The following is a 144,179-nucleotide window of genomic DNA, read 5'->3' on the forward strand; positions in this document are numbered from 1 at the left end:
AGAGAAGATGAGAGATGGCTCCCATCAGCAGCATTACCTATTGTTTGAATCGTTGGAATCTCCTTCTCCTCCCCTGGTTCCATCTTTCCACTTTAAAGGAAAATGCTTGCTGTAGGATTAGGCTAACTTTCCTATTTAATAGAAGAAAAAAGGAAAAACAAAGCAGAAACACTAAATGCATAACAATGATGACCTTCAAATTGCTAAGCTTAGAGCTCTGGCCTTTGCTCTGTGCTTGTAGCAATCTCTCAATAACTGATTAAAGGATTAACCAGCCAATTTGTTCAAAAGAACACAAGATTTATATACTTATAAGGTCCAGGAAGACATACACCTGAATTAGCATAACAATAACCTACATCAGAGGAGTCAGACAGAAAAGTAATTCATATTTATAGTTTGAATGTTAAAACTAACTATAAAGTAGAAAATGGAGTCTACCTTGTCACTAGCTCCCACAGCATTAAAAACTGCGAGTTGGTTTTATCTGTTCTTCTCCAACAAACAAGTCTAATTAGAAATGAAAAGCATGCATCAATCGCATGCAGATTAATGACTCACAGATCTACACAGGTCTTATCTAAGGATCTTAAAGAGATTCCATCTGACTTTAACTGGCAGGAAAAACAAAAAAGGTGAATTCCCAGCTGCAACAGAGCAGAGAGGATGTCAGGCATTATCCAGGGTTCCAAAGAAGGTGAGCCAGACTGGGCTGGAAGGGTGTCATTAAGAGCTGTGAGCTCACCCTGGGGAGGCAGGTGCTAGACAAACAACCTAATCCCAGGCTTTTGGTTTTAATCGGGCCCCACCCTCTGCAGTGCAGAACTGTTTACTTAGAAGGACAAGAATCCCATTCTCTGTGTCAGTACAAGGGAAACACACCCTCTCCCTCTCCTGGAGGGTGAGATGACTGGGTTCAGGTATGGGAACTGGTGTGTTGGTTCCAAAAGAGTCTTCCGGAGCAAGTCACTGCAGGCAGACGTGCAGCGGGAACAGGCAGCCAGCTTCAGGCTAATCTGTCTGCCAAAGGCTGAGAGTCCTCATACTGAGATGAAAGGACTGGAGAGAACCCAACCCCATGACTCCTGACCTGCCGCTAATTCCACCTTGTAAGGACTGACCTCTGGCTGCAGGTTCTAATCCCTAGGCAGGGTTTAGTAAAGGAAGTGAGGAAACAAACGAGGAATTAGGATTTTAGTATCAGAGAGTATGACTGAATGCTAAAAAAGCATCCCCAGCAGCAAGCAAAGGGAAAGCACAAATCTGATTTTATCAGGTGTGCCTGACTTGCCTCTAGGCTAAGAGATGTTTTACCCATTTCCCTCTCTTCCTCCATCTTCTCAGACAAGAGAGTAAGCTAGCCAGTCCTTGAAAGTGTCCGGCTCTTTGGGACCCCATGGAGTGTGTAGCCTACTGGGCTCCTCTGTCCATGAATTCTCCAGGCAAGAGTACTGGAGTGGGTTACCATTCCCTCCTCCAGGGGCTCTTCCCGACCCAGGGATCGAACTCAAGTCTCCCGCATTGCAGGCAGATTCTTTACCATCTGAGCCACCAGGGAAACCCAGTTGATTTAAACTGGCTCCTCAAGAAGATCTCCTTCACAGGATTTCATCCTCCTTCTCTGCCCTTCCAAGCCTTCCCCCAATGCCCTCACTTCCTTCAGAAGTCAAGTTCCCATTCTCCACTTAGCTGCTCCAAGCTGGTTAGTCCTGCCTGTGCTTCCCTGTTCTTTCCCAGAACCCACCCCCATGACTCTGCCATGCAGCCTTCATCTCCCAAAGCTTTCCTCAGGGTCACCTCTATGGAGAAACCTTTCCAGAAATTTCTACCTGACTCTACTACAGTTATTTAGCAGCCCCCCTGAGCAGCTGTGCATTCATCTGACTCTGGGTTAGGTTGGGTTGTTTTGCTGTGTCTTTGTGAGTGAGTATTTTGTATGAGTCTCTTGTTGTGAGTATGAGTGTCGAGTGCCTCGTCATAGAGTGTCCACCATACACTCCTCACACAGGGCCCGTTACTGTGCTCTGAACTTCCTCAGCCTCCAGCACTCAGCACTGCAGGGCTATAAACTTATAGCACAAGCCAGTCTGTCTGGGCCTACGTGGGTAGATGAGGTACACCCAGAGACACAGAAATTCAGTTAATAATATGCTCAACACAATCATCACCTAATTTCAGCCACTAATCCGCAGGTATGAAATGAACACAACTGACTGAGTTTTTGCTGTTGTCCTTGGTTTAGCTCTGATGGACACATTCAAACCACATTGTTATACCACACCCCTTCCTAATTTTTTTTTTTTAATCCCACTTGAATCATCTTTTGTACTATCAAGACATGGGCCTGTAGTATGGTACTGGCACAAAGACAGAAATATAGATCAATGGAACAAAAAGAAAGCCCAGAGATAAATCCACACACCTATGGACACCTTATCTTTGACAGAGGAGGCAAGAATATACAATGGAGAAAAGACAATCTCTTTAACAAGTGGTGCTGGGAAAACTGGTCAACCACTTGTAAAAATGAAACTAGAACACTTTCTAACACCATACACAAAAATAAACTCAAAATGGATTAAAGATCTAAATGTAAGACCAGAAACTATAAAACTCCTAGAGGAAAACACTCTCTGATGTCAATCATAGCAGGATCCTCTATGATCCACCTCCCAGAGTAATGGAAATAAAAGCAAAAATTAACAAATGGGACCTAATTAAAAGCTTTTGCACAATGAAGGAAACTATAAGCAAGGTGAAAAGACAGCCTTCAGAATGGGAGAAAATAACAGCAAATGAAGTAACTGTCAGAGAATTAATCTTAAAAATATACAAGCAACTCCTGCAGCTCAATTCCAGAAAAATAAATGACCCAATCAAAAAACAGGCCAAAGAACTAAACAGACATTTCTCCAAAGAAGACATACAGATGGCAAACAAACACATGAAAAGATGCTCAACATCACTCCGTTATCAGAGAAATGGAAATCAAAATCACAATGAGGTATCATCTCATGCTGGTCAGAATGGCTGCGATCCAAAAGTCTACAAACAATAAATTCTGGAGATGGTGTGGAGAAAAGGGAACCCTCTTACACTGTTGGTGGGAATGCAAACTAGTACATCTACTGTGGAGAACAGGGTGGAGATTCCTTAAAAAACTGGAAATAGAACTGCCATACGACCCAGCAATCCCACTACTGGGCATACACACTGAGGAAACCAGAATTGAAAGAGACACATGTACCCCAATGTTCATCGCAGCACTGTTTATAATAGCCAGGACATGGAAGCAACCTAGATGTCCATCAGCAGATGAATGGATAAGAAAGCTGTGGTACATATACACAATGGAATATTACTCAGCTATTAAAAAGAATGCATTTGAATCCGTTCTAATGAGGTGGATGAAACTGGAGCCTATTATACAGAGCAAAGTAAGTCAGAAAGAAAAGCACCAATACAGTATACTAATGCATATATATGGAATCTAGAAAGATGGTAACAATAACCCTATATGTGAGATGGCAAAAGAGGCACAGATGTAAAGAACAGACTGTTGGACTCTGTGGGAAAAGGCGAGGGCGGGATGATTTGAGAGAATAGCATTGAAACATGTATATTATCATTTGTGAAATAGATCGCCAGTCCCGCTTCGATGCATGAGAAAGGGTGCTCAGGGTTGGTGCACTGGGATGACCCTGAAGAATGGGATGGGGAGGGCGGAGGGAGGGGGCTTCAGGATGGGGAACACATGTACACCATGTGTACATCAACACATGGCTGATTCATGTGAATGTATGGCAAAAACCACCACAATATTGTAAAGTAATTAGCCTCCAATTTAAAAAAAAAAGACATGGGCCTGTAAGTATAGGAGTCTCGGTTTCTCAAACGAGAATGCAATGACATTGCCTAACAGGGGAATTTTTCCTATCAGACATGAGATGTATCCCCATGATGTACAATTAAGTTCTCTTTATTTTTACATTAAACAAATCGTCGGTCATCTTTCTAAGCAAGAATAAAAAGTATATTAATTTGAAAATTTAGGAAAATCATGTGGTCACCACATAGAGCAAAGAAATCCTGTTTAATTCCAGTAATTGTTTTAGCGCTAGAAGGCACGGCCACCTAGAAAATATGTCCAGTGAATGGGAAATAAGATTCTGGGATTAGCAAATGAGGCACTCTTAGATTTGTTTATTCTGAGTCTCTGACCCGACCCATTTGCCACAGAAGGAAAACATAAAAGCGTGTGTCTTTTGGAATGAATTCTTGGCACCCCATAAAGACTAACCCAAACACCAAGGAGGCTTGAGACTGCCTGACTGTCTGAGAGTGGACCAGCGCCAGCTGAGGGGACAACTAGAAACAAATCCAGAACTTCAGTGAGTGGGAAATAAGCAAAGAGGGTGGAGGAGGGATAGAAGGGGGCCAGAAAGACATCAAGGTTAATTTAGACAAAGATTAGGCTCAGCTAGTGGCTCTCATCATCACAGATGTCAGAATACCACCAGGGGCTTTAAAATACAATAGCCAAAATGGATCTTTTTTGTTTGTTTGTGTGTGCCAATCAATGTGATTCCCCAGTAGAACTGCTTTTCAAACCATCACAAAAGTGAAAAATGTTCTCAATCCCACTTCCTCTTTTTGCTCCTAACCTCTTAGAAATAAGCTACCAAACAGGTTACTCACACAGCAACCTCAATCTCAAGAGTTAACTTGATGGAAGTATTTGTTTTTTGTCTTGTCTCAGACACAAATGCATTTGGTTTTTATAAGGCAGTGGAGGAGGGGTTCTGAGAAAACATATTCATGATTTACAATATGAAACCATTTTACTGATCATTTTCTAGTATCAGGATGAAAGAGATTAATTGGCATGAAGCAATTTCCAAGGTCAGCTCACTGACTTTTCATTGATGGACAAACCATATTCCTGGCATCAGAGAATTTTAAAGCTGGACAGGGCATTGGAGATCATCTTACCAATTTCCACATTTTCCAGATGAGGAACCAAAATCACAGATCAGCAATTTTCACAAGGTGACATAGTGTTACTGGCAAAGCCAAAACTAAAATAAAGATCTCCAGACTCAACATACAGATTCAGCTATATCTGGTTACCTTCTTCCTATTAGCTGATAGGCCATCCTGACAAATCATCTCTAAGGAAATCTCAGTGGCCATTTTCTTGAAGAACACAGGCTGGTTGACAGCTACTTCAGTCTTACAAAAGTCCCACCAACCTCAGCATTCCCAGTTAAATTAGCAGTTTGACAATTTCGCTTCATGAAGGTACAGGTATCTTTGATATCTGAAATATTCATTTCAGCCTCAAATAAAAGCAGATTCATTATTTTTCTAAACAATAATATTATGAAAGAATCCACCTATGGAGCACCCCCTACCACCAAGAAAAGCCTCACAAACTTCTAGAAAGCCATCAGCTTACACCAAGTATCTCTAGGGGGAAAAAAAAAAAAAAAAAAAAAACCTCCTAGAAAATGCATGCATACTAAATTAAGCATTCAAAATCAATTTTTTACAAATATCGGTCAACTTAGACAAAACACATCTTCAAAATCATCTAATGGTTTATGACCCTGGGTATGTCATTTCTAAGATAATTTTTCAACATTTAAGTAATTCAGTTTATTATAAAAGGACAACTTCATTACTTAAAGGAAAGGATGAACCATAGCTGTAAGACAATCAGGCTTTTCAGTTTCTTGAATGTCCCAGCTTTTCTGTGCTCACCAGTACTACCCTGACACCCTCACACATTTCCTGAGCCTGGACGACAACCAGCTGCCACTTAACCCTGCGTTAAACATTGGTGGTAAATGCTGAAATTCCACAGCTCGCTCTCTTATGTTGTTATTTGAGCAAAAAGACAGCTGCTCACTGTTACACTCAAGACAGCCATTATCTATGGCTCCATGCAGTTCCCTCCAGCACGCACTAGCACTTGGCCTACAATGGTTCAGTTCAGTTCAGTTCAGTCGCTCAGTCATGTCCGACTCTTTGCGACCCCATGAATTGCAGCACGCCAGGCCTCCCTGTCCATCACCAACTCCTGGAGTTCACTCAAACTCACGTCCATTGAGTCGGTGATGCCATCCAGCCATCTCATCCTCTGTCGTCCCCTTCTCCTCCTGCCCCCAGTCCCTTCCAGCATCAGAGTCTTTTCCAATGAGTCAACTCTTCGCATGAGGTGGCCAAAGTACTGGAGTTTCAGCTTTAACATCATTCCTTCCAAACACCCAGGGATGATCTCCTTTAGAACCAACTGATTTGTGACCTCTGGATTGTTTAAACATATTTGTGTGTGTGTGTGCCCCTGTATGTGTGTGTGTGCTACCCATTCTTTGACAGTCTCAAAGACTTGACACATTCAATGTATTGGGTGAAGAATTATTAAGCTGAATGGAATGCAGTAGGATTTCATTCACTTTTTGGGGGCTAAGGTGACCAGATACATTCTTTCCAGTTTATATTAATATTTCTCTGGACATTTTTGTAACTAACTCAAGAAACTACTTCCTGGTTGTTCACATGCTGCAAATCCATATTGTAACATAAAGGGAGAAGGAAGAGGAAAATCCAAGTAAATGGGACAGAGCTAGAGAAAATAAAAGTGGGAAGAAACAAAACATATAATAGGAAAAGAATGGACCAGAGTTCAAGTTGTTTGTTTTTAATATAAGATTTGACTAACTCTTTGAGACTGAATTTCCTTTTCTCTAAAAAATGGAAATATGGCATCTGACTAATAGTGTTGGTGTGGAGGACAAATGATATAGTCTACACAAATGGCTTTAAATTCTATAAAACACTAACAAATTTAAACAATATTTGTTATACTGGTCCAATGGTTGAAAATGGTGAATCTGCCTAGGTTCATCTAATCCTAACTTTGCTTATTATTGTATGTCTTTGGACAAATATGTTAATCTATCTGAATCTGATTACCTTAATCTATAAAATGGAATAAGTAGCCACTTCTCATAGGGTTTTTTTTAAAGAAAAAACTGAGGCAATCCATGCCATACACCTAATCCAGGGCTAAAAATATTTATAAAGGATTCAGAACTGTTAGCTATTTTTATCATTGTTATTATTATAATAGCTTAATAATAATATTAAAAAGTACCTTGTTCTAGATAATATATATATATATATCACTATATATGTTTTATTTCAGTTTACATATATATGTATTATACACAAAATATAATATATATACACACACACACACATATATATATTGCTTAATGGCAGAAAGAGATGATAATTGCCTCTTGGGTATGGAATCATGGCTCTTGAGGTCTCTTCACCCTAGGACTGCCAGTCCTCTCATGTTGGTTCATGTTTTCATGGGAGACACGTATTTTTCTATCACAAAATTTCCCCTCTGCCCTACATCCTTCAAAGTCACAAGCCTTCCTTTCCAGGCTAGACAGAAGGTAAGGACTGGAGGAGGAGATAAGACTATGGCAACTCTCTGTAACTTCTCGGTGATACCATCAACAATTCTCCAGACATCAACCAGTGTCCTACAATTTAATCAATTCTGACATTATCTTCCTGGAATTAACAGCAGATCCCGTGAGTCTATGGAGCTCAGTTCCACAGGATGGCCCTCACTTCAGATGCCAATCACAAGTCTTGACCACCAGTGAAAGTGAAAGTCACACAGTTGTGTGACTCTTTGTGACCCCATGGATAGTCCATGGAATTCCACAGGCCAGAATACTGGAGTGGGTAGCCGTTTCCTTCTCCAAGGGATCTTCCGAACCCAGGGATCAAACCCAGGTCTTCCACATTGTAGGTGGATTCTTTACCAGCTGAGCCACCAGGGAAGCCCTTGACCACAGGTACTCCAGACCAATTGCATTAAATCTAGGGTTCCCACAGCCTCTACCTTGGATTTGATAATTTGCTGAAACAGCTTAGAAAACTCAGGAAAATACTTATGTTTGCTGACTTTATAAAGGGTACAGGTCAGGAATCATCAAATGGAAGAATTGAATAAAGAAAGGTGTGGGAGTGGGGAGATGTAGAGCTACAGCATCTTGATGTGTTCACCAACCCAGAGCTACAGTGATGACCGAACATGATACCCAGTACCAGTGGAGAGACCTAAATAGTATTGCTCAAGATGTGTTCCCACAAAATACCATCCCATGGGAAGATCCACAAAAAAAGAGATCCTATAGAATTGAGAAATACCACATTCTGTATTGGCCTCACAGATATTCATATTAACATATGAAGGGCTCTGAGAAGTAAAGAAATTTATATAACTTACCCCCAAATTTCCAGACTCAATTGACTGTGGAATGCTTATTTCTGCATTAGCATCTCTCAAGAGAACACAGGTTGTATGTGTGTGTGCGAATGTGTGTTTGTGCTTAGTCACTCAGTCATGTCTGACTCTTTGCAAACTTATGGACTGTAGCCTGTCAGGCTCCTCTGTCCATGGGATTTTTTAGGCAAGAATATTGGAGTGGATTGCCATTTTCCTCCTCCAGGGGATATTCCCTACCCAGGGACTGAACCGGGGTCTCCTGTGTCTCCTGCACTGTGGACATATTCTTTACCCACTGAACCATCGATTACCCCAAAATTTCCAGACGCAATTGACCACAGAATGCTTATTTCTGCACTAACATCTCTCAAGAGAACAAAGGTTAGGAAATGTTAAACTGGAGGACTTATCTGCTCCTGGTGGCTCAGATGGTAAAGCATCTGCCTACAATGCGGGAGACCCAGGTTTGATCCCTGGGTCGGGAAGATCTCCTGGAGAAGGAAATGGCAACCCACTCTAGTATTCTTGCCTGGAAAATCCCATGGATGGAGGAGCCTAGTAGGCTACAGTCCATGGGATTGCAAAGCGCTGGACATGACTAAGCGACTTCACTTTCTTTCTCTGCCCCTCCAGGTAACACACAGTCTTTTCAAAAAGTCTTTATACACATTATTTAAAACAAAAGAGTCAAACAGATGATATTTCTGGACCAGAATGAGGAATGGAGTAGTCACAGTAGCCAGATAGAGGCGCTATCTCAGGGGCACACAGCCTTACAGAAGGCTTCAGAAACGTACACCAGGAGGTGATTGTGATTGTTATTGACCAAGCACTTCAGGCACACAGTAGGATGTCATGTGTCTGTTCTCTTAATATTAGGTTGACTGTTATGACTTTCTCTGGCCAATTAAATATGAGTGGAAGTATCATGTGACTCTTCCAGAACAAAGTCTTAAAAGCTAGTGTGTAAGCCACCTCATCCTTTTACCATTAGCAAGGTGATTATGGAAGCCTGTGTTGAGATGTAGCTTCCATCAGTCTGATCCTTACGCACTATGATAAGTAGAGCCCCTTTTATGATCCATGATAGACACATAACCAGAAAGAGAAATGAGTCTTTGTTGTTGTCAGGCAATTAAGATTTAGGCGTTTTTTGTTATCAGAGCCTAACGTATTCTAATGCATATCATCTAGTTGACTTTATTCTATTTCCACCTGGCCCTCACCCTGTACTTAGCTCTCTCCATTCCTACTCTTAGCTTGAGATACCACCACTATCCAGGGACTGAGTTCACCCCAAACAAAACTGTTTTCTATAAGAATGTTCATAGAGAATCTTACAACACTCAGAAACTCCCATTCAAGGCTTCTATCACTGTGTAGAGAGAATTAGCCTCAATAGTTTAGAAAGAGTCATGCCTAATTTTATTGAAAAGGGAAATCAGTACATTCCCTTTGTAGACGGTGACTGAATAATTCATTGAAAGCTTCATTATCTATAATTGTGATAACACACACTTTCAAATAAAGTATTGCACATATCAAATATCCCTGATACATTTCTGAGCAAATATGTGCACATATGTAATCAGCTGTGGTAATCAACTGCACATCAACAAAGAATCGGAGTGTTTTAGGGGCGTAGAGATGCTGTTACAGTGAACAGTCATTCGGCAGTGTGGCTTATTTTAATAGACACATCACTTTAAAATAAGTCTTCACCATCTGCTAAAGCCTCTAATTACAAATGCAACAAGAACATAATTCACAATTGCATCATTAAAAAGTAAGACATAAGGGATTTAATGCATGCCTGTGTCCTTTTTTAATGCAGCAGACGTCTGTTCATCTTTTCTTGTGTTTCAGGAGCAAAATTGGTGGCAAAACTTTCATTCGAGCTGAAATATCCCAAGTATATTGTTTCAGGAAAGACAACAGGAAATCCATATAAGGCTCTGTAGGTGTTAAAAATATGCAGAGGCCATAATCCTATCAATATTAAATTGGCTTTCAACACTGTTTTTCATATGCAAAAAGACACTCTATGTTCAAACTATCTACAGATAAGGGAAAAGTCTATTCAGCAAGATGTAAGATAAGGCAATTTAATCTGACCAATACAAATAGCTTGGAAATTCACCTCTAGTTAAGGTGTCCATAATAAACTAACCTTTTAGCAGCCTACTGTCCAAATGTGCAAAACTAGCTTACTGTGCCAGGCCTTTGCTAGATGCATGATGACCAGAATATATCATACTAAGGCACCTTGTTTAAGGTCAATTCTCTATTTTTTCCTCCAGATCAAACTCTAATTAATCAAAGACTGCTGAAGGAAAGAGACGCCATGGCACAAACTGTCAAAATAGAAGCTTGAATTTGCAATGCTGATACTTTACCTGGAAAATGGGTATCACCACCAGACAGACAAGATCATGGTTATGGTCTTGAGGTCCAAAAAGCACTGTTATCAAATAAAAAGTCTAATCTATTCAATTTTGTCTTTAAAAATAAAATCATCACCATCCTTTAATTTGTAAAAACAGAAAAGTAAACATTCATCTTCTTTACTAATTATTATAAGAAACTAAGTAGAACTATGTGGAAACAAAAAATTATACATATATGTATATATATTCATATTGCCTTTATAATAATTCAGAACTCTCAACAAATAGAACTAATAGTTTAATCTATAACTGGGAAACTTCCTGTCTACCGGCAGCAGCATCACAATAGTTGGTTGTTTTTTTTTTTTTTTTAAGTAACTATTTTTTGAGTTAAGCAAAGAGAAAAATATTCATTACCTAACTGGAATGATACCACAGCTTGTGCAAAGTTTAGTAATTTCCCCCAAGTAATCTGTTCCACAGAATATGAACAGGTGGCACGTATTCCATTCTTTTGCATCATTTGAAATTCAAGACAAATACTCTTCCCACAAAGTTATAGTGAAGAAATAAATCGTCTGTACTTAACATTAGGCCAAGAAATGGCCAACAGTAGCTTAGAATTTCTGACACTTTAGTATGAAAAATCCATTAACCTCACCCATACAATGATGGCTTATTATTACTTTTCTGAGAGATTTATTTAGGGCGCAGTCAGTTCAGTCACTCAGTCATGTCTGACTCTTTGCGACCCCATGGACTGAAGCACCCCAGGCCTCCCTGTCCATCACCAACTCCGGGAGTTTATTCAAACTCATGTCCATTGAGTCGGTGATACCATCCAACATCTCATCCTCTGTTGTCCCCTTCTCCTCTCACCTTCAATCTTTCCCAGCATCAGAGTCTTTTCAAATGATTCAGTTTTTTGCATCAGGTGGCCAAAGTATTGGAGTTTCAGCTTTAGCACCAGTCCTTCCAATAAATATTCAGGACTGATTTCCTTTAGGATGGACTGGTTGGATCTCCTTGCTATCCAAGGGGCTCTCAAGAGTCTTCTCCAACACCATAGTTCAAAAGCATCAATTCTTCAGCGCTCAGCTTTCTTTATAGTCCAACTCCAAATCCATACATGACTACTGGAAAAACCATAGCTTTGACTAGACAGACCTTTGTTGGCAAAGTAATGTCTCAGCTTTTTAATATGCTGTCTAGGTTCATCATAGCTTTTCTTCCAAGAAGCAAGCATCTTTCAATTTCATGGCTGCAGTCACCATCTCCAGTGATTTTGGAGCACAAAAAAATGTCTCTCACTGTTTCCGCTGTTGGAACCGGATGCCATGATCTTAGTTTTCTAAATGTTGAGTTTTAAGTCAAATTTTTCACTCTCCTCTTTCGCTTTCATTAAGAGGCTCTTTAGTTCTTCTCTGTTTTCTGCCATGAGGGTGGTGTCATCCACATTTCTGAGGTTACTGATGTTCCTCCTGGCAATCTTGATTTCAGCTTATGCTTCATCCAGCCCAGTGTTTCTCATGATGTACTCTGCATATAAGTTAAATAAGCAAAGTGACAATATACAGCCTTGACGTACTCCTTTTCCTATTTGGAACCAGTCTGTTGTTTCATGACCAGTTCTAACTATTGCTTCCTGACCTACATACAGGTTTCTCAAGAGGCAGATCAGGTGGTCTGGTATTCCCATCACTTTCAGAATTTTCCACAGTTTATTGTGATCCACACAGTCAAAGGCTTTGGCGTAGTCAATAAAGCAGAAATAGTTGTTTTTCTAGAACTCTCTTGCTTTTTTGATGATCCAACGGATGTTGGCAATTTGATTTCTTGTTCCTCTGCCTTTTCTAAATCCAGATTGAACATATGGAAGTTCTTGGTTCACATACTGTTGAAGTCTGGGTTGGAAAATTTTGAGCATTATTTTACTAGCATGTGAGATGAGTGCAATTGTGTGGTAGTTTGAACATTCTTTGGCATAGTCTTTCTTTGGGATTGGAATGAAAAGTGAGTTTTTCTGTTCTTTATTGTGCCCATCTTTGCATGAAATGTTCCCTTGGTATCTCTAATTTTCTTGAAGAGACCTCTAGTCTTTCCCATTCTATTGTTTTCCTCTATTTCTTTGCATTGATCACTGAGGAAGGCTTTCTTATCTCTCCATGCTATTCTTTGGAACTCAGCATTTAAATAGATATATTTTTCTTCATCTCCTTTGCCTTTATCTTCTTTTCTTTTCACAGGTATTTGTAAGCCCTTCTCAGACAACCATTTTGCCTGTTTGCATTTCTTTTTCTTGGGGATGGTCTTGATTCCTGTCTCCTGCACAATGTCACAAACCTCCATCCATAGTTCTTCAAGGACTCTGTCTATCAGATCTAAAGCCTTGAATTTATTTCTCCCTTCCACTGTATAATCGTAAGGGTCATACCTGAATGGTCTAGTGGTTTTCCCTACTTTCTTCAGTTTAAGTCTGAATGTGGCAATAAGGAGTACATGATCTGAACCACAGTCAGCTCCTGGTCTCTTTTTTGCTGACTATATAGAGCTTCTCCGTCTTTGGCTGCAAAGAATATAATCAATCTGATTTCAGTATTGACCATCTCATGATGTCCATGTGTAGAGTCTTCTCTTGTGTTGTTGGAAGAGGGTGTTTGCTATGACCAGTGTGTTCTCTTGGCAAGACTTTATTAGCCTTTACCCTGTTTCATTCTGTACCCCAAAGCCAAATTTGCCTGTTACTCCAGGTATTTCTTGACTTCCTACTTTCGCATTCCAATCCCCTATAGTGAAAAGGACATCTTTTTGAGGTTTTAGTTCTAGAAGGTCTAATAGGTCTTCATAGATCTGTTCAACTTCAGCTTCTTCAGTATTATTGGTCAGGGCATAGACTTGGATTACTGTGATATTGTGTGGTTTGCCATGGAAATGAAGAGAGATCATTCTGTCATTTTTGCGATTACATCCAAATACTGCATTTCAGACTCTTTTGTTGACTATGATGGCTACTCCATTTTTTCTAAGGGATTCCTGCCCACCGTAGTAGATATAATGGTCATCTGAGACTTTGGCCACCTCATGCAAAGAGTTGACTCATTGGAAAAGACTCTGATGCTGGGAGGGATTGGGGGCAGGAGGAGAAGGGGATGACTTAGGATGAGATGGCTGGATGGCATCACCAACTCGATGGACATGAGTTTGAGTGAACTCCAGGAGATGGTGATGGACAGGGAGGCCTGGCATGCTGCGATTCATGGGGTCACAAAGAGTCAGACACGACTGAGTGACTGAACTGAACTGAACTGAATTAAATTCACCCATTCCAGTCCATTTTAGTTCGCTGATTCCTAAAATGTCAACGTTCACGCTTGCCATCTGTTTGGCCACTTCCAATTTGCCTTGATTCATGGACCTAACATTCCAGATTCCTATGCAATATTGCTCTTTATAGCATCAAATCTTGCTTCTATCACCAGTCACATCCACAGCTGGGCGTTGTTTTTGCTTTGGCTCTGTCTCTTCATTCTTTTGGGGTTATTTCTCTACTGATGTCCAGTAGCATATTGGGTATCTACTGACCTGGGGAGATCATCTATCAGTGTCCTATCTTTTTGCCTTTTCGTACTGTCCATGGGGTTCTCAAGGCAAGAATACTAAAGTGGTTTGCCATTCCCTTCTCCAGTGGATCACATTTTGTCAGAACTCTCCACCATGACCCGTCTGTCTTGGGTGGCCCTACAGTATTTGGATATTTATAGTTTATTTACCTGTTTATGGCTTATTTACCCTGTTATTCACCTGGGGCCAGACTATGGTGGAGGTAATGAAGATAATGGTGACCTCCTTCAAAAGGTCCCACGCACACACTGCTGCACTCAGTGCCCCCAACCCTGCAGCAGGCCACTGCCTACCCACATCTCTGCCCAAGACTCCTGGACACTCATAGGCAAGTCTGGGTCAGCCTCTTGTGTGGTCACTGCTCCTTTCTCCTGGGCCCCAGTGTACACAGGGTTCTGTTTGTGCCCTCTAAGAGTCTATTTCCCAGTCCTGTGTAAGTTCTGTCAGCTCTATGGTGGGGTTAATGGCGACCTCCTCCAAGAGGGCTGATGCCATATCCCAGTCTGCTGCACCCAGAGCCCCCGTCCCTGTGGCAGTCCATTGCTGACCTCTACCTCCACAGGAAATGCTCAGACGCAGTTCTATCCCAGTCTCTGTGGGGTCTCTGGGTCCTGGTGCACACAAGGTTTGTTTGAGCCCTCTGAGCATCTCTGGCAGGTATGGGGTTTGATTCTAAATGCAATTTCGCCCCTCCTACCATCTTGCTGGGGCTAATCTGCCCTTGGACATGGATATCTCTTCACAGTCACTTCAGCGCCACACAGCCACCTCTCCAGCACCATGCAGCTGCACTCACTGCTATATTCAATCTCCTAGCATTTCCCAGGATTTCAATGAACTCAGTGACTTGGAAATAACCTAGAATTCACTTTCAAGTTCTCTTTAATCTACAGTTTCCCTCCAGTAAGCTTCCTTCCTTACTAGATTTCTTTGCTTCTTTTTTCTTGCATGTCATGGCCCCTTCTTTACAACTACTGCATCCCACAGGATGCACACACACTACAAGCAAAGTCAGAGTAGCTCTCCCATTTATCAGGGGAGGGCAGTCTCAGCTTACTGTTGACAGCTGCCATCTTGTCTTTCATTCACACTAACAACTTCCCTGTCCCATTGAGAGCCACTTCCAATCCTCTGGTGTGCTCCAGGGGAACTTCCTTTCCACTCAGTCTCCCTCTCCATCTTTATGGTACAATCTTTTATTACAGGTTATAGCCTTAGAAATCAGTGCAACAACAAGTCACATAATTTTCATCCTTTTTTTACCCTGTATAAGGCTCTCATCAAAGATTCTTCACCTGCATAACCTGTATGCTTTCTCTCATAAAACCAGCAGTTACACTTTTGCTGTCACAGTGAATCATTTTCACTTCCTTAATCCTTACATTATTTCACCTTTGGAGGAAAACTTCTATTGTTCCTAAATTTAAGCCAATATCCTTAATAGTCATCACAATGACCAATTTATTCACAAAATTCCACATACATAAAACTGATTCCTAAAAGATAGTAGCATTGCAAGACTTAGGTCATAAGAATATGACACTTTTAAAAACACTTAAATAAAACTAAAAATTTTGAGTACTAAGATATAAAGTGACCTCTCAATAAGGCTATATGGTTCTGTTTCCCAAATAGCATAATTTTACTTTCTCACCAAAGAGTAAAATAGAATTTTTTAAAGTCATAGAATCATAGAAATATGAGCCTAAAGGAATATTCCAGAGTGCCAAAATTCCCCATTCATCTTTATGTCTTCAGTCAGAAAGAAATGTACTTAAACCACCTCAGAATGATAATTCTCTATAATACTTTCTTCTGGAAACTTCAGAGAGGGCTCCCCAGCACTCCCCCAACACACACACACACACACACACACACATATCCCTATACTCTGCCCTCCCAACCTCCTCTCTCTCACCATTCTCCCTCCTGGTAATGCATTTCAGGGCCTCCCAGTCCACTTTCCACAGGAAATTCTTTCTAAACTCCCCATTTATATCAGTAGGAAAAGAGAACATCTGTCCATTCTTTGGTACAATAAATCACCTTTCCTGTACTTTAAGATTTATTGAGTTCCTCCAGCCATATCCTCCCTTAATCAAGTAATGTAAATGCTTTTATTTTGTCATTTTTTTTGTTTCACTGATATTACTGGGTCAACATCAATCCATTTTTTTTTTGAAATTTTATAAAAATGTTTTTTAAATCAGGTTGGTTTTTTTTTTTTTGGCCATATCCAATTTTAACAGTTATGGCTTCTGCCATTTTTAGTTTTTTCTTTCTACGAAGTTCAATTTTCCCAGATCAAATTTTGCACATCTAAATTTTGTCAAGAAGATTTAATTTTGCCATCAATTTTCTAGCCAAGAACAAATTCAACTACAAGCTGTTTTTGTCACTGTCAGTTCCATTTTGTTGCCATCAGTTCTACAAGCAATAGCCATTATGAATTTGATAAGAGAAAGATAGCTTGTATTTATTTCTTAGCTAACCCATGAGAAAACTGTCAGCAGTTTTTGTGAGATAGAAATAAAGGTAAAAAGCAGAATATAAATAAGAGGGAGACAGAATACAAGCAGAGAGATTCACAAGGAGGGAGAAACACAGATCTCCAATGAGTGAAGCCAAGAGAGAAGCTACAGCATTTTTATGGCATTAACAGCTCAGCCCCCAAATTCATGGCATTGTCAAAATGCTCTTCATCCAGTGTGGTGGAATCTATGCACACAGCTTTGTTACAGTTTATATCTGGTTTCATGAAATTGTATTTTAAGTTATATGGACTGAATAAGAACATGGTAGTCTCCTCAGGGTTTTATCACTGCTCTGTGAAAAGGAAAGGTTTGGCCACAGTTTGTTCAGTCATCCATTTGTTCATTCATTCATTCACTAAATAAATGAGATGCTCAGCCCATAATGTGCCAGCTACAGTGCTCAGTACTGAAGACACGGAAGTATGAGGATGACTTCCATCTTCAATCTTGTTGGAGGAAGTCATCTTTTGTAAGTGTATGACAGATCCCTATTTGCTTGCTGGCTGTCAGTTCCTAGAGGCCACCTGAATTATTTGCCACGTGGCTCTTTCCATTTTTAAGCCAGCAATGGAACAGTGATTCTGGATCTCAGTATTCTTCTTTCTGACTCCTTCATGTAGATTTTAAAATTTTATTATTAACTTGGCCCACTTGAGTGATCTCTTTTGAAGCCATATATCATAACTTAATCAAGGAAGTTATATTCTATTAATGTTGAATTTATCAAAATTAATATATTACAATTGTATATTTTTATCTTACTTTGTGCATGTGTGCTCAGTCACTCAATCATGTCCAGCTCTTTCTGATCCTGTGGACTGTAGGCCATCAGGCTCCTCTGTCCATGAAATTTTCCAGGCAGGAATACTGGAGTGGGTTGCCATTTCCTACCTCGGGGGATCAACACCTATAATTATCATTGTAAATCTATGTCTTGGATTTGAAAAATCATTGAATGATAGTCATAAATGTAAACAAAGTGTTTATTTTAAATAAAATTAGAATCTAAATGTTTGAGATAAATATTGGAATACTGAGGTCGGAAACATTATTTCCACTGCTTAGTTTTCCACCAAACTTGTTTTCAATTCAGTATATATATATGTATATATGTGTGTATATATATATATAAATACCATATTTCATATTAACAATCTAGGGTTACTTTTTTTAATCTGCTTGAGAAATAATTGGAGATCTGCTCTTGCTCAGAGTTCCTGAAACATAATTTTCCCTACTGGTCTAACCCAGTATGCAAAGCCCTGAGGAATATTTCAGCAACAAAGGCCTTTTCCCATCAAACACAGGAAGAAAACTAACTTCATTTCCTCCTTTTCCTTCCTGCCACAAATCTACCTTCATATCAGAAGATAAACTGACCCCCAAACACAGGTGTAATTCAATATTCTATTTCAAATGCCATCTGATTTGAAACCCAAGTAATTAACAGCTCACTAGGGACCCTATTGAAATAAAAACAACTTTGATCCTATTCCCAAATCTCTTGCCAAATGGATGGGCAGTTCAACCCTCTGCATTTGCATGATTTGAAATGAATAACTATATCAGAAGAATGCTGTATATGGGAGTGCCAGCTACAAGGAGGGTGTGTTTTTCAACCTGATTATTAGAGGAGTAAATCTGAGTCTTGGGAAGGGATAAGTACTGACATGCACAGTTATTCTCTACCCAGAACTAAGCCAGCATCTTGGTGCTATGGCATCTCAGAGGAATAGAGGTATATGAGATGTAATGCATCTTAAGGGATAAAGCTCTAGTTCTCTTATTATACTCTAGAGAAAACATATATTTTACTCCTAACATTTTAATATACAGAGAACAGCCTTCTGTTCCAGTGGACAACCATATACAAACAAAACATATACAACAAGATGTGCTGTGCTTAGTTGCTCAGTTGTGTTCAACTCTTTGCAACCCTATGGACTGTAGCCTACCAGGCTCCTCTGTCCGTGGGGATTCTCCAGGCAAGAATACTGGAGTGGGGTGCCGTTTGCTCCTCCAGGGGATCTTCCTATCCCAGGGATCAAACCCAGGTCTCCCCCATTGCAGGCAGATTCTTTACCATCTGAGCTACCAGGCAAGCCCATAGAACAGGACAGTGTACAGTAATTTGTCCTCTTGTTTCAATGCTTTGATTATCCATAGTAGTTTACATAGTATGATCCAAACAATATAACAGCCTTATTTACAGAAGTCTCTTGGATGGATCACCTAGATAGAGATAAACATGGACATGTAACTACTGGTCATTGGTACCTATAATACAACAAAAGTGGTCACTTGTTGAACTCCTACTTTCTGCCAGGAACTGTGCTATTGACCCCAGACTGCTTTCCTCTGAGCTCGTCTCTGTCACTGCCTCAGGTCGGACCCCCTCCCACCCCAAGTTATAGCGCTAGGATAAGAGTCAGGAATCTAGTTTTTATTTGAGCTCTGCCACTTTTTAGTCTGTGACCTTGCACAGTGCCCTCTCTGATTATTACTTTCTTCTGCTACAAAATGGAAATAATAAAACTTACTCCAGAAAACCACTGTGGGGGTGAATTAAAAATTTTAAGTATAAAATATTTTCAACACTGATGTTCTTTCTACATGAGTATAGTACATAATTGGTATCAATTCCCTGGTGGCTCAGACAGTAAAGTGTCTGTCTATAATGCAGGAGACCCGGATTCGAGCCCTGGGTTGGGAAGACCACCTGGAGAAGGAAATGGCAATCCACTCCAGTACTATTGCCTGGAAAATCCCATGGACAGCCGAACCTGGTAGGCTACAGTCTATGGGGTCACAAAGAGTCGGACACGACTGAGTGACTTCATTTTCACTTTCTTTCACTTATTATTTGTTCAGTTCAGTTCAGTTCAGTCACTCAGTCATGTCCGACTCTTGAAACTCCATGAACCACGGCACGCCAGGCCTCCTGGTCCATCACCAACACCCGGAGTCCACCCAAACCCATCTCCATTGAGTCAGTGATGCCATCCAACCATCTCATCCTCTGTTGTCCCCTTCTCCTCCTCCCCTCAATCTTTACCAGGATCAGGGTCTTTTCAAATGAGTCAACTCTTCGCATTAGGTGGCCAAAGTGTTGGAGTTTCAGCTTCAACATCAGTCTTTTCAATGAACACCCAGGACTGATCTCCTTTAGGATGGACTAGTTGGATCTCATTGCAGTCCAAGGGGCTCTCAAGAGTCTTCTGCAACACCACAATTCAAAAGCATCAATTCTTCGGTGCTCAGCTTCCTTTATAGTCCAACTCTCACATCCATACATGACCACTGGAAAAACCATAGCCTTGACTAGATGAACCTTTGTTGACAAAGTAATATCTCTGCTTTTTAATATGCTATCTAGGTTGGTTATAACTTTCCTTCCAAGGAGTAAGCGTCTTTTAATTTCTTGGCTGCAATCACCATCGGCAGTGATTTTGGAGCCCCCAAAAATAAAGTCAGCCACTGTTTCCACTGTTTCCCCATCTATTTGCCATGAAGTAATGGGACCAGATACCATGATCTCAGCTTTCTGAATGTTGAGCTTTAAGCCAACTTTTTCACTTTCCACTTTCACTTTCATCAAGAGGCTTTTTTGTTCTTCTTCACTTTCTGCCATAAGGGTGGTGTCATCTGCATATCTGAGGTTATTGATACTTCTCCTGGCAATCTTGATTCCAGCTTATGCTTCCTCCAGCCCAGCGTTTCTCATGATGTACTCTTCATCTAAGTTAAATAAGCAGGGTGACAATATACAGCCTTGATGTACTCCTTTTCCCATTTGGAATCAGTCTGTTTTTCCATGTCCAGTTCTAACTGTTGCTTTCTGACCTGCAAATTTCCAATCAATGAGCTATATCCTTTACAAATATTTTCTCCAATCCCCACACAACCTGAAGAGCAAGTATTATGCACATTTTCCAGAGAAAGAAATGGATGTACAGAGAGGAGAAATATCTTGCCTGAAATTTAGTTGGGATGAAAATTTTCTATTAATGACAGCAAAACATTCTCAGAGATTATACCAGCAAAAGATAAGTTCAGATAGAAATACCTATTGTCTTCCACAGTTTTATGAGTTCCCGGAAATAATATGCAAATATTGCATATGCTGCTGCTGCTGCTAAGTCACTTCAGTCATGTCCGACTCTATATATGAGATCACAGTATGTATATACAAAAGAAATGCACATCTTTAATAAATACATTAAGTTTCCTGCTATTTACAATGCCAAAACATGGAGACAATCTAAATGTCCATCAACAGAGGAATGGATAAAGATGTGGACAATGGAATACTACTCAGCCATAAAGAAAGAATGAAATAATGCCATTTGCAGCTACATGGATAGACCTAGAGATTATCAACCTGAGTGAAGTAAGTCAGAAAGAAAAAGACAAATACCATATGATATCACTTAGATGTAGAATCTAAAATATGACGCAAATGAACTTATCTACAAAATAGAAACAGACTCACAGACATAGTGGTTGCCAAGGGGAAGGGCTGGGAGAGGGATGGATTGAGAGTTCTGAATTAGCAGATACAAACTATTATACACAGAACAGATAAACAGCAAGGTCCTTCTGTATAGTACAGGGGACTATATCCAAGATCCTGTGAAAACCACAATGGAAAAGAATATGAGAAGGAATGTGTGTGTTTGTATAACGGAATCACTTTGCTGAATGGCAAAAATTAACACCACATTGTAAATCTACTATACTGCAATAAAATAAATGTTTAAAATATGTTAAGCTGCCAATCACACATAAACAAGGTGAAACTGATTCATAGGGAATGAAAGGCAGTAAGGAAATTAGCATCTCCCTGTACAGGCGTGTCCAGTGTTATCATGCTTCACAGATAGTAGTTTTCACAACTGAAGGTTTGTGGCATCTCTGCTCCCGGCAAGTCCGTCAGTATCATTTCCCCAACACATTTGCTCACTCCATGTTACTGCGTCATGTTGGACAATTCTTACAATATTTCAAACTTCCTCATTATTATTATATTTGTTACTGTGATCTGTGATCCGTGAGTTTTGAGGGACTACTGCCAAAAATTACAACTCATTGGAGATGCAAATGATAGTTAGCATTTTTAGCAATCCATACTTTTTAATTGAGGTTTTTACATTGTTTTTAGACATAATGCTAATGCACCCCTAGTAGACTACAGTATAGTATAATCAAAACTTTCCTACGCACTGGGAAACCAAAAACTTCATGTGACTCATGTTATTATGATATTCACTTTATTGCAGTGATCTGAAACCAAACCTGCAGTGTCTCCCAGGAATGCCTGTACTCCTTAGAGTCTGTGGAGCCCAATTAAGTAAAATTAGCATGTGCCAAGGTGGATAAGGTGAGTCACTGGGGTTGTAAATTTCCCTAAGGTGTCAAGAGGACAGCAACTCCTAGGTGAGATATAGTACCTTGCCATCTGCTGGGGATATTCATTACTTTCCAAATGGCCTTAGTCTTTTCTAGGCTAGGTAACAGCACAATTGAATTGGGTGATAACTTCTGCCCAATTGTTTCCATGTCCTCTATAGAGTTTAAACAACTTGTTATATTTTCTCCTTCAGAATTCTCAAGGTCTACGCGAGGTGATAGCAAGGGGAAAAAAAATGGAAGGTACAAATAAACTGTATCATACTAGAAGATGCATCTGTAGCTATCAAGACTCTTCATGCAATTCTATTAATTTCTGACCATCTGTCTTGGTCAAGAATGATCAGCCTGTGTTGAGGAGACAAACAAACTCTGAGGTCTCGGTGGCTGAATACAGCAAAAGTTTATTTTCTGCTCATGCAACTGGTTAGAGGAACTCTCCAGAGCTGCTGTCCTGTTTTTTTTCTTGTGGTTCTGCCATCTCAACATCTCAAGCCTCCTAGAATCAACAAAGCAGAAAAGAAAAAGACAAGATCTTTTCAAGACCCATGCCACTTTTGTTCATTGCATTGTCAGGACCTAGTCACATGGCCCTGCCTACCTGCAAGGGGCAGAGAAGTCTCATCTTAGGCTACCAAAGGAGGAAGCGGAGCCAGAAGTAGCATCTCTCATATTAGCCCATATGCAAAGGCACTGTACTGGGGGCTGGAATTCAAGAATAAACTAGACCAGGCCCTGCCCATGAAGGGTTCACATCCTGATAGAAGAAACAGGAATGACAGTTCGTGTGTGTGTGTGTGTTAGGCTCTCAGTTGTGTCTGACTCTTTGCAACCCCATGGACTATAGCTCGCCAGGGTCCTCTGTCCATGGAATTCTCCAGGCAAGAATACTGGAATGGGTAGCCATTCTCTTTTCAAAGGGAATCTTTCCAACAGAGGGATAGAACTCAGGTCTCCCAGGTCTGAGCCACTAGGGAAGTCCATGACAGAATTTACCATAAAGCAAAACACACTGTGAATTGTACTCTAATCCAGCAATAAAGAGTGCAGATAAAGGAATGATTAATTACAGCAATAGTTTTAAGACAAGATTTAACGGAAGAAGTAGCATTTGAGTGGAAATGAAACTAATTTTTACATGTCACTCAAAAAAGTATATTAGGGTGATATCTGAGAGAAGAAAGACAGCATCTGGTGCTGCAGAGCCCACCAAACTCCCAGAAAGTTCCCAGCAGCAGAGAGAATGTGGAGGCACTGGAAAAAAAAACCCTGAAAAAAAAACCTGCCCCCATCTCACCCTCACGTGAAACCTGTGTCTATAGCAAAAATGTGTGCATAAAGCATAGCTCTTTGTTTTAATACAAATAATACCCTTTCTTCCATAATCTCCAAGCAAAATTAACACTGTTATAATCATATTGCCATGATTTCTTATACTCTTATCACAACCCGGTGTGCTCCCTGCAGGCTCATAGTCTCTCACGTGTAAAGCAATGAATCAGTGACAACCTAGAACAAAGATCTGACAGCATTGCTCTGACTTTGCCAGAAATGAGCTGGGTGGCTTTTAGAGGAGTCACTTTACTTCTCTGCACCTCAGTTTGCCACCTGTAAAATGAGATGGTTAGATATACCCTTGTCGAAGGCAATGGCACCCCACTCCAGTACTTTTGCCTGGAAAGTCCCGTGGACGGAGGAGCCTGGTGGGCTGCAGTTCATGGGGTCGCGAAGAGTCGGACACTACTGAGCGACTTCACTTTCACTTTTCACTTTCATGCATTAGAGAAGGAAATGGCAACCCACTCCAGTATTCTTGCCTGGAGAATCCCAGGGATGGGAAGCCTGGTTGGCTGCCGTCTATGGGGTCACAAGAGTCGGACACGACTGAAGCGACGCAGCAGCAAGTCTCTTTCTGCAATAAACGTCTCTGTAATGACAGTGTCACTGAGCATTTATGTTGATGGTAAAAGCCCATCAACAGTTGACGTGGATGCTGTGAATTCATTCCCTAGACCTCTATGCAACATCCTTGCAGTGAAAGAGGATGAAAACTGAGAACTATGTTCCTAGACTCTGCTGCAGTGAGAGTTCTGAGCATAGATGCACTCCTATAAGATCTCAAAGGCAGGAGGGAGGTGGTGGCCACCTGCCTGCTCCTTTTGTCTGCTTTCCTCCTTGCAAGCCTGTTCCAGGCCATGTGAGGCTTTCTTATAGCCGAGTTCCAGAGTCCACCTCCCAGCTTCCTAGGCATCATCAGGAGGCAATCACAAAGTAGCAGCAGTGATGGCAGCTTCTTGATTCCAGTTTCCTGATTCCTGGATCGTGAATTGGAGATGTGCTCTTAAATACAACAACAGTGGTGGTCACAGACCTGAGAACTCTCTACTGGGTCTAGGAGTCACCCCTGAGAATCCAGCCTAGTCGTTCCTATTCAGGGAACTTTATAAGCACCTTATTCTCTCTATTAAAAGTCCTCCTATTTAAAATATCAGCAAACTTCACAATCTGTGAAGGACAGTAAACTTGAAAGAGAATTGGCTCATGGAATGTGTCTGGGACACCTTAGGAGCCAACTTAAATTTTCAGAGATCACTCTCATGTCATCAAGAGACATATGCAAGGAAGGGCCTTGTGAAGAGTTATAAAGAAGTGAGGAGAAGAAATCCCCAAGGCAACTACCCAATCAAAATGAAAAAGAACCATCTACATATAAATAGGTTGAGACTGTAAACAGAAGACAGGGAGTCCTAGACTTCCTCTCCCAGTTTTAAGTCTGTTCCTGAGTAGTTATTGGGAATCCTAGAAAGTGCCTTTCTCATGTTCTGAGCCTTCAGCTGGATATTATATTTCACATCCTAGAATGAGAAGATCCCCAAAGAAGCAGGAGAATTTTTTGTTTCTAGGGATAATAGCTAACTTTAATTTTTTTCTTCAAGAAAAAAGTTTAGAATAAAGAGAATGGTAAAATAGTAGAAAATGGCCAGGAAGAAAAAAAAAATGTTATCTCTAAGAACAAGCATGCTTTGAAGAGGGGGACACAGACTGAGTAACTAGAGTGGAAACACTCAGGAAGAATGCTGGTAATGGGCCACACTGTATTCCTGAGGCCACAGGAGATGTTATAGGTCTAGACGGCAGACTGCTGTCCACAGAAACAGAACTGCTGGCCAGTGTCCCAAAGACAAATGTCCTCAGTGAGACTGAGATGACTGGTAGCAAGTGTCTGTTCCCATGCAGAGCTTGACAGAAGAGAGAAGAGAACACAGCATATAAGATACAGCAAGAGACTAAGACAGACCCCTGCCCCCTTGCTAGTGACAGTGTGACCTGGGGCCATGTCCAAAAGATTACAATTCTAGTCTCCCCATGTCATCTTCCCAGGAAATACTGTGATGGTTTCCACGAAGTAACTTCTTAGTCTGTTTCTTATTACTCAGGACCTTTTAAATGAGGCTGGTAAGGTACATTCTTCCTCACCCAACTGACCTCAGGGTTCTAGCTGGAAAAGCTGCCCCTCAGAGGAGAGCCCTAGCCAGGTCAGGCTGAAGAACAATTGCAGCTCTTTGACTGGCAGCCCCACTGTTGTTGCCTGTGGTCCTGAAGCAGCTCCAGAAGCTCTGTGCATGTCAGGGATCTTGCCGATGAAGGTTCAGAAAACCTTCCCTCTCTGTCTGGAAGTTTGAATACCATGGGGACTCAGGACAGCTGCAGCTGCTCCAAGTTCCTCCAGGCACAATGTCCAGCCTTTGTTTAGGCTTCTTTCCCAGTTTCCCATCTCTCCATGGAACATTCCTCCACATTCCTAATTATATGACTTTTAGGAACTGTCACACTTCCATGGGCACAGAAGTAGCCCCCAGCTCTGCACTCCCTCTGGGAGCTCCCTCTAGAGCTGCCCTATGGACACTGCCACCTGCCTATGGACACTGCCAGTGACCTCAACCCCTGCCTTGCAGTTGGACCTTAACTCTTTGAGTTCACATAGATGTTGGGCTTCCCTGGTGGCTCAGATGGTAAAGAATCTGCCTGCAGTGCGGGAGACCTGGGTTCAATCTGTGGGTTGGGAAGATCCCCTGGAGGAGGGCATGGCAACCCACTCCAGTATTCTTGCCTGGAGAAGCCCCATGGACAGAGGAGCCTGGTGGGCTATGGTTCATGGGGTTGCAAAGAGTCAGACATGACTGAGCAACCAAGTACAGCGCAGCAGAAGTTGTCTCAACTCATTTTCCCAAATCCCTCAGGAAACAGTATGCCCTCTCAGAGAGTACACTAAGTGGTTCAAAATGGGCAATTCACTTGAGACCCGTACCAAATACCATGACAGAGCAGACATGGGGATGAGCATCTCAAAATGCTGAGTCCTAGGTACCTGATTATCACTGTGGAGCAGGCAATGGTATAATGGAGGGAAAAAACTGGCAAAGAGTCAGGAGACCTGTGCAAAGTCTGAGTTTAGGAAGTCATTTAGCCTTTCACAGGTAGGCAGGGTCATGACACTAGGCCTTGCCAGCGAGATGAACAAGAGTGACATGGATCACTTCTAGGCTGAGGCAATGAACGAGTCTTGTCTGTTTCTTCTCTTGACTGTGGAGGCTTCATGTTGAGATGGCAGAGCCACAAGAAGAAAACAAGATAGATGCCTGGAAAGTTGTTCCAACCAGTTGCATGAGCAGGAAATAAATGTACTCAGCCATTAAGACCTCAGGATTCGTTTATTTCCCCAACACAGGCTAATCATTCTTGACTAAGACAGGTGGTCAGTAATTCAAAGAATTGCATCAAGAGTCTAGATATCTATACATGCGTCTTCTAATAAGACATACCTCCGGTGTGCTTTACAGAAGAAGGTCTTTGTGATAAAGATGGTGTTTCTGCATCTACTCAAGGTTTCTACTAGGCTCAGACCTATAATCTGGAGCTCTGGTTTTTTTCACACACAGAGAAAGTTCCAAAGGGATTCATCCCAGACAGACTCAACATGAAACCCTGCCCTTCACAGTCTCCCCATCTTCAACATTAGAAAGGCAGGGAGGGCTTCTCCCTGAGCAGAACCTTCCTAATGAGTGCAAAGCAGGTATTAGAGAGAAGTCTGTGTTGGAGGGAAGTTTATGTATTCCCACCTGAGACCTGGGCATCTCTTAGAAGCTTTAGAGAGATGGCTAGTCTGAAAAGAAACATAACTAAAACCATTGGGACATCAGATTCCCAACAACCCCAGCCCCCAAAGAGAGCATTTTTCATTTTATCTGAGGTAAAACACAGGTTCCCCAGTGGAGCCCCATCCTTTCCAGGTAGGCTTCTGCAGCTCCCATCACTCCTTCCCCCATCTCCTCAGTATCCCCTGTACCTTCCCTCCTTTACTTCTTTCTCCATCTCCTTCTATTGCATTTTCTCTAGGTCTTCCTGTGGCTCCTTCTTCCTTCCCTTTCCTCCTCCAATGAGCTGATAAGCCAATGTTTTGAACTTAGACGACATTAAACACTTGAAAAACAAAATCATTTGCAACAGAAACATTGCCTTCCATGGAATTCCCTTGTTTATTGCTTCTTAACCACACTCAGCTAGAGGAGGTTCTATTTGTTTTGCTGTTTTCCTTTCTTGGAGAAGTATTTAAAGGATCGTGTGATGTAGTGCACATGTAATTATTTGTTGTTGTCTGCCCTGTATTCATCTGCTTATTTCTGCCAAATAGTCCCAATTCTCAGGAATTGGTTAGTTAACATTCTTCTGCATTAATAAACATCCAGGCCTTCTTGTGTTGATAGAAGCATCGTGTACATATGTAAATAGAGTTTAGAAACTCTATTTCTAAAATGTCTTCTGACTACCCCTTGTAATCTACTCTCAGACAGTTATCTCTTGGTTTTTGGCTTACCTGGAGAGGAAACTGAGGAAAAAGGATATTGTTTTTATTTCCAGAACTCTTCTGGCATGAAGTTGTTGTTGCTGTTTTTTAAACTAACTACTCTGGGGCTGTTTTTCAAAATTATCCATGAGAAAAACCAAAGAACTGTGGTGCATGACAATAGTCATTTCATCATGAGTCCGTGACATCTGAGCAGTTCTGTGATAGGTCAGTAGGACTGTGAGAGACAGCACGCCTTTGTCACGTGAAGTTTTGAAATTGAACACTGCAATACTTTCCTCTCCTCATCATCCCCCAGAGTTTGCATATGTCCATTTATAACACCCTCGACAGGAAACATCATCTGACTTAATAGCTGAGGCTGGCAGCAATTTTCACAATCCAGGAAAAGTCAGACTCCAAGGTATGCAAATTCTGAGTGTAACTCTAACTCTTATCACAGAAACTCAGTACTTCAGTCTTCTGTCAAGAGTGTGGGTATGTGGGCATGTGTGTACGAGTGCACACATGTGTGTGGTATAAAGGTCCACACGTTGCAAAGAAGGAAATGGATATCCCAATTTCTCCCTAGAGAAAACAGCAATGGCCATGCTAATGAGTACAACTGCAAGTGTCAACATGTCAACATTGAGTTTTCTGAAATTATGCACTGTGACTCAATAATTCAGAATACACCAAACTAGTGGACACATATGGATAAATTTTAAGTAGAGAGATTACTTCTTACAATGAATGCACTTGTTAGCTCAGTACAGTTTTTGCCCATCCCACCCTGTGGCTCAGATGGTAAAGAATCTGCCTGCAATGCAAGAAACCTGGGTTTGATCCTTGGGTGGGGAAGATCCCTTGGAGAAGGGAATGGCTACCCATTCCAGTATTCTTACCTGGAGAATCCCATGAACAGAGGAGCCTGGGGGCTACAGTCCATGGGTTGCAAAGATTCGGACACGACTGAGCATGTCCGAACAACTAACACTTTTTCACTTTCACTTTACTGGTATAGACATAGTTTTTCTAGACATAGTTTTTCGATTTAAACCCATGCAAAGATATTGAATGCAGCATCTTCTACCTCCTCAACTGGCTGTTTCCTAGTAAATTTTTTTTTTTCAAATTAACATCTTCCACTGAGCAGAATTGATTTTGGTTGTGTTGCTCTCCTAAATGGTGCTATTTCTAAAGTACAGCATCTTAATGAGAACACGACTTTGTGTTGAGCCACCTGCATCCATCCACAGACTACTTTCATATTTACTGCCTCATCTTTATTTCAGTTCATACAATAACTTCATGAAGCAGGTACGACCATCTTCTTCATTACAAAAAAGCTTAATCTGCCAGTTGGAAAAAGTAAGGACCACACCCAGAGCCTCAGAGTGAATTAGAGCAAAGCTGACGCTCCATCCCAGTCTCTCTGAATCCAGCTCTCCTTCCACCCCTCACCAGTCTCCTCCCGAGTAAATGTTATAATGAAACTGTGCTTCTGGCAACAAGGCTGATAAGTAGGAGACCTCAGCCTTCAAATCACCTTGAAGGGCTCTCTCCTCTGCATCCCTTCTCGCTAGCTATCAGAAGTGGCCCCATAACCAAGAAATGAGCCAGCGCGAAACACAGCAAGACCATGAACCACATGAAAGATGATGACGGAGTTTGAGGAGGTGAACAGAAGAGACACTCCCCTCATCCTCACCTCTTGAATCCTCGCAGCCATAATTCACATTTCCAAGGCCACAGACAAGCCTGAGGTCAGACCTGGAGCCTTCTGCAGAGAAGGCAGGCTAACCTTCCCAAAGCGTAGTCATAAATCTGTAGAAGTCAGAGATCAGGGACAAAAACAAATGTTTTAGTCACTGAATTATCAAATAATTATGTCTGAAGATCTTCTTCCACACCTAGAAAACCAGGAGAAATATATTTTCCCCTGCACTTTACCCAATATCTCAAAAGTAATAGTCTCCCTGGCTTGATAATAATTATCATTTGTGCACACACCTTTCAAAATACAGGATACAGAAATCAGAGGCACGAGCAAGAAAATAAAGAAGCATCTGTTGACAGCTATATATGAAAAACAAAAAATAAAAAGGAATTGAGGGAAAGAAAAGTCATGTCCTAAAAGACTGAGGGGATGACAGAAGAATATCAGAATGTCACTTGAGATGACGAGTTACTTGTATCTAAGATTGAGGTGTAAATGCATCTTTCTGCCACCTTCTCCTCACTGTCTGCTACAGAGCTGCCTAGAATTCTCCACAGGCAGGCTAAACCCCAGAGTCATTCTATTTTCTCTGAGTCCCAGCTCTTGCCAAAACCTGGGACTTGATGGCAATCCATAGGAAAGTAAAGCAGTAATCAGTGCTTAATATCAGATGCTACCTGTTAGTCTGAAGCTGTCTGATTAAAAGGGACAGAAAACTAACTTAAAGGCAAATGAAATGTGATAAGCACACAAAACAAGGGGAGCGCAGAAGAGGGTCTGGCTTCAAGGAATGGTGAAATGTGGACGTTTACACATTTTCATTAGCTCGCTCTCATGTTTGTACTCTGTCTGTGTCTCTATCTCTCTCTCCTTCTCTGTCTCTCTCTCCCCTCCCACCTCTTCTTCTCATCAGGTGTTGCCCTCACTCCCTCCTTACAGTACATTTTCTCCATGAATGAGGTTGGGCCAAGCAAGTGCTGGGGAAAGCACAGTTAGATAACTCCAGGCTTGTACCTGTTCAGCTAGCAACCTAAGACGGGATAAAAAGTGTTTCCATGTAGAAAACTCCATGCAAAAATTCTCATTGACTTGGTTTGGGTCTCAAACCCATCCCTGGGCCAATCACTATAACCATAACCCTAACCCTAACCCAGGGGATGGGGTGCTATGATAAAGCAGATCTAGGTCACATAATCGCCTCTATGCCCTTGTGGTTAATGCAGTAGTCTCCCTGATCAGAATTAAATAAAAGTGATTGGGCAACTCCCCCTGCCCTCCCGTTAAAAGAGGAAATAATGAATGATACCAGAATTATGGTTGGATGAAGGAACTCAGGGGGAAACAATAAGTATCTTTTATAAAACATAGCTAAAACATGAGTCTTCCAGATTTTCCAATTCATGCTTCCCAATGGAAAGTCAAGGATCAAAAGACTCTTGTGGATTGAGTCTGCCCTGCATTCATCATGAATCCATTTTCTTTACCACTCATTAAAGAAAATTTAAAATATTGTCCAAGTAGGATTCTGTTAAGAACTAAGCATTACCAAAGTTTGATAAATCCATGTAAATCAGATTATTCTTCAGTCTACCACTCTACATAAACATCATATGTGGATGCAAAAGGAAGACAAAACTCTGAATCTATCATGCATCTTTTTGTTTAGAAAATGTAAGTGAGCCCTTATTATTATCATATTAATATGCTGCTGCTGCTGCTAAGTTGCTTCATTCGTGTCTGACTCTGTGCGACCCTGTAGATGGCAGCCCACCAGGCTCCCCTGTCCCTGGGATTCTCCAGGCAAGAACACTGGAGTGGGTTGCCATTTCCTTCTCCAGTGCGTGAAAGTGAAAAGTGAAAGTGAAGTCGCTCAGTCGTGTCTGACTCTTAGGGACCCCATGGACTGCAGCCCACCAGGCTCCTCTGTCCATGGGATTTTCCAGGCAAGAGTACTGGAGTGTGTTGCCATTTCCTTCTCCAGTCATATTAATATATATAATTTTATTATTGTATTAATGTTATATATATAATATGTTGTTGTTGCTCAATCTCTAAGTTGTGTCCGACTCTTTGCGACCCCATGGACTGCAACACGCCAGCCCTCCCTGTCCCTCAACATCTCCTGGAGTTCGCCCAAGTTCATTTCCATTGAATTGGTGATGCCATTCAACCATCTTATCCTATACATATTAATAATTAAGGAAGTGTTCTCATTCCCCGGTGCAGTACAGACCAACCAAGCCAGAAGTAAAGCCAAAATCTGGGGGAGACAGAGAGAAAGAGGGAAAGCAGTTGCTTTCCTTGATCACATCGTTCACAAGCTGTTCTCTGAAACAATTCTAAAGGTAATAAATGAGTTATAAGACAACATAAAAATAAAGTCAAAGCGTTAAAGCAAGTTAAAGCAAGACTGTAAGACACAGAAAGAAAGTAATCAAAGGACACCATTGACTTGGTATATGGTTCTCCGGAGAACTCACAGCTCAGATCCCCCATCCCAGGCCCGGCCTCAGGCCTCACACCCTGTCTTTCTAGTAAGCTGTTTATTTGCTCTGAACCAAGCCTAACTTGGTCCCAGAAAAGTGAAATGGAGCATTAAGACCATTATCTGGTTGCAGGAGGGAGAACACACACAAAAAAGAAAATCTAGGAAAAGTTCTCTTCATGTGAATTAATTGAGATGAGCATTTATTTTTTGTTTCAATTGACCTTGTAATTGTTTCTACTTTCTTTCCCATGAGGTATGTAGAGACATAACCTCCAGGGCTTGTCCATTTACAGCAAGAAAGAACTCAGCGTGGCTCAGACGCCCTGCATCATTCACCCATGCAGGTCATCCAATTGATTCTCTCACAGACACGGCCATATGGATTGATTTAGCAGCTGGCTGCCTAGAGACACGGCTTGAGTCATCCTGTATAAATTACTTAACTCTCCACCACAAAAAGGAAAAAAAGATGTTTTCTTGCACAGCAGTAGCAATTAATGTTCAACATGTTTATGGAGTTTAATAATATACGGCCCAGCACCAATCTCCATATGCAATACCATTATCTTGAGAGAGGGACTTAGGTGGTGTCATCAGCATACAAGGCATGGATGATTGATTCATCAATAACTAAGCTTGGCCTTATTACAGCAAACAAATTAGACAATGCAGAATATATTGCCATATAGACAGGACTTCCTTTTCTTCAAATATATGTCATAATTAATAGTGGTGACCTTTTGGCAACACTGAGAAATAGCTTGCAATTAACAGGCTCACAGGCTCCCTCTTCTTGGAGTTCCTGCACGCACAAGTGGTTGTTCAAGGTTCAGCCCAGCTCAGTGGAGTGGAGCAAGGTCCAGACAACACCTTTTAGACCTTGGAAAGAATTTTCCCATAAGGTCAATCTCTTCATCTTTCTCATATTTCATTCAGGAGTGATGCAAAAAGGAATGTGGTGAGTCATTGAAATGTATCTATTAACCCACTTCTGTGTGCCAGGCAATGTTCCAAAGTACAGAGCAAAGAATGAGACAGAAGGGCCTTTGTCCTCACCACTGGGGGTGGAGAATGATAACAAGCACGTAAGCAAATAAACAAATGTGTTTATAAGTTCTGATGTGTAACATGCTGGAGATAACATGGGTGCTCTTGACTCTACGTATTTTTAAGTGGCAAACAGAGATTTTAACAATAGGAGACATTTTATGTATTCAGCATTCACGTGATTAAAGAATCACGAACATAAGCAAGATTCGTTTATTTTTATGGTATTTTACTTTTTCCCCTGAATTCTAAAAATACAATACCAGTTCCAGAGAGGAATGGGCATTGTTCGAAACTTGATCACGGAAAAGATTTAATTCCTTTAAAGTAATGAGATCTTTCACAATAGCCCAGAGTAACCAAAAAACACAAGGATTTCCTAATGCTAAAAACAACAACAAAAACAGAGATCATTCTATATTTTTAAAAACTAGTTGTAATGTGAAAAAAAAAATAGTGCAAGGATGTATCAGAATCACAGGAACAACATACTGTATCCCTGTAGGTTGAACCATGCATGGGCCATAAGTCCTGCACAGATTTTGTTCTCTTGAAATGTTTTATCTCTGTAACACAATATAGATGATATATATACAGACATGTTGAAGTTCATATTTAGGGCGACTGTCCATAAAAAAATATAATCCTTTCAGCTGAAATACATAAAGAGGTGAGGCAAAAATCCTCTCACATGAATTCTCTGAAATCCTCCTTCAATTTTTGACTCTAATTTTAGACATCAGCTCGCTTCATTTATGCAGGAAGTAAGAATATTTTAACCACAACTGCTGGTTCTCAATCCCTTGGTGGCAGGAAACTGGGACAGTCGGGTTGGTTATGAAATGTATCTCTGTCACAGGTGATTTATCTGTGGTGATTTACTCTTCTCTGTCTCCCATAACAATGCCACTCTTCTGTGAATCCCAGTGTCCTTCCTGAGTCATGAGAAAGGAGAAGAGGCATGCGCTTGGCAATAACCAATAATAACCCTGGGCACATCCGTGACGTTTGTGGGGATGTAATCTGCAAGTCGCCATCATCGTGCATACGCATCACAGCTGAAAAACATTCACTCCCTCCAGATGACCCTCCTTGGCTCCAGCTTCTGCCTGGAGGCCTCAACCCTGTAGTCCTAGCAACCTCACCTTCCCCTCTGTTGTGCTTTGTTAGTTGCTCAGTCATGTCTGACTCTGCAATCTCATGGATTGTAGCTCCTCTAGCCCATGGAATTCTCCAGGACAGAATACTGGAGTGGGTTACCATTCCCTTCTCCAGGAGATCTAACCAACCCAGGGATCGAACCTGGGTCTTCTGCATTGCAAGCAGAATCTTTATTGCCTGAGCCACCAAGGAAACCCACCTCCCCTTAGGGTAGTAGCAATTCCTGCTGTTGCTACTCTCTGACTGGCCTCATTGTTCCCTATCCAGCTTGTCAGCCCTTCCACCCTCTGTACAAAGAATTAGCTGTATTGGAATGCCTCTGTTTTCAATAATAAGAGCACTTTGCTGTTTTTGTTTGGACAGTAATTGATACCAAGAGTTTGCAAGAAGAATTCAGTTCAGTTTATACTAAGTACCTCCTGTCCCAAGCATTGTGCTACATACCAGGGAAATTATGATACAGAAGACATCACGTCTGCCTCCAAGGAGGTCTGGTTATAGTGAACAGATCATTTCAAGATTACATGGCAAGCATGACAACAAGGCAGAGGCCCTGGGGCTCTGGAAACACTGAGTCTGGTTCTTTACTTAGCTGGATCTGGGGCTTGGGGAAAGCTTCCTAGAGGAGATGATGGTTGAATTGAACATTGTGGGATGAGAACCAGCAAGGTGGAAAATACTGGAAAGACCTTTCAGACAGAGGGGACAGCATGAATAACTGCACCAAAGCATTAAATCAAATGCCCTGTGTTTCTGGGGTTGGGGTCAGGGTGGGGAGAGATGGGACAGATATAGACTGGAAGGTGGTATCATTAGACCTTAGGTATGAAGCCAGAGGACAGAAAAGGCAGTCAGAGATAGACGGCAACGAAGGAGCTTAAATTCCCTTCAATGTACGTTTGGGAGTAATTGATGATTTTTTAAATAATGAGACAACAATTACAATTTATCATTTAGATGGATCTCTTGGACCACACAGTTGTAGTAAGCAATAGCTCTACAAAAGCTAAGATAGAGAAAAGAAACAGAAAACATTACTTGAGCCAGATCATTCTAGTAATTCAGTTCAACCTACCAGCATCAAGACTCTGGGTGGCAACCACCCAGAGAAGGGTGAAATTGTGAAGACATATCATAAAATGATCCCTTATATTTGTGTGGCCTTTCAAAGTTTACTCAGTAATTTTAAATATCTCTCATGATTCTCATAAAAATTCCATGAGTTAGGTATTAGAATTCCCATTTTTCAGATGAGGAAACTGAGCCTAGAAGGTAAAAGATTATGTTTCCTAACTGCTGAACTTAATATTTTTCTGCTCCCCATTATGTGATAGGATAAATTGATTTATCAGAAAGTTGAGTTTTCACTACTTAGAGAAATAATACGGGGACTTTCATAAACACATACATTGGACTATTTTGTAATCAGTGCATAACCTCTACCAGGCATGGGCTTCTTGTTGTTTAATTACTCATCTCATGGCAGATTCTATTTCCTTCGGGAATTGAGAATCACCATAGGTAATTGACTCAGCTTCTCTGGATTGGGACTAGCAGAAGACAGCAGGATATAACCAGTAGAAGTTCAAGTAAGACTTTAATTATCCTTCCCCCAGCATAACAGAGGTGAGAATGTAGACGATATTACTCTAAAGAAAGTAATCCGACAAGCAGTTGATGAAGAATATACATGGATACCAGAGGATGACAGAAAATAATGACCTTTCAGTCCCTCTACCAGAGGCCTATCAGTCAAGATCCTGGAAACTCAGTCCAGGTTTCATCCTGGGACAGTGATAATGGATTTGTCACCACTGGTAGTAACTCTGCCCTTCAGAGGAGAAGACAGGTCTTCTTGGTTTTCCTCAATCATTAAACCTGGCTAATACTGATCTCTTCTCCTAACAAATACTAATAGGGCATCATGATGCTAGCTCTGCATTCCCAGTAAGGGTTAAATGAGAAAGAAGCAATGGGTCTGTAAGGAGGCAGAAAATCCAAAACTGCCCCAACTATAATTCCCTGTACAAAACCTGCCTCTCAATTCACTCCTTCCCTTTCCTAGAATTGTTTCTGTTGTTTAGTCCCTAAGTCATGTCCGACTCCTTTGCAACCCCTCCTTTGGACTGTAGCCTGCCAGGCTTCCCTGTCCTTGGGGTGTCCCAGACAAAAATACTGGAGTGTGTTGCCATTTCCTTATTCCTCACCCCCACTCCCCCAGATGAGATTGAACCCACATCCCCTACATTGCAGGGCTTCCCCAATGGCTCAGGCGGTAAAGCATCTGCCTGCAACTTTCTTTCTTTCTTTCTTTTTTCTCCTACATTGCAAGTAGATTCTTTACCACTGAGCTAACAGGGAAGCCCTAGGCTCAGATGGTAAGAATCTGCTTACAAGGCAGGAGCCCCGAGTTCAATCACTGGTTTGGGAGTATCCCCTAGAGAAGAGAATAGCTACCCACTCCAGTAATCTTGCCTGGAGAATTCCATGGACAGAGGAACCTGGCAGGCTACAGTCCATGGGGTCGCACAGAGTCAGACATGACTGAGAGACTAACACTTTCACTTTCCTAGGCTAGTGACTCCCAAGCCAGGAACACACAAACCTTGGCACACTCAGCACCTCCTAAGGTTGGAGCCAGAGATTTACAGACTTATTTCCACCCCTAACAACTCCCATCAGTAACAGTGATTCACTCAGGCAGCCACGATTCTGCCCACATTTGAGAATCACATTTTGACTTTTATGTGCATGCACCCAAGCTCCATGTCTTCATCATAAATAAACTCTCTATCATCACAGAAGAGCTGGGAGCTGGGCAGCTCTGAATTGTATCCCTTCCCTCTGGATCACATATGCCTTGAGGATGTTTGTGCAAGTAATACTCTAATCACCTATAAGCTCTATAAGCACACAGATTTTTCTATCTTGTCTACTACTGCAGTCCCAGAATCTAGTATAATACATTTGCTGGGACATAAGAGATACTCAATAGATGATAATAGCTAATATTTATTAAACATGTACTGTGTGCCAAGGAACTGTTATAAACATTCCAAGGCTCAAACCCATTTAATCCTCAAAGCAACCCTATGAGTTAGGTAGTGTTATCTGCATTTATGAGCTTCCCAGGTGGCACTAGTGGTAAAGAACTCTGTCAATGCAGGAGATATAAGAGAACCCAGGTTCACCCCTAGGAGGAGGGCATGGTAATGCATTCAAGTATTCTTGCCTGGAGAATCCCATGGACAGAGGAGGCTGGTGGGCTACGGTCCATAGCATCACAAAGAGTCAGGCACAACTGAAATGATTTAGCACGCATGTCTGCATTACAAGATACAGAATCTACAGCACAGAACTGTTACGTAATTTGCCTATTGACATGCAGATCATAAGCAAAAAACGTGAGATTTGAATCCAGGTGATCTGGTCAAGGAGCTGGTACTCATGACCATGAAATTACACTGCCTTCCACTGATTAAGTGACTGGGAACCCCGGTCTATAAGCGCACACTGCACGTCCTTTCACCCTTTTAGCCTACCTCACATGACTAAACACTGCAGTGCATTCAGGTAATGGTCCTTCTTCAAAGGAATTTTACTCTCATGTTTTTCCAGTGGTTCTCTATTTTGGGAGAAAAAGACTTCAGTAGCCCAGGCAGCTTCACTTTCTCTTGCATGAACCTGCAGTTTGTTCTGTCTCCAGATCCCCTGACTGTACTCAGTGCTCATATGTTTTCAGAAGTAAAACAAGGATGCTGGGTGGCAATTTGTCACTTTTAGCAAAGCCAGCATCTTCTTTCAGGGTGACCATGTATTTCACAAATCTCTCAGTGATTATATTTGAGCTGGATTCTTATGAAAAAAAAAATCGCTTTGGCTGTGAAACCCATCCCCTCCTTCAAATATCTGTTCCTACTTCTCATGAAGAAAAACAGAGGGGGAAGGAAATATATGTTTTCAGCTTCAGCTGAATTTACACTGAAAGTTTCCTACCTCAGTAGTGCTGTGGTCTTTAAATGCAGGTGTCCCTTTTATAATGGTTACCCAGGTGATTTTAGTCTCTCCAGAACATTCACCTTCTGATCCAGGTTTAAAAGAGACGATACTACTAAAAAGCTGCTTTAAACTTGAAGGCAGACCCTCGATGCTCAGAGAAAATGCTTATGAGGAAGAAAAACGATTTTGACCTGTATAGAAACATTTAGGGCTAAAATGGTTATTACTCTTCAAGAGCCCTGCAAATAGCCAACTTCTCCAGAATTGAAGAGAAAATTCAGAGACATTCTCACTGAATCCTGGACACTTCCTCTGTTTTCTAGCAAAGTAGATACTACGTCATCAGGCATATAACTATAGTTTGGTCTCATCAGTTCCCCATGCCATGAGCGAGCCAGCTAGACCCCAAATAACCAAACTGGATATGTTCATAGACCACTCAGCTATAGAATGATAGGTATGTAGAACAGGACAGGACCATGCCACAAGATTCACACCTGCTCCACCTCTAAGGTTTCTCTTCCTCGAACTCTATCCACTCCTCTAGCAAGTTTTATAGCTCTACTACAAGAACACAGAGGTCCCAAATCTATCCACTTCTCTCCATCAACACAACTGCCCTCCAATCCAAGCTATTGACACCTCTCTCCTATTTAGAGACATCTAACTATGGCTTCTCTGGTTCTGTTCTTTTCCTTTGTAGCAGCTTTACTGAGATTTCATTTACTTTCCAGGAATTCACCCATTTAAATTGTAAAACTCAATTTAGTGTTTAGTATAGCCACAGAGTTCAACAACCACCACCACTCTCTAATTTCAGAACACTTATATCACCATAAAAGGAAATCCTAAGCTCATTAAAAGTCACTTTCCCACTTTAATCCCACCTTCCCAGCCCCAGGTAACTCCTTGTCTATGTCCTGCCTCCACCTATTTGTGGAATTATACAATACATGCTCGGAGAAGGCAATGGCACCCCATTCCAGTACTCTTGCCTGGAAAATCCCATGGACGGAGGAGTCTGGTGGGCTTCAGTCCATGGGGTCGCTAAGGGTCGGAGATGACCGAGCGACTTCACTTTCACTTTTCACTTTCATGCATTGGAGAAGGAAATGGCAACCCACTCCAGTGTTCTTGCCTGGAGAATCCCAGGGACGGGGGAGCCTGGTGGGCTGCCGTCTATGGGGTCGCACAGAGTCGGACACGACTGAAGCGACTTAGCAGCAGTAGCAGCAGCACAATACATGCTATCCTATTACTGGATTCTTAAACACAGCATAATGTTTTGGAGGTTCATCCAAGTTGCAGTTTGCATCAGTATTTCATTCCTTTTTACTGTCCAGTGGCATTTGATTATATGGCTGTTCCTTTTTCAGTTCAGAAGGCGATGGACATTTGAGTTGGTTCCACTTTTTGGCTATTATGAATAATGCTGCTGTGAATATCTGAATGCAAGTTTTTACATAGACATATGCTTTCATTTATCTTGGATAGACACCTAGAAGAGAGAAGACAATGGCACCCCACTCTAGTACTGTTGCCTGGAAGATCCCATGGATGGAGGAGCCTGGTAGGCTGCAGTCCATGGGGTTGCTAAGAGTCAGACACAACTGAGCAACTTCACTTTCACTTTCCACTTTCATGCATCGAAGAAGGAAATGGCAACCCACTCCAGTGTTCTTGCCTGGAGAATCCCATGGACGGAGAAGCCTGGTAGGCTGCAGTCCATGGGGTCGCACAGAGTCGGACACGACTGAAGCAACTTAGCAGCAGCAGCAGCAGCAGACACCTAGAAACTGAATTGTTAGATCACATGCAACTCTAACTCTCCACTAACATTTTGAGAAACTACCATACCTTTTTCAAACTGACTGCACCATTTTGCATTTCCAATCAGGAATTCATACAGAGTTCCAATTTCTCCACATTCTCACAAACATGTATTTTTCTCTGTCATTTTGATTATACCCTTCCTAGTGTAAAGTGGTATCTTATTGTGATTTTGATGTGCATTTTCCTTATGGCTATTGATACTAAGCATCTTTTCATGTGTTTATTGGTCATTAGTATACCTTCTTTCCTGGTGGCTCAGTTGGTAAAGAGCCTGCCTCCAATGTGGGAGACCCAGGTTTGATCCCTGGGTGGGGAAGATGCCCTGGAGAAGGAAATGGCATCCTACTCCAATATTCTTGCCTGGAGAATTTCATGGACAGAGGAGTCTGGTGGGCTACAGTTTACGGGGTCACAAAAAGTCAGACACGACTGAGTGAGTAACACGTTCATACCTTCCTGAAGAAATATAGCCATTCCAAACCTTCATCTATTTTTAATTGCTTTGTCTTTTTGATATTGAGTTGTAAGACTTCTATATATGGATGTGCATGCCTTATCAGATACATGATTTGCAAATATCATCTCCCATTCTGCAGGCTGCTGTTTCCCGTTCTTGATGGCTTCATTTGTAGCATAAAGCTTTTAATTTCAATGAAATCTAAGTTATTTATTATTTTCTGTTGTCACATTTGCTTTTGGTGTCATATTTAAGAAATCACTGCCTAATTAAAAGTCACAAAGATTTCCTCCTACACTTCCTTCTAACAGTTTTTATAGTGTTAGCACTTCTGCTTAAGTCTGCGATCCATAGCCCTTAAGTTTCGTGTATGGTGTGAGGAAGGTACCTACCTTTTTTTTTTTTTTAACATATAGATACACCATTATCCCAGTATTTGTTAATACAGACATTCTTTCCCCACTGAATTATTTGGCACCCTTTTTGAAAACCAGTGGACAATAAACATGAATGTTTACTTCTGGACTGTAAATTCCATTCGCTAATCTACGTGTCTACCCTTGTTCCAAAACCACAGTATCTTCACTATTGTAGCCTTGTGATAAAGTTTTGAAGTTGGAAAATGTGAGTCTTCCAATTTTCTCCTTTTTCTACTTCTACTCTTGCTACACAATATTTAATGGTTACCTCCACGTTAGATCTTGTTATTTAATGTTTTAATAAAATACACATATTTTATGTAACAGTTTTAAGATATGTTTTGATGACTGTATTCTGATAGTTTTATCTTTTGCAATTCCACTTATGCCTCGAATTCTGTGGGATTTTTTGTACTTAATACCTTTTCTCAAAAAAACCTTTCTACTCCACGGCCTTAATCGGGTCACTCCCTGCCGAAACCCTCCAACTACTTCCAATAACACAGAGTAAAATCCACTGCCCTCTCCTCTCCCCATTTACTTCACTAACCACGTATATTTCCACTCTTTCCATGCCCCTTGCTTCTAACCTCCCTGGCTTCTTTCTGATCTTAAAATCCCCAGGTCCTTTCCCACACAAAGCCTATTGCTCCACCTCCTTCCTTAGCCTGGAATCTTCCTCCTAATGTTGAGGCATGGATCCGCTTAACAGCCAGATCTCAGCTCTAGTCCCGCCTTCCTTTGTGACATGGATCCCTTTGGCAGTCTTATGGACATCTTCTCAGAAGAATGCTGAAATGCCTAAAATAAAAGACATAAAATAACAAAGAACACCAATATCAGGATGCACTTATAAAAATATTATAGCAGAGAAATAAATGAGAAATATCAAAATACATAAGCTTCTCTATTGCTATAATAAGTAGTAAGACTTAGTTGTTGGTCTCATAACTATCATCATTCTGAAGTAGAAAGGGGCATAAAAGACAATTTAAGATATCCACCAACACTGCAATGTAATATGAAAATATCTGTGATTTCCACTTGTGACAAGTCACAGGCATAGTTAATGATAATTATGTTTTGTTGCTTACCATTATAATAAAAATGCTATCTTTTATTAGCAATTACAGAAAATAGAGATTTTTTTTTTAACCATCAGTTTAAAAGGTACCCTGAATTCTTTTCCAGCTTAAAACTTCAGTAATTATGGGGATGAAATTGGGAATCTGCTTTTTAATAAACTCCCAGTTGATTCTACTTTTTGCTCAACACTGGGAGAGATAGAGACTTATGGGTATTGCATGAGCTATATTAAGAAGCCACGTTCCTTGGGCTAAGTTCCTCTCACCCCATCAGGGGACTTACAATGCTATTATGGATTTGAGTTCAGGGGCTTTTGAGGAGAGCCATATTAAAAAACAGCTCTCTCTGGGCATCTTCTGCTAAAAACTGGGAAGAGAAGCTGAGCTGTAGACAGTCAGAGAGAGGCGCTGACCATCTGGCCAGAAATCCTACAGACCCCAGAGACACCATGAGCCTGTTTACCGAAGAGGTGTCATCCTTGTAAGTCTACAAAGCTTCATGCTTCAGGCCTAAAAGATTGTCAAGGGCAAATTAAAGAGCTGGAGTCTCTGAATAAGATAAATACATTGGCTCTCAACTGCAAAAAGAAAGCTACAAATCTAAAATTAATTCACGGCTCAATTAAAGTCTACAAATGTAAAATCCAACTGTAACTAAAAATAAATTAATTAAGTTGAATGTAATGATGCCTCCAAAGTGAATGTGCTCAAGGTAGCAAGGTCTTAAAATGTGTCTGGTACCCAGAACCATCCCCTCACCCCAGCAACATCCTACTGCAAGCCTGGAAACAGTGTCCCAGCGAGACCCAGGGCTCTTATTGAATGAAATCTCTAAACTCTAAACCCCCAAAAGAATGGGAGGCCACACTCTTCCTCCCACTCCAGTGTCAGTGAACTCCTCCCTCACTCTTTGGGACACCGTCCAGGCTTTTCTAATCTCTAAAATGCCCATTTGTGCCAAGCCAGGAGTCAACTTCAAATACCTATGGAGATCTGTAGGCCCCTTTGATTCCTGAAGCCATTCAGGCAGTGCCTTATGCAGATGCACTTTTAAAGGATCTATGATAGTGTCTGAAAACTTGTATATAAATTAAGTGTATTATTATACTTTTAACTATATAACATATACCATATTATATATTATGTATACATATTATATTTATACATGCATGTACATATTATATATGTTTACATACACATGCATATTATATATTTTGTATCTATATCCAAATATAGACACATACTCCAAAATATGAAAATGGAAAAATTGAAATTTTTTTCAAAAGAGAAAAGTTATAGTCCTTACCAAATCCTTTTTGGTTCCTCCCTTCCCCAAAAATCTCTATTAAATGTTGCATGTGGTTTAAATATATTTAATATGATGTGAAACAGGACCTCTAAGAGTAAGAATGCCTAGAGCTCATGAAATTCAAATCCTTAGAACCAGGTAGGAAATAAAATGGAGACAGGTATAGAATGATGACCAGTAACTGATTCCTGGAACCCACATGGGCTACAGAGTTTGCCGAGCACACGCCCTTCCTGAGAGGGGAAGTGATGGCTTAGCCCTAGCTAACTGGGGTCTCTTGGAAAAGTAGGTTCAGCATTGCCGGATTGTCCAATCTCTAGGAAAAGTCAGAAATGTAGATTCCTATGTAAAATCTCCAATTTCCAAATGTTGACGACTAAGTAAAGGTTTTTATAAACACTCTTTGGCCCACAAGCAAAAACTAGCCACACTGGGTCTGGAAACATGAATTCAGAATGCTAATTCAAAACAAAACCAACTTTTTTTCAAAGCCAAAGACATTTCCCCCACCAGGTGGTTGGGGCAGGCTCTGTGTCTAACTAGGTGGAGTGGGGGTAGGGTGCAGGAGCAAGCAGGACAGGGCACACTAAGTGACTTCAGCCTATATTTATAGGTCCATAATGGTGTTCAGTGTGAATATTATAAAATTATTTGAAGAATAATTAGTTCGATAATGAGTCTGCAGGTGAGAAGCAGCTGTTTTGCTCCTGGGCTTGGGGTCACTGTCTCTGCTGTGTGAAGAGTCAGCAGTAATTAGAAGAACCCGTGGTGCCAAACTAAATTAAAAGTTTCTCAAACCGTTACTCACTGTATGATATAATTTTGTTTCATGTTCCCAGGATGAGGAAACTCGAATTAAGTCTCTATTCATTACAAAAATAGGCTAACTAATTGAAGGCTGTGAACTATCTGTTTGTCGATGGTACTGAATGGTTTCTATCCACTGTAACAGATCATTCCTCATGGAAATAAATGGCAGTTGATTATATGCCAGTGGTTTATTTAATAGCACTCAATTGTACTGAACTCTGAAAAATGTAATGGGTCTCGGTGGACCCTCCTGCCGGCTATTTTTCTGAAAATAAAATATTGATGTAATTGGATTTCCCACCCACACCGATCCTCAAACACACAGATGGGATCCGTTCAAGCAAAAACTGGGAAATGAAGAAATTGTGATAATCACTGAATAAAGTTATTTCTTTCAGAACGCTTGGGGTGCACTTAATTAAGCTGCCCTGAAATCCATGAACAACTTTGGGACAGTGTTTTTCCTAAGTCATAGGGATTGTTGTTAAACTCCAGGAAAAGGCCAGGAAGGGGGAAAAAAAAATCTGTCAATGCTCACTTAAGAGGAAAGAGAAGAAACCTTCAGAAAGATTTCATGGACTCTACCTTTGTGACCAGACCAAGTGGTTGGTTCTGCCAGTTTAATGAGGAAAATGCTACAAAACCAGTTGAACCGTATCTTTTAGGGAAAAAAACAAAAGTTTGTTAATTGAATCTTTCACTTTTCAACTTGGCATTTTGCTGTTGTATAGACATAGCTTTAATCACACCCTGCAAGCAGTCAATTTCACTGATGTGACTGTATAAGTAAGACCACAAAGTTGAGCTTTTAATAAGATGGGCTTATTCTAATGAAAGTTCTTTTGGTCTTTCCTTTTAGCTTTTCTCTATTTTCTTTAGTCATCAACCTCTGGACTAATCTTGTTAACAGAATGATTCTGTCTGATTTTTTAAAATGTCTTCTCTGATCCAATCCAACTTGAGCAATTGAAATGCTTTCTTTCATCAGCATTCAAAAGGTAGCATTAGTAATAACAACAATAAAAGACTCAAATCCTCACTGAATTTTCCCATCATTCCTAAAACAAGATAAACAAGTCTTAGAGTACTGAAGTTCTCAGCATCTGAGCAGTGAAATATTTTGTCTTGAATGTAGACCACACCCTCACAAGAAGGGGACTGTCAAATGGCGCCATCCAAAGGTAATTTAGAGATCTTCCAGGTTTTTCTGCCATTAAAGCAAACAAAATGGCTTCCCTCCCATCCCATACAATGTCCCCTTGTATGAACAGATATTCATGTTGGAGCTGTTTCTCCTAAAGTAATATAAACAATGGCTGTAAATTAGATCAGATTTTAGGTACATTGGAGAACTCGACAATTCAAAGAACTTTGTTGTGAAACTTTTTGCAAAGTGAATTTTCTGTGAATTTGGAAAGTGTGTTTTTACCTCCTCCAATAGATGAGATATAATTAAGAAAAGCAGGTCCATGGTCACAAGAACTGGGCCTTAGTCCAGCTCTTTTTCTGACTGGCCAGGTAACCTTAGAAACCTTGCTAAACCTCTCTGGACCTCAGTTTCCTCATAAGTGAAAGAAGGATCATTTCTACCTTCCACAGTCTTCAAAGAATTAAATAAGATTATTTTATTTATTTTTTAAATTTATTTGTTTATTATTATTATTATTTTTTTTACTTTACAATATTGTATTGGTTTTGCCATACATCAACATGCATCTGCCACAGGTGTACACGCATTCCCCATCTTGAACCCCCCTCCAACCTCCCTCCCCATACGATCCCTCTGGGTCATCCCAGTGAACCAGTCCCAAGCTTCCTGTATCCTGCATCCAACCTGGACTGGTGATTCGTTTCTTATATGATATTATACATGTTTTAATGCCATTCTCCCAAATCATCCCCCTCTCCCTCTCCCACAGAGTCCAAAAGACTGTTCTATACATCTGTGACTCTTTTGCTGTCCCGCATACAAGGTTGTTGTTACCATCTTTCTAAATTCCATATATATGCGTTAGTATCCAAGAAGGCAATGGCACCCCACTCCAGTACTCTTGCCTGGAAAATCCCATGGATGGAGGAGCCTGGAAGGCTGCAGTCCATGGGGTCGCTGAGGGTGAGACACAATTGAGCGACTTCACCTTCACTTTTCACTTTCATGCATTGGAGAAGGAAATGGCAACCCACTCCAGTATTCTTGCCTGGAGAATCCCAGGGACGGGGGAGCCTGGTGAGCTGCCGTCTATGGGGTCGCACAGAGTCGGACACGACTGAAGCGACGCAGCAGCAGCAGCAGCAGCATGCATTAGTATACTGCATCCAGTATCGTGCATCGAACCTGGATTGGCAACTCGTTTCATACATGATATTATACATGTTTCAATGCCATTCTCCCAAATCATCCCACCCTCTCCCTCTGCATCAGAGTCCATGAGACTGTTCTATACATCAGTATCTCTTTTGCTGTCTCGTACACAGGGTTATCGTTACCATCTTTCTAAATTCCATATATATGCATTAGTATACTGTATTGGTGTTTTTCTTTCTGGCTTACTTCACTCTGTATAATAGGCTTCAGTTTCATCCACCTCATTAGAACTGATTCAAATGTATTCTTTTTAATGGCTGAGTAATACTCCATTGTGTATATGTACCACTGCTTTCTTATCCATTCATCTGCTGATGGACATCTAGGTTGCTTCCATGTCCTGGCTATTGTAAACAGTGCTGCGATGAACATTGGGGTACACGTGTTTCTTTCAATTCTGGTTTCCTCGGTGTGTATGCCCAGCAGTGGGATTGCTGGGTCATAAGGAAGTTCTATTTCCAGTTTTTTAAGGAATCTCCACACTGTTCTCCATAGTGGCTGTACTAGTTTGCATTCCCACCAACAGTGTAAGAGGGTTCCCTTTTCTCCATACCCTCTCCAGCATTTATTGCTTGTAGACTTTTGGATCGCAGCCATTCTGACTGGCGTGAAATGGTACCTCATAGTGGTTTTGATTTGCATTTTTCTGTTAATGAGTGATGTTGAGCATCTTTTCATGTGTTTGTTCGCCATCTGTATGTCTTCTTTGGAGAAATGTCTATTTAGTTCTTTGGCCCATTTTTTGATTGGGTCATTTATTTTTCTGGAATTGAGCTGTAGGAGTTTCTTGTATAATTTTGAGATTAGTTGTTTGTCAGTTGCTTCATTTGCTATTATTTTCTCTCATTCTGAAGGCTGTCTTTTCACCTTGCTTAGAGTTTCTTTTGTTGTGCAGAAGCTTTTAATTTTAATTAGATCCCATTTGTTTATTTTTGCTTTTATTTCCAATATTCTGGGAGGTGGGTCATAGAGGATCCTGCTGTGATGTATGTCGGAGAGTGTTTTGCCTATGTTCTCCTCTAAGAGTTTTATAGTTTCTGGTCTTACGTTTAGATCTTTAATCCATTTTGAGTTTATTTTTGTGTATGGTTTAGAAAGTGTTCTAGTTTCATTCTTTTACAAGTGGTTGACCAGTTTTCCCAGCTCCACTTGTTAAACAGATTGTCTTTTCTCCATTGTATATTCCTGCCTCCTTTGTCAAAGATAAGGTGTCCATAGGTGCGTGGGTTTATCTGTGGGCTTTCTATTTTGTTCCATTGATCTATATTTCTGTCTTTGTAGGTATTTGTATACTGTAATAGACAATTAGTGCCATGCAGTATAGTTGTTATTAATAATAATTATGGTCAGAGTATGAAAGGGAATGGTGGTGGGCAGTCAACAGTGAAACTATAGGGGGATGTACATTCCCAACCTGACCCTTCAAACCCCCCCTGGGAATGGTATTCCTGGCTTGAAGAGATCTGTGAAGGTCATTCTCCTGACCCCATTAAAATGTCCTCACAAGGGACTTCACTGGTGGTCCAGTGGCTAAGACACCAGGCTCCCAAGGGCAGGGGGCCAGGGTTCAATCCCTGGTCAGGGGGCTAGATCCGACATGCTGCAACTAAGAGTTCCCATACTGCAATTAGATCAAAGATCCCACACGCTGCAGCTAAGACCTGGCACAGCCAAATACGTATGCATGCATGCCTGCATGTTAAGCCATTTCAGTTGTGTCTGACTCTGTGCAACCCTATGGACTGTAGCCCACCAGGCTCCTCTGTCCATGGGATTCTCCAGGCTGCAGTGAGTTCCCATGCCCTCCTCCAGGGGATCTTCCCAAATCAGAGATGGGATCTTGTCTCCTGCACTGGGAGGTGGGTTTTTACCATTAGCGCCACCTGGGATATTTAAATGTCTTATCAAAACCCAGTTTAGAATCAACCTGCCTGACTTCACGCTCTACTACAAAGCCACAGTTATCAAGACAGTATGGTACTGGCACAAAGACAGAAATATAGATCAATGGAACAAAATAGAAAGCCCACAGATAAATCCACGCACATATGGACACCTTATCTTTGACAAAGGAGGCAAGAATATACGATGGATTAAAGACAATCTCTTTAACAAGTGGTGCTGGGAAAACTGGTCAACCACTTGTAAAAGAATGAAACTAGAACACTTTCTAACACCATACACAAAAATAAACTCAAAATGGATTAAAGATCTAAACGTAAGACCAGAAACTATAAAACTCTTAGAGGAGAACATAGGCAAAACACTCTCCGACATACATCACAGCAGGATCCTCTATGACCCACCTCCCAGAATATTGGAAATAAAAGCAAAAATAAACAAATGGGATCTAATTAAACTTAAAAGCTTCTGCACAACAAAGGAAATTATAAGCAAGGTGAAAAGACAGCCTTCAGAATGGGAGAAAATAATAGCAAATGAAGCAACTGACAAACAACTAATCTCAAAATTATACAAGAAACTCCTACAGCTCAATTCCAGAAAAATAAATGACCCAATCAAAAAATGGGCCAAAGAACTAAATAGACATTTCTCCAAAGAAGACATACAGATGGCGAACAAACACATGAAAAGATGCTCAACATCACTCATTATCAGAAAAATGCAAATCAAAACCACTATGAGGTACCATTTCACGCCAGTCAGAATGGCTGTGATCCAAAAGTCTACAAGCAATAGATGCTGGAGAGGATGTGGAGAAAAGGGAACCCTCTTACACTGTTGGTGGGAATGCAAACTAGTACAGCCACTATGGAGAACAGTGTGGAGACTCCTTAAAAAACTGGAAAGAGAACTGCCATATGACCCAGCAATCCCACACTGCTGGGCATACACAGTGAGAAAACCAGAAGGGAAAGAGACACGTGTACCCCAATGTTCATCGCAGCACTGTTTATAATAGCCAGGACATGGAAGCAACCTAGATGTCCATCAGCAGATGAATGGATAAGAAAGCAGTGGTACATATACACAATGGAGTATTACTCAGCCATTAAAAAGAATACATTTGAATCAGTTCTAATGAGGTGGATGAAACTGGAGCCTATTATACAGAGTGAAGTAAGCCGGAAAGAAAAACACCAATACAGTATACTAATGCATATATATGAAATTTAGAAAGATGGTAACGATAACCCTGTATACGAGATAGCAAAAGAGACACTGATGTATAGAACAGTCTTTTGGACTTGGTGGGAGAGGGAGAGGGTGGGATGATTTGGGAGAATGGCATTGAAACATGTATAATATCATATATGAAACGAGTTGCCAATCCAGGTTCGATGCACGATACTGGATGCTTGGGGCTGGTGCGCTGGGATGACCCAGAGGGATGGTATGGGGCGGGAGGAGGGAGGAGGGTTCAGGATGGGGAACACATGTATACCTGTGGCGGATTCATTTTGATATATGGCAAAACCAATACAATATTGTAATGTTAAAAAATAAAATAAAATTTAAAAAAACAAAAACAAAACCCAGTTTAACTGGAGACACCCTCTGAAAATGCAGTTAGTCTTTGGATATGCACATAGATGCAGAACCTGGGCATATTATTAAATTAGCACTAGAAGGAGTCCCTTGTGTTTCCTGGGGCAAATGAGGGAAAATCCAGCTTCATGTTTATAACACTTTAGTCATTCATTTCTTTTTCTCTGGGGATTCTTATGCACATTTTCTACAGTAAATTGGTAATTGGTAAATTTTTAAGATTTTATTTTTCCCTCTTGATCGATAGAGAAATGTGAGTATGGTGGGCAGGTAGGCATCCAAATGGCCGTGCAGATACATAAGGGAGTTTATACAATTAGTATGCCAAGAGTCTAATATTAGTATTAATAGGCAAGCCAAATTCATTCCTCCAATTGTATTCTTTAAAAAAAATGTACCAACACCTTATAAATGTCTGAATCAAGCCTATGTAAGTATTTTTTTGAAGCCACTTAATGGGAGAACAATGACTAGTAAAAGGGGTCTAAAATTAGTTTCTTATACCAGGCCTCCCCAAGAAGCGGGAAAACTGAGCGCGTGGGCGGTCTTACCCTGCTCTCTTCTCCCTGAAACCTCATGTAACCTGGGAGGAGTTGTTTAACCTGTGTTTGTTTCTTTTCTCTATAAAATCAAAAGGGGGGGCTGAGCTTAAATTCTCAGACTTAAAAAATACAAAAGATGAGTTGCTTGTTTTAATCCAAAACCAGGCTATAGGCAAAATACATTAGATCACAGGATGAAGATTATCACAGAATCAAAGGATCTTAACATTTAGTGCTGAGCAGCGGGGTGTGTGTTGGCGGGGGGCGGGGAGGGGAGGGGCGGGGGGCGGCCAGTATTTGAATAAACCATTGGTGGTCTGGTTACATCAGTCTCTCCAGAATTTGAATACCTTGGGTCAGTCTTCCAAGGCTTGACTTTTCTGAATTCAATGGCAAGACTCACTCTGAATACCCCCAAATCTCAGGATTCCAAATTTCCAAGTGTGAGTGAAGGTTCAGCCCTATCAAGGTCCCATTGTTGGGGGACTCCTCTGGCCATCCAGTGGTTAAGACTTCTCCTTCCAATGCAGGAAGTGTGAGTTTAATCCCTGGTTGGGAAGCTAAGATCCCACATGCCTCATGGCCAAAAATTCAAAACATAAAACAGAGATAACATTGTAACAAAGTAAAGACTTTAAAAATGGTCTACATTAAAAAAAAATCTTAAAAAATCTTTAATAAAAAATTAAAAAATCAATGTCCTGTAATTGGCAAAGACCCTACTTTCATAGCCACTTTCATGCTGCACCATCTACTCCTACCTATTATCCCATAGTGTCTTTTACTCCTCTCTTAACCATAAGAAACAAAGCTTGCATTTGTAAAATCTTTGAAGGTTTATAATGTACCTACACCCACAGACACATTATCACACAGGCAAGGGATTATTCATAATTTTCAGAGGAAGAAATAATCCCTAAGGTGTCAATTAACAGCTTCATGCTTTCCATTACAAGTAAGTGGTAGAACCTAATCTAGAATTCTTGTAGAGAGGGATTCCATGAATTGGTCAGACCACAAAGCCTTCGAGGTCTCTAAAATTAGGGTTTTCCATTGTTTCTTTCAGTTCAGTTGAGTTCAGTCGCTCAGTCATACCCGACTCTTTGTGTCCCCATGAACAGCAGCACGCCAGGCCTCCCTGTCCATCACCATCTCCCGGAGTTCACTCAGACTCACGTTCATCGAGTCGGTGATGCCATCCAGCCATCTCATCCTCTATCATCCCCTTCTCCTCCTGCCCCCAATCCCTCCCAGCATCAGAGTCTTTTCCAATGAGTCAACTCTTCCCATGAGGTGGCCAAAGTACTGGAGTTTCAGCTTTAGCATCATTCCTTCCAAAGAACACCCAGGGCTGATCTTCTTTAGAATGGACTGGTTGGACCTCCTTGCAGTCCAAGGGACTCTCAAGAGTCTTCTCCAACACCACAGTTCAAAAACATCAATTCTTCAGCGCTCAGCTTTCTTTATAGTCCAACTCTCACATCCCATACATGACCACTGGAAAAACCATAGCCTTGACTAGATGGACCTTTGTTGGCAAAGTAATGTCTCTGCTTTTGAATATGCTATCTAGGTTGGTCATAACTTTTCTTCCAAGGAGTAAGCATCTTTTAATTTCATGGCTGCAATCACCATCTGCAGTGATTTTGGAGCCCCAAAAAATAAAGTCTGACACTGTTTCCATTGCTTCTTTAGAGGACCCCAAAATGTGTCCCACAATAATGTCTACTGTAATCTGGAGCAAATAACCCACATTTAGTTAATACTTTCTGAATTACTTGGACTATTTGCGAACGCCTTCACATACTGCATGTGATGCAGGAGACCCGGGTTCGATCACTGGGTCAGGAAGATCCCCTGGAGAAGGGAATGGCAACCCATTTCACTACTGTTGCCTGGAAAATTCCATGGACAGAGGACCTGGCAGGCTACAGTCCATGGGATTGCAGAGTCGACACAACTGTGTGACTAACTTTCCTTCCTTTCCTTTCCTTTTCTTTTTCACACATCCAACATGTAAACAGTTTCACTCATCCTCCTTCTTCCCTGTGATGATTCAGCATCTAGCTTGGTAGAGTCCCAAGACTTCCCACACAAACAGCTCCATTCAGAGACTAAACCAGCAACTTTCCAACCCAAGACAAAGGCAGCAGATGCCCTGTTTAGAAGATGTATGGTTATGTCACTGCAGCTCAGAGAATTTATCTAGTCCCTTAACCTCCCCGCATCATAGCTCTCAACCCCAGTGTTACCTACTTTTCCTGTTTCTGTGCTGTGCTCTGCTTAGTTGCTCAGTCTTTCATGTTTCTGATCTGCTGCCAAATCCTCCCATTCTGCCTTGACTTTGCCAACACAGTCTGCTCATTCATTGATTTTGGTCACTACTCTGACTGTTGTCTCTGGCACTCCGCAGCCAGGTATCCTCTTTGGCTAGAAGGAGACGTAGAAAAAGCAGGGCTGTCTGCTGCCATCAACCACAGTATCATTAGAGTTCTTATTTCAATATGCATGACTATATACCTCCCAAAACTCAAATATTAATTCCAGCTGCCCCCAAAATGGATGCCTCTATAGAGCCTTCTGTGGGTGCAAGAGTTGAGCCAGGAGCTGGCAACTTAGTAGACAGATACTTAAGTGATCGTAGGCTCATGAGCACAGAGCCTACACCCAGCACCTGCAGCCTTTGAGCCAGGCCTGGGGCATGTGCATGTGTGCTAAGTTGCTTCAGTCATGTCCAACTCTTTGCACGTCATAGACTGTAGTCTGTCAGGCTCTTCTATCCATGGAATTCTTCAGGGAAGAATACTGGAGTGGGGGCCATTCCCTTCTCCAAGGGATCTTCCCAACCTAGGGACTGAATCTGCATCTCTTAAGTATCCTGCATTGGCAGACAGGTTCTTTACCACTAACACCACTTAGGAAGCCCCAGAATTTGCCACAGCTTTAATTCATAAAGTTTCCCCTACAATTCTGGATCTCCAGATTAATTTGGTTTGACTTTTAAGTACCTGCACCACCATTTTCTCACATATTTATATACCTGACTTCACATTGCTCTGGTCTCCACTCAAATGTTAAGTCCTCAGAAAGGAATCCTCTACCCACTCTGAATAACCACTGAAGAATAAGCCTCACCTCTCCTTCCATCATTCCCTATCCCATTGCTGTGATCATTTGCTTCCCAGAACTGATAACTCACTGATTTTTTTATTTCCTCTTTACTATCTAGCTGCAGCTAGATATGGCTGCATCTGCCATGGCAGCTATCTGCCTTGACTAGGATGGGAGCTCCATGGGGATAAAAACCTTTGTCTATTTCATTCATAGACTCTAAAAGAGCTCCAGGCATAGAGAATGTTTTCAATAAATGTTTGTTTTAGTAAATGAATGGATGGATGAATGGACTGCTGGATGGATGGATGATTTGGCTATAAAAGAGTGAATACATCACAGCAGGTACTCCTATACATGCCAAGCACTGTACATAGCACTTTTCATACATTATCACAGTGATTTTCAAAAATATCTTTTTTATTCAAGCAAAACTTGAATAAACTATATACATATATAGAAAACACTATATATGACCCAGACAAAACTTACACAAAAAGCCAAAAGAAACAGTGGTAGGTGACCAGCCACTTCTGCCTACTCAGAGTTAATTATTTTTTATCAACACTGTTAGATGTGAATTATCATCGGTCCCATTTTATAGATTTGAAAACTGAGGCTCAGGAAAATTAAGTCCAAGTTCACCTGTCCAAGATTATATAAGCTAAGAAGTCACAGGACAAGGTTGTAAACCAATTCTGTCTGATGCTAACTTTCTAAACCAGGATTCTAAGGAGTCGGCACATCCACTGAAATCTCAGGGAACTCTTTCCAGAATAAGTTAACTAACATTAGGTTGGTATTTTCAGAGCTTATTTGAATAAGACTGGAATAGCTTATTGTAGTGTTTAATAATTAATTGCTGTAGGTATATGAAGAATGACTTTCTCTTAATGAAAAATTTCGGGATGATATTATAATGTTAATATTCTCAGAAAGTACTCTCATGTGACATGGACCTCACTGTTAATGGGAGAAACTATATTCATATTTTTTTCACAGATAATTCTTGAAAGCCAAAGTGTTTAAGAACCTTCATTGAGGCAAAATTCTATTATATGAGAAGTAGCTGCTTGGCAATTTCTAAGAATTTAATAAATCTCTCCAGGAAAAAAGTTAGCTTCAAAAGAAAATTTCAAAAGGGACTCAAGAATTATGTTTTCTTGTATTTGCATTACAAATAAAGAATGTTGGAGCTGACTGTGAGAAGCTAGAGAAAACAAGAATGTTCATTTTGCATTATTTGATGAATGGTATTGTGTTACCAATTTTTTTTTCCTTTAATATGAGAAGCCCACAGTTTTCATAGTGCAGATTTGCAACTTCAGAACACTCATTAAGAGGTCTGTGGAATATCACTTTCACCAAGACACACTATCTTCAAGTCATCTGTTTTTCAAATGACTTCAGCGAGAAAAGATGGCTGCCAATACCAGATAAAGGAATGGCTGCCTTGCAGGACTTACACTCTGCCTTCCACTTTTACTTTAGAGAATGTGATCCACATTCTGTGTGTGTGTGTGTGTACCAATGCAGGAGATTTAAGAGACATGGGTTTGATCATTCATCCCTGGTTTGGGAAGATCTCCTGGATAAGGGCACAGCAACCACTCCAGTCAGTATTATTGCCTGGAGAATCCCATGGACAAAGGAGCCTGGCGGGCTACAGTTCATCCCAAACTGAAACTCATCAAAACCCATCAAACAGAAACTCTATAACCCCACCCCTCTCCATTCCCTGGGAACCACTGTTCTACTTTTTGTCTCTATGAATTTAACTATTAAAAATTTTTTGACTATTCAAGTGCCTTATATAAGTGAAATCATTCAATATTTGTCCTTTTGCCACCCCATATTCTTGATACACTTGACTTTTATCACCTTCAAAATGACAGACATTCTCCAGGGCCCACGATAAGGTTATAGTCTTTGCAGCATTACCCACAGGTGACACTGAAAAGGTTATTTTTTTTTAATGCCTGGTTTACCCACTCAGTCTTCTCTTGTGTTGTTGGAAGAGGGTGTTTGCTATGACCAGTGCATTCTCTTGGCAAAACTCTATTAGCCTTTGCCCTACTTCATTCCATATTCCAAGGCCAAATTTGCCTGTTACTCCAGGTGTTTCTTGACTTCCTAGTTTTGCATTCCAGTCCCCTATAATGAAAAGGACATCTTTTTTGGGTGTTAGTTCTAAAAGGTCCTGTAGGTCTTCATAGAACCGTTCAACTTCAGCTTCTTCAGCATTACTGGTGGGGGCATAGACTTGGATTACTGTGATATTGAATGGTTTGCCTTGGAAACGAACAGAGATCATTCTGTCGTTTTTGAGATTGCATCTAAGTACTGCATTTCGGACTCATGTTGACCATGATGGCTACTCCATTTCTTCTGAGGGATTCCTGCCCACAGTAGTAGATATAATGGTCATCTGAGTTAAATTCACCCATTCTAGTCCATTTTAGTTCGCTGATTCCTAGAATGTCGACATTCACTCTTGCTATCTCCTGTTTGACCACTTCCAATTTGCCTTGGACTGCAAGGAGATCCAACCAGTCCATTCTAAAGGAGATCAGCCCTGGGATTTCTTTGGAAGAAATGATGCTAAAGCTGAAACTCCAGTACTTTGGCCACCTCATGCGAAGAGTTGACTCATTGGAAAAGACTCTGATGCTGGGAGGGATTGGGGGCAGGAGGAGAAGGGGATGATAGAGGATGAGATGGCTGGTTGGCATCACCGACTCGATGGATGTGAGTTTGAGTGAACTCTGGGAGTTGGTGATGGACAAGAAGGCCTGGCATGCTGCGATTCATGGGGTCGCAAAGAGTCAGACACGACTGAGCGACTGAACTGAACTGAACTGAACTGAATTTGCCTTGATTCATGGACCTAACATTCCAGGTTGCTATGCAATATTGTTCTTTACAGCATCGGACCTTGTTTCTATCACCATTCACATCCACAACTGGGTATTGTTTTTGCTTTGGCTCCATCCCTTCATTCTTTCTGGAGTTATTTCTTCACTGATCTCCAGTAGCATATTGGGCACCTACTGACCTGGGGAGTTCCTCTTTCAGTATCCTATCACAGATCATGGCATCTGGTCCCATCACTTCATGGGAAAAAATGGGGAAACAGTGGAAACAGTGTCAGACTTTATTTTGGGGGGCTCCAAAATCACTGCAGATGGTGATTGCAGCCATGAAATTAAAAGACACTTACCCCTTGGAAGAAAAGTTATGACCAACCTAGAGAGCATATTGAAAAGCAGAGACATTACTTTGCCAACAAAGGTCCATCTAGTCAAGGCTATGGTTTTTCCTGTGGTCATATATGGATGTGAGAGTTGGACTGTGAAGAAAGCTGAGCACTGAAGAATTGATGCTTTTGAACTGTGATGTTGGAGAAGACTCTTGAGAGTCCCTTAGACTGCAAGGAGATCCAACCAGCCCATTCTAAAGGAGATCAGCCCTGGGATTTCTTTGGAAGGAATGATGCTAAAGCTGAAACTCCAGTACTTTGGCCACCTCATGGGAAGAGTTGACTCATTGGAAAAGACTCTGATGTGGAAGGGATTGGGGACAAGAGAAAAGGGAGATGACAGAGGGTGAGATGGCTGGATGGCATCACCGACTTGATGGACGTGAGTTTGAGTGAACTCCGGGAGATGGTGATGAACAGGGAGGCCTGGTGTGCTGCGATTCATGGAGTTGCAAAGAGTCGGACACGATTGAGTGACTGAACTGACTGACTAACTGCCTGACTTACCCACTCAGTGGTAATGATGCAACATTTTGTCAAATTACCAAGATTATATCATTTGGTCTTTCCTTCATTAAAGAAAAAGTAGGGAGAGGGGTTAATAAATTCCACTCTTGAGGATGGAAAATTAGCAATTGACCAAATCATCTTACGGAACAGCCTAGAAAGTCAGGATCTGTGGTCACAGTCACTGTGGGAAGGGACCAAAAGAAATAAGAATTCTTTGTCTGACAGCTTTGTGTGAGTTTTTAGAACTTTGTTTATGAACTTTACCTCTGTTACCTTGTCTTGTAGCCTTCCCCAATGATGGAAAAATGGAGAGAAAAAGAAACAGGATGTGTAACGGAGGTAAGAACTCATGAAGAAGCAAGGAAGGAGGGAGCCTAGAGTGTCCATTTCTTTCTGCAGCTGGTCTGGAAAAATGAGAACCCAGATGGACAATTACAAATTGGCAGCTATGGAGAAGAGAGGCAAGAAGGTGGCTTACAGATTCCCAGAAAGACGTGACCAGGATTGAAAGCAAAGCCCTTTGGGGTGACCTGAAAAACGCCTCTGCCAGTCCCTGGTCAGTCTGGGGACAGCTCTTGTGCTCTCATCAGCACAGCCATGAGCTCCTCTGGGAGAAGTCAGAGCACTAGGGTTTCCTCTAGTGCCTCAATGGTTGAACATTTAGAACCAAGAGATGACCTTTTTCCAGTGTCTGCCCAGAATATCTACAATAGGATATTGATGGTCTCACAGAATTTAGCCAACAGGTGTGTGTGTGAGAGAGGGGGGCAGGGGAGAGACAGAAACTGAGAGGGACAGAGAGAGACAGAAAGAGAGAAAGACAGAGAGTGAACGGAGGAGGAGAAATGGGAGGGGAAAGTGGTTTTTAAAGAGAAAGATCGTACTTAAATAATCCCCAATTTACCACAGCCCCCAGTAATTCTGTCCCTGATGGCTCAGTTGGTAAAGAATCTGATTGCTGTGCAGGAGACTGAGGTTCGATCCCTGGGTCAGAAAAAACCCCTGGAGAAGGAAATGGCAACACTCCAGTAATTTTGCTGGGGAAATCCAATGGACAGAGGAGCCTGGCAGGCTACAGTCCATGGAGCCCCAAGAGTTGAACACAGACTAGCAACTAAACCACTACCACCAATACTGCTAATCACGTGGTACTCAGTTTTCATCCCAGTTTTTGCTTCTTCAACTAAACAATCAAGGGCAGAGTCTGGATTTCTCTGGTGCTCTGTGGACTCTTATTGGTCTTGGTGTTGAGTTTTAGGGATATTCCACTGTATTTCTCAACTCAAATATCGATCTCTCTGCCTCTCTCCTTTGCCACACATATAACGTAAGTTGTAAGAGCAAGAACTTAACAAAGGGAAAACAGAGCTGATTCACATAATCAGTTATTACATCATGCTGCTCCTATTCACACTTTGAGAAAAGTGCTTTGCTCATCAGAGATTCACTACATGGGCAGAGGAAAAATGCATCAATCCTCAGGTTTGGGTCAGTTAATTAGATAAGAATTGCCTTGCACTTCACCCTTCTCCCCACTTCTCACTTCTGTCAGGGGTCCCAACTTGCTATTATCTATCCCACCGACTTGCCAGGGACAAGATCTAACCATAGTTTAAGACCAGTACAATAGGAAATGGACAAGAAGATTTGCATGAGTTTCCTTGGGCTGCCATAATGAAGTACCATGTATTGGTTGGTTTTAAACAACAGGAATTCATCCTCTCACAGCTCTGGAAGCTAGAAATCCAAAATCAACACTTGAGGGCTGGGGGTATGCACCCTCTGAGATTCTGAGTAGACGCCTTTCCATCCCTCCTTAGTTTCCAGTGTTGGTCATCCACCCTTGGCATCCCTTAACTTGCAGTTACATCATTTCAATATCTACCTCTGTGGCCACCTTGACTTCTCTACATGTCTGTCTCTTCATACAGCATTTTCCTCTTCTTAAAAGGACATCTGTCACACAGGGTTAGAATTCACCCTAATGACCTCATTTTAGCTTGATTACATCTATAAACACTCCATTTCCAAATAAGGTCACACTGGTTCTGAGGGTTAAGACTTCAACATATATTTGGGAGGACACAATTCGGACCATAAGAGACTTTAACCTCATACTCTTTCTTCACTGAGGACTCAGCCTACTTGTCATCATTTTGACTTGTTGGTTCCAAACTTGTTCCCCAAGACTATAATTCTCTATTACCAGCCTCTTCTTTCTGTGTTGCTTTTCTGGTTGACAAATACGACTTCTACTTACTGTCCTGCATTTGAAAAACATATTGATCCTGTGTCTGACTACCCAGACTTTGAAGCTAAGATTTGTGATTTCAGGGAATAATCCATGCCTGTTTCCAGCACCAGGTACATAGCTCTGTGATAGCCACCATGTCTAAGCACAACCCCAGATCCAGGCCCTCCCCTGATTCACCACCTCCGCAGTCCTCCTACACTTCCCTTTACTAGAACCCAAACTGGATTCTACCATCTGCCAGGCCTGACACAATCAACAAGAGCATTCCAACTAGAGTAAAATTTTCTAATTTGCTTTTTATATATCTCAAATTAGGATTATGTTCACAATGTTTAAAATGGTAACCCCTGCCTCATGTTATTCTCATACAGCTTTAGGTATCTATATATATTTACCATGGTTTCTCAAACTCATTTTGAGAAGAAGGAAAAATTAGCTAACTTTATGGCAGGGCAGCAAATAGTTTAGACAAGTGGAGAAGCTAATTATGAGGGAAAAATTATGTAATTTCTTCAAAGATCAAACAATTAAATTATTTAAGGTTTGCATCAATGAAAACATAAATGGAAATCTGTAGCAATTTTCCAAATTTTGTTTCTTTAAATAAGTCTTAGCCACAAAATATTTAAAGGAAATTTTTAAACTTTAATTACTTGAGAAACTGTATTAATTCTCCATTTACCATTTTGGTATAAACTTGGTCTAAAACTATACCCACATACAGAAGCAAACACAGCTAGTCCATTAGCCCGCCACCCTCTTTCTAAACAATAGTGCCAGCTTAATTTAGAAAGATTTGATTATCTCTCAAGTCCACAAAAGTCAAACACTTTCTAAACAGCCACAGTTTCCATTCCTTCAACACAGAGAGATGACCAATGATAAAATTAAACCCTGACATTGCCAAGAGCCATGTCATCTTTCAGCTGTAAAAATCCTGTTGCTTACAGTTTATAAAAAGATTATCAGCTTAGCCACGCTTCTGGTCCACAAATACAACTTAATGACATCATTGAGTCTTCCAGTTGGCCACATACATGACCTCAAAGAAGAAAATCAACAATCTTCCCACTATTAGTCATTCTAGTTATTGATGCGTGCATGTCTCAAGTCTGCCTGGTCCTCCCTTGCGACGTTTTAAAATAAATCATCCTCATTTGGGTGGAAAGAAACTCAGAAAGTACAACTGACCAGCACATTTTTGCTTCCATCCAATCCAGACAATTCTTCAGCCACTCCTTTTACTCATGGGGCCACCAGAGACTAAGTGAAGCATTTCCGTCCTCTGCCAAAAACACGTGCCAGTGTTTACTAGGACTTATGCAAAATAATTTTACAGAATAACTTTTCAAAAGCAGAAGGCTCCATTGACTTATAAAAGTCTAAAATGGATTAATAGGAAAGAAAGAGACAGTCCCAGAGGTACAAGTTATCAATTGTATGCACAGGATGAGTGAGCCTTACATATTTCAACTAAGTTGGAATTACAACACCTCATTTCTCTTGGTGGCTGCTGCTAAAATGAAGATGCACTTTGTTTTACTTTAATAACAGAAAGTATTCTTGGCTGGATCAAAATGATTGCCATGAAGCCTTGAAGATGCTGCTTCACCAACTGATTTGTCCCAGTTCTAAGCCATGTCTACCTGACTTTGGTGGGCTGAACAATCTAAGATGACCTTTATATGCATTCATTCATTTAATCATTCAGTTCAACAACATTTAGTGAGCACGTATCACATGCAAAGCGTTGACCTAAGACCTCTGAATTCAAAGATGAAGAAGAAAATACTCCTTCTTGCAAGGGAATCATAATCTTGTGAAAAACTTCTCTAACCTCATATGTATTGCCTTTGTATCAGTCAGGGTTTTTGAGTTATAAGCAATAGAAACCTTCTCTTGCTTACTTACATCTGGGAACAGAACAAAAATAAGCTTCAGAAAGGACAGGAGCCAGATGCTTCATGATTTTCTAGATTATAAGAAAAAGTAGAGCAAGTTTTCAGGTTCCTGCATTTTAAGTGAATGTTCTCTATTTTCACCACTTTGGATTCTAATTAACTTATATTGTATCACATACAAGGTAAGGGTGAGTTACATTGAGTGACAAACTCACCAAGACTGTCTCCAACAAAGGAAAGCAGTTTTCCCAAAGCAAATTCAAGTACTCTTTCTAGAACAGAGCAGACTCTGGGCAAGCAGAATAGCCCTGCCTAAACTTTTATTCCTCCCATATTCCAAAGTGTGCTTTTTCCATTGTGAAAGCCACTTAATACCCCACCTGAGGGCTGACTTGCCTTAGGCTTTGAAAGAAGCCCAGTCCAACAGTTCAGAAAATCAGTAGTAATTCAGTCTTGCCTCAAGTCCCACTCAAGTCCTTGTACTTGACTCTGATAGCTGGGCTCTGCATTGGTGCTGAAAACCTGAGTGTCAGGGACCTAGCATCCATCATCTCTGCATCCCTGGTGCCCGGAGCGGGACCTGCTGCAGGAGTACTTAGGAACTGCCTGATGGTTGATGCGTTTTCAGCACTGGGTCCTGTCTTCTTTGTGTTGCCACCTCTGCCCTACTAACCTGTCCAAATATTTTAATCCCTATCAAACTAGGGTCTTGTCTCCCCAGCCTGACCTCCCTCCTTATTTCCACCTAAAAACTTGAATTCTGCACTTGAATATGAGCAGCAAAACTGGGTGGTTAAGAAGCAACCCTGTTGAGTCAGAAAAGGTTGAGTTAAACCCAGATTCTTTCACTTACTATGTGATCTTGAATAAATTGTACCTTGCTAAACTGCAGCTCCTTAAAATGGGTACAATAATATTTACCTCCTTAGGTTGTTATGGAGATTAAACGAGATTAGTTATTTAAACATTACTTAGCACAGTGCCTGGCCTAGTAAAATATTTAATAAATCACCTTTGATCTTCCAACCAAACATTTCATAATTTTACATGTTAATGTCATATTGGTGCTATTTGACTCTTTGGATTTCAAATCCCCTGTTTATATGCACCTCCAAGTCTTGACTACTCCCATGATTCAATTTTCCACCTCCTATGATATGGATTGGCCCCAGCAAGTGATATCCAGACTCTTTACAATGGGCTGTGGCTGCCCTGCCAGCACCGAATCCCCATGGCCAAGCTCATTCCTTTCAAACAACCAAGTTCCCTCCCCTGCAACTTCACAGGCTCAGGCTTAGATCTTTCTCAGCTCTCTCCCTCCTCGCAGCCTGACAGGCATGACCAAGGGACTTGGCCCTTCAGATTTACTCATCCTCATTACAACTGTTGTGAAAACAGTTTGGTCTGCTTCCAGAGAACCAACTCTCCCAGGGCTGCTCAATACTCACCAAATTGCAGAGCAATTTCTGATTTTTTTTTTTTTTTTTGCTATAATTATTGGAATAAATCCTTAGTTACTTAAACTTAGAGAAGGCATTTTGCCCTCTTCAGCAAATAGTTTATCTAAACACATAGATCAATGTCTACATGCCAAGCACTGGAATTGTTGTTGTTCAATCACTCAGTCATGTCCAACTCTGAGACCCCCACAGACTGCAGCACGCCAGGCTTTCCTGTCCTTTACTATCTCCTGGAGCTTGCTCAAACTCATGTCTATTTAGTCAGTGATGGCATCCAACCTTCTCATCCTCTGTCGCCCCCTTTTCCTTTTGCCCTCAATCTTTCCCAGCAACAGGTAGCCAAAGTTTTGGAGCTTCAGCTTCAGCATCAATCCTTCCAATGAATATTCAGGGTTGATTTCCTTCAGGATTGACTGATCTGATCTACTTGTTGTCCAAGGGACTCTGAAGAATCTTCTCCAGCACTGCACTGGATGTGAAGTGAAGTCTCTCAGTCGTGTCCGACCTCTTTGCAACCCCATGGACTGTAGCCTACCAGGCTCCTCTGTACATGGGATTTTCCAGGCAATAGTCCTGGAGTGGATTGCCATTTCCTTCTCCAGGGGATCTTCCCAATCCAGGGATAGAACCCGGGTCTCCCGCATTGTAGAAAGACGCTTTATTGTCTGAGCCACCAGGGCACTGGAGGTAGAGATGCTTAAGACACAATGCTCTTCCTATGGAAAGAGGACACCAAGCCAGAAGAATCACAGAGACACCGTTGCTCCTCATCTCCTTCCATTTTAACTAGCAAGCAATGATGATATCGATATCCTAAAAAATAATAATAATAATTCTTATTAATGAGTAATAAAGATACAACTTAGGTTGGATTTTAGAATGCTCTTTGGCAATGACATTTGCAGAGAACTACAATTTTAAGAGTAGATTTCAATGATTTTTCACATCCAGTGCCCAGATCAAGAAATAGAACATTGGCAGAACACCAGTAGCCCTCCCCTGCTCCTTCCCAACCACTCTCCATCGCTGGGAACCACTGACCTGGTGGTGAAGCTTGCATGGATTTATACAGTAGGCACTCTTGACTGGCTTCTTTCACTCATCACTGAAGCTGTGAGATTCATCAACGAGATTGCTTGTCACTTCAGTTTGTTCATTCCCATTCTTGAATAGTATTGCTTTGGGAAATAGTTTACACTTTATCCATTTTCCCTACATGAACATCTCTTTTATTTCCAGTTTGTAGTAATATGAATAATGCTGCTATAAACATCCTAACCCATATATATATATATACACACATACATACATATATATATATATTACTATAAAGACTATCCTAGCACCCAGATGGTCTCCACTGGGAGGAGAATCTTAATTCTGACTTACAATTTGCATTAAGCTCAAGAGTTAAGAAAGAATTCATATATTGGGACAAGTCAGCGATGTTCATTTCTGGGAAATAGGGCAGAAGTTCTCCTGTGGGAAAAGGAAAAAGAACAAGGAACAAAAGTTTTCCCATGCTCTTCTGCCCTAACACATATCTTTTGGTTCACCTATGTACTCTTCTCTGTTTAGTTTATAGGAGTGGAATTGCTACATCAGAGCATAAGCACACGTTCAACTTTAATAGATATTTCTAAATGGTTTTTCTCTTCTGCATGTGTTTTTAAAGAAGATGTCACCTTCTAGAGAAACAGCAGTTCATTTGTAGAGGCCAGATTCTGTGGGATCTAAGAAGCTGATTTTAGGACCTGTACTCAAAGCTCCCTTCTCTGTGTTTGCTTTTTGTGCTCAGGGGAGGACATTTATATTGGCTACTAGGCAGGTGCACAAGGCCAGCATCAAGTAAAGAGTCCATGCACTCCCCTGGAAAACTGGTAGGAGTCCTCAGGGCTGAGAGCATAGTTTATGCTGGGCTTTAAGAGCCTCCCGGAGACAAGTGAGTGAAGATTTTATCAGAGAAAAAGAATGGGAGGAGTGGTGTAAAAAGAGTCAGATCAGGACACCAGGACACAAAATCCAAAAACAGGCCTTTGATTCATGGGAAGAGACTAGGTGGGTCCCCAAGAACAAGTGAAGAGTGAACAAGTCACAGGGAACTAGAGAATGAAGAGTGGGAAGGCAGCAGGGCAACACAGAAGTCTAGGCAGTCACCCTCCACCCAAACCGCCTCCTCTCTGATTTCTGCAGGGTGGTAGTGGCTGGGTGAGTAGCAAGTAAGGAAGGGGATTAACCCCACAGCACTCTAGTTTCCTGACTCACTACTTTCTCAAGGTGACTGCTTAAAAGACCAGACCTGGTGGTTGAATTACCAAAATCCTTCTCTATGTTGTCAAACCTTAAACATCCATATCTGCTGGGCCCATCCATTTGGGAAGCAATATAGCAATAGATGGGTTTCCCTGGTGGTTCAGTGGTAACGAATCCACCTGCCAAAGCAAGAGATGTGGGTTTGATCCCTGGGTTGGGAAGATCCCCTGGAGTAAGAAATGGCAACCCACTCCAGTATTCTTGCCTGGAAAATCCCATGGACAGAGGAGCCTGGCTGGCTACAGTCCATGGGGTCTCAGAGTCATACACAACTGAGCATGCACACGCACGTAGCAACAGATGATGATTCATAAGACACGTATATCTCTTAATGCAACAATCCACAATAATCCACTTCTGAGAATTTGTAAGACTATCTTTTTTTTTTTTTTTTTTTGCAAGAGCACCTTTGCTCTTCTCTCCCTATTCAGGTTTTTTGTTTTTTTTTTTTTAAACTTTACAATACTGTATTAGTTTTGCCAAATATCGAAATGAATCCGCCACAGGTATACCTGCGTTCCCCATCCTGAACCCTCCTCCCTCCTCCCTCCCCTACCCTCCCTCTGGGTCGTCCCAGTGCACCAGCCCCAAGCATCCAGTACCGTGCATCGAACCTGGACTGGCGACTCGTTTCATACATGATATTATACATGTTTCAATGCTATTCTCCCAAATCTCCCCACTCTCTCCCTCTCCCACAGAGTCCATAAGACTGATCTATACATCGGTGTCTCTTTTGCTGTCTCGTATACAGGGTTATTGTTACCATCTTTCTAAATTCCATATATATGTGTTAGTATACTGTATTGGTGTTTTTCTTTCTGGCTTACTTCACTCTGTATAATAGGTTCCAGTTTCATCCATCTCATTAGAACTGATTCAAATGCATTCTTTTTAATGGCTGAGTAATACTCCATTGTGTATATGTACCACTGCTTTCTTATCCATTCATCTGCTGATGGGCATCTAGGTTGCTTCCATGTCCTGGCTATTATAAACAGTGCTGCGATGAACATTGGGGTACACGTGTCTCTTTCCCTTCTGGTTTCCTCAGTGTGTATGCCCAGCAGTGGGATTGCTGGATCATAAGGCAGTTCTATTTCCAGTTTTTTAAGGAATCTCCACACTGTTCTCCATAGTGGCTGTACTAGTTTGCATTCCCACCAACAGTGTAAGAGGGTTCCCTTTTCTCCACACCCTCTCCAGCATTTATTGCTTGTAGACTTTTGGATCGCAGCCATTCTGACTGGGGTGAAATGGTACCTCATAGTGGTTTTGATTTGCATTTCTCTGATAATGAGTGATGTTGAGCATCTTTTCATGTGTTTGTTCACCATCTGTATGTCTTCTTTGGAGAAATGTCTATTTAGTTCTTTGGCCCATTTTTTGATTGGGTCATTTATTTTTCTGGAGTTGAGCTGTAGGAGTTGCTTGTATATTTTTGAGATTAGCTGTTTGTCCGTTGCTTCATTTGCTATTATTTTCTCCCATTCTGAAGGCTGCCTTTCCACCTTGCTAATAGTTTCCTTTGTTGTGCAGAAGCTTTTAAGTTTAATTAGATCCCATTTGTTTATTTTTGCTTTTATTTCCAATATTCTGGGAGGTGGGTCATAGAGGATCCTGCTGTGATGTATGTCGGAGAGTGTTTTGCCTATGTTCTCCTCTAGGAGTTTTATAGTTTCTGGTCTTACGTTTAGATCTTTAATCCATTTTGAGTTTATTTTTGTGTAAGGTGTTAGAAAGTGTTCCAGTTTCATTCTTTTACAAGTGGTTGACCAGTTTTCCCAGCACCACTTGTTAAAGAGATTGTCTTTAATCCATTGTATATTCTTGCCTCTTTTGTCAAAGATAAGGTGTCCATATGTGCATGGATTTATCTCTGGGCTTTCCATTTTGTTCCATTGATCTATATTTCTGTCTTTGTACCAGTACCATACTGTCTTGATAACTGTGGCTTTGTAATAGAGCCTGAAGTCAGGTAGGTTGATTCCTCCAGTTCCATTCTTCTTTCTCAAGATAGCTTTGGCTATTCGAGGTTTTTTGTATTTCCATACAAATTGTGAAATTATTTGTTCTAGCTCTGTGAAGAATATCGTTGGTAGCTTGATAGGGATTGCATTGAATCTATAAATTGCTTTGGGTAGTATACTCATTTTCACTATATTGATTCTTCCAATCCATGAACATGGTATATTTCTCCATCTATTAGTGTCCTCTTTGATTTCTTTCACCAGTGTTTTATAGTTTTCTATATATAGGTCTTTAGTTTCTTTAGGTAGATATATTCCTAAGTATTTTATTCTTTCCGTTGCAATGGTAAATGGAATTGTTTCCTTAATTTCTCTTTCTGTTTTCTCATTATTAGTGTATAGGAAAGCAAGGGATTTCTGTGTGTTGATTTTATATCCTGCAACTTTACTACAATCTCAGAGACCTCCAGGACAATATTAAATGCTACAACATTCGAATCATAGGGATCCCAGAAGAAGAAGACAAAAAGAAAGACCATGAGAAAATACTTGAGGAGATAATAGTTGAAAACTTCCCTAAAATGGGGAAGGAAATAATCACCCAAGTCCAAGAAACCCAGAGAGTCCCAAACAGGATAAACCCAAGGCAAAACACCCCAAGACACATATTAATCAAATTAACAAAGATCAAACACAAAGAACAAATATTAAAAGCAGCAAGGGAAAAACAACAAATAACACACAAGGGAATTCCCATTAGGATAACAGCTGATCTTTCAATAGAAACTCTTCAAGCCAGGAGGGAATGGCAAGACATACTTAAAGTGATGAAAGAAAATAACCTACAGCCCAGATTATTGTACCCAGCAAGGATCTCATTCAAATATGAAGAAGAAATCAAAAGCTTCTCAGACAAGCAAAAGCTGAGAGAATTCAGCACCACCAAACCAGCTCTCCAACAAATACTAAAGGATATTCTCTAGACAGGAAACACAAAAACAGTGTATAAACTCAAACCCCAAACAATAAAGTAAATGGCAACGGGATCATACTTATCAGTAATTACCTTAAATGTAAATGGGTTGAATGCCCCAACCAAAAGACAAAGACTGGCTGAATGTATACAAAAACAAGACCCCTACATATGTTGTCTACAAGAGACCCACCTCAAAACAGGGGACACATACAGACTGAAAGTGAAGGGCTGGAAAAAGATTTTCCATGCAAATAGGGACCAAAAGAAAGCAGGAGTAGCAATACTTATATTAGATAAAATAGACTTTAAAACAAAGGCTGTGAAAAGAGACAAAGATGGTCACTACATAATGATCAAAGGATCAATCCAAGAAAAAGATATAACAGTTATAAATATATATGCACCCAACACGGGAGCGCCGCAATATGTAAGACAAATGCTAACAAGTATGAAAGGAGAAATTAACAATAACACAATAATAGTGGGAGACTTTAATACCCCACTCACACCTATGGATAGATCAACTAAACAGAAAATTAACAAGGAAACACAAACGTTAAACGATACAATAGACCAGTTAGACCTAATTGATATCTATTGGACATTTCATCCCAAAACAATGAATTTCACCTTTTTCTCAAGTGCACATGGAACCTTCTCCAGGATAGATCACATCATGGGCCATAAATCTAGCCTTGGTAAATTCAAAAAAATAGAAATCATTCCAAGCATCTTTTCTGACCACAATGCAGTAAGATTAGATCTCAATTACAGGAGAAAAACTATTAAAAATTCCAACATATGGAGGCTGAACAACACACTGCTGAATAACCAACAAATCACAGAAGAAATCAAAAAAGAAATCAAAATTTGCATAGAAACTAATGAAAATGAAAACACAACAACTCAAAACCTGTGGGACACTTTAAAAGCAGTCCTAAGGGGAAAGTTCATAGCAATACAGGCATACCTAAAGAAACAAGAATAAAGTCAAATAAATAACCTAACCCTACACCTAAAGCAACTAGAAAAGGAAGAAATGAAGAACCCCAGGGTTAGTAGAAGGAAAAAAATCTTAAAAATTAGAGCAGAAATAAATGCAAAAGAAACAAAAGAGACCATAGCAAAAATCAGCAAAGCCAAAAGCTGGTTCTTTGGAAGGATAAATAAAATTGACAAACCATTAGCCAGACTCATCAAGAAACAAAGTGAGAAAAATCAAATCAATAAAATTAGAAATGAAAATGGAGAGATCACAACAGACAACACAGAAATACAAAGGATCATAAGAGACTACTATCAACAATTATATGCCAAAAAAATGGACAACGTGGAAGAAATGGACAAATTCTTAGAAAAGTACAACTTCCCAAAACTGGACCAGGAAGAAATAGAAAATCTTAACAGACCCATCACAAGCACGGAAATTGAAACTGTAATCAAAAATCTTCCAGCAAACAAAAGCCCCGGTCCAGACGGCTTCACAGTTGAATTCTACCAAAAATTTAGAGAAGAGCTAACACCTACCCTGCTCAAACTCTTCCAGAAAATTGCAGAGGAAGGTAAACTTCCAAACTCATTCTATGAGGCCACCATCACCCTAATACCAAAACCTGACAAAGATGCCACAAAAAAAGAAAACTACAGGCCAATATCACTGATGAACATAGATGCAAAAATCCTTAACAAAATTCTAGCAATCAGAATCCAACAACACATTAAAAAGATCATACACCATGACCAAGTGGGCTTTATCCCAGGGATGCAAGGATTCTTCAATATCCGCAAATCAATCAATGTAATACACCACATTAGCAAATTGAAAAACAAAAACCATATGATTATCTCAATAGATGCAGAGAAAGCCTTTGACAAAATTCAACATCCATTTATGATAAGAACTCTCCAGAAAGCAGGAATAGAAGGAACATACCTCAACATAATAAAAGCTATATATGACAAACCCACAGCAAACATTATCCTCAATGGTGAAAAATTGAAAGCATTTCCTCTAAAGTCAGGAACAAGACAAGGATGCCCACTTTCACCATTACTATTCAACATAGTTTTGGAAGTTTTGGCCACAGCAATCAGAGCAGAAAAAGAAATAAAAGGAATCCAAATTGGAAAAGAAGAAGTAAAACTCTCACTATTTGCAGATGACATGATCCTTTACATAGAAAACCCTAAAGACTTCACCAGAAAATTACTAGAACTAATCAATGATTATAGTAAGACTATCATTTAACAAAGAAAAAAGAAGAACAAATGTATTGACGTGTACATTGTAAGTATATCTATATTGCTTTAAAAGAAAAGGTGGGGGCAACCTAAATGTCCAACAGTAGCAGAGAGTGTATCAGTTTGACTGACACTTATAAAATCATTAAAACTAATTAAAATTAAGCTTTTGTGCAAACTTGTGTAAATTAAAGTCTCAGGAGACAAGATTGGACAGACATTAAGATTACAGTGAAATAAGCATGCATTTAGAGGTGGACAAAAGCTCAAAAGGAATAAGAATAGCTAACATTACATGCTCACTACACAATACCGTTCTGAGTGTTTTATACAAATTAACACATCCTCACAATCATTTAGGAGGTAAGGAGTATTTTGAACTCCATTTTACAGATAAGGAAACCAAATCACAAAGAGCTAAAGAAAACTGTCCAATTAGTAAGTTTCAGAGCTCAAGTATTTGACCTCTAAGCCCTTAGGACTAAACCCATTACTGTGAAAATACGAGTCAAACAAGGGAGTGGGACTATTGTTTTTCCATCTTTGTATGGGAAATTTTCTAATATCTTTATAACTAAATCAGATATGACAAACATTTAATACTACGTCAGATAAGACATCCATTATGTCTCTTGTGTACAGCTAAATTCTTTAACAGACATCATTTCACTAAATATTTGTGATGTTTGTGAGAATCTTAAGCCATTGGAACTATTAATGTTTATTTTAGAGATTAAAACTAACAGTTATGTTGGCCAATTAATTATAAAAACTTAAAGTACAAACAAAAGAAAGCAAACCCTACAACTTTCCATAAATCCGCATGAGAAGTAGAAACAACACAGAGAAAACCCTCTCAAACAGGAGCAAAGTCAAGGACCTCCTCCTATGAGACAACCCACCTGTGTGAAGTAGGATGTTGAAAACATGACAAAGAATGCTGACTTTAAGCTGGAATTTGGCCAAATTGTAGAAAGGAACATAGAGCATAAAACTAGGTAATATCCGTAAATTATCTAAAGGTTTTAAAATGCCTATTTACAGAGAAAGGGCACCAAATGATTAATGGGGAATCTTGGGGTTTTCTTGGAGTTATTGTGAATTAGTATACCAAAGGCTCACAGATGATGAAAAATGGGAGCACCCTGAGGGCAGGAACTATGGAAATATTCTGTGAGGATATAAATGAAAATACCTTTGACCTTGAAATCCATTTGAGTTTGGAAAGATTGCCTTAGTGCTGACTCAGCAAGATTTTCCTGGCTTAACATCTGGGCATTATGCCTGGATGGCAGGCTTCACTGAGTGTCAAAATTATTAATATGTACACATGCACATATATACATGTGTATATATGTAAAGCTGACCTTTGAGCAACATGGGTATGAACTGCAAAGGTCCATTTATACATAGATTTTTTTTCATAGTAAATACTGCAATACTACTATACCATCCTCAGTTGGTTGAATCAGCAGATGCAGAACCGTTGATATGGAGGTAATGAGGATACAATATGGAGTTCAGTTCAGTACAGTACAGTCGCTCAGTCATGTCCGATTCTTTGTAACCCCATGAGCTGCAGCACGCCAGGCCTCCCTGTCCATCACCAACTCCCGGAGTCCACCCAAACCCATGTCCATTGAGTCGGTGATGCCATCCAACCATCTCATCCTCTGTTGTCCCCTTCTCCTCCTGCCCTCAATCCTTCCCAGCATCAGGGTCTTTGCAAATGAGTCAACTCTTCACATCAGGTGGCCAAAGCATAGGAGTTTCAGCTTCAACATCAGTCCCTCCAATGAACACCCAGGACTGATCTCCTTTAGGATGAACTAGTTGGACCTCCTTGCAGCCCAAGGGACTCTCAAGAGTCTTCTCCAACACCACAGTTCAAAAGCATCAATTCTTCGGTGTTCAGCTTTCTTTATAGTCCAACTCTCATATCCATACATGACTACTGGAAAAACCATAGCCTTGACTAGATGTACCTTTGTCAGCAAAGTAATGTCTCTGTCTCTGCTTTTTAATATGCTGTCTAGGTTGGTCATAACTTTCCTTCCAAGGAGTAAGCGTCTTTTTTAGTTTCATGGCTGCAATCACAATCTACAGTGATTTTGGAGCCCCCCAAAATAAAGTCTCTCACTGTTTCCACTGTTTCTCCATCTATTTGCCATGAACTGATGGGAGCAGATGCCATGATCTACGTTTTCTGAATGTTGAGCTTAAGCCAACATTTTCACTCTCCTCTTTCACTTTCATCAAGAGGCTCTTTAATTTTTCTTCATTTTCTGCCATAAGGGTGGTGTCATCTGCATATCTGAGGTTATTGATATTTCTCCCGGCAATCTTGATTCCAGCATGATGTACTTTGCATATAAGTTAAATAAGCAGGGTGACAACATACAGCCTTGATGTACTCCTTTTCCTATTTGGAACCAGTCTGTTGTTCCATGTCCAGTTCTAACTGTTGCTTCCTGACTTGCATATACGTTTCTCAAGAGGCAGGTCAGGTGGTCTGGTATTCCCATCTCTTTCAGAATTTTCCACAGTTTATTGTGATCCACATAGTCAAAGGCTTTGGCATAATCAATAAAGCAGAAATAGATGTTTTTCTGGAACTCTCTTGCTTTTTCAATGATCCAGCAGATATTGGCAATTTGATCTCTGGTTCCTCTGCTTTTTCTAAAACCAGCTTGAACATCAGGAAGTTCATGGTTCACGTATTACTGAAGCCTGGCTTGGAGAGTTTTGAGCATTACTTTACTAGCATGTGAGATGAGTGCAATTGTGCAGTAGTTTGAGCATTCTTTGGCATTGCCTTTCTTCAGAATTGGAAGAAACTGACATTTTCCAGTCCTGTGGCCACTGCTGAGTTTTCCAAATTTGCTGGCATATTGAGTGCAGCACTTTTACAGCATCATTTTTCAGGATTTGAAATAGCTCAAATGCAATTGTGCAGTAGTTTGAGCATTTTTTGGCATTGCCTTTCTTCGGAATTGGAAGAAACTGACCTTTTCCAGTCCTGTGGCCACTGCTGAGTTTTCCAAATTTGCTGGCATATTGAGTGCAGCACTTTCACAGCATCATCTTTTAGGATTTGAAATAGCTCAACTGGAATTCCATCACCTCCATTAGCTTTGTTCATAGTGATGCTTTCTAAGGCCAACTTGACTTCACATTCCAGTATGTCTGGCTCTAAGTGAGTGATCACACCATCATGATTGTCTGGGTCGTGAAGATTTTTTTTGTACAGTTCTTCTGTGTATTCTTGCCACCTCTTCTTAATATCTTATGCCTCTGTCAGGTCCATATCATTTCTGTCCTTTATCGAGCCCATCTTTGCATGAAATATTCCCTTGGTATCTCTACTATTTTCCTCTATTTGTTTGCATTGATCACTGAGAAAGGCTTTCTTATCTCTCCTTGCTATTCTTTGGAACTCTGCATTCAACTGGGTACATATTTAGAGTTAGATATAAATTAAATGCAGATTTTTGGCTGCATGGAGGGTCATTATCCCTAATTCCCACATGGTTCAATGGTCAATTTGTGTACTTGTACACATATACACATGGGGCTTCCCAGGAGGCTTCTCAGTGGTAAAAAATACTCCTGCCAATAGTGGAGATGTGGGTTCAGTCCCTGGATTGGGAAGACCCCCTGGAGAAGGAAATGGCAACCCTCTCCAGTATTCTTGCCTGGGAAATCCCTTGGACAGAGGACCCTGGGTGGCTATAGTCTATAGGGTCACAAAGAGTCAGAGACATCTTAGCAACTAAACAACAACATGTACATACATACCTACATACATACATATGGATAAATAGTCTGTGGATGTTAAAGTACCTGGAGTTATAAAACACAAAGAGCAACCCCTTCACACAGATTGTCAAGACCACCAAAGCTGAGACACTTGTCCATATAATATGAGAAACCCTGGGAGTGTCATCACCACCCATCTTTGTCTCATTTATCTCTTCCATTTTAATGTTTCTTTTCAAAAGGTAGTCCAAGCAAAAGTAACATTGAATCGGGTCCTAAGGCAAAATTTTCATCCACCCTCAAAACCAAACCTGCCTCCAGCTTCAGCTGTGACTTAGGTCTGTGTCTTTCCTGATCCCCATTGTGTTCGCAGCACATAGCAGAGTGCCTGGTGCATGTTCAGCACTCAATGTTTGAACAAACTACTGTCAGGTAAAAATAAGAAGAAAAGCAAGGAGCTCACATGCACTTCAGGAAATGACGACCGAAGTTAAGAAAGGAGAAGTGTGCCTAAATATGTGGGACAGATACCTTGTTTACTGGGAGTCTAGAAGAGGGAAGGAAGAGGGAGGCCCTGAACTGGAGGCAAGGAGAGAGAGCAGTGGACTTCTGGACTGTGGAGGTACAGGGAACACTCCTACAGTGCTTCCAACTCTAGTGCTTTAGGAACTCTGCAATCTCCTGACTTTCCTGAAACACTCAGTTGGCATCACCAGGTCAGAGGACAGGCTGGAGGACTCTTACAATCCAAGAGTGTTGGAGCTGGAAGAGAGATGATCTCATCTACTTCATCTCAGTTCTGCAATAAGTAAACTGGGACCATGGGAGTGAAATAGCCCCTCCCAAGATAATAGGCTGTTATGGGGAGCCAGAACTATTCTCTGGAGCACAGTGGGCATCTTTACTGCATCTTTACTCTTTACTTTAGTGACAAGAGTGGCGCATGTGTCAGAGAAAGATGTCAAGTCGCAAAAGTCACCACAACTGATTTGCTAGACATGGAAAAGGAAAAAAGTTGGTCGATCTGGTTACCTAGTGTTTGACACAGCCCAGAGGCTGTTGGAATATAAAATCCTGTGGGCAGACCTGGAAAATATAAATCAGAACAACTGGGTATAATAATTTGGCTATCAGCTGTTAGCCCAACAGAAAGACATTTCCTTAGGAGGAGGGGAATAGAAAGAAAGCTTTGTTAAATGCACTCAAACCTGGTGAAAACATCAAAATAATCTCATTAAAGAGTAATACACACAGACAAAAGGAGTTCACTGCAGTCTTAAAAATCTCTTTAAGGAATTTCATTTAATTGTCCCCTCGGTAGACTTGGTTTGTTTTTTATTTTCAAGTTTGCCTATAAGGCAATACTTACATCATTATATTTAGAGTAAGGGTCTATCCCTGCAAACACTTATTTAGGTAAATGTTCCTTCCACAACCTAAGAGGACCAGGTGGTATTGAATCATATCTTTCTAGTTCATCTAGGAACAAACCTTTCTGAAAACCTCTTAAGGCAGAAGTGACTTGTCTTCTCATTTTCTCATAAGTAGTATTTTCTTGTCCAGTCATGTCCGACTCTCTGTGACCCTGTGAACTGCAGCATACCAGGCTTCCCTGTCCTTCACTATCTCCCTGAGTTTGCTCAAACTCATGTCCACTGAGTCAGTGATACTATCCAACTATCTCATCCTCTGTCACCCTCTTCTCCTCCTGCCCTCAATCGTTCGCAGCATAGGGGTTTTTCCCAATGAGTTGGCTTTTTGAATAAAGTGGCCAAAGTATTAGATCTTCAGCACCGGTCCTTCCAATGAATATCAGGGTCAATTTCCTTTAGGATTGACTGGTTTGATCTCCTTGCTGTCTAAATGACTCTCAAGAGACTTCTCCAGCACCACAGTTCCAAAGTATCAATTCTTTGGTGCTCAGCTTTCTTTATGGTCCAACTCTCACTTTCGTACATGACTACTGGAAAAGTTATAGCTTTAACTATATGGACCTTTGTCAGCAAAGTAATGTCTCTGCTTTTTAATACACTGTCTAGGTTTGTCATAGATTTTCTTCCAAGGAGCAAGCATCTTTTAATTTCATGGTTGCAGTCACCATCCACAGTGATTTTTGAGCCCAAGAAAATAAAAGACTAGGAGATTATAAGGGCTTCCCTGGTGGCTCAGGCAGTAAAGAATCTACCTACAATACATGAGACCCAGGTTCAGTCCCTGAGTTGGGAAGATTCCCCTGAAGGAGGAAATGGCAACCCACTCCACTATTCTTGCCTGGAGAATTTCATGGATAGAGGAGCCTGGCAGACCATAGTCCATGGGGTCACAAAGAATTGGACATGACTGAGCAACTAACACATACACAGGAGGTTATAAATAATGTCATGCTTAATACCAAAGAAATATTTACATAAACCAACAACATCCAAGGTATGCAGTTTTTAAAAAATGAATGACTTATCAGTCTGTCAAATTATATGTCCCCTCCCAGAGCAAGTCTTACCAAATGATGGGTGATAGAATTTTCCATGATTGAAGCTCTTTTTTAATTGAGTAAATAAGCAAAGGTAGGAATGAAAACATAAAATTATAGTGTAAAAGTAAAGACAGTGTATCTGAGAACAGAGAACAAGGGTGTTCAGTCAAAAGGTAAGCAGATTTATCCATTTGCTTTTTAAAATTTTTGTATCTCCTTTTTATTTAACATTGTGTCTGCACATGTGTGTATGCATGGTGTACACAAAAGAACGTGTAATTCAAGCCTTGGAATCACATCCCGTTTACTTATGTCTCTGCCCTGCACCCTCCATATTTATTCCTTAACATTCTATCAAGGAAAAAATGAACTTCAGTTTGTGAATCTGTTGTCCATTAGCCCTGGTAAGGTTGCATTATTAGCCCAATTCTTCCTTCCTCCTTGCATCCCTGATTTATGTTTAGCCATGTGACCAGTTGGCCAATAGAGTGAAATAGACATGGAAGTGTCCCATTTCCAAGCTTAAACCTTGAGATGTCGTGCAAGTTTCGGCTTGCCCTCTTGTACCTCAGCTGCCACCATGTGAAGACTTGTCCAGGCCAGCCTGCATGTCCAAGAGGAGAATAAGGGTTACATACAGAGAAACAAGTCTGGTCATGCCCATCTTAGATCAGTCAAGCAAGTCAGCCAATATCAGCAGAGCCACCCAGGGAAGCCTAGCTAAGAGGAGCTGATCCACAGCTAATCTTTATGGCCTTGGATAATAATAATACTGCTATAGTAATAATAAATCTAAAATATTATAGCTATGATAATAACTATTATGCTATTATTATATAGCTTTTGGTTTTAGGATAGCTTATTACACAGCAATAGCCACAAGTTATACTAGATTTGCTCAGAAATTCAACAAGCAAAAGGTTTCATTCTAACATATTTTGAGTAATAAGGAAGACATTTCCCTGTCAATGCTTTACTTCTCACAATTGTAAATGGAATCTAGTACTAGCTGTTTCAGTCTTCCAGGCACTGCAACAATCAGATGCCCATAAGTTTCTTATTCTAGGAAACACAGAACTGACTACAAAGAATTATGCTATGATACATCAAAAGATGAAAGAAATAGAAAGAAAAAAAGAGAGGAAGGAAGAAAGAAAGAGGAAGGGAGGGACAAAGGAGCAAGAAAAAATCCTCATCTCTAGAGGTCATTGTATGACTTTAAAGGACACACATTTAAGCAGTCACTAAATATACATATCCAGGGAGATAAGAGAATAGCCTGCAATGCAGGAGACTCTGGTTCGATTCCTGGGTTGGGAAGATCTGCTGGAAAAGGGATAGGTTACCCACTCCAGTATTCTTAGGCTTCCCTTGTGGCTTAGCTGGTAAAGAATCCATCTTCAGTGCGGGAGACCTGGGTTCAATCCCTGGCTTGCAAAGATCCCCTGGAGAAGGGAAAGGCTACCCACTCCAGTATTCTGGCCTGGAGAATTCCATGGACTTTATAGTCCATGGGGTCACAAAGGGTCAGACACGACTGAGTGACTTTCATTTTCAGGGAGATAAGTGAGACATTTGTTTAAATGGATAGAGATGACCTATTTTAAATAATCCAAACAATCCATTTGCATGAGAAGATACAGGCTAAAGAAATATTTGGATGTTCCAATGAAGTGCTACCCTAGAAACTAAAACAGTGACATCTGCTAACTGAAGCCCAGTTTATTCCTTTCTTCCAGGCTCTCATGGAAATCTGCTTAAAGGAACAGTAGCTGAGAAACCCCTCATAGGATTCCTGCCCCAGAATTTGTATAAAAGCCCTAGACTGAAAGCCCAATTAATTGCAGAGGCTTCGGTGCCCTCCTTGCTCAGGTGTGACAGGCACGTCAGGGACTGCTCACTCTTTATGCAAGTGCAGTCGGGCTGAATCGTTGACTAATTACTAACCTGCCCTGCCCTCCAGCTAAGGCCTTACCACCCAAACTGCGATGAGATAACTGTTGGCCAGGTCCACACTACAAAGAGAAATTGCACTTCTACTAAATGGCCATCACCTGAACATTTAATTGCCCAGAGAAAGCTCCATCAGGAAGAGTTGTGTGTGCCCCATTCAGCAAATCAAGCACAGACAGAGAAAAGGTCGGACGTGTCTTTATCAATCAGAAATTGGCACCAAGACAGCAAAGCTGTGAATTGAGAGAGACAAGAAGTTTGAGGTGGGTATAGCAAGGGACAAGGAGGGCATGGCAACCCACTCCAGTATTCATGCCTGGAGAATCCCACGGACAGAGCAGCCAGCCTGGTGGGCTACAGTCCATAGGGCCCCACAGAGTAGGATACGATTGAAGTGACTGAGTGCAGCAGCACAGCATGGCAAGGGGTTCCCAGGCCTGGGATGTGAAGGTGTTCCCTAATAATCTGCCCAGCCTGAAACTAATAAAAAGAAACAAACAGGCTATGCCTGCAATCAGACACTCATCCATATGTAAATAGACCTAGGGAATCAGATGGATTTCACATTGTCAACATCTTTTCCCTTTGTCCCATCAAGCATTCCCTATGCAACAATTCAGCAACTAAGACAACAAAGTTGCCACTAATAGCACCCAGATTCCCAGATAGAAAAGGCAAGCCATAATCCTAGGATGTTTATCTAATCTGGGTTGATGGACATGCATCTACTTTGGAGCTGAAAAGAGAGGCTGTGTGTTGCTGACATTGTTGGGGAAAGGGCCTCTGTTCTCCAGATATTCTCATGTCATTGGTGGAGGGGGGCTGGGTCCTTTTCAGGCAACATCACTGTTGCTCTTGGATCTATAGATTCACTCCTTTTATGTAACTAAATCTTCTTTTACAAGGTATATCCTCTTTACTCTTAGGAAAGTAGATAGCATAGTGCTCTGTGTGTGTGTGTGTGCACGCGTGTGCATGTGTACGTGCACACGCGTGCTCAGTCATGCCCAACTCTTTGTGACCCTATGGACTGTACCCCACCAGGCTCCCCTGTTCATGGGATTCTCCAAACAAGAATATTGGAGTCGGTTGCCATTTCTTTTCCCTGGGGATCTTCCTGGCCCAAGGATCAGTCTCCTGTCTCCTGCTTGGCAGGCAGATTCTTTACCCACTGCGCCACCTGGGAAGCCCAGATAGCATAGCAGTCATTCACAACTTAATGAGTTTGGTTAGATTACTTCTGTCCAACAGAAAAGAGTTGATGGTGAAAGAATGGTCATTAGGTTGGATTGGTGAAAAAGGTCAGTTTTGAGTTTTAGCCAATGTTGGGGGTCAGGGGGAGTTGCAGGTGGGGAGAGGGGAATTCCAAGTATAGACTCCAGACTTTCAGAGGCATCTGTGAGGTTGAACTTGTATGGACCTCAATACGAATGGTACAAGGGACAGGATTGGAAGGGGTGGGGGTGAGGGATGACAAAGCCTGATTGGGAAGCATGGAAAGGGTGGTTCCAGTGAGAACCATTCATACACCTCCATGGCGCGTCTTGGAGCCCAGGTCTTCTCCCAAAGGCTAAGCGCTGTAATGGTCATAGATGTGCTCACCTATCCAGATGGAGCCTGAAGCATCCAGAACCCTTGTAGCTGCCTCCATTTAACCTACTTCTACCACCCAAATATTATTTCCTATGTGTGTCATTATGGAGGAAATGTTAGAAAGCCCTGCTACAGCTTGATGATGTAATGGAGCAAGTGATGCTTTTAAAAGATCTCTACTTTTATTAGACTCAACCACTTTTAGATGTTTCCTAAAGCCAGACAACCTGATTAGTCATCCCAGCTCTCTACACTCCCATCTGGACTCCCATATTCTCATCTATAAAATTAGAGGGCTGTGCCTGATGGTCTCTAAGACTTCTTCTGAGTGAAGATCTCCACTGACTTCCTGACCTTCACATCCTACAACTTCTTCCCACTGTCCATTCACTTGATCTATCTTAGGACTCAGCTGAAATGCCACTTTCAGACCCTCATTCATGGACTAGTTTAAGTCTCTGTTATATTGTGCTCCCCCTTTGAAAAGTTTCATCACACTTGCAATTACGTCATTCATCAGTTCAGTTCAGTTCAGTCGCTCAGTCGTGTCCAACTCTTTGGAACAACATGAATCGCAGCGCACCAGGCCTCCCTGTCCATCACCAACTCCCGGAGTTCACTCAAACTCACGTCCACTGATTCTGTGATGCTATCCAGCCATCATACATTCATGCAATCAGTATTTTTTTTTTGGGGGGGGGGCGTCTACCTTGATGAGAGCATGGGTTTAGGAGTTGGACCGACAGGTGTAAATTCCAGTGCCACTGCTTACACTCTGTGTGACCTTGAGAAAGTCTCTTAGCCTCCCTCTGCCTCACTTGCATCAGTGATCAAATGAAATCTACAACTCAGTGCCCTGGTAAAGGTTCAGTTAATATAGGTAAAGCACAGAGCCTGGCATAGAGCAAGCACTCCGTAAGTTAGCAATGATGATCTTCATGATGATTTCTTTACATCACACAGTACAAGGTGTTTATCCAACATTATTCTTCTGTTAAGCCGTAATTCACAATTTCTTCTTTACTAGCTGAATTTCCAATGTCTCACATAAAGCCCAACATTTAACCACATAACTGAGGTTCAAAATACTGTTTCAGTGAATCGATGAACACAAGTAGCTTGCCTTGTTTTCAGTCCCATCAATTTCTCCCAGTGCTAATTTTCACAGCTAAAATTTTCTTCCTCTTCAGCTTATACTGAATCTTGCTTTTGTTCTCAGTCTTTGGAGAGAGCAAGAACAAATGTACATTTCTCTGTTCATTATAGAAATATTACTGTTTGGGTAATATTTGGGGAAGTTCCATGAATACCTTTCCCTAAACTTCTTTCTCCCAGCTCCCCCTTCTAATTGCCACTTAAGGAATAACAGTTTGAGTAGCCAAATATCTTTCCCCACAAAAAGGGAACACTCAAAAATTTATGCATTAGATTTCCAGATGTGGACAACTCTTGTTTTTGCCTAAATTGTGTTGACAATTGTTGGAAAGTCATTTGATTTTGTCTTTGGAAAATCACTTGATAATAATCCAACTATCTAGAACCTCTTTATTTTATGCCTGCTAAAAGAAAAGAAAGTTATTACCCAGGAAAATTTCCAGACTGCCATAAAAAGGAACGGGTTTGCTGCCAAGAACCATCTGCCATAAAACCTCCCCTAACAACGTCTTACCTTTATGTATCTGTAAAGCACCCTTTTTAAAAATGAGGAAAGGCCATCAATCATTTCTTTTAAGGTGAATTGCAAATGTTTAATACAGAAATTGAATATCACAAAATAGGACACAAGGTGTGCGGCTTTATAGAATTAAATGTGGGCATCTCACAGAGAGGAATGCCACTTCCAGCAACTGGGCGCCTTGCTATCCGTGCCATCTACAGAGAGTGATGGTGCCAGTTTCACTGGCTTTTGAGGTCTTTTGTGAGAATCACAGGAGATAAGAGCAGGGAGAACACTTTGAAAATCTAAATGTGGTATGAAAAATCAAAGATACAAACTTTCTTAATGAAAGAAAACAAAATGAAACAAAACCTATAGTTTCAAAGCTATTGTAATAAAGATGCAATAAAATTAAGGGATTGGACTCTAAGCCAGTGGTTCCCAAATCTGTCTGCACATGTGAATCCCTGAGGATCCCCAGCTAATAAAACAGGGCTCTAAAACCCACCACAGACCTACTGAATCAGAATTGCTGTAGACCTGTGGATTTAGAATTTGTTCACCAGACCTGGGACTCTGTATTTTAGTGCACTTGCAGGAGAGGCAGACAGATGCTGGGCTGGATGATGTCTAAGCCTACCTGGAGCAGAGAGGAAAGAAAACCCATTATCTTCTTCATTAACATCTCCACCAAAACTAATGATTCCTGTGGTCAATTCTACTCTATATGGTGTTCTGCCTGGTCCCTACCAGTGCCCATCAATCAGAGGGAAAGATTACACAGGCTGCCACTGGCACAGCATCACCTCCCTCCACCCACAGCAGGGATAAAAGGGAAGGTCCCAGAGGAAACAGGGGGAAGATATCCCTCCCCCGCTGCCATTGGAGTGCATGGCCAAAGCTGGTTCCAACCTGACTACGAATACCCTGGAAATGAGGCACTTTGTGCTTTGTTCACTCTTTCAAAGGTCCAAGTGGAAACTGGAACTTTATCCAGAATAACAAAGTTCGGGGGCATCCCTCTCTCCTTCTTTTCTTTCCTTTTTTCCTTTACCATTTAGTTATGAGATACCGAATGAGTGCCAGGCCCTGTGCTAAACATTAAGGGTGCCATGACAGGGTGTTGCTCATGGTCTGTCGGAAGATCCAACATGATGACCTCCCGACGCAATACTATGAAGAAAAAGGAACTCGGCTGCAGAAACCATAACAGAGGAATCTGACACCATCTGGAAAACTGACCCAAGAAACATAAAGACAAGGCAGAGGAAACAGCCAGTACAGAGGTCCTGCTGGATTAAGGCCAAGGAAACCATCCCAAAGAATGAGGGAAGATGGGGTGGTATAAGGGGACGTGAGAGGGGCAGATCGATGCCTGTGGGTCATCCATTTAACATTTTGGACTTCAGCACATGTGCAATGGGCAGGCATTAAAGGGTTGTAAGCCAAGCAGAGAGGGGAGTTGATAAGGGCACTCTGTCTGCAGGGTGGGAGCAAGTAGGGACCAGGAGATAAATAGGAGGCAATTCAGAGAGTCCACGTAGCTTGACCATGGCAGTGGCCATGGAGGTAGGGAGAAATGGACATTTCAGTGGATAAAACTAACAAGGAATGAATTTGATTTTTATTTGGAAACAGAAAAAAAAAAAAAACCCACAATCATTTATCTGCTGCAGGGGATACATTCCAAGACCCCCAAGGGATGCCTGAAACCTCAGACGATGCTGAACCCTAATATGTTTTCCAACACATATGTGCCGATGATAACATTTAATTTACAAATTAGGCACAGTAAGATACTAACAACAATAATGAATAAAGAAATAGAACAATTGTAGCCATAAACTGTTAAAAACCTGGAGTAGGAAATGGCAACCCACTCCCATATTCTTGCCTGGAAAATTCCATGGACAGAAGAGCCTGGCAGGCTACAATCCATGGGATAGCAAAAAGTCAGGCACGACTGAGCACACACACTGTAATAAAAGTTATGTGAATTCAATCTCTCTTTCTCTCTCTCTCAAAATATCATACTGTACAAATTTAATGCCTTTTCCATCTTAACTAAGCACTTACCATGTACTATGGCCATTATTTTTGTAGTTTGAGGTGCAAGAGCAAAACCAGGAATTTGTTTTTTCTTCTTCACAATTTCATAAATAAAACATTCATTCTTACCATAGATCTTAGCAACCTCAGACTATGATTTTTTTTTCTTTCTTTATGAAATTGAGAACTTTCACCTTCATACTAAAAGGAAATGCTTTATGGCTTCTCTTTGACAGATCCGAATTGCCAGCATCACTCCCCTTGTGCTTGGAGACATTAGTAAGCAAATTAAGGGTGACTTGAACACAGCACTGTGGTACCAAGACAGTTGATCTGATAACTGAAACAGTTACTAAGTGACTAAGAGGTGGGATGTGCCAGACAAAATGATGATTCACATCCTGGGTGGGACAGAGAGGGAAGGCATGGAATTTTATCAGGCTACTCAGAATAGCGCACAATTTAAACATGAACTGCTTATTTCTGGAATTTTCCACTTAATGTTTTCAGACTATAATGGACCACACGTAACTGAAACCACAGAAAGTAAAACCACGGATAAGGGGGAACTATTATATTCAGTTTGGCAGGAGAGCAGGGCAATGGATGGAAGGAATAATCAGAGGTGTTTTTGCAGTAGGAAGTTTAAGAAATTGTGATCTGGTCAGCTTCTTATACGGAAAAGGACACCCTAACTCAGAGATGTTAAACGACTTGTTGAAGGTCACATATGAGTTCAATGACAGGGAGAGGCTAGCATAGTCCCCACTCCAGGATCAGTTTTGGTGGTAATCAAAGTGAAGGAATTATACCAGCTGAGACCAGGGTTACAGTAAATCCAATACCAGGTTCTGAAGAGCTGTTGGAAATAAAGGAAATGTGTTCAGTGGTCCCCAGGGCCCGGACCTGATAAAGCTTCATATTACAGTCCACCACTATGAGAACAAAGATGGTACAAAGAAGGGAGCCAATGGCACTGTCTCAAGACAGTAAGACTCCAGCTCTCCTCCTTCCTCTAGCCAAGAGCTGAACAGCATCATGTCCAGGACAAATGCAAGTCAACTGGGCCTGGCTCCCAGTCCCTCAGAATACATACTCTCCCCTCCCTTCCACTCATGGGGGCCTCTCACACTACTTACCCAGATATGTTGCTGAGCTTATGGAGCATGGCTGGATGCTCAAAGGCACCACTGGTTACAAGCCTTGGGACTTTGCAGAGAAGCGTGCACACACACACACACAAATGGGAGCAAGAGGCTTCGTCTGGTGTGCATTACACATATCCTCAGCCAAAAAAAAGATGAGCAACAACCACAGAAGTGGGAGACTCCACATGATAGCTGAAACAACTCGCCCCTCATAAGGACTGATATAGCGGCTGCTACAAGATTAATTGTATTTTTCCTGGAACAATGCTGGAAATCACTCAAAAGGCAACAAATGCTGAAGTCTATCTATGCTCTGCCAAAATTTCAGACAAAAAGCCAATAAGGCTATTTTTACCTTACGTGCTTGAACGGATTTTTTTTTTTTAAGCAGATCTGTGTTCAGTGCAGTGAACTAGATCAGCTCAAGAGCTCAGAAGAGACAGATCACCTTGGGGAGGTGAGTGAATTCTCCTGAGTCATCTGTACTCCAAATCACATGTTGGATGTGCCACCCAAAGGAGTACCTTGCCTGTGCCTCCTTGTTAAACCCCACACAGAAATAATGGGCTGCCAAGTGTGTGGACTAAACAGGGCAGTTCCTAAGATCACTTCTTGTATGGAAGCCAAGAATAGGAAGTTGATGATGGTAAAGCAAAGGACCCTGTTAGCCACAGCTCCTTTTGAATTTCTGAAATATTTCAAAAGATGAATATTGCTTTTGCAACCAGATCAAAGTCCTTCGGGGCTCCCTCAGGGTTAAATAGATGGTGATAATAACCTGTGTCTTGTATGTGTAGAGCATTTATAGGTTTTCATACACTATCACATTTATCCTCTCAACAACCCTGTGAGTTGGGTATTATTATTCTTAATCACACTTTTACAAGTGAGGAAACTAAGGATCAGAAATGTTAAACTGGCTTGTAGCAATTTGCTAGAAAGAATCATCAGACATACATAAAGACTGCCACAAAATACAACTTTGCTTACAACAAATAAAATGTTACATCAGTCAGGATTCTAGCAGGAATCAGATCCCAAACTCAAAACAAAACTAGTAACAGGGGGATGTTATATTCCTAGGCTGTTATATTCCACTGACTACACTAAAGCTTTGTCTGTGTGGATCACAGAAAACTGTGGAAAATTCTTAAAGAGATGGGAATACTAGATCACCTTACCTGTCTCCTGAGAAATATGTACGCGGGTCAAGAGCAACATTAGAACTGAACAGGGAACAACAAACTGGTTCCAAATCGGGAAAGGAGTATGACAAGGCTGTATATTGTCAACCTGTTCATTTAACTTCTTTGTAGTATACATCATGTGAAATGCTGGTCTGAATGAATCATAAACTGGAATTAACATTGCCAGGAGAAATATCAACAACCTCAGATATGCAGATGACACCACACTAATGGCAGAAAGTGAAGAGGAACTAAAGAGCCTCCTGATGAAAGTGAAAGAGGGGGGTGAAAAAGCTGGCTTAAAACTCAACATTCAAAAAACTAAGATCACGGCATCTGGTCCCATCACTCATGGCAGATAGAAGGGAAAAAGTGGAAGCAGTGACAGATTTTATTTTCTTGTGTTCCAAAATCACCATGGGGAGTGACTGCAGCCATGAAATTAAAAGATTTTTGCTCCTTAGAAGGAAAGCTGTGGCAAATCTAGACAGCATGTTAAAAAACAGAGACATCGCTTTGCCAACAAAGGTCTTGTACAGTCAAAGTGTGGTTTTTCCAGTAGTCATGTATGGACGTGAGAGCTGGACTATAAAAAAGGCTAGGAGCCAAAGAATTGATACTTTTGAATTGTGGTGCTGGAGAAGATTCTTGAGAGTCCCTTAGACATCAAGGAGATCAAATCAGGCAACCCTAAAGGAAATAAATCGTGAATATTCATTGGAAAAGACTGATGCTGAAGCTGAATCTCCAATACTTTGGCCATCTGATGCAAAGAGTCGACCCATTGGAAAAGACCCTGATGCTACCAAAGATTGAAGGCAGGAGGAGAAGGGGTTGACAAAAGATGAGATAATTAGATAGCATCACTGACTCAACAGATATGAATTTGAGCAAACCCCAGGAGAGAGTGGAGGACAGAGGAGCCTGGTATGATGCAGTCCATGGGGTTGCAAAGAGTTGGATGCAGCTTAGCAACTGAACAACAACAAAATTCCTAGGATTGAGAGGCCTGGGGAAGAGGCAGAACCTGGAGAGAACCCAGTTTGAGAGATGCTATGACCGTCAGTCCAAGCAGGGAATGAGTTAGAGAAGTAGATAATCCAATTGCCTGGGTTCCATATTGGCCATAACCAACCAGAGATCAGACGACAAAATGATAGTTGGATTAACTATGCATCTGAACCCGCCAGAGCAGAAAGCAGATTGGGAAAGGTGAGGAGAGTGTCAAATGAAAATTATCTTCAAAGTGATATTTGTAATTAAAGACCAATCTACATACTCAACATTTGGAAAATGGTTCAATATATATGGTTCCTACAAACAATAGAATATTTGTACAGCAATAAAAATCATTTTCATTCTCAAAGAATAATGACAACAGAAAGTATGCTTATGATACAATAAAACTCTAAGAAGCCACATTTTAAAAAAGAAAAGAAGAACTACATAGACAGTATGATTCTAAATAAAAGATGAGATAAAAGATGGAAGGAAAGACACAGGAAGGTCAGCATCTCCGGGTGTTATTTCTGATAGAATTAGCTTGTTGTCGTTTCCATTTTCTTCATTTTCTACTTCACTGTTTTCCCAAATGTTGTATAAGGAACACATGCTATCATTGTAACCTAGAAAATGTATATATTGACTTAAAGCAGATAATCTTAAATACTTAGATATTATGAAGCAAAAGTGTTAGAAGCCCTTGGCACTAGCTAACACTTAATAAGAGAAAAAACAAGAAGGGAAAAATCCATTCCTGTAATGATAACAGACTAGGTGTTGGATGTTCTCAGGATTGCTGAAAGTAAGGTTGTGCATCTTATAATGAATCTTCAAAACAATCCTATGACAAAAGATTGGGATTGGGGGCAGGAGGAGAAGGGGACGACAGAGGATGAGATGGCTGGATGGCATCACTGACTCAATGGACGTGAGTCTGAGTGAACTCTGGGAGTTGGTGATGGACAGGGAGGCCTGGCGTGCTGCGATTCATGGGGTTGCAAAGAGTCGGACATGACTGAGCGACTGAATTGAACTGATGACAAAAGAATCTTCACCTCCTTCTACAAAGAGATATAGACTTAGACTCACAAGGTCACACTACTGTTAAATAACAGAGCCAATATTTGAACCAGACTGTCTGATTCCAAAGTCAGTGCTATTCCAAGGAGCTGAGCCATGCTCCTCATGGGGGCTACTCCACTCCCAGGAGCCCTGTCCTGCATGTCAGTCTCCCCTCAATCATCACAACTCTAGAGAACTGCATCACTGTGGACACATCTTAAGCACCTTCTGAGCTAACAATAAATACTTAGAAATTCCAGGGAGTGCAAAAGAACAAGTCCTGGTCCCTGGTCTGGTTTTCCACTCATAAAGTCTTCATCTATAGACCAAGGAGTTTGCTGATTTCAGCATCCACTCAAAGGATTCCCATTATGAATAATAATGATTATACAGAAAAAGATTCATTGAGCACTAATTTCATGCCTAGCACTGAGCAGTATGCTTTTATACTCATCCTGCTCAGACAGTAAAGAATCCACCTGCAATGCAGGAGACCCAAGTTTGATCCCTGGGTTGAGAAACTCCCCTGGAAAAGGGAATAGTTACCCACTCCAGTATTCTTGCCTGGGAAATTCCATGGAGAGAGGAGCCTGGCACACTACAGTCCATGGGGTCACAAAGAGGCAGACACGACTGAGACTAAGCATGCGCACACACAATCTTTGAAACAAACTCTGGGACGAGTCTATGACTACCCTTGTCTTATGCAGGAAGACGTTGAGTCCCAGAGAATTTAAGTCACTTGCTCAAAATCAAATAGCTAAGGAAGCAGCAGACTGCTCAGTGGACGCAGATTTGTTTGACCATAAAAACCCAGGCTCTTGGAGCTTATGAATTAGATGGGGAGATAGTCCAGATTTATTTGAGAAAGTCACAGAAACATAAATCAGCAGGACTTATTAATATCTTTAATAGGAATATCTCCTACGGGGCTTTAATGTTGCTCAAAACCCTATCATAAGAACATCAGCCCATTCGCTGATCCATGGCTCCCTTCGGTGGTCTGAGAGGCTGCTTCTCAATGCTAGAAAATGTGGTCAGCCTATGTGCCCAAGAAAAGAACAGGTGTCTGTAAGCCTTAGCAGCTTGTGCCACAGACAGAAAACTGGCCCTTCCTCTGAGTCTTCGGTCCCAGACTTCATCTCTGGGTGGCAGAAGAAGCAGGTAGAATGGCCCAATGATGGAGCAGCTTTAGCCTCTGCTTACCTCCCCTATTCTATTCCCAGCACCAGTAAAAACTAACCCCACAAAGTTGTGGATCCCCAGTTGCCATGGGCCACATATTACAAAACAAGACAATAAAATGTCGCAAAGATCCCCAACCACAAAATTCTCTCTATTCTGTCTCTCCTAGTTTCAAGAGTTCATAAGAATTAAACAGTGACTATCCCAGTGATAGGGCTTCCCTGGCGGCTCAGTGGTAAAGAATGTGCCTGCCAATGCAGGAGACACAGGTTCAATCCTTGGATCCAGAAGATCCCCTGGAGGGGGAAATGGCAGCCCACTCCAGTATTCATGCCTAGGAAATCCCATGGACAGTGGAGCCTGACAGGCTACGGTCCACGTTGTCACAGAAGAGCTGGACATGACTTAGCAATGGAACAACAAACAAGCAACAACACATCCCAGTGATACCATGACAGCGTCTTTATCCTTGGCAACCGAAGCAACATCCACTCAACCCAGCTTCTGTTCCTGCCTCTCCTGCTCACCCCCGACTCCAGTTCTACAGCCAGAGTCTCCTTCTTGCCCCACCAGGGCCTCTGTACATCAAGATTCCATTGCACAGTGGGGAGAAAGGATAAGATGTATCTTAATTTACTCTGTGTTCTGCCCACCTCGCTTATTTAGATTTTCAGCCTGCTGAGAAGGAATTGTGCCTAGCTTAATGATCAGCTCAGCACTTAACCTGTTGCTGACACTTGAATGTGTTCTAACCCTGGTTAAAATTCTGGGATAGCATTTAGGCTGGCAGCCTGAGGGTAGGAGCCACTCTCTGGCGCTCCGTCATTACTGAATTTTCTGCTCAGCAAAGTCAAGAAAATAGGAGTTGTAATGAGATTAAGTCTGAACTTGGAAAATGTCATTCCTTGAATCCCAAATACTGGTTTTAATGCTTTTTGGCATAGGTGAGGCCCCATATTTCTCTAGCCTGACACCCAAGCTTTGTGGTTCCTACAGATTCCAGGGTCTTGGTGCTTCTCATCTGCCTACCTTCTACAAATTATTAGAAATTAATTTGACTTGGTTCAGCATTATCTGACAATTGCACTGAACCCCCCCCCCACCCCACCCCATGAACCTTCCGGGCTAATTTACATCCCCGCCATGCGGCTTAATGTCTCCAGTGCTGGCGCACATTATTTTAAGCTCATGCCAATTATAATTTTTAATACAGTCTGAAAATCATGCCGTTACTTAGCAACAAAGGTCACTCCAATAAATAATAACATTTTGTGAGCCTATTGATACCCTCGATTCCTTTTCATGGGATTGAAAGTTAGTGGCGAGGCCGCTCCCAGTCCTTCCTGGTGGGTTTCTGTTACCTGCAGCTCCTCCCCTAGACACCGGCCCAGTCCCCACACTTAGTCCCCTGTCTCCTCACTCTCACCCCTTTTAGACAGTGATAGGGTGGACCTGGATAAGCTCCTCTCATCTCATCCTTACTCCCCAGTCATATCTGGGACAGAAACACTGAGCTGAAGTCCCAGGGAGCTGTTATATCAGAAGCCAAGGGTCAAATATCACCACTGAAATGGGAGACCGCAACTGTTTCTGCCCTGCAGACTTTTTTCTTCACTTTTCCCTGGGAGATGACTTTAGCTGCAAGTGCAATGCATGGGTAGACCTTTCAGAGGACAGCCCCGTGGTAATCAGGGCTTAGGGAGTCCGCAGCACAGCTGGAGCCCAGACTTAAACCGAAGGGCACTCCCCCCACCCCGCATCTCCCAGGCTTCGAGCATTTGCTGTTGTCCCATTTATGTTGGTGTGAAGATCTTCCTCCCCGGGCAAGGAGGAGCCAAATATCATTTGGGAAAGCTCATCAAACAGGGTTGTTTAGAAGCTGTAAGTTTTTGTATATATGGAAACCTTTTGACATGGACACAAAAAACGACCAAGCACACTGCCCACCCTCCCTCCCCCACCAAGCCCAGCGGACTCTCTAGAGAAGGAAAAGTCCTACTCAGTCCCCACAGTCAACTGCTCACCATAAACCATCCTAGAAGCTGGAGTTAGGCAAAAGGTTACTGACTCCTGGCTCATTCCTCCCCAGCAGGAGCCAGAATAAAATTTTCTCCTTTTAGAATTTGACCCATTGGAGTCCTCCGAGTGCAGTTCACATTTCATGCTCACAGAAAGTGAGGCCACTTTTATTAGCTAACATTTATTCATCACCCTGTGCTGTGCCAAACACTTTACATATGTTAACTATTTAGTCCAAAGACGTAATGGCAAATACTCTCCCCTTGACCAAACTTTAGTCAGGCCCCCCTCAGCCCTATTCTCAATCATGAATCAACCCTGAGCTCCCATGCCCAGCTTTGCAGAATCCAGTTTTGGCAAGACTTCTGCTAAGTCAGTTTAGAGAGGATTCCCCACGCTTAGTGTTGGATCACCCTTGATATCCAATCAATTTCTTCTTCTCTTATCCTTGATATCTGATCACCTTGGCTTGTCTTCAACAAGAGTCCTATTAAGTTAGCTTAGCAAGAATCCCCTTCCCTCAATGTGTCCTGTTCATAACATTCCACCCATTGAACATCTCACCCTCTTCTTTGGCTCTAAATCCCCAGCTGTCTTGCAATATTCAAAACTGAGCCCCATCCCTCTCCCCTTTTGTGATATTCTTCTTGCGATAGTACTGAATAAATGTTACCATGTTAATAAGAGTTAGAATAACTTTTTTCTTGAACAATATGTACCTCTTCTATTTCCATATAACAAACAAAAAACAAAGGCTCAAAAGAGAACACTGTATTATTTGACTAGCATGTATCAGACTTAAAATTTGAAGGCAGGGAATTTGATTTCCAAAATCTATGCACTTAACCATTTCCCTTGGGGCTTCTGAGGTGGTGCCAGTGGTAAAGAATCTGCCTGTCAGTGCAGGGGATGCAGAAGACACAGGAGACATGAGTTTCATCCATGGGATAAAAGCTAGCCACACCATCAGGAGGATCCCCTGGGGTAGGAAATGGCAACCCATTCAATATTCTTGCCTGGAAAATTCCATGGTAGAGGAGCCTGGTGGGCTACAGTCCATGGGGCCTCAAGAGTCGGACGTGAGTGAGCAATTGAGCTCACACTACTAACCATTTCCCTTAACTGACAGTTTGCTATGAAGTCACTCTCATCCCCTTGCTAGTGATAACACATATTTTCTCTCCTGCACTGCAGGCAGATCCTCTACTGTCTAAACCACCAGAGAAGCCCCCAACACATATTTTAAAAGCCACCAAATCAGACCAGACCGGAAAGTCTTGGGTGGTCTCATCTTCTACAGACAAGCTATAAAACGAAATTATAAGAGATCCTGCCCTTTCAGGGTTGTTGTCCTAGATGAATCTCAGAAAATGAAACTAGCTGAGTTCCTCACTCTTTGGCCAGTTCTGTAGTTGGAAAGATCCAGCTTTAGCAGCATTATTCACTCAATACTGTCCATTTGCAAGGTGTTGTACTAGGCACCAGAAGAAATACAGATGTACAACATAGTCTGCTGCTGCTGCTGCTGCTAAATCACTTCAGTCGTGTCTGATTCTGTGCGACCCCATAGACGGCAGCCCACCAGGCTCCCCCGTCCCTGGGATTCTCCAGGCAAAAACACTGGAGTAGGTCGCCATTTCCTTCTCCAATGCATGAAAGTGAAAAGTGAAAGGGAAGTCGCTCAGTCGTGTCCAACTCTTAGCGACCCCACCGACTGCAGCCTACCAGGCTCCTCTGTCCATGGGATTTTCCAGGCAAGAGTACTGGAGTGGGTTGCCATTGCCTTCTCCGACAACAGAGTCTAGTCATAATCTAAACCTATGCATTATGGTGATGAAACATCCTAGCAGGGTAAAGAATCTAACTGAGCAGGTTATTAGCATCATTTAACTTTATCTTCCCTGTAATTATCACTTCACTTATTTCCTAGGGCCTGGAGGAAAATGCCGCTATCATGCAAGCTGGTTTCTCTCCAGACTACCACTTTACATATCCAAATAGAAGGTCAGTGGCCTGCAGAGAAAGGACTCGGGTTGTATCATTTCAACAAGCTCTAGCAGGCCCCTCTGCTTACCCTCAGCCCCAAGCCACCAGCCTCTATGCGTCTGATAACCCAGGTGTGTGTGAAGATCTAAGGGCACTGATGCCAGGCCAGAATGTCCCGTTGTGCCAGGGAATTTTCCTCCATCATTTCATGTGAATTAAAAATCATTTGAGATTTTGTTCCTAAGCCAGCATAGCCTGGGGCCTCTAAAAGGACAGCAATAAGAACCTGCTCAGCATCCCAGGGCTTCCCTGGCACATCACTCAGAATGAGGGTACAGCTCCGCAGGCCTCCAGCTCACCCTCTGGCAGGAAATTGCTTCCTACAGTCATCCATGGGATAAAAGCCAGCCACACCATCAGGAACCATAAAGAGGCCAAAAGGCAAGCAGCCATCCTCTCAGATCAATTTCATTTCAGTATCTCTGCTTCCCAACACTGCTGTCTCTCTCTGCCCTGTTATATTACTAAATCCTATTTATCTTGATCTTTGAAATGTGTTTCTTTTTCATCATGCCTTCCTATTTACCTGTCTTCTTAACTGTTAGCTTATCCTTGGCCTGGTATGTGAGAGCCACCTTGAAACACGGTCTCCATGTTCTCAGTTTGTCCATTCATTCATTCATCAAATATTTACTGGGAACAATCAGGTGTCAGACTGCAAGATGTTGAAGACATAATTGACATCCTTGTATTTGAAGAGGTCAGAGTCAAACAGAAGAGACAGACATGTGAATCAGTCATTGTAATACATGCAATAAGCTTATTCAAAGCTCAGAAAGAGCAAGGAGGAAGGTGAAACTGGGAGGGACAGAGACATCTACACAGAGATGGAGGAGAAGGGGGTGAATGTGCTAGATACTGAGAACCAGAAGGGAGGGTGCAATCAAAGCCAAAAGGATTCGAAAGAGCCGGTTAGGTTTAGGAAATAGAAATTCTCTACTGTCCAAGTGTGATATGTGAGATGTGAAGACAAAAGAAGGTGAAAACAAACGAGCTGCACGAGACAGATTTTAGAAGGCCTTTTGTGATACACTGGGGGTTTTATTTATTTTGTCTGATCCTTATCAGAGCCTCATGAGGTAGGTATAAGGTGGAACCATAAGAAACTTATCAATACTCTACCATTTTGACCTCTGGTCATGGAAATCTCATGGTTCAACCTTTAGTTTGAACTGCTATTGTTATCACCATTCGAGAGATGGGAAAATCATGGCATCTTACTTGATGACCAATGGTCACACAGCTAGTAACTGCGGGGGCAAAAAATTGAATTGACAGTCTGAGAAGACGAAGGGTAAAATTTTAGATAAAGACCTCAAGCCATGTGGTTATTTTGGGCAAAGCACTCTGGGAAGAGGGTACCATGAGTACAAATTCCCTGGGGCAAAAATGTGTCTGGAATGTTCTAGAAATCCAAGAGGCCAGTGTGGCTGGAATGAAGAGAATGGCAAGAAGGAGAATGGTAGGAGATGAAGTCTGAGAGGTGACATGGAGCCAGATCGCATGGAGCTTACAGATAGTCCAATAAAGATCCTGACTTTTACTCTGAAAGAAATGGAAAACCAAGTGTTGTGCTTTACCAATATCATCCAGGCTGCCGGGCTGAGAATAGACTACAGAGGGGAAGGCCGGTTCAGAGGAAGAGATGAGGGTGGTTGGGGTAAAGGTGGTGTTGGCAGTTGAGGGGAATGGGCCATCGGGGTGTGTTGATCTGGATGAAGGTGTGCAGGAAAAAGAGAGTCAAGGATACTGCCAAGATTTTAGAAGAATAAGGTTGCATTAACCAAGATGAAATTGCCAGTAGATCTGGTTACAGGACATTAGTGCAAGTTCAGGTTTAGGACTGTCAAGTTTGGGACACTCACTGGACCAACTGGAGTTATCAGGTAGGCGGTTGGCTATGTAGGTGCATAGCGCAGGGGAGAGGTCCAAGCTAGAGGATGTATTTGGAATCCAGCAGCAGACAGATGGAATTAAACCTGTGTGATTGGAGAAGATCATCTAGAAAGTGGACATGAATGGAAAAGAGAAAGGGTTCAGGAACAACAGACAGGGCCCTCCAGTATTCAGAGGTCAGGAATCTGAGAAGGGTCAATGAAAGAGACTGAGAAGGAATGACCAGAAAGTGAGAACCACCAGTGGGCACTGATTTTAGCAACATGAAGACCAGGAGGAAGAGGAAGGCTGCTCTCACTTCTCAGAGCACTGCCTGTTCTCACAGTCCCAGTGGCCCATCTGCCCAGCACTGCCGGTCAAAGCCCAGCCTCAGTACGACTGTAACTATCTGAACTATCAGGGCAGTTCATAACCGGTAATCACTGAATTATTCCAGTAGCAGATTTTTTTTCTTTTTTTTTTACTGAATAAGAAAGCTTCATTGCCTAAACTATGTAATGGCACACTCTGTAACTAGAGAATTCCCAAAGAGTAGGTACAATTTTATTTATTTTCAATATCAGGGCATTTGTCATGAAAATAATTGAATTTCTAAAAATTCTGGTACTTTCTATGTCATTTCCTAAAATTATCCTTTGAGAATCCTCTGTAAGAGAACTCATCCCCCCCCCCCCACCACCACCATCACCCCCTGCTGGGAGTAATAGAGGAACTGCTATTTGCACCTCCCGAAACCAAATTTCCCTTGTGGCTCAGCAGTAAAAAATCTGCTTGCCACGCAGGAGACACCAGAGACTCTGGATCAGTCCCTGGGTTGGGAAGATCCCCTGGAGAAGGAAATGGCCACCCACTCCAGTAATCCTGCCTGGGAAGTCCCATGGACAGAGGAGCCTGACAGGCTTCAGTCCACAGGATTGCAAAGAGTCAGACATGATTGAGCACACACATTCTGCATTCTCAACCAGACTTGCTTTCTGTGATTACATCTGCAAGCCAATGAATTAATGAGGACGGTAGTTCCCAAACATACATGAAACTGCCCTATTAAATGCTGACATGAAAGCAAACGTTCATCAACAGGACCCCTAATCCAAAGAACATCATATAATCAATGGCCAAATCCCATTTCTAAAATTTGCTCCTTGCCTTCCAGTTTTTACTTAGAAGTTTTCTATCCCACACAAAAGGTGCTTCCTTGCTACACAGGTCACTTTTGTGATCCTCCCTTCACTCACACACACTTTCATTTCCTTTCCCATTTATAACATTCTGCTCTAAGCAACATTTTGTCTTCCAAATCTGTTGTAAAAGAAATTATGACATTTCAGTGTAACACCAGAATCAGACATCTATATGAACACATAGATACATGTAATGCAAGCAAGAATGAGTTCCATATGTTATTTGAAACAATAAGGTTCCACAGGAGCAAGAGGGCATCTGATATTAATCATACACAGATGAATCTTACTTGATAGTCTTGCCAGTGGCTTTGACTTCTGAGAAAATTAACATTTCCATCTATGTAAATAACCCTTGATTTTGAAAGAAACAGAAAATGATGTTTTTCCTTTCCTGCAATGGAACTTCCTCCTTCTGGCTTATCTGCATCAATGGAGGTCAAGAGAGTATCTGCTCCTACTTTCCAACACTCACCTCTCTTGACCTTGATTAATATCTGGAACAGCTGACAAATCATGCTTTGGCCATCCAAGTCTCACTCTATCCCTAAAGGCACTCAGAGAATGTTCCTGTTCAAGGCATCAAGCCTTCTGTGTTCATTCTAAGCAGATACACAGTGGAAATCTCCACAAAGTGCTCTTTCCCTTCCAACCCCCAGAAAATACTGATAGGCTGAGCTTTTATTTGATCTTCCAGAAGCTTTAACGACCCAGAAGCCTTCCAGAAGCCTTATGTGATCCCATTGCATCTTACACATGTTAACATATGTGTTACACTTTCAAATATGAGCACTTTTGCAAATCTACCCTCACCCACCAAGACAAGGGGGAAGAAAACACTTTGATGATTCTCTGAAACCGCCCTAACGCAGCATGAAAGCCCAAGGCATTCAGCTTTGCTGTCACCCTTTTACCTAGGAAACAGACGCCGGAACAGAACTGAAATCACTTCCTTCTGAGAAATCATGGATGCTTGTAATACATCATTTCAGGAAGAAAAACTTCTAAGGTGGTTTTTTTTTTTTTTAATAAAACCATGTCTGTGTTTCTGGCAGCTATTTGGTTAGAAGTTTTTTGATGTGTGATCTTGACATCAATCAGTATTGCCAGAAGGATCACTTCTGCCAACTCCAGGCTCCTCATGGAGCCCCACAAACAGCTCCAGCCACAGCCTCCTTCATCCACGTGGCAGCCATGGAGAAATGGACACTGTGGGAGAACCCTAGCTCTGAGTGCTCCACCCAACTGAGTGCGCGACCAGTGAAAGTTACTGAGCTTCTATCAAGCCACACTCTTCTTAAACCCAAATGGGGTTATCAGTCCAGGTCAGACAACTCAAACTTTCAAAAACAGGGAAAAAATTAAGTGAGCCATGACACATTCCATACAGAGATGCTCCAGAGTCAGGTTAAAGAACGAAAGAGACTGCTGGTGCTGACGGGGAAAGATTTCCAAGACACACAGATATACTGCAAAAAGAAAAAGAACATATCACAGAACCAAAACCTACAATGTTTCCATTTTATAGAAAAAGCATCTTATTCCATGTCATTAAGTAAATTACAAACTCATCACAAGTTTATGCCTAAATATATGCAAATAGGGAATTCCCAGGCAGGCAGTGGTTAGGGCTTTGCTCTCACTGCGAAAGGCGAGGGTTTGATCCCTGGTCATCCCTGGTCAGGGAACTAAAATCTCACAAGCTGCACAGTGGGGCCAAATAAATAAATAAATGCAAATATATGAACCCGTGTGTGTTGGTACATATACATACCTATACACACAGATATGTGTGTGACATACCTCTCCATGCTTACAGATGTGTCTGAAGGGATGCTCATCATCCTGATAACAGCACTTATCTCCAGGGAGGGGAGTAAGGTTGTGATGAAGTAAAGAGGGGAATTTTCTCTCTTTATCTTATGTTCTTTGGAACTCTGGATTTTTTTTAATAATAAGAATGCATGTAAATATTGCTTACATAACAAAAATAAATAAGCTTGATTTATTCATTTGTTGATTTACTTATTCCCCTATGATTCAACAAGTGCTCTGGGAGAAAGTTAGTCACTTTTCCACTATCCATCCCCACTTTCACCTTGCTAACATGACCCTGGTTTTCAGGGGTGCCAAGTTCTGAGTTCAACATTGCTTTGCCCGCTTTTTTGCAGGTTCAAATAGCCAGAGGATACACTCTAGTCATTGAGATACAGATGGATATGTTGTGGAGGGGAGGAGGAAGTGACACATTTTCCCCTAATCTTGAAGGAACAGGATGTCCGGCACTGCAGCAGCCATGTTGCCAACATGAGGTGTCAAGTATGAGAGGCCAGGGCAGACACTGTTGAGTCACTAACCAATGCAGCAGCTGCCTACCTTCAAAATTCTTGTTTTATTAAGAAATATAAATGCTATCCATTTAAGCTAGTGTAAGGTGAGTTTTTTGTTACTAACAGCTAAGTGCATTTCTAATCAACACAAGTGCCTATGATGTATGGAGCAGAGCCAGGCTAGAGAAGTTGAGTTTACAATAAAGAGGAGAAATTCTCAGCAACATAAAATGCCTAAAACTAAGAGGATGCCTAAAACTAAGAAACGGGGTTAAATAGGTATGCCCCAATTTCTTCATAAGGGGTATTGAGTCAGTCAGATAAGACCCTACCTATGAAAGTAGTTTGTAAGTGGGGTAACAATGGACAAATGTAAGGGCTGACTTTGGTGCATATGTAGTCAAGGTGTGCTATGAACAGTGGCCAAAACGGCACATTCTGAAGTCAGACCATCCTGGCACAGCACACAAATAAGCTTTGAGAGTCAGGAAAATTATTTAATTTCTTTGCACCTCAACTTCCTAATATGTAAAACTGGAATCATAATAATAATTACACCTATGACTACTGTAAGGATTAAATAAAATAATGTATTAGAGGCTTAGCACAGAGCCTGGCATGGGTGGCCTTTAGGATGAGTCATTCACTGTTATTATAGGATGACTGAAAGGGCACCCAAAGATCCTCCGGTGCCAAAACATAACCCCCACAGCCTCCCCAGTAGTCAGAGAAGGTCTCATGATAGCTACCATCTGGCTTAAGGCCTTGGAGATCACTGTTAGAAAAGAAATGTAGAACTCACCTGAGGAAGGTTAAACTTTGATGTTCCAGAAAGACTTACAGAGAAGCTATGACAAGCAAGCAAGGTGCTGAGAATAAAAGAGAATGTCAAAGATCGGACTTCCGTGGTGGTCCTGTGTTTAAGAATCCGCCTGCCAATGCAGGGGACATGGGTTCGATCCCTGATCCAGGGCAGCTAAGCTGGCACACCACAACTACCGAGCCCCGTGCTGTAACTACTGAAGGCAGCACTCTAGAGCTCAGCTCTGCAACGAGAGAAACCACTGCTAGAGAGGCCCACTCACTGCAACCAGAGAAAGCCCATTTGCAGCAACCAAGACCCAGTGCAGCCAAAAAGAAAAAAATACTGCTTTGTGCTCTCAGGGAACTTGAAGAGATAAGACATAAATGCAGGTGAAAGAATATACAGAAGATAAATAACAGACCAATGTTGTACAGGAATGTCCCAAGCCAATGTGTGATTAATTGCCAAAAAGAGATGCAGAGAAAGATCAACATCATCCCAAGGCCAGAGATTATTTTTTGCTGGGAGTTTGAATACGAAGGACTTTAAATAGATGGAAAAGTTTGAAATGCAGCCTATAGCCAGTGGAGAGTCATAGAGATTCCAGATGAGCAAAAATGACCAGAACCTTCTATGGACACTCATCAGAAAGCAATGAGTAGAATTCCAGGGCCCAGAGAGTGAGCAAAAGTAGACAACCAACTGGGACCTATGTTATAATGACACAGATGGAACAGCATGGTGAGAACCTGGACTGGGATGGGCCAGCGGAAAAAACAAAAACACTGATCCCATTAGCAGGTGATATCCCTCCAAACAAATGGGAAATCTTTCTGATTCTGTTTCTATTGTTGTTCACCTTCACTCACACTACTAGTTTATAAGATTAGTTATTGTATGGAGCGGGGAAAGCCCAGGACAGGTAAGTCTGGGGGAAGCAAGGCAGACAGAAGTGCTTAGGAACTGGGTTCACTGCCTCAGAAGGCAGGGAGAGAAGTGTATGCAACCCAAACTATGCACAGAAGGCTGGGTTCTTGGGGACACAGAGAGAAGAGATGGAAGATGGCAGAAGAGAAAAGATCTGTTAAGAGAGATTTGACCCAACTTGACCAACAGGTACTCTGATCTTCAGCTGTACTCAGTGCTTCAGTCTCCCAAACGTGGAGGCATCTCCTCCTGTGTGCAGAGCTTGGGCTTGCTCAGCCTTCCAGAGCCAAAAGTACCTCTCAAGCAGAAGACCCCAGACCCCCTCTCATCATTGTGAATAGGGAGTGCACACGTCCTGTTTCATAAAGGAGTCAGAATATCAAGGTAGAGCAAACCTCCAGCAGCGCATCAGAGATGTCCCCTTCATCTTTACAATATAACTTCCCTCAAGCCTGGAAGTTGGGGGAGTAGCCTGAGTTGCCTGGTCATGGCTTCAATGCATAGATAATACCATTAAGGTGGGGCAAAATCTCTTTAAAAATACTGAAAGTCAACATTCTTTGAATTCTTCATACAGGTCGAACAATGTGCAACTATCTGTAGATAAATGATCTTCTTGAAGTGCCATTTTTGTTCCCATTTTACAGATGGGAAAAACTGAGGTTTAAAGAAATGAAGAAAGCTGCTCAATTCAAAGAGCTAATCAGTGACAGGGAATATTTGAGCACAGACAACCTCAACCCAGAGTGTATCTTCCTTAACCACAGGATCATGCCCTTTCCTCCTCCCTGAGCATGTGAGTGCTAATCTGGTTGACGGTTGAGGCCATTCTCAACGAACAGAGGGCCAACTGGGCACTTGAACTTGGGCTAACACTCAAGTGGCAGAGCTAATAATGAATCAAGCCACTTTGTCTGTGAGACCCTACGGAAGCCCCTGAGCTGCTCTGGCTTTCCCTGTGGTCTAGTTAACCCTCTTTGAGGTGGCACCACTAATTATCAAACTCTTTATTTGGCTGAGCAGACACTCAGTGATGCTCCTCAATGCTCCTGGTGAGATGTGTCCTCTGTGAAAGCTGACCTCTACGTGACAAGGGAGAATTCAGCTCTCGGCCAGAAAGTCTGCCCTGGCTTCTTTTTCATCACTGTGTCTTAACAAATCCTCCATAGTTTGATGTTTTGGGTTTTTTTTTCCTTTCTTTCTTTCTACCTTGTCAGGAAGCCAAGAGTGGCATTTCAAAGGACACGTTTACCCCCCAGCAATTTCTCTCTTCTACCACCATGTGCTTTCTTCTCATAAAATCAGACCAGACAATGAAGCTGTAAACCCAGCTGGTGAGATTGATGTCCTGTTTCTCCAGCCTCCCTCCGGTGGGTTTGCCTCAGGAGCTGTGCGCTGTGAACGATAAACATCCAAATGAAAATGCTTCGAGATAAAGACAATCACAATAACAACAAAAGTAAAAGTCTTTAATTGATAGAGCAGAGGGGTGAATTCAAGGGAGCATATGGCACACAAATAATGAACTGGACGAAACTGCAAGGAAAAATCTTGACCTCGGGATTCTGGAAAGCTCCACCTTATTGCCCACCAACATCTGGAGCACATACACCAAGAAAGGACTGTCCCTGCGGAATGTAACCAAACAAATCAACCGCTCTGCTCCCTATTTTCAAACACTTTTCCTTTTTACAATGAATCAGAAATCTCTGGCAATCACTGTTACATCATTTACGATTAAAAAATCACAGGTAGATTATAGAAAATAAAACAGAGGCTCATATATTCTGCAATCTCGTCTCTGCCAAAAATGAGCTGCTAAAATAAATCCCAGAAGTTTTACATTTTGTCTGCCACTTTTTGTTTTCTAACCCCTCTGTCAAACCGCAAGGATAGAACTTCCATGGAGCTTAACACAAGCTGACCTCACCAGACTCAAGACATGGCAATGCTATGAGAAATTAAAAGCCATGGTGGATTTCTCATTCCCTCTACTTTCTGTGACAATTGGCAGGTGAACTTTTCTATTCCCTAAATTCTGAAAGTAAAAAATATGAGGTTGTTCTGTGTGTTTATCATCAAAATAGAAGTACAAAAGTTGTTGTACATCTAGTGGTGGAGGGCTGCTTGCCAGCCAAAAAAAGGATCTACTGACTGCTGAAAATGAAAAGTAAATACACCCCATTTTAATTGTTTTCCTTCAAAGTGAAGTGAAAGTGAAAGTCACTCAGTCATGTCTGACTCTTTGAGACCCCACCAACTATAGTCCATGGAATTCTTCAGGCCAGAATACTGGAGTGGGTAGCCTTTCCCTTCTCCAGGGGATCTTCCCAACTTGGGGACTGAACCCAGGTCTCCCGCATTGTGGGTAGATTCTTCACCATCTGAGCCACAAGAGAAGCCCAAGAATACTGGAGTGGGTAGCCTATCCATTCTCCAGCAGATCTTCCCACCCTAGGAATCGAACCAGGGTCTCCTGCATTGCAGGCAGATTCTGAGCTCCCAGGGAAGCTGAGCTACCAGAGAAGCTCCCAATTATTTTCCTTCAGTTTCCCCAAAGAACTTATATATATATCTCTGCTTCTAGAGAGTGAATTTCATTTTCCTCATCCATAAAATATAAATGTTGCGTTAGGTGGTCTCCCAGCTGCTTCTCCATTCAAACAAATTCTATGATTTTAAATATACAATACATATATATATGCAATATATATTTAAAATATATTTGTGTCTATATATAAATGTATATGTACATTTGTATATATACATATATATAATCTATGTTAACATGTCAAGATAATTTTAAAATAAAAATGTATTTTTCCTTGCATCTGACATGCATTTAGCCTCTCTCTGCCTCAATCTCTGACTCTGAAAAAAAAGTAAAGACTTGGAATCATGGGTGGAAAATGGGTTTCGACTTGCTTGCCAAATCTTATCCTTTGCCAGGATCATTATGTTGAAAAGCATCGGCAAACTATGCCTGGGCTCAGCATAAAAGAGCACTTATATTTATAATGAGTATTTATATATAGTGAGCATTTAAAATGAGTAATTATAATAAGTTATAACATGAGGCAGATCATACATGATATTTCTATGGCTCTCAAATAAGCCTATTAAAAGTCTAAATCCTATTCCCTCTGTGGGAGAGTCATTGTAAGGACAAAAGAGACGTTTGGAGTCCCCCCATTGGGACTTCACAGCCATGAAAAGAGAGATCCAAAGAGATGAAATTATTTGCCTGTGTTTAAAACCTGAATTCCAGTATTTTGAATCCAAATCCATAAGACTACACCATACCACCTTTCTTAAATTCTAGCAATCTCTATGCAAGGGGGTGTCTACCTGTGGGCAATGAATCATTCGGGATCCAGCTAGGAAGTAGAAATCTTTCCTCTCTAAGGATTGTCATTGGAGTAAATTTAATCAGGGAATTAGTTACACAGATAACTGAAGAGCTAAGAGGCAAAACAGATGAAGCAACCCAAGGATTAGTAACAACAGAAAATTGCCATCACCCTTGAACTGAAAGAACACAGGGAGGAGATAATGTCCCCAGAACCCTTTCTAAGGCTACCTGGAAGAAAATATGGTGGAGTCTGTGGGGAGCTACAAACATGGAAGAAATGAACCAGTGATGAAGCATGAAGGCAGAGACAGGGAGAAATACCCTGGCTTCTCCCCATCCTCCCACCTCTAGTCTTCTGTAAGTGTCTCCATTGACCAACCCTACTCAGAATACAGTCAGCAAGAGAGCCTGAGAAACCTAGTTGCAGAATTGTAAGCAATGACAAGCACACATAAAATAATATATAGATAGATAATAGATAAACACAGATCTGATTTCAGGACATAAGGCCAAGCCAAAAGCTATATCCATATCCTAAGGGTATGCCCAATTTTTTCGGCCTAATCCGTTATCTTATTCCTGAAAGTGAAAATGAAAGTTGCTCAGTCATGTCCAACTCTTTGTGACCCCGTGGACTATACAGTCCATGGAATTCTCCAGGCCAGAATACTGGATTGGGTAGCCATTTCCTTCTCCAGGGGATCTTCCCAACCCAGGGATTGAACCCAGGTCTCCCACATTGCAGATGGATTTTTTACCAGCTGAGCCTCAAGGGAAACCCAACTTATTCCTATTAATATACAAAAATATCTCCCCTTTCCCAGATGGGGCAGGAAAAAAGAATCTTTCTGACATTTTTCTATTGATTCTAGACTCATAGTCAATGGACAGAAATTGGTTTATAGAAATCTTGATGGAAGTTTGCACTGAAGCCAAACTAAAAGCAACCTCCTATCCAGGTCACTCCAACTCATATATGAAGGTTTAAGACCTTGAGATGAAAGGGAAGTTACCAAAGAGGGAGGTCCAGGAAAATTAGCTCTCCTCAGAGGCTCCTAAGTTAAATAAAGTAGACTTCAAAGCTATAGACTAGAGATAGTTCTGTACCCTCAGGATCCCTGACCTCAAAGGCTAAGACAATGACTCCCAAATGATGGTCCTGGTTATCTGCATCAGAACTGCTCTGAGACTCTTGTGAAAGGTCTAACCTCAAGACCTTACACTAGACCCATAGAAGCAGTAAATCTAGAGATAAAACTTGAACACTGCATTTTGGTAGAGTCTCCAACATATTTGGAAAATAAGAGTTCCTGGACAAGAAATCCTTGGCAACAATAAGAAATTCAAGATGTGACACTCTGTATTCCTTCCCAGATGAGCTACTAATAGTTTTTAATGCCTCATGTCCTCTATAGCTGCCAAGAGTGTTTTGCTCTGTCTGACAATCCACAAGAAGGCCTACCAACTGCCCAGACCTTGATTCCTTGGGATCTGTTCCAACTCTGGACTGTATTGTTCAGTTCAGTTCAGCTCAGTCGCTCAGTCATATCCTCTTTGCAACCCCATGAACTGCAGCATGCCAGGCCTCCCTGTCCATCACCAACTCCCAGAGTCCACCCAAACACATGTCCATTGAGTCGGTGAAGCCATCCAACCATCTCATCTTCTGTCATCCCCTTCTCCTCCTGCCCTCAATCTTTCCTAGCATCAGGGTCTTTTCCAATGAGTCAGCTCTTCGCATCAGGTGGCCAAAGTATTGGAGTTTCAGCTTCAGCATCAGTCCTTCCAATGAACACCCAGGACTGATCTCCTTTAGGATGGACTGGTTGGACCTCCTTGAAGTCCAAGGGACTCTCAAGAGTCTTCTCCAACACCACAGTTCAAAAGCATCAATTCTTCGGCTCTCAGCTTTCTTTATAGTCCAACTCTCACATCCATATATGACCACAGGAAAAACCATAGCCTTGACTAGACGAACCTTTGTTGGCAAAGTAATGTCTCTGCTTTTGACTATGCTATCTAGGTTGGTCATAACTTTCCTTCGAAGGAGTAAGCGTCTTTTAGTTTCATGGCTGCAATCACCATCTGCAGTGATTTTGGAGCCCCGAAAAATAAAGTCGGCCACTGTTTCCCCATCTATTTGCCATGAAGTGATGGGACCAGCTGCCATGATCTTAGTTTTCTGAATGTTGGGCTTTAAGCCAACTTTTTAGTTCCCTTTTCTCTTTCTCCTCTACCTGGGTAAAATCTTGCTTCTCTTCTCCACTGCAATTCTCACCAGTTCTCTCATTTTGGCCTCACAATGACTCCCCTGGACAGCCCCTCCCCTGAAGCTAGGAGCCCTCAAGATACCTCTTGTTTGCCACGTTACTCTGAAATGACAGTGCAAGTGGCTGTCATAGATACAGCTGCCCCAGCTGTGGGTCTGGGAGGCCCACCCATTACAGGTGCTGTTGGGCTCCATCCCCTTTGGGTTTGACTGTGGCTGAAGAGCCTGGAGGGCGGGTGCCATGTGGCACCTGCTCCTGGAAGGTGAATATTTTCCAGGTCCCTCCACAGGTAATAAAGCCTGTAGGATTCCACTCTGAGACTTACGGCCTCCCTTTTCCCCTCTGCAGGGGAGGGATGTGGATGCAGTACTGTTACTTGTGCCTGCTATAATGGTGCTTCTTTTCCTTTAAACAATCCAGAGGGGCCACCTTCCTAGAGATAAAAAATGAAAAGATGGTGAGATTACCTGCCAGGACCATTTAGGCTTTAATGATCTTCATGTGAGTGCTCCCAGAAACACCATGCAGCAACCAAGTCATAGGATGCTGTTCTAATAAAATTAAAATTACTAAAATAAACTGCCAGGCATCTGGAAAGCACTGAGAACACAATACATTATGTAAACTGACATTCAAATATTGTACACCTACATGGCCCTTGAGTTACAACAAAGGCATGATGCATGCTAAAGCCTTACTTTTAAAGTTTTAATTTCCTTGTAAGTGGATTTTAATCACTAGGTAACCAAATCATATTCAATACCAATTTCCCTTATGTTGTCCAGTGGCTCACTGTTTCTTTGTGTCGAATTCTCAAATTCACATTTACATACAGTCTAGAGTTGCAAATACAAAACAAGAACTATTCAAATGAAAAGTACAAGAGTTTACAAATACCCAAATAATAGATTCCCCTCCTCCTCCTTCTTACCTCTAGCTCTGTTGGAGTCCATTAAAAACAGACTTAAGATAGGATTAAAGGAGCACTTTGCAACTTGATGAAAATCAAGCTCCGTATATCACTCTTTAAAAAAAGAATAAGAAACACCAAGCGACATTCAGTTTGATCATGAATATTGATAATATAATATTTATTTTAAATATAATGTATTCATCGGTACTCAACCAAAAGCAAAATTAAACTCATCAGGATCAGAATAACTGTTTGGTTTTGCAAAAGTCAAGGACCCTCGTTGGGTGGCTTAATGACTTCTTGTTTGTGTTCTGTTTGCATAAATTATCCATCAAGTGCAGCCATTACACCGGATGCAGCATGGCTCTCGCGGAGGGATGAGAGCCGCGTCAGGACCCTCATTAAAGGGAAATGTGATTGGAATGGAGTCATCATTCCGTGCCTGGCAAGGCTCTGCTGTCTCCACTCTCCATCCCTCTGCACCAATTCCATCTGAAGTCAAAACTGGGCTTGCAGACCTGGATGCTTAAAGGCAACGGATGCAATCAAACAATAGATAAATGACAGCCACTGTGCCTATAGCCAAATGTGAAAAAGAAAGGGGAGAAAAGCAGTAGAATGAGTTTCAAGGCAATCAGATGAGGCTCTAAGAATGCAGGTGCTGGGTAACACGCTCTCCATCCATCCCCCACAGAAAAATTCCTTTTTTCAATATCTACTGACATTCTTTCCACCTCATAGTATTACTATCCAATAAACTGAGTATGGATAGGACTCAAGTCATGCTGTGTGTAATACTAATTAAGGAAGACAGGCAAAAATAATGGCTTCCCCATTTCACATAGTACAATCATCCCATCCCAGTCTGGACACATCCTGCAGCTATTTCAATGTAATTGTATTACTTAATGCAGGGAGAATGTTGTTTTCTAGTAAGAGATGATGCAAAATGAAGTTGTGGGAGCGTTAGAGAAGCCACATAATAGGAAGCGAGGACCTTCCCAACAGAGTGATAAGATGGGTTTCTGCGATGTGCAGAGCTGAGCATATGTTGTATTGGAATAAAAAATGCAGGTGAATCCAGGGGAACTGAGAAACACAACCACTTCTTATTGCAATCTTAAATAAAATTGCCTGTGTACCTAGTGACAGATCTGGTTTGGTTCACAGACATTCAGCTCTGAAATAAGAAACTGAAGAACATTATCAGAGGATGATCATCACCATAAACTAGTCATGGCTAAACCCACCCTCCAGGCTGGAACACTATTTCCAGCAGCTTGAGCTTGTCACAAATGTTACATGCCAGACAGCATCACCGTGCAAGGTCCACACACAGCTGGGGCTCAGAGTCAGGCTGTAACCGGCTGAGACTGGTCTTTAATACTCTAAACTAATGCCAAAAACAACTGAGATGTGATGTGCTTAGTTATAAAATACATCCTCAGGCCTGCTAATAGCTCATAATGTGGCCTTACAGATAGGTTCAAGTACACGAAAGGACACTGGCCTAAACAGGTGACGGGAAACAGCTGTGCTCCATTTACACAGAGGACAGGAAAGGAGGGAACGAAATTTAAATTACAACAGGCAGGTGTGACAGGTGTCAAAAGACAGAAATGAAGACAACTAAGTTACTAGCAAAGGGAAACATTGTTAGGTGGTGAAAGAGAGTAAAAAGGAAATGGACATTACAATATTGAATATCAGCACACATATACATGGGAGAGTGACATGTTGATTAGAGCAATCAGCCTCTACATCAAAATTTTTTCATAAAATACTATCTTGAACAATATGGAATGGTCATTTTGGTAGACCAAAAAGTGGTCAAATATCAGCTACTTCAAATGGTTCAACCTAATATTAATACTTCTGTCTTAGGTGAGAAGCTTGAACAATACCTAATGTATCCTAGACAATCCACAAATATTCATTCTGAGGACTGGTAAATCATGAAATGAATTTTCAAATAGTTAAAGCGATAATGTTTAACTGAACAAGGAAGAGTTTTCTGGGTGGTTATATATCTTTTCTGTTAGTTTCTTTGTCTCTTTTGGAGCAGTCTTTCATGTTAATTTCTTTCTCTTATCTACCTTGACGACTTTTTAGTCCATCACTGAAGTTACACTCATTAGGGACGGTGAACATTTGTACACACTATTAGTAATCATCTTTTCTACTTTTTTTGGATTATCAATAATGAAAGTTAATAAAACTAACCAAGTTTGGATACTAATTTCAAAAATACATACCAGAGGATTCAACGACTATTGTTTGCTTTTGAGTCTTTGTGTTGGTTTTAAAATACTTAAGGAAAAATGTTCATCTCCATTAAAGATGTTTGAATCAGTTTTGCACATCAAACTTGTTGAGACACGTTAGTTCCTTAACATCTTCACACCAGCCAACTCCATTCTATCAGTTACATCAGCCAAAGCCCTTGCAGTGAGCCTTAATTTTGTTTTTTATTTCACTCACACCCCATAGCCAATCTATCAGCAAATCTCAAAGCTGTAAAATATACCCAGGATATAGCCTGTATACCTGTAAAATATACAGGTATATTGTAAAATATACCTGTAAAATATACCCAAGATATAGACTGGGTATACCTAAAAAATACCTAAAAATATACCTGTAAAATATACCCAGGATATAACCACTCCTCACCGCATCTTCTTCAAGGCCCCCTCACACTCAGCTCCAAGCTCCTCCAAGGCCAAGCCAGTATCTTCCCTCATCCAGATAACTGCAAGAGCGTCTAAAGGTTCTCCCTGTTTCTGCCTTTTCCTCCCTACACTGTATTCTCCATAGAATAGAAAAATCATCACCCTCAAAAGCTTCCATTAACTCCTCATTTCAGTCAAAGTGAAAGCCAAGGTCTTACCTTTATGTAAAAGCCCTCCCTGACCTGTCCCATTACACCCTTTACCTCCCCAGTTTTATCTCCTGTGACCCCCCCACCCTGGAACACCCTGCTCCAACCCCCCGGCTTTTTCCAGACATTGACTCTAGTCTCACCTTCTTAGTGAGTCCTTCCCCAGTCATCCCATCTAAAATGACAACCCCCCATTTACCAGCACTCCATATCTTTCTTCTTTATTTTTTCCCCTTAGACTTTGTGGTGGTTTTAAGATATATCCACAAATTCTATGATATTTGTCCCTTCACTTAAAGGCGGAACCTAATTCCCCTCCTCTTGAGTAGGGATTTTCTTAATGACGCTTGTGACAAATAGAACATGCAGGAAGTGACAAGATGTTGTTCCCAAGACCAGGTCATGAAAAGTCCTTGTGGCTTTCTCCTTACACACCCTTTCACGTGCTCTCTGTTCACTTCCATCAGGTTTGGAAGGCAGCTGCCATGTTGGAAGTATAGTCAAGCAACTCTATTGAGAATCAGTCATGGAGAAGAACTAAGCCCTCTTGCCAACAGCCTTAGAACTGAACCATCATGGACGTGGATCCTCCAGCCCTAGTCAATCCTTCAACTTAACTACAGCCCTGGCCAACATTTTGACTGCAATCTCATAGAAGGCTTTTAGCGAGAAGGTCTTCAACTTTAGCCAGTGAAGCTGCTCCAGGTTTCTGACCCACAAAAGCTGTGCAGAAATAAATTTTGTTATTTTAAGCCTCTAGATTTGGGGGTAATTTGTTATACAGAAATAGACAGCTAATACAGCCCTTATCACCATCTAACCATATTTTATTATCTTATTTATTGACTGTCTTCCCCTCATGAATGTATTTTCTGTGAGGGCAGAGACAATCGTCTTTCATTTTTAATAATGAATAAGATGGGTATCCAAGGCTCTCATACATTAGTGGATCAGCAAAAAACTGCAACATTCCAACACAACTTACAGTGGTAGCAAGAATTTCTATCACTTGGGTAAAGGATGATTGCACTTAGTAATAAAGCAGATTCTACTACGGATGTATTGCAGGATAATGACCACAAAGAGCCTCCTAATTTCCTGCTGTATACTAAAGATGTGTTCTCAAAGAAAAACAAATTACCCACTAGGTAATTTGTGAGTTTTTGGTTCTTAATCCAGACAGACAGCAAAATTGTCAGCAGACCTCCTACAACAACAAATGCCCAGATTCCACACCTAAAATCTCCGATTAATGGCTTCTGCTATAGACATAAAGCTTGTGTCCCCTGAATATTCGTTTGCTGAAACCTAATCCCCAATGTGATGGTATTCAGAGACTGGGTTTTGGGAGGTGATTAAGTCATGAAGATGGCGCTTTCATAAATGGGATTAGTGCCCTTATTAAAGAAATCCCAGAGAATCCCCTCATTGCTTCCACCATGTGAGGATACAGTGAAAATCTGGCCATCTATGAATAGAAAGAGAGGTTCTAACTAGATACTGACTCTGCCTGTGCTTTAATCCTGGAGTTCCCAGGCTTCAATAAATAGAGAAATAAATTTCTGTTGTTTATAAGCCACTCAGTCTATGGCATTTTTGTTGTAATGGCCCAAACAAACTAAGACAGTGTCTTCAGCTGCAAAAAAATTCTTCTAGGTTATTCTGATATATAATATATCCAAGACTGAGGACTCCTTCACTGGTTGCTAAGTAATTAGAGAAGGTAGCAGCAGCAGCAGCATACTGGTCTATCCTACTAGTTCTGGAAGCTCTTCCCATCAGTTCAGCAACTCTGAATTCTCCTTCTGCACTCACTTACTCACTTATTAAGTATTTATAAAGACGTTAGCACTGTGCTAGACTCTGGGGAAATGAAGAGGCTGGTGGAGCTCAGGGTCTGCTGAGGGAGATCAGACTCTCACTCAAGGAGACATCCAACCCAGAAAGCCTCATCCCTAACTTTCCAACAGAGCCTGGACTCACCCCACACACATGCCTTGGGCTGGAGATAGCTTGATCAGACATCATCAGAGAGACATGGAATGGGCAGCAATGGATGGCAAGGAAGGGTTGAAATCATCTGCAAAGAACATGTAAAGTGGAAAGGGGAGGAGATCCAAACTAACTCAAGCAACTCCAGAACTTAAGGACTCCCAAGGGGAGAAAAGCCTGCAAAGCAGACTACAGAGCAGGCTCCCTAAAGCTAAGAGGAAAGCAGAGAGTCTCAAGTCCCATGAATCTCAGAAAATAATTTGTCCACACATTTGAAGGGTCTCTGTTTCCTCATCCGTTAAGTAATAGTGTGAGAATAAGTAATTTTTAATGTTTTTTTCAACACGAATGTTCTATTAAAAATTATATATGTGAATATGCATGTTTGTATATGTAACAATTCATTACCCAATATTGTTCTCCAAGAAATGGAAAGCTCACTGTGTATAGGAAAGAGATTGTAACTTGACTTTATTGGTAAGGGAAGTAAACACTATCTGGCTTATGCTAATTTCCAGAGCCGTAGTTGACAGTGCTATCCTTCATTTAGAAAGTATTTCAATACCAATTGGACAAGTTAGAACAAATATCCCCGGGCATTCCAGCAGTACCAGAAAACTGTCAGAGCCCCAGATGAAGCTCAGAGTTCAGCTGGGTTATGCAATGCCCCAAGCTTCTAGACGACTGACAACACAAAGCATTTACCCTCCCAGCCAGTTGTTTACCAGCTTGTCCTGGTTCAGGGAGGGCATGTGAAGGCCACAGACCCATACCAACCCTCCAACACAGGAGCTCCTCACCTTCCAGCTTGGCATAGGCAGAATATGATGGATGCTGCAACAGATGGCAAGCTGGAGGCTGTGGGAGGTTGTAACTCCTTGTTCCCTCTGCCAATTAATTCCCAAGGAGGAATCTTTTTTTTTTTTTTTTTAATTGAAGTATAGTTGATTTACAATGTTAGTTTCTGGTGTACAGCAAACTGATTCAGTCATATGTATATGGATATTCTTTTTCATATTCTTTTCCATTATGGTATTATAGGATATTGAATATAGCTCCCTCTGCTATACAGTAGGACCTTGTTGTTCATCTATTTTATATTTAGTAGTTTATATCTGCTAATCCCAAACTCCTAAATGATCCATCCCCCACCCTCTTTCCCTTTCGGGAACCATGAGTTTGTTTTCTATGTCTGTGAGTCTGTTTCTGCTCATAAATATGTTCATCTGTGTCATTTTTAAAATTCCACGTGTAAGTGTTATCATATGGTATTTGTCTGTCTGACTTACTTGACTTAGCCCAAGAGGCATCATTTTGAAGAGAGGTTTCCAGCCCTCATCTCATTCCTTCTGGAGGAAAAGAATGAGAGAGTCAGAAAAACAAGGGAAAGATGGGGACCAGGGACAGTCATTCCCACCTCACTCTAGAGCAAAATTTCTCCACCGTGGCACCACTGACACTGGCAGCTGGAAAATTCTCTGTGTGGGGCTGCTTGGTGGGCTATGGGATATTTAATAGCATCCTTGGCCTCTACCCACAAGATGCCAGTGGTACCCCCTGCAGGGGTGCGACAATCAAAAATGCTTCCATACATGCCCAAAGATCCCCCAAGTTTCTCCCACTTGAAATCATTCAAAGAATAGTCTGCCCACAAAGGTCCCAGACAAACCTGGCTGGCTGGAGAGAACACTGTCCACCCTCCACACTGATGCTTCAGTCAAAACTTCCAGCATGAATTATACTGTTTAAGCAATTTAAAAGAGTAATTATGTATGGATGTGACAGATGGACCATAAAGAAGGCTGAGTGCCAAAGAATTAATGCTTTTGAGCAGTGGTTCTGGAGAAGACTCTTGAGAGTCCCTTGGGCTGCAAGGAGGTCAAACCAGTCCATCCTAAAGGAAATCAGTCCTGAATAATCATTGTAAGGACTAATGCTAAAGCTGAAGCTCCAATACTTTGGCCATCTGATGAGAACAACTGACTCATTGGAAAACACCCTGATACTGGGGAAGACTGAACGCAAATAGAGAAAGAGACAGCAGAGGATGTGATGGATAGCATCACTGACTGAATAGACATGAATCTGGGCAAACTCTGAGAGACAGTGGCGGACAGAGGAGACTGGTGTGCTGTGTTCCACGGGGTCACAAAGAGTCAGACACGACTTAGCAACTGAACAATAACAACAAAGCAATTTAAAAACTAACCAAACCTCTACAGACAACTCCACCCTGCTGCATTCTTAAATCCTGAATCTAGATATTGAAAGTTCCAGCTAATAGCCTAGCCTTGGGGGAACCCATGGTACAATGTCAATCTTAAATTCCCAGCCTCTGGTCTTCACTCTGGCCACACTGACTGGAACCTCCCAAGTGGCTGCAAAGGACAGGCTGTATGTTGAAATCAGCCTTGTAATAGAGAAAAGAAGAGGCTAGTGATCAGAATACCCAGCTTGGAGCTCCACTTACATCATTCACTAGCTATGTGACCTGGAGCGCATCACTTAAGCTTTCTGAGGATGTTTACTCAAGTGCAAAATGAAAGTAATGCTATCTGCCTTGCTTTCCTCCATTCATCATCGTGAAGCTCAAACACAAGACATGGGATGTCTATGGAGCTCTGTACAATGGTCAGGAACCACATGCTTACTGTTACCTATGAGGGCTATGGTTATCACAGCACCCCATCTCTGTGTTAACACACCCACTGCAGGAGTTTGAGGAGATGCTCAAAGAGCAGGCTTCTTTCATTTTAATGCTGACTTAATCAGAAATTCTCTCTACTTAATTTTGCCAAAAATGTGAGATACCTCCAAGTGATTTCTTTTCAAAAGATTGTCTATCAATTCCAAAAATAGTAATAAATATGTATTTAAACCTACTATATACTTTAGGGATTCATCAGTAAACAAAATAGACCAGGATCTCTGCCCCAAAAGTCCTATTTTTAAAATGGGCTGGGGAATGGGTAATAAGCTATAAACAAACAGAAAACATAATAAACAGTAAGTTGCACAGAATGCTAGAGGCTGGCAAATGCTGTGGGGGGAAAAGAAAAGGCAGATAAGAGGCATGGGGTCAGCAGGAGTGTGGGTAGGGGTTAATTTGCTGTTTAAAGAGGGCAGCCTGATTGAGAAGTGAGATGTGGTAGAGGTGAGGGGTCAGTGTGGAGCTGTTGGGGAAGAGCATTCCAGGCACAGGGAACAGCCAATGAAAGGCCCACAGGCTGGACCATGTGTTCCAACATGCACAAGCAGGAGGCCACAGTGACTGGAGCGGGGTGAGCAAAGGAGAGGTTGTGGGAAATAGGACACACAGTGCAAGAGTCGGAGGGTGAAGCTGGGGCACATAAAACGCATGGAGGGAACACTGTTCCAAGCTAGGGACTGAGGAGCCACAGCCGGAAACTTGGTCCCTGCTGCCAGGGGAAATGAAAAGGGAGCTCTCAAGAGAGCTTGCACTTCCCTGGTGGCTCAGATGGTAAAGTGTCTGCCTGCAACGTGGGAGACCCAGGTTCGATCCTTGGGTTGGGAAGATTCCCTGGAGAAGGAAATGGCAACGCATTCCAGTACCCTTACCTGGAAAATCCCATGGACAGAGGAGCCTGGTAGACTACAGTCCATGGGGTCACAAAGAGTCGAACACAACTGAGCAACTTCTCTTCTCTTCTCAGAGAGCTTGACCAAGTCCTTGGCCTTCCTTATTCAGGACTAGTTTGGACGGGAAGACGGGGTCAGCAGTCCGTGACCAAGTTCTTCTTTCCTCTACGGATTGTGCAGGCATCAGAGTTACTGTGCCGAAGCCTCCTTCCCCATCACCATCAGATAACATTGAATCCTCCTGCACACAGGACTTTCCAGCAATCCAGCATGAAGAGAGAATGTCCATCTCAAACTTTCCCCCATTCTTTGGTAGAAGCTCAGCCAAAGGGTCTGGCTCAAGGAGAACCAGAGGTCACTGCACCAGTTCACCTTCTGATGCCAATCCACTCACTCCTACCCACCCCTAGCCAGGATCTGAAGAGCCTGTGCTTCTCACTAAGGGGGTTTCAGAAGCTCACCCTGGGCTCCCTCATTTCTCCTCACTCTCCTAGACTGCCAGGAGCAAGTCGAGGGTCTTGGGCTATCACTTCCACGCTGGATGCAGCCATCTCAACCTTGTCTCTTTCTTCCCCAAGTTATTTGCAAACAACGCTGCTGCAGGAGCATGCACAGTTGGCTTTGTGCCCGAGGGAGAGGCGGTCTAAAGCAGCGGGGGATGTGCCTCTCCCAATAAAAATTAATGGAACAAAAACCCCCTGTGTGCTGCACAAACTGCCTCTCCCGGGGAGCTTTCATCTCCCCTGTTCTCTTCCCAAGCCCTCCCCTGGGTTCTCCCATCCCCTGGGTGTCTTTGGCATAATCTGGGGCCCATCATTAAAGGGAAAAGGAAAAGGAGTAAATCAGACAAGGGTTCACACACACCAAACACACACATGCACACGCACACACATGCTCAGCCAGGTCTACACACACATGCACACTCATACATGTGCACACACATTTTATAGACATGCACCTTTCCAGTTTCATTAGTAATTTCATGGTGGGAGAGATTACACCATCAGCACAGCAGAAAGAAGCTGCTTATAGAAAAAAAAATTTACCCTTTAAGGGTTTGCAAAAGAGTTAAGAACCTCTGGTTTCCTTTTCATTTCTATTGTTTGTTTTGCTTTGTTTTCATACACAAGCACTCCATGCGCACATTTTTGTCATGAAAGATTCAGGACAGTATGTTATGAACAGAGCATGACAGACACATAACTTCTGCCCTCCTGGTTCCTGCTCCCTTCCTCAGAGGAAACACAATTGTGCTGGATTATTCTACTGTCAACTTGGTTTCTCTGGGAACTCTTTATCTCAGAATCCACCTTCCCTGTATGGTTTAAGTTGTCGTTGTTGTTCAGTAGCTAAGTCATGTTTGACTCTTTGAAACTCCATGAACTGCAGCCCACCAGGCTTCTCTGCCCATGGGATTTCCAAGGCAAGAATACTGGAGTGGGTTGCCACTTCCTACTCCAGGGGATCTTCCCAAACTAAGGATCAAACCTGCATCTCCTACATTGGCAGGCAGATTCTCTACCACTGAGTAACCAGGGAAGCCCCATGGTTGTAAGTTAGAGTCAGTCAAAAGCTTGCATGAGATTTTGCAGTCAAAAGTGGAGCAGCCACAATGCTCTGAAGGTCATGTTGGTCAAAGGTGATGAGAGAAAGGGCAGAGGTGCTGGTGGGTTTTCTTCTCCATCTCCAGCTCACCTTCCAACCATCAGCCTGCCCTGTCAAGCACCAGCAACACCAGGTAACCTCCAGATGCTTCATTGAAAATCCAGAGATGGCAGCACACACATTCAGCCACCTGCCAAGGGCCCCTTCTGCAACCCCACTGCAGCAGCTGGAAGAGATGGCTTCCAGATCCTTCACCTCCCCTTCACAGACCCTTCCCTACTCAGCTCCTCCCACAGCTGTGTCAGGACTCATTCCTACAATAAATTCCTTATTCCAAGCCTCTTCCTATTTCTGCTTCCCTGATTAACTGTCTGACACAGCTGTCAACAGTGCACGATGCTTCCATCCCTTTCCTAGCTTCCATCCCTTTTCTATACAAAGGCACATACCCACACACATCTCTGCTTTTTTCCCTCCATTTTCCCTAAATGTAACCATCTCAGTGAGATTTCTGGGGCAACACATAGAAATCAACCTCCTTCTTTTTCATGGCTATGTAGAATTCTATATGTGTGATTTATTTATGTATTTCCATATTGGCAAATATTTAAGTTGTATCTAGTTTTCCGCCCTGACAAAAATGCTGCAGTGGCATTTTTATATATCCTTCGTTATGCCTAACATGAAAATCTTCTATCGGGCAGCTTTCTAGAGCTGGAATAAGCAGGTGAATATATTTTTAATTTCTACAGTTATGACCTAATTGTCTTTCAAAAGGCTTCTTTCTCTAGAATGCTCTTGCCCTGCAGGCAGCTTTGTCCTTGTTTGCTAAGCAGGGCCCTGCACCATGGGTTCCCTGCAGATGCACAGCCTAGCATGCTCTGCCTGGAAGGCAGTGGGCATTTGAAGCAGACACGTGGACATAGGGAAAGCACAGGTAAGCGCACGGAGAGCATCTCACTCAGAAGAAACATACAATTAGCTGCTTATAGACAAAAAGATCTCATGGCTACATAGAAAAGTCCTCCTGGTTATAGAGATCAAATTGCCAACATCTGCTGGATCATTGAAAAAGCAAAAGAGTTCTAGAAAAACATCTACTTTTGGTTTATTGACTACGCCAAAGCCTTTGACTGTGTGGATCACAACAAAATGTGGAAAAATCTTAAACAGATGGGAAAACCAGACCACCTGACCTGCCTCCTAAGAAATCTGTATGCAGGTCAAGAAGCAACAGTTAGAAATGGACATGGAACAACAGACTGGTTCCAAATCAGGAAAGGAGTATGTCAAGGCTGTATATTGTCACCCTGCTTATTTAACTTTTATGCAGAGTACATCACGTGAAATGCCAGGCTGGGTGAAGCACAAGCTGGAATCAAGATTTTTGGGAAAAATATCAATAACCTCAGATACACAGATGATACCACCCTTATGGCAGAAAGTGAAGAAGAACTGAAGAGTTTCTTGATGAAAGTGAAAGAGGAGAGTGAAAAAGTTGGCTTAAAATTCAACATTCAGAAAACTAAGATCAAGGCATCTGGTCCCATCACATCATGGCAAATCAATGGGAAAATAATGGAAACAGAGAGAGTCTTTATTTTTTGGGTTCCAAAATCACTACAGATGGTAACTGCAGTCATGAAATTAAAAGACACTTACTTGCTCCTTGGAAGAAAAGCTATGACCAACCTAAATAGCATATTAAAAAGCAGAGACATTACTTTACCAAAAAAGGTCCATCTCTAGTCAAAGCTATGGTTTTTCCAATAGTCAAATGTGAGAGTTGGACTATAAAGCCGAGCGCTGAAGAACTGATGCTTTTGAACTGTGGTGTTGGAGAAGACTCTTGAGAGTCCCTTGGACTGCAAGGAGATCCAACCAGTCAATCCTAAAGGAAATCAGTCCTGAATATTCATTGGAAGGACTGATGCTGAAGCTGAAACTCTACTACTTTGGCCACCTGATGCGAAGAGCTGACTCATTGAAAAAGACCCTGATGCTGGGAAAGACTGAAGGCAGAAGGAGAAGGGGACGACAGAGGATGAGATGGTTGGATGGCATCACTGACTCAATGGACATGAGTTTGAGTAAGCTCTGGGAGTTGGTGACGGACAAGGAGGCCTGGCGTGGTGCAGTCCATGGAGTCTCAAAGAGTCGGACATGACTGAGCAACTGAACTGAACTGAGACAAAAAGGCAAACAATGAGAAGTGGCATCCATATGAAATGGGTTGTTATTGTTTAGTCGCTAAGTTGTGCCCGACTCTTTTGCGACCCTATGGACTACAGCCTGCCAGGCCCCTCTGTCCATGGGTATTATCCAGGCAAGAATACTGGAGTGGGTTGCCATTCCCTTCTCCAGTGAATCTTCCCAACCCAGAGATCCAACTGGCATCTCCTGCATTGACAGGCAGGTTCTTCATACCAGGGAAGCCCCACATGATATGGGTAGGTTGACATTAATACCAAGAAAAGGAAATTCTTCCCTTTGTATGATTTCAGAGATTCCCCAACCCCATCCAAATTACTGTCCATGCCTGCATCCATGGACATACAAGCATACACACACACACACACACACACACTTGAGATTCTGCTACTGAAGCTTAAAATCTCTTTAAATATTTTCTTCCTCCAATAGCACAAAGGTCCAAATGAAATGATCCTTATCAATAAATAGTATACTTAGATGTAAAGAACTTCGCTAAATGTTCATCCAAAGAAGAGTCTTCTTCTCTTGGTCTTAATCTCAACCTATCCATTTCATATGGGGCTTCACTGGTGGCTCAGTGGTAAAGACCCTGCCTGTCAATGTGGGAGACACAGGTTCGATCTGTGGATCTGGAAAGTCCCTTGGAGAATTAAATGGCAACCCACTCCAGTATTATTGCCTGGAGAATCCTAGGGACAGAGGAGCCCGGCAAGCTACAGTCAATGGGGTCACAAAAGATCAAACATGCCTTGTGTCATTGGAGGTAGGCATTATTTCCATAAGAGAAAAGTAAGGTTCAGCAGAGTGAAGCCAGACAGCTAGTGTGTTGCACAGCAAGGATGTGAACTCAGCTCTCTATGTGACCAGACAACCACTGCCTGACCCACGGGAGGTAACAGTGTCCCTTCACTTCACAGAAGGGTGTGGACTACTTCTGCTGCACTTGTTCTTGAGAGTGGCTTTTCTAGAGGAATGGGCACTGGTTGTCGGAAAAGACCAGTTAGAGAGGAAAGAAGATCAAGGGAAAAGATCTTGAGAGCATAAATCCAAGAGTCATGTACTTCCTGGGTCAATGACAAGGAAATAGCTAGATTAGCCCAACAAGGAATGTGGAAGATAACCAGAGGAAGAAGGGCAGCTTCCCCAGTCCAGGCACCTCCTCCTGATTGTGGTGTTGGGAGCCTAGGAAGACACTGGAAGTTATGGGAAGACGTCAGTTCCATGATCTCCCTCCTCCTAAAGTATAGGAGCCTGTGCTGTGACAGGTGACTTCAGACTGTAACTTAATCCCCATAATTAGATAATTTCAGGGACCAACAACCTTGGAATAAGGATGTAGAGAAGGGACAGAGGGGATGCAAGTGATGAGGTGCAAGCTCGGGGTCAGGGCAGGTTGCAGGATGGTCAGAGAGACTAGTGCTGGAAAAGTGACAACGGGGCAGAGTGGTTTCCTGGAAAGCACAAAGGATGCAGTCAGAAGTGTCGGGGGAAATGCAGCACACAGGTGCAGATCCAACAAGAGAGCTGGGGCAGCAAGCTTCCGGCGACACGGAAACCTGCACAAACTCCTGAAAACCAGGGGTCCACAGGGGCCCAGGCCCCAAACACAGATCACGCAACAATCCTGTATAAAGTTCACCCTTGCTGCTCAGCCTGAAAAACGCATCATTTCAGCATGCTCTCACAACTCTCGGAAGTCCTATCCATCTCCGGATGAAAAGGAAACATGCCTCTGGGAATCTGTGATGATGGGAAGAGAAGAGAGCAAAAGGTAAACACAGCAACACAGAGTGCTTGCCCGGAAGGACCCAGCAGGGGCGCAGTGCACTGTGGGGCACGGCAGGGTAGGCACTGCTGCAGTTTCTGGGAGACCATGAAGGTGGCTGGGGGCCTGTCCCATTGCTGTCCACCCCAGGCCCCAGCAAAAGCCTGATGAAGACAGGCTGGGTGTGCTGAAGACAGTCTCTGGTCCCTGCAGAGACTGTCAGTGCTGAGAAGTCAGCCACTCCAGCTGCAGCTAAGGTCAGCGTTCAAGGCGGCGATGGGGGCCAGGCCCGATGGAAAGGAGAACGTGCAGGCCCCTGCTATTTTTTAGACCAAAAGCCTGAAAGCCAGGTCCATCACAGGACAGAATATCATACATGCATTAAGCATGATAGTTACGAAGACCATATGTTAGTCGCTTGGTCATGTTTGATTCTTTGCTACCCCATGGACGACCCCATTGGAGCCCACCAAGCTCTTCTGTTCATGGAATTCTTCAGGCAAAAAGACTCGAGTGGGTTGCCATTCTCTTTTCCAGGGCATCTTCCTGACCCAGGGATCAAACCCAGGTCTCCTGCATTGCAGGTAGATTCTTTACCACTGGAGCCACCAGGGAAGCCCATGAAGACTAAGTAGCAACGTGGAAAGTTATCAGGATGTAGAGCATCACCAGTGATCATGAATGAGCCTTTTATTCAAGTGGATAAACACCTGAAGAGAAGACCTCAAAATGGCGGCGTGAGGGGGTTGTGGGATTATGGGTTCTTCCCCCTCCACTTTCTGCATTTTCTACCAGCTGGTAGGCTGGTTTTACCATGATGCAGGAAGGTAAGGAAGGAAAGTGGTCTGGCTGTGACCTGAGGTTCCTGGGATGAACTTGGGTGACTACACAGTGTCCAGGTGAGTGTGAGAACCAGACCCCCACATACACACACAACACATATACCACAGCACACACGCATACCGTATACACCACACATACACAATACACACGACACAATACACATTCCGTGATACACACATACATGCACACACAACACACACCATACACACAACACATACATACTATGCACACAACACATGTATATACCACATACACCACACACATTTCTCACACAACAGACACAATACATACTACATGATACATAGCATGCACACAACACATACCACACACATATAACACATACATACTATGCACACAACACACATATACCATATACACCACACACATCTATCACACACAACACACAATACACACACAGCATAAACACACAATATACACCACACACACACAACACGTGCATACTATGCACACAACACACATATATACCACACACACACAGTCCACACCTATACACCACGCATCTCACACACACACAAAGGAGAGCTCATGTGCTTTTATTTCCATGCGCATTTTACCAGGGGTCAGTCTTGGGAAGCGTTTTCTCTCAGGGATTCTAGGGTGAGCTGGGGAACCAGGAAAGCTCTCTCTTTGCTCTTCTAGGACTGAAGTTTGCTCTCTAGGCAGAAGACCCCCTGAGCTGATAGGGAGCTAGAAACCAGCCTCCACACCAGAGACTCTTGGTTTCCTTGAGAGCAATACCCTGGACCTGCCAATGGATATCATGCATGGAGAGAGTTCTAATGGATGCCTCCAGGAAAGCCACATTCCGGGTTTGGGAAGGCCTGGCCCACCCCCAGGCCCTGCAGGAGAACCCTTGCTCCCCTTTCTCACACAGACCAGCTCCCACAGCTCTGTCCACTGGCACATGTGAAGGGGGCCCACGGTGGCACCCGCTCATTTACGATGCTGGTGCCAGCCTCGCTGGAGTCTTCCAGCGTTCAGCATTAGGCATGGTACATTGCATGTATATAAATCAAATTAACATACACTGTCACTGCCCGCTTGAGCAGCTGTATTATTTGTGTTAAATTTCATAGTTAAAATGAAACACTTTTCCATTACTAAATCTCAACTCCACGGGGTGACCACAAGGGTCATTGCCAGAATAAAGCCTGCAGACACCAGCCCAGTTCAAAATGGCAAATGCAAACTGGATCTACAATGTGACCACAAAACTGCAAATTGCCACCAGACTAAGACACTGGTGTTGATTCACATCTCAGAACCAAAAGTTTGTATCAACCCAGCACCACAGGTAAGCATACCCCTGACTCAGCTGGTTACAGCAAAGTGCCATAAAGGCCATGAGTAACTTGGAACGTGTGGCCCAATTACTTTGCTCAGCTCGTGGTCACGGAGTCTCCACTTCCCCGCATGTGCATACCATGCTGACACCCGTTAAATCCTTCCTACAGACCGTGCACTTCACAGGCATTCAATGCGTCAACTTCCAAAAAAGTCAACCTCAGTGTCATGAGCAGCAGGATACCTCTAAGGATATTGAGACCCAATTTAAAAACTGTGAGCTGGGGACACAGCTGATAAGTGATGCGGCCAGGACTTGGGCTGGGAGCTGAGTGAATCCAAATCTCTGTCCCTTCCCCGTTGCCAAGCAAGTGTGGGCTGGTGCAGAGTGATCCACAACTGCTGGAGAAAGCAAACCCACTCAGAGTCCATGCTTTGCTGGTGATGGATGAATAGTGGCGTCTCCCTGCAGAGCATACATCATGGTTATTCTTAGCACACAGAGTGCCTGCCCTTAGGACCTCAGGCGTCCTTCTCCCTGTCACATGGGGTATAGACAGTCCAGGTTCAAGACCCAAGGTTCAAAGAGGCACAGCTTCCACTCTGCTGCCCGGCAGGCCCCAGCATCGGGAAAGTCTGTCGTCTTCCATTAGCTGACACGTCACATCAGTACCCAGTTGCAAAAGCCCTTCATTTCTTGGCGGGCTTTAGTGGGCTTCCAGGCTTCCACCCACCAGACCTATACCAGCCAGAATTGGCTCTCAACTCTGTTCTGTAACTGGTATACCTCCTGTCTCCTAACTGGGTTCCCCGGCTGCACCCATAGCATTTCATGGTTCCTCAATTCTACCCAGTACCTGAACCCCCACCTCCACAGCAACTGCATATAGAACTCTGGGATGTTCCAGAGCGTGGATGTGGCTAAAGAAAGGAAAGCCAATCAGACCGACGCCGAGCCCGTAGAGCAGAGAGCTCTATTCTTATGAGGAGCGCACTTCTCCGCTTCCAGGGCCAAGGATCATAAATTTCTCTCTATGCACACAGGGTGAGGGCAGCTACAGAAAAACCACAGCGGCTCAGACCGCCTCAAATTGGATGGCCCTAGCCCGAGCCATTATCCAAATATTTTGGTAGGCCGCAGAAAAGAATTATGACTTTGGGACTGGTGATTCTTTTCTCTGCCAAACAGGCGTTTTCCTGAAGTGGTAGCACATACTTTCCACTTTAGATAGATCGATGTTGCAATTAAGATGTTTAGCAAAGTGGGCCATTTCAAGGGCCCACTTCCCCACACCTTCTTGGGGAAGGGATGTCGTGTCAGAAGGCTGGGGTCTGACCCTCAGCACAATGAGTTTATAGGGTGATCAGGCAGTGGATGTTGATACCATGTGTCCATACGATGGCTATTTGTGGGGCTTGATTGACAAGGCAAGTTTTATCTCAGCAGAAAAAGCACACAGTTGGATTGCAGGCCAGACAGGGCTTAGCCACCTGATAGTCTTGCTGCCTTGATCAGGACACTTCGGTGGAGCGATTCACATCGGTGAGTTCCAGGTGTTGTGGAGTGGCAGCAAAGACCATGAACCCTGAAGCCCAAGTGTGTCCTAAACCCAGATCTGCCACTACCGTCCATCTGACCACAGGTAAGTCACACAACCTGTCTTTGCCTGAATTCCCTCATCTGTAAAATGGATGTAAAAATTTTCCCGTATTTCCTTTTGGAGTGATGAAAATGTTTTGGAACTAAATAGAGGTGATGGTTGCCCAGCATTGTGAATATATGAAATGCCATTAAATTGTTCCCTTTAAAATGATTAATTTTATGCTATATCAATTTCAACTCAATAAAAATAAAATTTCTTTTAAAATAATGCCTGCATCATGAGGTTGTTATAGGATTTAATATTGATAAAATGTAAAGTTCCTAGGACAGTATCTATCACACAGTATCATGTAAGCATTAGCTATTATTTTATTCCAGAAAGTATGCTGAGTAATTCACATCCACTAAGTCTTCACAATCAACAATGCAATAGGTACTGCTCTTACTCCCATTTTGCAGATGAGGAAATTAACATTTGCAGGGTTAAAGTGATGCTCTAAATACTGTGGCTTTGTAGTCCTAAACTTGTGATGTGAAGAAACCATTTTTTTTAGCCTGAGGATTCTGTTGCTCAGAGGTTTGGAAAGAACACAGCAAGGACTGTTTGTGCCTCACAAGGTCTGGTGCCTCACTGGAAGCCTTGGAGGCTAGGGGCTGGAATCGTCTGATGCCGGCCATCAGCTGGGACCTTTAGTTCCCTTCCAGAGGGTCTCTCCATGGAGGCTCTCTCTGAGGGCTTCCTCTCAGCATGGGTTCTCAGGGGAAGTGTTCCCAGAGAGAGAAGGCCATATGGAAGGTGGGTCCTCTTTACAACCCACCATCAGAAGCCATGCAGCATCACTCCCACCACACTGGAGTCACAGAAGAGTCCTAAAGTCTTACCCAGACTCCACCCCTACACAGGTAATGACAAGATCTAGAAGATCATGTGCATAAGAGCCCAGTTCTTATCCACTGCATGCCGATCCGCAGTGTTTTCATCTGTCAAATAGAGACAATAAAATCTTTTACTCTAGCCAGTTTTAAAAATAAGTTAACATATCAGGGCCTTAGTTTCCTAATCTTTAAAATGGGGTTTATATGTGGAATCTTTAAAAAAAAAAAGATACAAATGAATTTATGTACAAAACAGAAATATACTCACAAAGAAAACAAACGTATGATTACCAGAGGAGTAAGTGGGGTAGGCGGGCAGGAATAAATTAGGAGCTTGGGATTAATATATACACATTGTTGTACTGCTGTTGTTTAGTCACCCAGTTGTGTCCAACTCTTTTCGACCCCATGGACTGCAGCATGTCAGGCCTCCCTGTCCCTCACCATCTCCCAAAGTTTGCCCAATTTGATGTCCATTGCATTGGTGATGCCATCCATCCATTTCATCCTCTGATGCCCTCTTCTCCTTCCCCCCTCAATCTTTCCCAGCATCAGGGACTTTTCCAATGAGTCACCTCTTCACCTCAGGTGGCCAAAATACTGGAGCTTCAGCTTCAGTGTCAGTTCTTCCAATGAGTATTCAGATTGACTGGTTTGATCTCCTTGCTGTCCAAAGGACTTTCAGGAGTCTTCTCCAACAGCACAGTTCTTCAGTGCTCTGCCTTCTTTACAGTCCAGCTCTCACAACCATTCGTGACCACTGGGAAGACCATAGCCTTGACTATATGGACCTTTGTCAGAAGAGTAATGTCTCTGCTTTGCAACACACTGTCTAGGTTTGTCACAGCTTTCCTGCCAAGAAGAAACTGTCATCTGATTTCATGCCTGAAATCACCATCTGCAGTGATTTTAGAGCCCAAGAAGAGGAAATCTGTCATTACTTCCACCTTTTCCCCTTCTATTTTCCATGAAGTAATGGGGCCAGAGGCCATGATCTTAGTTTTTTTTTAATATTTAGTTAAACATTATAATATTAATTTTTTAATATTTATCACAATACTATACATAAAATAGATAACCAATAAGGACCTACTGTATGGCACAGGGAACTATATTCAATATTTTCTCATAATCTACAAGATACAAGAAGCTGAAAAAGAATAGATATATACATGTATATGGATAACTGAACCTCCTTGCAGTACACCTGAAACTAATACAACATTGTAAGTTAACTGTACTGCAATAAAAATAAATAAATGAATGAAATGAGATTTATAGAAGCTCCTACTTCTTTATGTTGTGGTGAAGATTGACTATTGTCAATAAGTGGAAGTGATAGGCAGACTGGAATATTCATGCCAGCTGGTCAGTACATTGTCTTCCCGACAGAAAAGTCTACCTGGCAAACCAAATTAAGATAAGAAGTTTCTTTGCTTAGGATTACCTGTAAGCACTGTACCTATTCACCCAGATTTAGACCAACCAGGAGAAACAAAACTGTCATCTTTGTCCCGACCAGGACATTGACAAATGGATACTCTCTCCTCCCTTCTTTTCTTTCAACCAAGTTTGGCAACATTGCCTCAACTGGTGATTAATTATTCACTCAGTAGTGTGGGACTCTTTGGGACCCCATAGACTGTAGCCCACCAGGCTCCTCTGTCCAAACAATTCTCCTGGAATGCGTTGCCACTTCCTTCTCCAGTGGATCTTCCTGACCCTGGAATCGAACCTGGGTCTCCTGAACTGCAGGTGGATTCTTTATCATCTGAGCCACCAGGGAAGCCCCAGATTACTGCTTATTTTATATTAAGTATTGTACAACAGTGTCTTCCCCAAGAGGTTCTGAGAAATACCCTAGTCAGCAGCAAATTTTTAAAACTTCTCTTAGGGGAGATTTTCACACATAGTTAATCTCCCTCATGTTAGGTTAACTCTTGTTAGTCTCCCTTCCAGCCAGGAATGCATCCGAACTTGCTTCTTAATTCTGGGGGTTGTACTCCGTTCGGATCCCACAGCCCCTGTGCAGGCGACATTCCACTTGCGTCCGATCACTAAATGAAGCAATTGAGTCACTGCCACCCGCAGTAATAACACATTCTGACAAAAACATGAAAGATAGCGTATCTCTGCCTTAACTCATGTGGGTATCAGTAGAGGGGAAGAAAGTAAATTCTTTTAAAATACAGACAGAATCTTTTATCAATGGAAAACTGTCATCCGGTCTTTCTTATCTCTTTGTGCAATGACAGCAGGATTTATCTTTCTTAGAAGCAAGCCTCCAAATGAATATCATGCCTGTTTTGCCAAGGTGAGTAGTTTCTCATTGTTGGGCCCGCAGACATGTTTTACATAGATGTTGTAGTGCACGCACGCCATCTGTCATCAATCCCCATGCCCTCCAAGACGTCCTAAAGCTATTAGCATTAGTTAGCCCATTTCTCTCCCAAAAAGGAGAGTCCATGTGTTCAAAGCCTGCTCTGCAGACCCCAGGTGAGCAAATATTCCATATTGCAATCTCTGCATCCGGCCATATGTGTGCTTCTGTAGCTGCTTCGCTAATAACTGATGGTAAGCTTAGCTAGAAGCTTCTCCTCCACTGGATGCAAGAGTCCAGATTGGGATCAATGTTACGAAGAAATCCTTCCATCTCTCTAGACACCAGCAAGTAGCAGTTTCTTCTTTTCACCCTTTAGTTCATTAAAAAGGCTTTTACTTCTCTGTAAACCCAACTTTAGGTTTTCTCCTAAGGATTGGCTCCTTTGGTAATAACCGAAGAGTAATCAGTCTCAAGAAAATAACAACAGCAAATATTTACCTTGTGCCAAGTACCATTCTAAGTATGTTACAAGTATCTTAACTCATTCAACCTTTGTAACAGCCTATGAGGTACTACTAGAATTGTCCCCATTTTACAGATGGAGAGACTGAGCTACAGTGGCCCTAGAGGTCCCATAGCTAGCAAGCAACAGAACCAGTATGTGAAGCCAGGTAAATGGGTTCCAGAACCTGCAACTTCAACCACACCTTTGTCCTGTTGGTCAAGAAGTTTCAAGACGGCGACTGCATCATTATGTGACTCTTTTCTAAATGTCCCGGAAATGTTACAACCTGACACTAAGGACACCCCCTCCCCCACTCCAAGAAACTGCCAATGTGACTTCTCTACTTTGCTCAAAGTGGGAGGCATCATTCTTCTTAAGTCCAATGTGAGACCAAATCATATGACTCTAATCACAGGGAAAACTTCCCCCACACAGGTCAAGTCGCAATGTCCTCACAGTGGAGAGTTTTTCTAACTAAAAAAGCTTGGAAGTTCTATCAGTTGGAATCTGGGGCATTAAGTCAAACAGGACATTTATTAGAAGGCTATCAAGAGATTTAACAGAACTGAAGGCAGTTGGAGACCCAGGCTGCACGAAGAACAGGAGTTCAGAGATGGTCTCTTTGGGACAGATCCATGGGGACACCCAGGCTTTCACTGCAATCTGCCCTTACATCGCTCATGTATCAGTGGTGTCTTGTGGGCTTAGCCTGAGTCACGTACCCAAGCTCAGGGTCCACTAGAGGAGCCTCACAGGAAATTCTGATTCAGGGGATTGAGTGGCACTTGCTTTGAAAGACCACTACAGCTCACTTGTTACCTATACATGCTTTTTTTCCCCACTTTTTGGCCATGCCTCATGGCATGTGGCGTCTTACTTCCCTGATCAGGGATCAAACCCGTGCCCCCTGCATAGAAGCAGGGGGTCTTAACCACTGGACTGCCAGGGAAGTCCCTAAATGCATTTTTTAATTCCATACAAAGGCTAGCTGCCACCGAAAGTTTCCAAGAATCTTGGAAGAGATGGAAGACAAGAATCATTTTCCTTTCTACAGATCAAGATGCTGAGATAGGAAAGGTTATGTAATGTCTGGGGAACACTCTAGCTGAGTAGCATCTCAGGTCTTCTAAGTCCTGGACTTGCTTTCCACCCCACATGGTCCTCTGGAGACCTAAGTGTAGACTTCAGTTCAGTTCAGTTCATTCACTCAGTCGTGTCAGACTCTGAGATCCAATGGACTGCAGCATGCACCATCTCCCAGAGTTTGTTCAATTTCATGTCCATTGAGTCAGTGATTACCGAACCATCTCATCCTCTGTTGCCCTCTTCTCCTCCTGACCTCAGTCTTTCCCATCATCAGGGTCTTTTCCAGTGAGTCAGCTCTTTGCATCAGGTGGCTAAAGTATTGGAGTTTCAGCTTCAGCATCAGTCCTTCCAATGAATATCCAGGACTGATTTCCTTTAGGATTGACTGGTTTGATCTTCCTGCTGTCCAAGGGATGCTCAAGAGCCTTCTCCAACACCACAGTTTAAAAGTATCTATTCTTCAGCATTCAGCTTTCTTTATGGTCCAACTCTCACATTTATACATGACTACTGGAAAAACCATAGCTTTGACTAGATGGACCTTTGTCAGCAAAGTGATATTTCTGCTTTGTAAACCTCTGTCTAGGTTTGTCATAGCTTTTCTCCCAAAGAGAAATCATCTTTAATTATTTCATGGCTGCAATCACCATCTGCAGGGATTTTGGAGCCCAAGAAAGTCAAATCTGTCACTGTTTCCATTTTTCCCCCATGTATTTGCCATGAAGTGATGGGGCCGGAGACTTAAGGTGGTTTTTCTCCCTCCATGGCTTAGTATCTCGGGTCTTTATTCCTCCCTTCCTCCTGTCCCCACCCAACATCCTCCTGCACACTGGCAAACACACTCATTCACACACTCATTCATTAGCCCACACTCTGTCAGGGAAAGGGCCAAGCTACAGGACACAAGGAGGCCCTCTGTAGGGGAAGGAGAAGAGGATGGATCCGCTGAGCTTTGTTGATGGTGATGGATCCCCAGGCTGCAGGACCTGCTCTCTCGGCAGAAAGGCCTGGGGATATGATCGCCTGCATCTTCCGCTCTCCCAGGTCCCAGTCATGTCTGTTTTCCTAGAGCAGGACTGGGGGAGAGAGAGGTTTTATTAGATGCAGCAGGGAGCATGGCTCAAGAAACACTTGAGTGATTCTCAGTCAGGCATGAACGAGTGTGCAGCTGAAGGTTCTGGGGTGGTGGCAGGGAGGGAGGGAGGCAGGGCTCTCTCCTTTTCACATCTGGGGGAGCACCTGGCTGCACATTCCCAAAGGCCATGCCAAAGAGAGAATCAGTGCTGATTAGGACCCCATCAGATTTAACAAAGTAACATTCATTTATGCTAATGGGCATCAAGGGTTTTTTCATCACCACTAGCGGAGCGGATTGGCTTGAGGTAAGCCAAAGTCATAAAACACCCCTAAAATCTCTCTGTCTTGAAATAGGCAAGGGAAGAGAATTTATTATTATTGTCCCTCAGTCACACAAAAAAGAGAGAGAGTAGAAGTGAATGAAGGTCACCGTCCCCTTTATAGCTGATCGACTTACCTCTCTTTGTTCCTTGCCTCCACAGTAAATTGCAGTTGGAAACAAGAGGAGCATACTAGATGATTTTCTGGTGTGACTTTCATTTTCCCCAAGAGGAGACGGGACAGTCCATTTAAAACAACTGAGCTATTATATCACAGTGCTTCTTGTTTAAAATTCAAACATCACTGGGAACATGCTCCAACAGAACTAAATATAACGGGATATGAAAACTACATTATTTCAAAAATAAGAATCCCAAATACACATGCAGTTCAGTACTTTTCCCAAATTGATCTATATAATACTTTAACATATATACACAAATATTATATACATGTATATAATATTAAAATATTGTATAATATAGTATAATGAATACTATATGATATATACACTAAATATTATATACTATATATATACATACATATATATAATACTGTTTATGTATGTATTATACTTGAACTTCACATAAACTCTGGTAGGCATATGGATGAAATAGAGACAGTCTAAGTGACTCACCCCAAGACATATAGCTAGAAATGGCAAAGCCATTAAACTTGATTTTCTGACTTCACGACCAATGCTCTCTTCTTTATAATTCTTTCTGTTTTCAGGTACTAACTCAAGATTAACTCAGAGGTCTCAAAAAATTATCCCATGACTCATCTAAATAAGGCATGGTACCTCAATGCATGGGTAGCCTTGTTCCTGGGCATCACTGGACAGCCCACAACGAAATGTCTACGACGAAACCACATACAAACAAACTCCAGGCTGGTATAGATCCCCTGGGAGCAAGAAGTTCAAGGTCTGTAGCTCTGGAAACACAGATAAATATTTAAAACAACAGAGGAATTTTCTCTGTGGGAAGGTGCTTAATTAGCATCCAAGGTGGTTAGAATCATGCATGAGTGTGCAGGGCTAGAGACTCAGCCCCAGCCCAGGAGGGACCTTGGGAAGCAATCTGACTGGAGGGTGAGGGAAGGTCTGTGTGTGTGTGGCAGGGGTGGGGGTGGGGGGGCGGGAAGCAGCCTTCCTTTGAGGCCCTCACCCTTCCCAGGTATTCCCACCTTTTATTCTAGGGGAGCCATGTAACTCTAGTGATTTAGTAGCTAAGTCACGTGCAACACTTCTGCAACCCCATGGAGGGTAGCCTGCCAGGCTCCTCTGTTCATGGGATTTCCCAGGTAAGAAGACTGGAGTAGGTTGCCATTTCCTTCTCTGGAGACTTCTCTAAAGGGAATGTCATACCAGAGTCATTCCCATGCCATGAGTAGAGCTCTGAGCCCACATCTGTCCTCACAGCTCTGCAGTCTCCCCTCAAAACCCCCTTTGGTTACTTCAGGGAGGCCGTGGGGTGTCCCCCATGCTCCCAGACAAGTCTGTGGAGTCTTTTGTTCTCCAGCCCTTCAGCAGGGCTCAGACCTCCCCTAGTGATCCAGGACTCTCAGTGAAGTCCCACTGGGCTCAGCCACCTCCCCAGGGGCCCAGCTGGAACCCCCTGGGGGACTCTCAGTACCAAAGCTACATGGAGACCTGTGAGGAGATGAGAAAAGGAGTCATGTCCCTGGCACTGTGTCTCTCTGTCACCTAGACTTTCAGTTGACCCCATGTGTGCACGGGGTCTCACAAAGTCCTCAGGAACCCAACTCTTTCCCCTGAAATTCAGGCTAGGTAGAGAGATAGTCGGTCCTCTTTTCTCAGAGAACTCTCTCTTGATGAGAAAATTTCTCTTTCCCCTTCAGCCCAATGCCACCCCCCAAAACCCCATCCCAATGACTTATGTCAGTGGACACTCACAAGCATCTCTGAGACACCAATTCTACAGCCAAAAGTGGGTCAGGTGAAGCCACCTCTTCCCTTCACACACAGTCTGAGAAGTAGGAGAAAACCAAGATAGGGGGGTCTGGAGGACTGCTGGAGGGCTTTCTGGAAGGGGTACAACTTCTTTTTTTAATTGAAGTACAGTTGATTTACACTGGTGGCTCAGACAGTAAAGAATCTGCCTGCAATGCAGGAGACCAGGTCCGATTCCTGGATTGGGAAGATCTGGAGAAGAGAAAGGCAACCCACTTCAGTATTCCTGCTTGGAGAATTCCATGAACTGAGAAGCTTGGCAAGCTACAGTCCACAGGGTCGTAAAGATTTGGACATGACTGAGAGACTAATACACATGCATACACACACAAGTGTACAACACTGATTCAGCTTCATATTCCCTTCCATTATAGGTCATTATTAGATACTGAATATAGCTCCCTACTGTGCTACACAGTAGGTCCTTGTTGTTTCCGTTTTATGTATTGTGGTGTGCATCTGTTGAGAGGTAGCACTTTCGATTCCTAAAGAAGTAACATTCATACAAAAACATAAAATAGAACATCTCAGGCCCCAAAATCACTGGATCCCAATCACAAGAGATAAATGACACCCATATCCTGAAGCCATCTCATATGTGAAAGGGCAGAACCAAACCATCCAACTCAGAAGAAAAACAAAACAAAGTAAAACTTAACTATAGGACGCTGCCCAGTTTGACCAGCTGTCTGCCCCTCGCCCAGGGGGGTTTCCTTTTGTAAGTACAATTCAGTTTCTCCTCATACTCGTTGATTCTACTTTCTGGCTAGTCAAGGCCTCTCCTCTAGGAAAGCACCAAAGAAAACACTAAATCTGATGGAATACATTCTCCTCCCGCTTGTGGACCGCCCCCCCTACCCCATCCCCCCCCCCCACCATCCCAACATTTTCCTGCTTTTATGCCAACTTTGAATGGTAGAGTTGAAGTGGAGGCAAAATGCCTTGGAGTATTACACTCTCGAAAGCCTCATCTTCAGATGGATGAATTTCTGTCCCCACATTCTTCCCACAATTGACCATACCAGTCAACTGCATATCAGCAGTCCAGTGGGATCAGAGGTAAGGCAGGATCCTTGCATTTTAACTGCAACCTGCGTCTATACTCAAGAGCCTGAGGTTTCAAAACAGGCTCTTTCTCTGGGCCTCAAACTCACATTCTTACATGTTAAAGCTCCCAATGACTTTAATGTGAGTTCCATGCATGTAAGGCCTGCAGGATTGGACCCTGTGGGAGTGTAAAGTGACAACATAATAGAGAAAAATCACTTTAGCAGGCAACAGTGACAGCTGGGCAGGCATTAGAAAAAAGGGAAAAGGCCTTGGTTTAGACAAATTACTGAATGAAATGATCACATGAAAAGCCCTTTTTACAGCTGCCACTAAGAAATCCAGAAAATATAAAACATGTGAAAAAGTAAATAAAGGAATTTCTGAACATTTTTTTCCCCATTAAAGGTGTGGCAAATGGTTAAAATGCTTGAAAAAGATCTTCAGTGTTCTGAGTCAAGGGTCCAAATGGAAAAATGTGACTATTTGCGTTTTTCACATTACTATACAACCAATAAAACATAAACAATGAAAGGGCTCCAAAAACCCTGGAAAATTCCAAAGCCTATTTCAGAGTCTTTACGATTATACTCAGATCCTCTTATTTCCATGACTTTTGACATCTCATTACCCTGCATTATACTTTCACAGACTCATTTTCCAGCACATATAAAAATGACTTAATGCATCCTCAAAACCATCTCAGTGATCTAACTGATGAGTTCTATCAGCCACTTAAAATAAAACAGATATTTCCTTAATAAAAATCCTTGAGGTAAGGGGGGAATGGAAGGAGGCCCATGTTGGCCAAAAAAAAAAAAAATTAAATATAAGAGGCTGCATAATATAGTAGGGTGGGGACAACCAAGTGGGAGTGAAGCAATCAGTTTCTGGTATTAATTCTGTCGCTAATTTGCTGTGTGATTTGGGGCCAGTGTTAACCCTCCTTGGGCCTTGGTTGCCAGATCTCTGAAATGAAGGCATTTGAAAGGATGCTCTCAAGACCCCTGCATGCACTGACAGACTATGATGCTGAAAGCTTCCTCAAGGGGAGACCCTTCTAGAATACGTGCTCATGACCTAGTGATTTTCAAATTTAGAAACAAAAACAGTTTTAACTTCTCCCCACTTTTTGTCTATATGCCCAGTTACAGAATTGAAAAGAGTTCAAATGAGGGCCACATAATATGTTGATATTTCTCCTGGCCTCCATTTAGCCCACTGGCTCAGATGGCCAAGAATCTGCCTGCAATGCAGGAGACCCAGGTTGGGAAGATCTCACGGAGAACAGAATGGCAAGAATCTCCAGTATTCTTGCCTGGAGAATTTCATGGACAGAGGAGCCTGGTGGGCTACAGTCCACGAGGTCACAGAGAGTCAGACTGGCAGAACCCAATTTTATAAAGTAACTCCCAGGACCATCTCAGATTAAGTCCAGAGATATTTTCAGAGAACTTCCAAGCACCCTGGCAGAGGATGCGGGGAATTCCTTAGTTCATAGTATGGAGGTGCTTGAACCCAAAGACCCTACAGCACCTGATCAGCTTCCAAGAGCCAGACAAGGGCTAGCTGAGAAATATCCCAGTCAGCTTGTGTCTAGTAGCCAGAAATACACACTTCCAGAAAAGAAGTTATAACAAGTTATTAACTTATGCATATTTAGACTGTGATAAAACAGATACACAGGAAATAAATTATTCAACGATGGGGGCAGTTTTTAAGTTCTTTTCAGCAGGCCCTGAGTTTGGAGAGATGGAGGAAGAAGAGAAGGGAAAAAGGACGTGGTCAGTACAGACACTTCAGCTCATTTATCTTCCTTTTCCCAAGGACCTAGCTCAGTGATGTTCAACTTGGTCTGCACATTAGAACCACACAGGGAGCTTTACAAGTATATATATTTGTAAAGTATATGTGTGTGTGTGTGTATATATACAAATATATACAAATATATATATTTGTAAATATCAAATATTGATGATTTGTGACCCATGGACTGTAGCCTGCCAGGCTCCTCTCTCCATGGGATTCTTCAGGCAAGAATACTGGAGTGGGTTGCCATTTCCTCCTCCAGGGGATCTTTCCAATCCAAAGACTGAACCTTGGTCTCCTGCATTGCAGGCAGTTTCTGTACTGTCTGAGCCACCAGGGAAGCCCTCTTTTTAATAATCCCTGAGTTTGGATAGATGGAGAAGGAAGAGAAAGAGGAAAGGATGTGATCAGCACAGACACTTCAGTTTTTATCTTCCTTTTTCCAGGGACCTAGCTCAACGTGGGCTGCACACTGGAATCATACAGGGAGCTTTAAAAATAATACCAATGCCTGGATCTCATCCTTGGAGATTTTAATCTAAGTGTTATGGAATGCCACCTGGGCACTGGGAGCCCTAAAACCAACCCCTCTCAAGGTATTTCAACAGAGCAGCCAACTTTGAGAATCATTGCTCTAGTCTCTCTAATGCTGTGGTTCTTAAACTTGACCATGGATCAGAGCAACCTGGAGGACTTGGGAGAACACGACTGCTGAATCTCACCCCCAGAGTTTCTAAGTAGCTAAGGGGTGAGGCCCTTCCCAGGTGATGCTGATACTGATGGTTTGGGGCCCACACTTTAAGAACTACTGTCCTAATCTGTCTCTTTGATTCATAATAACATGAGCACTTTTCACACAATTCATCTTCTTCTCTACCCTTGATCTTCTCCCAAACCATCCAGCTGTGTTCAAGTCAGGCCTATGACTACAGGCAACTTTCAGGATTCAAGATCCAGGTGTGTCTAGGGACCAGAAGAGACTCTTTGGTTGGGCTCTGTTGAGTGCCTTCCCCATTTTTGGGTGAGCCAAGGGAGAGAGATTTGCCTCTAGAGAATATCGTACTCAATGAAGATTGCACAATGCAATAAATAGGTAAAATAGGAAGTCCTTAGTTGGTAGAGTCAGAAGAGTTAACCCTGGTGGGCCCACTCAGTCTCTGAAAACTAAGTCAAAGACATCTGATAAATGGTCTAGTTAACCTATATCCCAATCAAGGGCATAATTAGAAAGGAAGAAAACAGTAACAACCCGTAAACTCATTGGATAATCCTTAAGGAGTTAGTAAAGGAATAGAAGGACAAAGGGAATTAATGTTTCCACCTGCCCATGCCACACCCAGTGTCATTACTGAAGGTCTTCACCCTGAGCCAATGAGCAGGGTGGATTCTAGAGTCCCTGTATTCAAAAGTAACGGTCTATGAATTAGGAGAAAGCATGAGAAGAAATCCTGGCACTGGAGGCATGGCTCTTGGGCAGTAGATGAGGAGGTCTTGGTTGCTTGAGGCCTGGGAGCCCTTACTTGTGGAATCTTCACCTACTTGACCATAAAAGAGTTTTATACCTGTCTTATCTCCACCACCTAAGATTACTAGCCCTATCTTCTACCAAGGCTGATGTTAATCTCTCCACCAATAACTAAAAGTAGCCCAATCATTGGCCCTAGGTCCACTTCCTAATGACTTGAGGTCCAGCTCACCCCGTCTGTATGATTAACCCCATCTATGAGGAACCCACCTTATGACCTCATCACCCCCCAAAGGCCCCACCTCCTAATACCATCACCTGGAGGGGTAGCATTTCAATATATGAATTTAAGAAGGGATACAAGCATTCAGACCACAGCAGACAATAACCTGCTGCACTTCCAGATAATATGAGTCTGAGTGCTGGGTGAGCTCCTTCAGTGTCCCACATTATCAGAGAACCAGGAGAGGAATACACAGTGTAGCTGGGCACAGTCCTATTATGACATGAATTTGACGATGCAGAAATACGAAGTGGGCAGAGAGGCTGAGAGCCCAGGGAAGGAGAGGGGCCCAATACTCGTCTGCACACCTCAGTGGAAATGTAAGTCATCATGTTACTCCTCCTAAACATTTTTGCCTTTTTGTCAATTACTGAGGTGAATATATCCATCAGAAACTGGGTCCTGAATGTATTTAACAGGTAATGGAGACCTCTCAGAGTCCCCAGTATCAAATTGCCCCTACTCTACCTTTGGGTGTATATTTGATATCAACATATCATCAAGATTCTGGAGCCATCAGGTTGAGAGGTAGAGCCCCAGGAACCACCCAATTAGGGGGGATATGACATCAGAATCTTACATGGGATGCACCAGACACAAGTGAACAGTTGATGCCTATAAGTCAAGCCTGACTGTAGCTATTGTCTTCAAGACCAATGAGAACTGAATTTGAGAGAAGCATCACTGATCCTGAAATTGTTATTACCTACAAAAGAAAATACAATTCTCCACTTCAAATCAGAAGGAACAGTCACCCTCCTCAGATGGATCTTGGTATTCTCTGGTGCAGACTTCAGCTCCATCCTCCACACTCTTGACTCTTTTTGGCCTTGGAGAGCCAGCAGCCACAGACTCACTCCAGAGGAGCTCTAAAGCAGCCAAGGACATGGGTCATGAGCAAAATAGTTCAAAGTACATCTTAGAGAGTCAATATTAAATATAGCCTCATAATCAGGACAAGTTTCATCAGATATCACCTTCCATTCCTGCTGACATTTCTGCTGATTCCTATCTGCTCATATCCCAATTATCCCAGCCAACTTCACATTGGTTTCTCCAGATACACTCTCTCCCAAATCAGCCCAGCCACAACCTGCCAATGGATATTCCAAAGCACCTTTGGATTATGTCATTTACAAGTTCAAATAACACTTGGCATCCACTATTTCAGAGAAAGCAATAGAAATGCCTTCATTTGGCATTCCAGATCTTAACCTGACTCTCCAGATTTATTTCCCTTAACAGCCCTACAGAAACCCTATGGTTCAACCTTACAACCATACAAGACATATTTCCCTTAACAGCCCTACAGAAACCCTATGGTTCAACCTTACAACCATACAAGACATATATGACTGACCACTCAGAGTCCAGCCCACCTTAAGTCATCACCATGTTCCTTGTCCCAGAACCAACCTCAGGTCTTTACCCCCAAGATGAGTGTGAGAAGCCCTGTTTCTATAGCCCTTACTTCCTCTCCCAGACTCTTGGCTATGTAAATACTTATTGACTACCTTTGCTGCTCCAAGTCCAAGATGCAAATGAACAAGAAATAGTTCCTGACCTCAAGGAGCTCAGCATCCAATGGGAGAAATGTGTAAACAAATAATTACAAAGCTGTGTGATATTATGTTACAGAAGAGGAATAGATGACTCCCGGGACTGGGAAGAAAATGATCAGGGATGAGAGAACTCCTGATCTAAATTGGGGAAAAGGAGGAGGAACTTTCCAAGTAGACAAGGAGAAGGAAGACATCCAAGCAGAGGAGTCAATGAGCAAAGGCCTGATACAGAGAGCTGTACCTGGGGAGATCCAGAAGGGAAGCACTGAAAGATGAGCTCAAAGGTAAGAGAAAGAGAAGCCACGTGAGCCTTCACCGTCTGGTTAGGAGTCTGGTCTCTATTCTGTAAGCAGTGGAACCACTGCTGACTTACAGGGGAGGGCTACAAGCAAATTTGCATTTTAGAAATCTCATCCTTGCAATATGAATGACGAACATGGGGACAAGAGAAGCAGACCAAGGAGGAAGTTATCAGGGTGATTCAGGTGAGAAACAAGAGACTAAACCAGAACAACGGCTGGGGGAACAGAGGTGGGAGAATGCCTTTGACATTGTTAAGAGCTGGTTAGTTTTTAGAGTGCAGCTAGACAATTTGGACAACTTACCAAGTATATAGGCCTTCCCAGGTGGCACAATGGTAAAGAATTTGCCTGCCAAAGAGGCAGAATGGATGCAAGAGATTGATCCCTGGGTCAGGAAGATCCCTGGAGAAGGAAACACCAACACACTTCAGTATTCTTGCTTAGAAAATCCCAGGGACAGAGGATCCTGGCAGGCTACCTTCCACAGGGTTGCAAAGAGTCGACACGACAGAGCAGCTGAACATGCACACACATGCATGCATCAAGTATACTACAGGTTAACCAATGTTTTGCAATTAGGGTTAGAGGCCTAACTCTGTAGTAACCCTGTGTCCATGGGAAAGTACACAGCCTTCTAAACAATTTCCTTACAAATGAACGTTTGGACCCAGCCCATTCTCAGAGAAGGTACTGTTTGCACACATCTGGTTCCTGTCCTCTATGCCAACAAAACACATATTTCTTCCAACAAACACTTTTGTTTATTGGTATCACGATTAGCACATCTTAATGTTGTGAAACACAGCTGGATTTTCAATTTTGTTTTTTAGCAAATGTAATTTTATTAATTGATTTATTTCTGATTGCTCTAATTAAAAAAAAAAATGAAATAAAATCCTTCCTAATCACCTTTGACAGATTGTAAACCATGAGAAGTGACCATAAGAAGAGAAGGCAGTGGTGGGAAGTTGCCCTGATGGGAAGCAAAGAGAAGAAGGAAGTCAACCATTTCTCCCATTAGATTTAAACTTTTTGGATAGGGAGGAAGGAAAGGCATCCTAAGATGCAATTCAAAAGGGAAAATGCTTAGAGTATAAGCTCTGTGAGCATAACGACCCTGTTTATGGTGGTTGGTGATGGACAGGGAGGCCTGGCATGCTGCGGTTCACAGGGTCGCAAAGAGTCAGACACGACTGAGCAACTGAACTGCCTAACTGACTACCACTGTACCCTCCAGTGCTTAGTATGTTGTAGGTATGCCACAAATATTTGCTGGGAGGGAGGGAAGGAGGATGGAAGGAAGGGAGGGGGAAGAGATGAAGGAAGAGTTCACTGTTATCAAGGAAAAGCACGTGGGAACCCAATGACTCTGTCCCACAGCAGGTGGCCTCTGTCCACTCACTCTCCTGATGAGAGAGGAGAACAAGGCACAGGAAGGAGAAAGAGAACTGAAGAAGCTCAAAGTGTATCCAAGAGTCCTTACTCAGCCCTGCCTAAAGGTTTCAGCCGTCACTCAATGGATTACATAGTTCTGCTTCAGAACAAGTAATTTTTGGAAGCATCACTGCTCTCCCCTCTGCCTGTAGTGATCTCCCTCCAGGTCACAACTCAAATCTGACCCCTTAGAATGACTTTGGCCAACCCCTTATGTAACACTGACCTCCAGACACCATCACTTCTCCTCATTTTATTCTTTTTAAAGTGCTGATCACTGTCCCAAATTATCTTGTTTGTTTATGTCTTTACTTGTTTATTGTCTATCACCACCCAGTTAAATGTAGCAGAGGAGCAAAGGTAACCAGAGAGCAAAGGTCTTGTCTGAAGACTTCATCACTACAGCTTCTGGCTAACAGGTCCTGACACATAATATGTTCTCAGTAAATATTTTGCTGAATGAATATTAAAGCGATGAGGACAGAGAGCTATAGGAATAGTTCTAAAAAGTATAATGTTTGGTGAAAAAAAGTGCAATAAACAGAATGGGATCTATAACAAAATTCCATGTATGTTGCTGTTGTTGTCATTAGAAATATAAGAATGCAAGGCATTAACACATTTCGCACAGCATTAAAATCCTTGACTATACTGAGGGAGGCAAAGAATCAAGATGTTAGAATAAAAGGAATCTCATTCATATAAGCAAATAAGAAAGACACCACCATGGATCAATTATAATCACAACCATGAACTGAGATGGGAAAAAAAGGGAAAGTTAGAGGTACCTAATACCAGACCAACACTGGGTTTTTATTTCTCATTGACAGATATAAATATGGATACAGATTGACATCAAATAGATAATGTAACTAAAAATAAATCATATTACTGTCTAGTAAATGGTATATCGTCTGATATGGATTCAGAGCTTCTCCACTGACCTTTTGGTTGTTATGATGAAGCTCCCCCTTCAGAACTATAAAGGAGAGAGATACAAAAAGCTTGGATCAGTTGGTGCAAGACTCTGGTGCCCAGGGAAGCCACCCTCCTTCCAGATGAGCAGAGTCCTTCCTGCATGGTGACACACATACCCAAGTTCCCACCCTTGTTTCCGAGCCTCAGAAACTTCCTCAAATCCCCTTTCCTCTACTTATCAAACTCTTTGAACCGGTATGCTTATACAGTTCCCAAACCCAGCATTTTAGGAGTATGAAAGCAAAATGGCACTCGGGGCTCCCCATGACACATGTTAGGGGGCAGATGAGAGCTGACAATCAGGCAGGAGGAACAAGTCCCCAGAAGCCACTGCTAGCTGTAGACACAAATAACCCCCAACACTCAAAGAACGTCAGCACCTGATGAAACTTATACCAGTCAAGGCAGACCAAGCTCCCGTCCTGGGTTGTAGCGTCCTGGAGAGCTTCATGTTCATACAGAGTAAATGACAGAGCCGGGTAGAGCTGTGCTCTCCTGACTCCTTGCCAGGGCTCATTCCAGGGCCTGAGGCCCACACGTGCCTCCACGCAGTCCAAGTGCTGGTATGTATGAGGAGGACAGCTCACTGGACATGGACCTGGGTTTGCCTCAGCTACCCCCCAAAAAACTGGAAGGTATGTGTTATACCTTTGAAATATATTCATATATTTCACTCCAAACTCTCTTTTTCTCCCCATTTATTCTCTGAAGCTCTGAGCATGCAATATTCTTACTTGTAACAGACACTGGCTTATGTCCAATGGATCTCAAAATATATTTTTTGTTTCTATGCTTTTATTCTGACAGCATTGACCACAGGTAAATATATATACATGTATATGTAAACACATATATATTCACATTTCCACATGTATAAACAGTGCAATCAGGACTGCTTTTTACAGTAATCATTGCCCCATGCTCTCAACCATCCTTATTACTTCTGATGCAGAAAAAAGAAAAAAACGGAAGCTCTGCTCTAAAGATAACTTACTGGTGACCCCTGGTAAATGACAGGCAAGCAAAACTTCAAGGAACTTGTTACTTAGAGCTTGAATTTCAAGCAAACATCTTCCTGCATTTGTAATGAAAAACGGACCCTTTCTCCTGCTTTTGAAGTGCTCTTTGGGAATTGTTTGAGTGTTCTCTGCAATCTTTTATACCCAGCCTAAGGACTCTGACAAACTCTCTCTTTCCCTTCAAAGGCTGGTTAACTATGTGATGAATACACCTGTCACTTCCAATTCTAACCTGACTTTGTGTTGTGATGGCTGTAGAATTTGGTATCTATGGTAACTTTTCAGTGGCTCAACATCGATTAAAAAATGATTGGCTTATCAGAGTTGCTTGGTTGATTGATGGAAATAATCAGTTGCTCAAAATAATCATGACAGATAAAGTCTCTTAATTAGCTGGTATTCGCAAGACTCAGAAATTTTAGATTTCATGACTTTTTTATTATTTGATTTCCATGCAAAAGTAACTGAAATTCAATTCTACTGAAATAGTTACAAGCTAATCTGGACTGTCTCGATGAAGGAAATTTGATGCAATCCACATATCTTATTTAGAAGCCAAAAGGCACATTTTGTCTGGCCTAGAAAATCCACTCCTTGATTTTTTATGATCCCGAGGTCAGAGACTAATTAATGATTTTTTTTAAATCAA

Source organism: Bos grunniens, chromosome 2 (genome assembly GCF_055505025.1).
Source record: "Bos grunniens cultivar Pamir isolate PY7600 chromosome 2, Bosgru_T2T1.0, whole genome shotgun sequence".
NCBI lineage: Eukaryota > Metazoa > Chordata > Mammalia > Artiodactyla > Bovidae > Bos > Bos grunniens.